Source organism: Dasypus novemcinctus, chromosome 1, assembly GCF_030445035.2.
Source record: "Dasypus novemcinctus isolate mDasNov1 chromosome 1, mDasNov1.1.hap2, whole genome shotgun sequence".
In the NCBI taxonomy this organism is placed as follows: domain Eukaryota; kingdom Metazoa; phylum Chordata; class Mammalia; order Cingulata; family Dasypodidae; genus Dasypus; species Dasypus novemcinctus.
Genome location: NC_080673.1, coordinates 175,990,654 through 176,134,832, shown reverse-complemented (window position 1 = coordinate 176,134,832; position 144,179 = coordinate 175,990,654). Strand labels below are relative to the sequence as shown.

At 34.8% G+C, this 144,179-nt stretch overlaps 1 long non-coding RNA gene across 1 annotated transcript; it reads right to left on the bottom strand.

Moving 5' to 3' along the window:
• Positions 1 to 40,951: 40,951 nt before the first annotated feature.
• LOC131278714 (uncharacterized) lies at positions 40,952 to 115,857 on the bottom strand. Its single transcript, XR_009186127.2, has 3 exons — positions 115,684 to 115,857; positions 55,081 to 55,190; positions 40,952 to 41,236 (listed from the first exon to the last, which is right to left on the bottom strand). It is a non-coding gene; the product is annotated as an uncharacterized lncRNA (long non-coding RNA).
• Between the last annotated feature and the right edge of the window lie 28,322 nt (positions 115,858 to 144,179).

Sequence of the window (144,179 nt, the reverse complement as noted above, 5' to 3'; positions counted from 1 at the left end):
CAGAGTACTGCCTGGTCTCCCAGCACCAAGGAGAGCCAACTCAGCAAGGTGATGAAACAAAAAGGGAGACAAGCAAAAAAACACAGAAGAGCGTGCAGCAAATGGACACAGAGAACAGACAACGAGCAAGCTACAAGGGCGGGGGGGAGATAAATAAATAAATACAGACAGCAAGCAAAAGCCACAAAGAGGGGGGGATAAAAAAAAATGTAATATGCTTTAATTGCATTTGAAGCTCTGATCCTCAAATTCCCAAATTTTTTTAAATGGTGAGACTTCTGAAAAAATTCTGTAAGCCAAGAGACCATGACTGGGATTTATTTCTGTATCTGGCATTGAATCAAGACTTTATGGAGAAAAATAACCCACTTAATGTCTCCAATCAATGTGAAAATTAAACTAAGTAAAAATTGTGAGGTAACCTTGTTTTTGACACAACAAGAAAAAAAATCATTCCTCTGTATAAGTAAAAATATGTATCACATTTCTGTATACGTAAAAATATGTATCGCATTTGTACGTAGGCCTTAGAATTCTTAGAATATATATTGTTATCAATAGATACTTAGGTAAAGAGATTAAAAATTATGACATTCAAGGGAAAGGATGAAAGATTAGCAAGGCCACAGGATAGAGGACTATATTAGTACAAAACCATATATAGCATTTTTTTAGGCAGGCTGGATAAACAGAGACCCAGATTTTCCTAGAAACTTCACTTCTAACCCCTACTACATATATGGATTTTTTTTTAAAATTCACTAAAATTATTTAGATATAAAATGACATGCATAAAATAGGAATAAGCATTAAAGATGAAAATATAATGGAATTTTCAGAGTTTGGAAGCCCTCGCTCTCATCTTCACAATAAGAGAAAACCTGAAAAAGTGAAAATCAAAAACTCTTATTATATTCATGAGGAATTGAGGCCAAAGGCCAAACTGCTGTATCAGAAACTGAAGATAGGTAAATCACAGCTTACTGAGAACAGAAGCCACAAGATCCATTAACTGGAAGGAACAATTAAATGATGTTTTAGTTTGCTAGCCTGCTCAAAGCAGATATCATGAAATGGCTTGGCTTTTAACAATGGGAATTTATTAATATAGAGTTTTGCAGTTAAGAAAAATATCCAAATCAAAGTGTCATCAATATGATGGTTAATCTTCTTACTGAAGTTCTTTATAAGAGAATGAAATTCAGACAGAGAGAGAAAGCAATGAAAACAAGAAGCTGAAAGCAATGAAATCTGGAAGAGAAGAAAGAAGCCAGCAGTCACCCCCATGTGCAAACCATCAGATAAAAGAACTTTCCACAAATCTTTCTGGATAACTACATTTCAAATCATGGCTTGCACTGAAATGGGTGACTGTTTCCATATTCAGTTAAACCCTCACTTGGAGCACTATTCTCTGCTTTGCAGATGCTCAGAATTTTCCAATCCATCAATTTTTGGTTTCTTTATGCCCAGGAGTTCAGTTCTCAGCTTATCTCATTCCCCTCACATTTTACTGTCAGCTCCAAGGAGAAACCAGGCTGAACTTTCCACATTTAGTTTCAAAATTTCCTCAGCTAAATATCCATGCTTATCACTTTCAAATGCTGCCTTTCATCTCACATCAGAACTCAGTTTGCCAAATTCTCTGCTACTTTAAAACAGGGATAATCTTTCTTCCAGTTTCCAATAGCACATTAATTATTTCTGAATAAGACCTCGTTGGAAGTATCTTTAAAGTCCATATTTCTACCAATAGTCATTTATAGCAATCTAGGCTTTATCTATCAAGTGCCTCAAAATTCTTCCGGCCTCTACCCATTACCCAATTTCAAAGCTAGGCTGCTCAAAGCAGATACCGTGAAATGGGGTGATTTTTAACAATGAGAATTTTCTTGGTTTTGGGATCCAGAAGAATGTTCAAATCAAGTCATTATACAAGGCAATGCTTTCTTCCCAAAGACCAGCTGGCAGTGCCAAATGGCAGCATCTGCTCATTTCTCCCTTTTCTTCTGTTTTTTTTTGCTGTCAGCTTATTGCTTTCTCTCTGTCTGAATTTCTTTCTCTTAAAAGGAACTCCAGTAAGAAGACTGATACCCACCTAGGCCACACCTTAATTGAAGTAACCTCATCAAATGTCCTATGTACAATAGGTTTACACCTACAGGAGTGGATTAGCTTTAAGGACATGATTTTCTTGGGTACATATAGTTTCAAAGCACCATAGATGATTATTGATGAATTGTTATAGGTAAAGTTGATGATTAGCTGGAGACTTAAAAAGTCTTACTGGTGCAGTCTTAAGAAGCACCCGTATTTCATGAGTTTTAACTCACTTTGCCAGATTCTCCTAGTGAAAAATGGTGAAAAATCCCCCTGTGCTTCTGGTAAGGGGAGGGGGGAAATATCCTTACTGAAATATGTCCTAAGCATCCTGTTCTCCGTAATAAAGTCCTGGCCTCCATGGAAAATTTTCTTGCAAGAGCATTATCTGATGTAGGGGAGAATAATAAAAGACAAACTCTTCTGAAGGTCAGAGCCTAGGTACTCTTGCCCTCATAAGAAACAACAACAACAACAACAACATTGAGATATAATCATGAGATTATAGAACATTTATTCCTAATACTTTCCTACCACGTCAGCAGGACTTCAGTTAAATAACATTAGATTGTAACTGAAGGGACTTAAAACACAGACTTTAATTAAGGAGGTTTTTCTAGGGAAACTCAAAATTAATAGGAAAGACAAAGAGCACTGAGGATATTTTAGCCTCTGAAACTTGCAGCCACAGAAAACTGCAAATACCTGCTAACTCCTAGCCAGATAAACATGAAAACTCACATCAAGAGTTATTTACTTCAATTTTTGTTACAAAATATATCATTTCTGGCTTTCAATGAAGAATTATGAGACACGCTTAAAAGGCAAAACAAAACAAAATGAAACAAAAGCAGTCTGAACAAGCATTAGAACTGAGCAAAGTTTTGGTAGTGGTATTAGAAAAATCAGAAAAGAAATTTAAAACAACTATGATTAATATGTGTCACAATTTAAGGCTGGATGGTCCCCAGAAAGCCATGTTCTTAAGGCTAGGTGTGAACCTATTGTGGGTGGGACCTTTCGAGTAGGTTACTTTAGTTAAGGGAAGACCTTTTGATTAGGTTACTTTGATTAAGTGTTTCCCAGGGTGGGTCTTAATCCTTCTAACTGGAGTCCTTTATGAACAAGATAAATATGAAATGAAATAGAGAAAGCTGCTGAAGCTAGAATCTGAAAGCAAGGAAACCTGGAAGAGATGGAATAGATAAGCAGATGCCGCCATATGCTTTACCATGAGACAAAGAAGTCCAGGATTATTGGCAGCTGATCTTTGAGAAGAAAGGATCCCCTGATGATCCCCTTGTCTTAGACATTTTCATGCCCTCAGAATTGTAAGCTTATAACTTAATAAGTCTCTGCTGTAAAAGCCAACTCATTTTTGGTATATTGCATTTTGGCAGCCTAATAAATTAAAACAATATGCTAAAAACGCTGATGGAATACAAAACTCTTTCATCATCTATTTTTCTGGAAACTATGTTATACCAGTCTTCTTTTAGAGGTTACTCTGAATATTTTAACCTGCTAATTTAATATATCAAACTCTTCATTTTATCAAAAAATATCTTTCTTTCAAACATTACAAGAATATTGGAACAATTAAACCATCCTCTCATTTAGTTTATTGAATCTTGTACTGAACGTTCAGGACTGAATTATTCTTACTATATTTATAAATTCTTATGATATTATTATTCTTGTCTGACAGAGTTAATTATACTATCCATTTATTTACCGTTATCCATATACATCACTTTGCTTTTTAGACCTTTTATATCTTTTTGTCTAAATTATTCGCTATTGCATTCTTTAATGATCAAATCTCTTCATGGTGACTTTTTTGATTTTTGTCTGTCTGAGAATGTCCTTCCTTTACCCTAATTTTTCACTCATTTTGAAAGGGTTTTTCTTGTTGTTTCCCTAGTTTAAAATTTTATATTAGTGGTCCTTGCATGGGTTATGAGCTCATATTCCCTGGAATTTAGCCAGTGAGAATTCTTTCAGGCATATTATGAAGTAGTTTTTGCTCAAGATTATGTATATTACTTATTTCCAGGATTTAGAAACAGTGCCAACCCAAAATAATTTTAAACTGAATTTTGCCTAGATTTTTTCTTCTTCTACATCATCTTGTTGGTAAGAATTGATTTTCAAACTTGGCTTATTGTTATGAAATCTAACGGGAGAATATTTCTTCTTTTTTTTCTTTCTCCTCTTCTATCCCTAGAACCAGTGCATAAGACAGACAAATTTTCCTCTTCTTTCCCAGAGCATAGAAGTGAAATAAGCCATGGATTTCTTCTGATTTCACTCTTAGACCAAAACTTTAACACCTTCAGGGCTCTAGATCAGGAGAAAGCTAGGTTTGGTTGCCTGTGTTTTTAATTCCAGAAGGTTCTGGAAATTGAAGATAAAAAATTATTATTAGGCAAATGGTTTCAGGGTAAAAACTTTTTTGTTTTTGTTTTTGTTTTTTGGCTTACTTAATTAACTCTTAGTGGGTTCATTGAAATTTTGACCTTAAGATTTTATTTTCATTAATTCAATTAAAATATTTTAAATACATTCCTAAATGTATAGTAGCACAGCATTTTTGCTTAGAGCAGAAAAATTAATTTATTGAGACTTTTGTAATTCTGGAAATGAGAAAGTTTTATTAGTTTATATTCTCAAATAGAAATTTTATTTTCTAACCCTGAGTGGCAGAGAAACTAAGAGAATGAGAAAGAAATCATTAAAAAAAGTGAGGTTCTTGGGCTCGTTTTGACTTCATATGCTAAGAGTAAGTGGTAAAAAGTACTGGACAAATTTTATGAACACCTTAAAACAATTTGAGAACCAGATATGATGGAATTGCTCACTTTAGACTTAGGACAGAGAGGTACTTTGTGACTCACATTACAAACTGGACTCAAAGTTGCTGAGAAAATTTTAGAATTAACCTAAGTTAGTCTGAAAACTGAAAAAGTATTTTTTGTTAAATTAACAGCCTTCCATTGATAGTATTCTCTGTCAGCTCAGCACTGAAACAAAGCAACAACGATACTTCATATTTGTCATTTAAAAAATACAATGTTTTACTTTCCAGATTAATTTAGGATAGTTCTAAAAATTCAAGTAGAATGAAAAAATCATACATTACATTTTTGTAGATAGCTCCCTTTCTAAGGAGGACTGTCGATAATGAAGTATATATGTACTTCTATTAAGAGTTCATAGCAATACTAATTTTAATAACAGATGCATTCATATTTAAATTAGATGGGTATGTACATCTATTCTACTTTACAGAAAGATTTGTACTGGCTTTGATATTCTTTCTTTTTCTTAATGTTGTGTCCTTAAAATATTTTGTTGCTTTGCATAACATCCATTTTTATTGTTTTCTTGAAAAATATATGCATTTCCGAAAGAAAACTGCATATACTATTGACTTTGAAAAGATATCCCATATCAGTTGTCATAGGCCAAATTACACTTTAATAACTAATAGGCCCCAAATTCTTAGTGACTTGAAAACCACAGAGATTTCTTTCTTGCTGTAACTCATGTTCCTTGAAGTTTGGTTAGTCACTCTGTTCCTCATGGATATCTCTAGCTTAGTAGTCACCATCTAGAATTTTGCCGGTTATTAATCCAAAGGCAAAGGAGGATATACATTTGCCCTTTCTACTCCCAAAACAGAACCAGTCACTTGACTACATCCACCTAGAAATGGATCAGAAAATGTATCCTAACAAGTAGCTAGAAGGGGAAGAATAAGAAACCTTGGTGAATAGGACTTAGAGCAACCACAGTCTACCTTTCTCATCACCAAATATCTGACTCAGTCTCCTTCCTGTACATACTATATATATCCTTATTCCTCAAGGGAAACAACTCATAAGGCCCTCATAATTATAATATTTCTAAAATATAATATTCCTAAATATAATATTTCGAATTATAATATAAATCAATACCTGGTAGTCTTTGCGTTAGGACATTGTGGCCTTTGCATCAGGAGGTGATATATAAAGTTTCTACAGGAGGACTAGAAATGACTCTTCTAAATCTCGATGAAAACATGTTATCTGCTCCCCATAAATCAATATATAATGGTTCAATAAATACTGGAAAAGTGAAATTAATATTCCACTTTGAAAAGGGAAAGATGTGAGAAACACCACATAGTAATCTATTATATATATATAGCAATTCTGAAATCACCGCAAGTCAGTTTTTGAGTATGTCTTTCATGGTATGGAAAATGGTCTTAGAACATTCCCTAATTCTACTCTCTGAGATAAGTTCTTTAGTGTTCTGTATGGACTTTTATACCTCTGTTGTAGTTTCCTCTTACTTATCATTTTAGCCACACTTAAACTTTCAAATTGAAGAATATACTTTCCTTGAGGTCTGAGTAGAATTCTCAATCTGTTTTCTTTCCACATAAAGGTCATCTTAAATTTTGAGCAGTCACAATCTCATTTACTCTAGATTATGATTCTTTGGCAGTCCAACACTATGGTAACTTACTTAACTTCTCATCTATTTGATTCCATTCAGTTCATGAACCAATAACCACAAGCATTCTGTTACAGATAGATTTTTTTCTCTTGACTTAATCATAGATACTTTTAACTTATCAGGCTTTAATGGGCATGTTACACAATTAAAATTTTCCTGAGCAATTTTGTAAATAAAAGAGATTCCTGGGAATGACTTTGATTCTTTTCGATGTTTTAATAATGAGTGTGACAGTCCTTAATTTGATTCAATCCTCCTGCAAGATAGGGCTTTAATTGCTGTTTTTTGCTTATAACATTTCTCATTTGTTCTTCATCTGCTTAGAGTAAAGAAGGAATTATCTTTTCCAAAATGAAATTTGCCATGTTTATGAATACTCTCAATATAACCTCTTATCCTTAGTTATATATGGACTAGCTGTTTACTAAGATCATTTCTCTAATTGTAATGTAGTGTCAAATTCAGCCAATGGCATTCAACATGGGCTGCTATCATTATGAGGTCTGTATAAGTCAGGGTTCTCTAGGCAAAGAGAATCAATAGGAGATATCTGTAAATAGCATGAGGCTTTATAAATTCTTACATATGACCATTGGGATATACAAGTCCAGATTTTGCAGACAGGCTGCAGACCAGGGACACAGGACTCCAATGAATGTCCAATGAAGATCCTTGTCCTTGATGAGTTTCTGGGAGACATTTCCTGACCAACAATGAGCTGGGAAATTCTCTCTGAATGCTGAAATCACTTCCCCTTTTAAGGCATTCAACTGATTGTATAAAACAGTAATCATTGCTGATGGCAATCTCCCTGGTTGATTGTAGATGTAATCAGCCATCATACAGTAAATCTACTGATAACTAAAGTCAATAAATATTCTTGTATTACAATTAGCCCAGTGCTTGCTTGACCAAAGAAATGGGTATGAGTTGACACATTAGCCTAACCATCACAGTCCACCCCTTGGCAATTGGACAACCATTCACTGTAAACCATACTTAGTCTCTAAATAAAAACAATAACAAACATGTATATATATATTTCTGCCTAACAGTACTCAACTGCCTTCCATACAACTCAAAATGCTTTAATTCCCTACAGAATAGGGTGCAAGTTCTTGGGTAATATTCACTGAAAATTAATCTCTTCAGGCAAGGGTTAGAAGGTAGACTCATCAAGGCAGGGTGGAGATTGGGAAGTGCATTCTGGAGTTTGGCAGGTACCTGTTTCAGGGCTAGAATGTAGTTCCAGACTCCCTGGGGGGCAGGCCAGAGGCTGGACAGTGCAGGTTTCAGCTTTGCTGGTACCCACCTCAGAGCTGGAAAGAGGTCTGGACTCCCTGGAGCAGACTGGAGGCTGGGTGATACAAAGTTGACATTGTGTGGTCTCCACAGGGCAGGATATCGAAGGTTTAGCCGGCAAAGTCTCTGCAGAATTTAGGGTTCCAATGTCACCACCAATATCATCATCATCCCATATGTCTCCATCTTAATCCTCAGGGTTCCACTCCTTTCCAATCAATGCCTTCACTTTAACAGAAGATACCCTGTGGGGTGGAGATTTTAGTTTCCTTTGTAACTCTGCTACTTGTACAATGAGAGTGTGAGTCTGGTGTCCAGAGATATCAAGTCTGTGGCTGCAGGAAACAAGATTTTCTTTCAGAGGACATGTAGAAATATTCACATGATTTATGCAGTGTTTAAGTTGCAAATTTGAAGACTTTATCTCATCCCTTTCTTTTGTAACTGTATCCACAGTATCTAGGAGGACACCCAGCAACATCATTGTACCTTTTGATTCCACAAAGTGTTAAGGTTTTGAAACATTCTCACCCCAGATCCTTGCCTCTTATAAACACAGAAGTAGGGGAATCCAGTGATGACAGTTTGCCTATCTCCATTGCCAACTCATGCCACGGATGTTAGTGCCCTCATCATTATTGGAAAGGGAGTTATTAGTACCCTTGAGTCCAATTAGGGTAGAGAGCCAATTGCAAAACTCCCACAGCCACTTCAGAAATCCTATGTTTACAATTCTGTTCCTCAAGAACCACTCCTGGTACCAACGTGTACTAGTCACCATTCTCTAGGGAAACAGAATTAATAGGAGATATGTGTAAATAGTATGAAAGTTTATAAAATTATTTCATGTGACTATGTGGATATACAAGTATAGATTCATGGGTAGGCCGTAAACTAGTAACTCCAATGAACATCCTATGAAGGTCCTTGGTGAGTTTCTAGGAAACTTTGGCTGTCTAAAGATGAGCTGAAAAATTCTCTCTGAATGCTGAAATCACTTCCTCTTTTAAGGCATTCAACTGATTGGATAAAACGTCGATCATTGCTGATGGCAATCTCCCTGGCTGTAGATGTAATCCTGATTGTAGATGTAATCAGTCATCTATGCAGTAAACTCACTGAGGATTAAAGTCCATAAATGTCCTTGTATTACAATTAGCCCAATGCTTGCTTATCCAAGCAACTGGGCACAATTATCTGGTCAAGTTGACATATTAGCCTAACCATAACAAGGTCCAACTTATTTTCTGAATGCTACAATGTTATCATCTATATATTCTGAATTCCAAATTATCTCAGGTGACTCTTTTGTCAAATATTTTGGCACTGCATGCCACAGATATCCATTCTTCAGTTTACTCACTATCAGACGATACTTAAGATACTTCTACACGCTTAAGTTTGTTTTGTTATAGCAGCATTCCATTTCTGGTTATGATTTTTGTATCATTTAGATAAATTAGGTTATATTGTGGTAACAATCAATCCCCAAATCCCAAGTATTCATGAATTGCTCATTCTAAATATCTACCATAGGGCAACCACTCTTCTAATCATGTTACTTAGAGATCAAGGTTTGCAGAAGAAACAATATCTTGAATGTTGTTAACTGTGCCAGAGTGAAAAATAGAGCTCTGGAGTGTTTCAACATGTCAATTATATGTTTAGCTCAGAAGCGATATTCATCACCAGTCTTTAGCTAGACCATTCATATGGTCCCACTCAAAGAAGGCATTTCATTAAATTCCGTAGATATACTGCTCTGTATCTCTATCTTTGCTTTGATGTCTAGAGAACATCAAACTATAAGAATAGATAAAATCTCAGGTAATACAATGACTATGGTGGAGTGAGAAAAAACACAAGCAATGTGATACATAGCATATGTGCAAAAAGTCATTGTTACCTAGCAGGGACTAATACTTTGAAGGGGTCAGAAAATGTTTTCTGCTAGACAAATATTTTGACAGTGAAATTGAGAAATAAATAGGGAAGGGTATCAAAGATAAGGAAATAAAGAAGCATTCTAGAGGTTGAGGGAATACTAAGTGAATTACTTGGACTATAGAGAGCAGTAAAGTTAAGGGAGCAGTGGAATAAAAAAAAAAGTGTAAAATTAAATAGGAGCCAGTGTTTCTCTTTGTTCAACACCAAAACACATTTTGTATCCTCACTGGCTTCCTCCACTATCCAAATCCTCATTGATCATTCTCCTTTCTTGACTTCTAAAAGTACTTAGAATCCATGCCACATAATGTATCATACATTTATACACAATATTATTTTATATGCTAGATACTTGAATAGTTGTTTTTTGCCCTTAGAAAGGCTTAAACTTTCTACTGATTTTTATATGTTTATGTAGTTATTGATTGATTGGAAAACATTAAAATTATGGCAAAAAACTATAACATAATTCATAGTCACTATTTTCCTAAAATAGTTTTATTGGAGAACAGCCACACTCAGTTCTCATGATACAATGGCAGAATTGAGTAGTTGTGTCATAGATTACACAGTCTGCAAAGCCAAAAATGTTTCCTATCTGTTTCTTCAAAGAAAGAGTTCACCTACCCCTAATATAATGCATTTATAATGGATATCAGTAACTGAATTGGTATTTTTCATTTAAATTTTTATCTTTACTACCAACAGTTTTCTGTGGGAGGTATTTCCATCTTATAGTTTATGAAGCAAAGAAAGACTTATAACAATATGATTTATTAAGTAAGAACAACTTTGAATACATCTTTTTTATTACACAACTTATGGACCCCATAAGCATTGTTTGGGAGAAATTAGCCCTATGCAACACAAAGGACAATCATAGAATATTAGAAGAGATATTGATGAGGGGAATACATGAACTTTATGTAACTAAGTATTTGTATTTCTTTAAATTTTGCTCCAAATTTCAATGTATAATTTAATAAAATTGTATGATGCTTTCCTTTACTACTTTAATATTTACTTTTCTTCATATATATAAACCAAATAAAGAAATCTAATGTTGATACCAAAAAATATAATTGAGCAAAAAGATTGTAGGAGCATGTTGGAATAGCATATTCTAGGAATCATTCCCTACAGTAGAACAACTACTGAACTGAGAGGAATTGTTTGAATAACTATTCTGAAACACTGAAGGCAAGTAGAACATTGTGTAGCATCCAGGGATGAGCAGAAGGAAGAGATTGATAAATTTTGATAAACACTAGTGGATTGCACTCTCTGTACAGCAGCTACCATCCCAGAGCCTCAAAGCATGAAGCAGTGGAGACCTCAACCCCAGCTCCTAGTGCAGCTTGCTGGTGAGAGGGTGACAGATAAAAATCTAGTTACTCAAGATCTCGAGGTATGTGGTCTGATCGTTAATCACAGCTATCGATCAGCTTTTTCAGACTGCTGGGGGCCTTGGTTCTGAGAGAAGCTTTTATTTCAATGTAAATTGGGCAAAAGTGACAGAGAAGTCAAAGACAGTACCCTTTCTTAAAACTACAGAAAACTGTTGACAGGCTGCATTAACTGGGCAAGTGCCGATTTAAAACACACACACATACGCACATACCCATACCTTCAAAAAGCCGTAGGAGAAAGTCCTTAGATACTTGCTAACACTTCACTCATCTCCTGGGCTCTGGCCTTTTCCAAAGGGAAACACTGACTGAGAAAATTCGTCCTCAACCCTCCACCCTTTATTTCCTCCCGGAACTTGCACTCCAGGCAAAAGCAGTCTGGGATAGATAAAGCAGTATAAGAAACAACTAAGTAAAACAGCTTGGGACAGAGGTTTACCTACTTTAAGCCCTAAGATGGAGCACCTAGAAGAGGGAGAAAGACTATTTCATAGAAAGTAGATGAGGCATTCAAATTCCTGTAAACAGGGGAACTCCTAGGGCCACATTCATCTTGGCATGACCTTCTTGATAGGAGTGCTGAACTCTTAAAGAAAGCACCAGTCAACACAAAGCCAATTAGCAAAGGCAGTGAAAGGTGTTTTTTGAATTGGTCTGTTTGGCTTGTCAACACTTGGCACAAAAGGAAATCTCTGCAATAACACCAGCAAGATAAAATGCAAGAAGCAGGCAACTCAAGGACTAAACACTAGAGTTAATACTTTAAAATGTTAAAACGATCAGGATATAATAAAAGATGATTAGATAAACAAAGATAAATGAAATGATGGCCCATCCAAAGGCAGAGGTTAACAATAATAAAATATCAGTAAGGAAGACTAAACTGTGGACATACCCTGAAAAAAAAACTTTTAAAAATTGATCCTCGTTATGCTCAAGGAGATGAAGGAAAATACAGAGAAAGAACTTAAAAATATGAGAAAAATAATGCATGAAAATATGAGAATCTCAATAAAGAGATAAATATCTTTAAAAGTGACAAAATTGGACCAGTAGATTTGAACACTAAAATAACTGAAATGAAAAATTCCCTAGAAGGTTTCAACAGCAGCTTGGAGCTGTCAGAAGAAAGAATCAGGGAACTTATAAACAAGACCATTGAAATGACTCAGACTTAGGAGAAAAAAAGAAACACGAAAGAATTAGATAAAGTGAAAATAGCCTGAGAGAACTGTGGGACAAGATCAAACATACCAATATGTGCATTGTGGGAATCCCAAAAGGATATAGATGGAAGGAGCAGAAGGAATAATGGAAGAAATAATGACATAAAACTCCCAAACAGCAAAAGAAATGAATATGCACGTACACGATGCCCAACACACACCAAAACTTGAAGAGTAATACAGCCAGACATGTATTAGTCAAACTGTTGAATATAAAGTGCAAGGGGAGAGCTCTGAAACCTGTAAGAAAAAAGTGACATGTTATGTCAAGATTAATTACCAATTTATCATCAGAAACCATGAAGACAAGAAGGGAGTTGGATGAAAAACTTAAAGTGCTAAAAGGACACAATTACTTACCAATAATTTTATATCTGGCAAGACTTTCTTTCAAAAATAAGGGAGACTAAGGAATAGAACTAAATTTAAAGAAAATTTATGGAAAATTCAGGTACATTCATAAGAAATATCATACGGTAAGATTCCTTTTAAGAAAGGGAGCTCAACAAATCCAAGGGAAAAAAAACACTAAAACCAAAAACAAACAGATGATCATTAATTGAGGAGATGTTCAATATTATCAGAGAATGCAAAGTAAATTTTCAAATATTTGGGTAAGTTTGGATATATGAAATGCTGTCAAATGGTGAAAATTGTACACTTCATTACACCTTTTCTGGAAAGCAACTAGGAATAAATATTTTTGGTCCTAAAAACACATGAGGGAAAGATTAAATTGTTCCCAGATAAAAAAAAGTTGATGGAATTTGTTACCACTAAAACTGCCCTACAAACAATGCTAAAAGGAAGTTTTCAAACTGAAAGGAATGGATATTAGAGTAGCAGATCAAAGTTGAATAAAGAATTAAAGGCCTCCAGGATTTATAGATATTTGTCCTTTTGGGTATGTAATTTCAATTCTTCCTCCAGGTGCTAAGATGTAAATGTATAAAAAATAATGATAAATCAATGGATTTAGACAGGCAATGTACAAATATTCGTAACATGCACAAACACACAAAGATGCATGGTCAGAGGAGTAAAGGAATAGTGTATGTGAATTCTATTGAAGTAAAGATGGTGTAAAAACAAATATGATGGTTACAGATTTTGATTGTTAAATATTAACCTGATGATAACCACAAAGAAAATATATTGAAATATTCAGAAAGAAATCTGAAGGATCTGAATATGGTAAAATATATTTTAAAAATCAAATCAACATGAAAGTATACATTAGAGGCCGAACTGAGAGTGAAAAAAGACAAAAGAACAAAATGGAAGAAGAAATTCCCGTATTATCAGCAGTGACTTTAAATGTATGGATTAAACTCTACAGTCAAAAGGCAAAGATTGGTAGAATGGATAAAAAAAAGCATGAACCAATTATATGTTATTTACAAGAGACTCACCTTAATTTCAAAGACATAAGTAGGTTAAATATGGAGAATGGAAAAAATATACTATGCAAATAGTAACCAAAAGAGAGCTGGGTATCTATACTAATAACATAAGAAATAGACCTTAAAACAAAAACGGTTACAAGGGACATAGATGGCCAATATAAACTGATAAAGGAATCAATTGAACAGGGGACATAACAATTATAAATATATGCTCACTCAGCAGCAGATGTTCAAAATAGTATGAAGCAAATATTGACAGATTCGAAGGGAAAAAAAAGTTTCTATATTAATAGTAGAAAACTTCAGTGCACCACATTCAATAATGGATAAAAATCTAGACAGAAGATCAATAATGAAATAGAAGGCTTGAACAATACTCTAATCTAACTAGACTAATAGACGTGTAGAATACTTCACCCAGCAGCAACAGAATACACATTCTTCTTCAGTGCACATGGATCATTCTCCAGGATAAATCATATGCATGGTCACAAAACAAATCTCAATAAATTAAGAAATACTGAAGTCATACAATGCATCTTCCCTAGAAAAAAACGGAATTAAGTTAGAAATCAATAATAGAGGAATAATTGAAAATTCAAAAATATGTTGAATTAAACAACATACTCAAACTGCCAATGAATAACAGAAGAAATCCCAAAAGAATTTAGGAAATATCTTGATGTGAATGAAATGAAAATGCAACTTAGCAAAATTTATGGGATACATCCAATGATTTGCTGGAAGTGAAATTTATAACTCTAAATGCTTCTATTCAAAAAGAAGAAAGCTCTCAAATCAGAAACATGAGGCTTAGGAAAAAGAACAGGATACTAAATGAGAAGAAGGAAGAGTATAAAAAGATTACAGTGGAGATACAGGAAATAGAGAATATATAAAAACAAACAATAGACTCAAAAAAAACCTATTTCTTTTAAAAAACATCAATAAATTTGACATTTTCTAAACTGACAGAAGAAAAAAAAAGAGAGAGGACACAACTAAAATCAGAGTTATAAAGAGGAACATTACTACAAATCCCACAGAAATACAAAGGACTATGAGAAGATACATCAACAAATTAGATAACCTGGGTGAAATAGATAAATTCCTAGAAACTCAAAATTGAACAACAGGGACTCATGAAGAATTAGGACATTTAGGACACTAGGAATAGAAGGAAACTTCCTCTATTAAAGACCGTATATGAAAAACCTACTGATCACATTATACTCAATGGTGAAAGATTGAAAGCTTTCCTGCTAAGATCCTGAAACAAAAAAAATTTTCACTGTCACCACCATTCTTCAACATTGCATTAGAAGCATCAACCAGAGCAATTCAACAAGAAAAAACAATAAAAGGCACCCAAACCAGAAAGGAAGAAGTAAAGCTTTCACTATTTGCAGATGACCCAATCCTACTTACATAAAATATGGAAAAATCCACAATAAAGCTACTAGACCTAATATATAAATTTAGAAAAGTGGTAGGGTACAAGGTGAACATGAAAAACCCAGCAATGTTTCTACACACTAGAAATGAACAATATGAAGAAGGAATCAAGAAAAAAATTTCCATACAACAAAGCAAGTAAAGGAAACAAATATCAAGGAATAAATTTAATAAAGGATTTAAAGTACTTGTACACAGATAATTGCAAAACATTGCTAAAAACAACCAGAGAAGATCTAAATAAATGGAAGTTCATTCCATGTTCATGGATTAGAATACAACATATTGTTAAGATATCACTTCTACCCAATATGATTTACAACTCCAACACAATTACAATAAAAATCCCTACTACTTGGCAGAAAGAGAAAAGTTAATTATTAAATTTGTATCAAATGGTAAGTGACCCTGAATAATCAAATCCATGTTGGAAACAAAGAACAAAGTTAGAGGATTCACACTTCCTGACCTTAAAATTTATGACCAAGCCACAGTAATCATAACAGCATGGTCCTGGTACAAGGACATTCATCCAGACCAATGGAATCAAACTAAGAGTTCACTAATCAACCCTGACATTTATGGTCCACTGATTTTTTTTATAATGGTGCCAAGTTCACTCAATTAGGAAAGAATATTGTCTTTAACAAATGGTGCTGGGAAACTGGATGTCTACATGCAAAAGAATGAAGGTGGACCCCTAATTCACAGCATATAAAAAATCAACTCAAAATGGATCAAAGACTTAAAAGAGCCTGAACTATAAAATTCTTAGAAGAAAATGTATGAAATCAACATCAGGACCTTGTGCTAAACAATAATATCCTAGAATTTACACCAAAAGCTCAAGCAACAAAAGAAAATAATGTAGATAAATTGAACCTCTTCAGATTAAAAAAAATCATTTGCATTTTAAAGGACTTTACTGTAAAAATTAAAAAGCAAACTACCAAGTGGCAGAATATATTTGGACACCACATACCAGTAAGATTTTAATATCTGGAATATAGAAAAAATCCCAGGACTCAACAACAAAAAGACAAAGTCAATTTAAAAATGGGCAATGAACCCTTGGTACTAATGACTATGTTTGTAAGCCTGTGCACCTGAAATAAGAACAAGGCCTAGAGCTGCAGGGTGCCTAAGAGTTACCTCCTGAGAGCTTCCGTGTTGCTCAAATGTGGCCACTCTCAAAGCCAAACTCAGCAGGTAAATGTGTTGCCTTCTCCCCAGCATGGGACATGACTCCCAGGGATGAGCCTCCCTGGTGCTGAGGGATTACTACCAAGTACCAGCTGATGATGTAACTAGAAAATGACCTTGAATAAAAGGGTCAACTCGGACCAGTAGAATATCTCAGTCTACATATAATACCAGGAGTTAAAAATGCTTTTTGATCTGAATAAAAGGGGGAAATGGAAAGGACAAATGAGTTTATATGGCTATGAGTCTCCAAAAAGAGCCGGGAGGTTATCAGAGGGGTTGCCCTTATGCACGCCTGAGCAGAGTCCCAGAGACAGATAAAGTTGATACAACCCCAGATATTGCTTCTTCTGAGGCTACAGAGACCCACAGGTTCTATGGTCATGGCAGATGGAGTTCAGTGCCATGTAGGTTAGCCCTACTTTGGAGTTTGTGTTTCTGTGTGATGGAGCTGGACTCAGATGTGGTCTTTGTCCACAAGCCTCTCCTGTTACTTTTACTGGATCTGTAGTTGGTGCTGGGGTTTAGTGTATACCCAGGGGACCTGAATCTCGGGATTGACCATGTGATAGCCAGGCCTTGAGCCTTAACAGACTTGCAACTCCTGCACTCTGGTTTTTTGGACTTACCCCACTCAGCTAACATGGAGGTGAAGAAGGTCAACCACCACACCAGGGAGCCAAGAGTGCCTACAAATGAAAGCAGGAGAATTGCATCCAGTATCCATGTGGAATCTAAGCCCCCTCTTGATATAGATGTGGAGTGGACACAACCATTCTAAGGTCCACAGGATGGAGGAATAGATTATGGATTAGAGTGGACTTGGTGATACTCTATTCATGAACTATTGTGATTAGTAATCAAAGAAAATGTGGCATTGGTGTGGAGAAAGTGGCCATGGTGGCTGCTGGGGGTAGGGAGTGGGAGGAAGAGATGTGATGTGGGGGCATTTTTGGGAGTTGGAGTTGTCCTGAGTTGTGTTGCAGGGACAATTACCGGACATTGTATGTCCTCCCATGGCCCACTGGGTGGACTGTGGGAGAGTGTGGGCTATGGTGTGGACCATTGACCATGAGGTGCAGTGGTGTTCAGAGATGTATCTACCAAATGCAATGAATGTCTCATGATGATGGAGGAGGTTGTTTTTATGGGGGGAGGAGTGGGTTGAGGGGGCATGCGGGGGTTTATGGGGACCCTATATACAAAAAAATGAGCAATGATTTGAATAGACATTTCTCCAAAGAAGATATATAAATGGCCAAAAAGCACATGAACAGGTGCTTCACATCATTGGTTATTTAGTAAATGTAAATCAAAACCACAATGAGATAACATTTCACACTCACTAGAATGGCTATTTAAAAAACAACAACAACACAACCTACAATGTTGGAAAGGATCTGGAGAAATAGGACCATTATTCACTGATGCGTGAATGTAAAATGATGCTGCCATGGTAGAAGACTATTTTGGAGGTCCTTAGAAAGTTAAGTATAGAAATACCACATGATCATTCACCACACTTCTATGAGTTGAAAACAGAGACACAGACATATTTCACATTGATGTTCAGAGGAAAATTATTCACAATTGCCAAAAATTGCGACGGCTTGCTCGGTCGGTAGAGGTGGGGTCTGGCTGCGGACGAGGGGTCAGTCTAGCTCTAGACGAGGGGTTGGTCCCGCTTGGGACGAGGGGTCGGTCCCACTTGGGATGAGGGGTCGGTCCGGCAGCAGACGAGGGATCGGTCTCACAGGGGTTGCGCGGTTCGGCTGACGGAGTCACCCGGCGAAGCCAGCGACGAAGGGGTCGCCCGGAGAAGCAGGCGACGAACTGGGGACAAGGGATGCCAGGCTCTTGTCGGGGGCTCTCAGGACTGGAGGGCGCAAGGCAGAAGAACTACCGCGGAGACAAGGTAAACATGCAAGTCCACTTTATTGAGGGAGAGGCAACAGTTTTATAGGGGCTGGGGAAGGCTGATTTGTCGAAGCCACGCCCTGTTCTGATTGGTTGCCAGCGAAAGGTCAGTGGGCGGTACTGGACAGGGGAGGGGTGGTGATTAGGGATTGGCTGTCCCTGTTACTGGGGGAAGGGGCAGGGTTTAGGGATTGGTGGCTGCAGTTGCTGGGGTGGAGGGCAGACTTGAGTTTCCTGCCCACGCCTGGCTGTTGCTGCTGTCGCTTTTGCTGCTGTCGGGGGGAGGGAAAAGGGCAGACTGGATTTTTCTGCCCACGCCTGGCTGTTGCTGCTGTCGGGGGAGGGGAAAAGGGCAGACTGGAATTTTCTGCCCACGCCTGGCTGTTGCTGCTGTCGGGGGAGGGGAAAAGGGCAGACTGGAATTTTCCACCCTGCACCTGCACAGGGAGAAAGAAGAAGGGTGCCGCCCCACAGGCATCGTGTGGCGCCATCCGGGAGAAGGGGCGGCCGCGGAAGCATGGCTGCCGAGAAGGGGAGACCCGAGGGCACTCTGCGCCCATGCCGAGCTTCCTTCAGGGGTGGCGGTGAGTCCGACCAGCCACCCTATTATGGGGGCAGCAGCTTGGCCTGCCTCGGCTGCTCCCCCGCCAGGCCAGCAAACCACACTTCAGCCCGAGGGGCGACCGCAAAAAATGAAAGCAACCCAAGTGCCCATTAACTGAAGAATGGATTTTTTAAAAAGCTATATACATACGATGGAATATTATTCAGCCATAAAAAGTTCTGATACATGTTACAACACAGATGAACCTTAAAGATATCAAAATGAATTAAATTAGCCAGACACAAGAGGACACATATTGTGTGATCTCACTGATATGAAATAATTAAAATAAGCAAATAAAATGTAGGTTACCAAGGACTGATGTGCTTACAGGTGTGGAATTAATGCTTAATTTGTACAGAGTTTCTATTTGGGATTGTGGAAGAGTTTTGGTAATGGATGGTGGTGATGCTAGCACAATATTGTGAATGTAATTAACATCACTGAATTATGTCTTTTAATGTGGTTAACAGAGGGAATTTTAGGTTGTATAAATATTACTAGATGTTTAAAAATTAAAAATTAAAATGTTTAAAAATTAGGGGATACATGGGAGGAAGTTCACCTGGGCATACATATAAGGCATATAAATGTGTTTACATGTTCGTGTGGCATTTTCATGGTGGGTGGAGATTCACACAATAACCAAAAGAATATCAAATTTCCATCTGGGGGAGCTCTGCCACATTCTCGAATGGAACAACAAGAATGCCCCAGGTACAGGGACAATGATTTGTGACACAGGAGGATGGCCCATTGAAGGCCCCTTGACATTGATGACTATGCTTAGAAGCCTTGCTCTTGAAATTGAAACTTAGCCTAGTGACACAGGTGCCTAAGAGTTACCTATGGGGGTCCTCCTTATTGATCAAATGTGGCCACTCTCTAAGCCGAACTCAGTATATAAAAGCAGTAACTTCCCCCTAGGGTGGGACATGATTTGGGAATCATCCTGAATGACATTACAAGGACAGATACAGGCCATTATATATCTGGGCATCTGCAGAGTCGAATGGGAGAGAGTGTAAACTACAATGTAAACTATAATCCATGCTTAGTGGCAGTGCTCCAAAATATGTTTATCAATTGCAATGAATGTACCATGCTGATGAAAGATGTTGCCAATGTGGGAAAATGTGGGAGGTATGGGGAGTGGGGCAAATGGGAACCACCTATATATTCTCTGTAACTTTTATGTAATCAAAGTACCTTTTAAAAAATAAAAAAAGTGAAAAAAAAATCAGGACTACACAACACAATGAACCCTAATGTAAATCATGGGCCTGGATTAATAGTACAATTATAAAATTTTTCCTTCATCAATTGTAACAAAAGTACCACACTAATCCAAGGTGTGGTATATGGCATATAGGGACTCTGCATTTTATGTATGATTTTTCTGCAAACCTACAACTTTTCTAATTATAAATGTATAATTGAGGGAATATGTATTCATAATTAGTGTTAACTCAATAAAGCAGATCTTTTAGTAACATAGTGTATACTTAAGTGTGTGGGCTCTAGAAACAAAAGGACCTAGGCTATAAATCTGATTTGAATGCTCTGAAACTCAGTTTTTTCATCTATAAAGTAAATTTTAATAAGAAGACCGTGCTCATTGACTTGCAGTTAAAATTAAATGAAATTATGCAGACTTGAGAAACAGTAAGACTAAATGGTTTATTATTGTTTCACTATTTATATTGATGATCTCTATGCTATGTGTTAATCTCTGGATGCAATGGAAGATTGCCATATTTGAAAGCATTATTCATGGGGAAAAGTGTTTAAACATTTAAAATGGCAACTCACATCATAGTCATGCAAACTGTTAGTGAGTTAAGATCTTGTAAGCAAATAATCTTACTTTGAGGCCATAATTCCTTTTATTTTTTCCTATCCTTGTTTTTCACTATCCAATGCTTTTATTTTTTGTCACTAGTTGCATTATTATTTTTTCCTTTAAACGAGTCAAAATTCTTATTTAAATACTCAGACATAAACATCCAATTGTGTCCCAGGAAGACTGTGAATTGTGCTAGGGGCAAAAGACATAGCAAAGAGAAATCTACTGCTTTTAAATTTAAAATGAGATCATTTTTTCCACAAAGAAGTGCATTAAAACATGCTATTTTTATGACTATACACAGCTAGAATATCATTTCTACTCTTTTCAGAAAACAGTGAAATGGCTTAATATTGCTTTCAAAAAAATAGTTAAATGAAAAAGGATATGCACTGAAGTTGTCTGATTATAGGTTGTTTTTTTCATGTCGTGCCTTTTAAACATTGTGAACAAGTCGTATCTCCATGTTACTTGAAACTGAAAAGCATGAAACACCAATCCTTCTCACATTACAATAAGCCAAATTTTAACTTTCTAATTTCTAATCAAAGAATATTCTTCTACTAATTAACTTTGAACAACAATAAATATTTCAATACAAAATAGTTGTTCTCACAGCACATAGATAAAACAAATGCACATTAAATGGAAAATGTGCTCTCTATATAGTTTTTCTTTTCAACTGTTGAAAAATTGTTTGGAAATATTTAGAAGATTAATTGGTAGATGGGCAAGGTTCATCATAAAGAGATTTAAATATGGTGATTATGTTATTTTTGAAATGGGTGTCAATTTAATATTATTATAGGAATCATTAAATGAGGAATTATATCAAAATAATCTCAAGCCCCAAATTAACCTTTACAATTGGTATGCTTTGGAATGAATTAATCACAAATTAACAAAAACAAGTTAAGAAACAGAATTCTTGTATTACAGAAGGGTTAGAACTAAGTTTTAACCACTAAGATAAATATAAAGTGTATGTTTACATATGTGCATATGTGTGTTTGCATGTGTGTGTGAGCCATTTAGAGAGACAGGGACAGAAATAGAGAGATAGAAGTTGTATGCCTTTATACATGATTTAGAATTGTATTTATATTCTATGAATTATGAGTAAATCAAGAGCAATTTTATTTTCCCTTTAGCCCTAGAGTTCCTTGATAATATAGAAAGGAGCCCTAGCTTTACTAAAAAGCTATAAGCATATTCACAATAGGCTAAAATTTTGAGAACTTTAATAGCAAGAAGAAACAAGGATTGTGACATTGCCACCAGCAAAGACAGTCTCATACAACAATCACTCTTGTGGCCCCTGATAGGATAAGATGGCCTCATTTCTGGCAGGACTGTGGAAGGGACAATGGCAAAATAACTACAGATTTATGTTCCAATAAGCACAAGATTTAAGTTAGCCACTATAGGAAGCTTCATCTATGTTCTGTTATTGCTCAAAGTCTCTATCAAAATATATAGTATGGAAACTTAAGATTTCCTAATAAAAATAGCTCATCTTTTGTTGAATACTTACTATTTGCTAGCCAATATGCTAAATCACAAAATGCATTATTTCATTAAACTCTTATCATAGAGCCATGATATGTATTTATATTAATACTTTCATTATCATCACCATCATTACCACTATTTTACAGTTGAAGAATCTGAAATTTAGAGAGATTAATTTGTTACTTAAAGCCACAAATTAAATATGTGGAAAAAATTAGGATAAACATAGATGAACATAATTTAAAATCCAATATAATTACCAATACTTTAAATTTTAGAAACTAAAATACAAACTCTTGAAATTGTGGCAAAATATTCCATTTTGTTTGTTCCCTTCACAATATTTGATATTGCTGCTGGTTCTTACTACTATATATTATATGCATTTAACAATGGCGTGCAAATAACTGTCTTAAATCACAATTCTGTTATAATTTTGAATGTATATCAAACTCTTGTGGCAGTGACTGTGATTTTTTACCTCTGTCATATGAGGAAGGAAGTTTTGAGATGTAGTTTATTATTTGAAATGACCTACTTTATTATTTTTACTGGTGAAACAATGTTGTACTAGCAGTTGTATTTAAGAGAAACTTTAGTAAAATTCTGCCCCCCAAAATTGACATTTTATCTCTTTTTATGTATTCTATGGGAATAGTGAGTTCATGTATCAGTGCGTACCCTGACCCATACAACTCTATTTTGGAAAACTGATGTTTTTATTAGGTCAACATCATGTTCACAAGCATTGTGAACATTCTCTTCCTTTGGAAATACTCTGTGTCAAAAATGTGAATTCCAGTAGGAAAGAGATCCAGAAAGAGAAAACAATCAAGAAGCCACTATAAATTTTTATTTAAATATTTTAACTATCACAATTATCACAGTTCTTTAAAGTATGACCCGGCCCACAGGTCAAACGAACTGGCACCTGAAAGAGGGAGTGGGAATTGAGGGACAAGAGGCGAGAGAAATGGAGACAAGACAGGATTCTGATCAAGTCTCCGTTTATTGAGGGTAGAGCATCAGAATATATACTAAGGGGAGGGTATTAGCAGGGGGCGATAGGCTGATGAAGCGGCTCTTCCGTATAAGGCAATAAAATGCTCTTACACCACTTGCTATAGGTTGCGAGTCTTCAATGCTGGTTATGGCTTCAACATCTTGTTGCGCGACACTTTTTGCCCAGGAAACTGGGGAAAGGGGAAGAAGAAGGCGGAAGCACAGGGGTGGAGTAGGCGTACTTATGAAAACCGCCATGTTGCTGGAGACCGCAAATGCACGTAGCTCCGGGCGGCTCCCCACAAAAGTACATTGATTTCAATAAATAGCATGTTTTATCAGTCAAATATTAATAACATATTTTACCCCTATGGTTTTTCTTTTTTCCTTTCAAAAGGACAATAAAACAAAATGAATTTTTATACTTTTTCTGCTAATTATGACAATGAATTTGTGTCACATGAATATTTTAGTGTAAAAACCAATAATGTTGCTCCTTAATAAATGGGATAATCACAGATATTCTTAGGCAATTTAGGACAATATGACAGTTCATGTTTTAATGCAATAGCTTTTAAAATATATGCAAATACATTAAATTTTATTTCAAAGTTTCTAGGAAGATTTTTCTCACTGAATTAGACCAATACACTATGCATGAATTTGACTTAATCTCTTTAAAATATGTCAAATGTAAAGGCATATATAGTAACTGCTTATGTATAGCTCCCTCCTCTATTATGACCAATCCCTCCCTCCTCCTTCATCTTCTGATCTATAACCTAACATTAGGCTAATTTTCATGTGATCATTAATGATAATAAATGAGACTTATATTGTGTTCTGATCATTGTGCATTTATTTAATTATATGCTCACAGTAACCCAACAAAGGTATTATCTGCATTTTACAGATTTTGGAAATTGCTTCTGAGGATGCTGATAAGCAGCACAGCCTGGATTTGAGCTCAGTCTTTCTGATTTCAAAGCCTATGTTAAAATCCTCTCTATCCCTCCATTGCAACAAATGAATTTTGACATATCCACAAATGTTGCCTACTCCCATTCAATTAGAATAGAAAAATAATGACAAAGGGGAAACATCTTTAAAAATATTCATTAGATATGAGTATTTTTCTACCTTCTCAAGCATATTCTTTTCTCTTCTATTTATATATGTATATCCGCATGTGTTTATACATGTATATGCTACCAATTGCATCTTTTCAGATTAATCGTATTAATGGCTGGAAATTATCTATATGCCTGATGATTTTCCTCAAAACTTCTCAATAATTTCTGAAGAAAACAGTAACAAGAACACATGATGATCATGATATCGATGCAGTAACATATTTATCAACATTTTGTCTGTCATTCAGTTGAGTACAATATTTAGATTAGCATACATACCTGTATTCTTCAAAAATGGTAATAAAGGTTTTATGGCCAGAGACACCTAGAATAAATCTAGGAAATCTCCCCCCCCCCATCTATTTTGTATGTCTACCGCATCATTTTACAGGAAACTGTGCTCTAGAAAAGTGACAGTAAAGGGACCTAAAGACAGACTGTTATTGAATCAAGACGCCTTAACTCTCTGTTTTATCAAGATTAGTTAACTCGTTGTTTTGTTCTTTTTGTTGCACTCTATGCCATTTCTAAGCATCCTCACAAAAATATATTTTACCCTACTTCTTTTTCTTATTCTTAGAAAATAAGTTTTTTAATTAACAGATATATATATATAATGTTAAAAGCTTTTTGCTAAAATTGCATCTTTTAAATTTTGTAGATATAAGAGCTTTAGCTATTTTTATTTAATTTTGCTGACAAATCCAAAAGTGGAAGAATGGGTTCAAACTAAAATGGAAACAGTGAAATAGGTGCTTTTGAGTGAATATTTGCTTAGATGAAAGCATATTCATGGCTGAGTGGAAGCTTCAACTACATGAGAATGCTAAGGGGCAAACAATCAAGAAAGGGAATGGTAGATTTCTTAGTTTGTCAGGGCTCAAAAAGGTACCACAGTGTAGTTGGCTTAAACAACATAAAACTTTTGGTCTCACAGTTTTGGAAGGTAAAAGTCCAAAACCAAGGTGCTGGCAGGCCAGATTTTCTCTGAAGTCTGTTCTGGTGGTGGCTTTCCAGAAATCCAAAATTCAATCTCTGCTTCCATCACATGAACATCTTTTCTCTTATTTGTCTCTTATTATTGTGTCCAAATTTCCTCTACTTATAAGAACTCGAATCACATTGGATTAGAGCCCACTCTGATTCAATTTGACTTCACCTTAACTAATAACATTTTGAAAACACAATTTACAAATAGGTTCATGTCCGTGGGACAGGGGGTTAGGATTTGAAGATGGCCTTAAGGGGGCCTGATTCAATCCATACCAGTAGAGGGGACATTATTTAGCAATATTAGTAATTATTTAATCAAATGAATTATTGTTTTCAATTTTACTTAATGTATGAATACAAATAATAGTTTTTATTAAAAGAGAGCCAAAAACTATCAGGAATTAAAACTTTTTTTTGTTTTATGTCCCTCAAGGAAAAATGGTGGGTGGATAATATGGTAGATCAGAGAATCAAAAGATGTATTAGAAAAAAAAGCTTCAGGGAGACTACAAACCAAAGGAGCTCTCAGATACTTGGCTGTATACCTTCTTTCTAGGTTGCTACCATTATATGAGTCTGCGTAAGCATCATTTTAAATGTATATACCTTTTTGTTCATGTTTCAAATGACTGGGAGAAATAGAATATAATTGGCTTAGTTCTAAGATTTGGTTCAGTTACATGTCTCTAGAGGACTGGGCAGGAAATGGCTATTGGAATAAACATTATGAGCCAAGCAGTTATCTCAGATTCTAACACATAAAACATTCAATGAGTAAATACTTTGGTCAGCAAGATGTAAGCAATATATGTTTATTTCTAACACGACATTGTACAATATGTTTGAAGGATAGACTCAAAACAGTCCTGAAGTGTGGACAAAGAGGACACAGCCTGTCAGGCCAGCTCATTAGTCATGTGCTTGGTTATACTCCAAGGCAAATAGCTAAACTTTTTCTAGTCCCATTTTCCATTTGGAAATTGAAGGTAATAATAAAAACTTGTAGTTTCATCACAAGTTATTTTGTGATTTAATGAAATGTCTATAAAACCTTTCTTCTTACAAATTCTGAATCTATTATTAAGGAAAAAAGCTCTGGATGAACATTCCTATTCCTTGCTTTATTCTTGAAACAGGTAAGCAATGGTATTAAAATTAATGCCATCAGGAGATGGCAGGCAATTTCTTAAAAGTGTGATGATTCACACAGACAGATTTCTATTACTCCTTGGTCTACAAAATTCAAGGTAAGGTAGATAGTATTTCTGTCCTTATATCTCCCTATTTATTTTGCATAAAGGTAGAAATGTATTTGGATGCAAGGACATATTTACAAAAATAGTAAGTTACATATGGCAGTGTAGCAGCATTTAGGACAACAGTAAGTCTAACAAATATAATTAGGTATTGTAACTACAGTACAGATGGCTTTTACATAATTCTGACCATATATACTTGAGCCTTTGCAATTAGAGTCTTGCAAATGATTTCCCAAAAGGGTTTGTATGAACTTGTACCAATATTTAAATTCAGGAGTCTCCTTTAATTTGCCATCTTGTCCTTCCTTCACTAATAAGTAAACTGAGGCAATGCATGCAACTTCCCTCAATTAGTTACCCCAGAAGCAAAGGTAATCATGGGACCTAACAGGGTGTCAGCTAAATCTATTAAAATAGGTCATGTTATGGGAAGTGGACTTGGCCCAGTAGTTAGGGCATCTGCCTACCACATGGGAGGTCCGCGGTTCAAACCCAGGGTCTCCTTGAACCGTATGAAGCTAGCCCATGTGCAGAGTGCTGATGTACCCAAGGAGTGCCCTGCCATGCAGAGGTGTCCCCCTTGTAGGGGAGCCCGAAGCGCAAGGAGTGTGCCCCATAAGGAGAGCTTCCCAGCACAAAAGAAAGTGCAGCCTGCCCAGGAATGGTGCCGCACACACAGAGAGGTGACACAACAAGATGACACAACAAAAAGAAACACAGATTCCACATGCCGCTGATAAGGATAGAAGAGGTCACAGAAGAACACCCAGCGAATGGACACAGAGAGAAGACAATGGTGGGGAGGGGGGGAAGAGTGGAGAGAAATAAATAAAAAATAAGTCTTTAAAAAAAAAATAGGTCATGTTAGTAATCATCAGATTAACATTTCCTCTAGACAAAGCCTAAATTCTAGAGGATTTTAAATATGTGGGCAACATTTATGTTTTTTGACTGCCAATAGTAGTCTCTCTTGATCTCTCTTTCTCACATGTCAAGTATTGAGCTGTTGACCTGGTTCTGAAAAATGTTAAACTAATAACTAGAGAACCTGAGCATAGTCATTTGGAAAGCTGAATTCCATGTAGTTCGTAGTTTAGGACCCAGAGTCCAATACCCTGTACTTCTTTCTTAACGTGGTCTCTCCAACTCACTCTCAATAGTTTATATCCAAAGATGTCTGATGACAGAATCTGAAACAATTTATAGACACAATGTGTCAGTGATTCAGAGGAGCCCTGAGAAGCAAGGGCTGGGCTACCTCTGCTTCTGAGAACATTCCAAGGCATCATCAGGGCAGAAGACAGAAAATTGCTCTGAGGATCAAGTTCTTTCTGATGTCAGCCAGATCTGTTAGGTAGGAGGACAGAGAGAACAGGACATTTTGAATCCAGTATCTTCAGCTGACCCGTGTGTCTGTCAGATGGTGTTGGGAAGCCAGAAGAGGTTGTTTCTGGAAATGTGTATTATTTTCCTCTATATTAAAATCATAGACATCTGTTCTCCTCTTACTGCCTAGTATTATGACATTTAATATATAGCCCTCTATAAATGTCAAAATTAAAAACTACAATGAAGCTTAAAACTTCTTACTAACAAAACATAATTTTAGGTATAAATAAATAAATGGAAATGATTTTATGTCCGTACTGAGAGAAGATGAATCTTGCTGCTGATCTCCTACTCCACACTTCCTAGAACCACTAATATTTGCTCTGAGATATGATTTTACTGTTCTTTGAAAGGTGTCTTTTTTCAAACATAAATCGTTTTCTTTAGTATGCTAATATTGTCAACAATTCCACGACTTATAGATCCATAAGTCCTTCTATAAAATGTAAATTTTAATTTCATTTGGGAAATTTAAATATAACCCTTCAAAGGCAGGGGCACCTCTGGATCTAGAGAATTAACAAATGTTCATGGTAAGGATTGGACTTGTTGGAGCTGTTTTTTTCTGTGTAAAACTTTAAAGTCCTTTCCTTTATTAACATTTCTTTCTCAAAGGAATTCATGAGATCAGATTGTGTTGCAAAAACAAAGTTAATGAAGGAATAAAAATGAAATGGATTTAATTTTGTCCCTGGGGCATTTTGAAACAGGTCATACTGATGACAGGGTTCTTGGATACTCAAAAAACAAGAAGGGAAAAATGAGGATGCAGGAGATATGAGTTTAATCTTTATAACAAGAGATGAGAGTAGCTGGAGAGTGATTGAAGCAATGAGTCAGGAAGATGGATATTTTCCTTTCTGATTTTATGATACCATCATACCAACTGGGCTTTTCTTTATGGTTCTATTGAGCTTTCAAGCTAGACTTGCATGGAGCTAGTTATTGTTGCTTATACCACCTCATATATGATATTACTTCAAATCTGATTCCAAGTTTAAAGCTTTCTGAATGAAATATTCTCAGTGGTGTCTTTAATATGAATTCACAGCATGCACTTTAATCTCACCAAGGCAAAGTAACACTTGAAAGTGATGATTCCCTATTAATCATGTTTTGTTGTTGTTACTGTCTATCTTATCACTTGTGCTCCTTTTCTTGTGAATTTAAGGTTTATTAGATAAAATATTATTAGTTGGAAGAATACTCATGAGTTTTCAAAGAGCAGCTAGAAAGCACTTCAAATTCATAGTTCCCATCTAAATTCCCATAACCCCTCTTGCATTTCATTCTATCACTTGTACTCTACTAAATCTTGAGGAACACCACTGAGCTTCTCACATACTTGAGATGATTTTATTGTGCATTAAGTGATGTTTGACCTAACAATGGCATAATATAGGTTAAGGCCAATTCATGATTCTAGGTTATACATGTTAAGGAGGGGGCAGAATGGTAAAAGCTCACAGTGTCACTGCAAATGAGCGTAAGACAGAGTCAGATGGAATAGCACATGCACAGTTTCAGAAACAGAAAAATTTTATCCATGTCTTTGCCAGGTTCTTTTGATCCCATGTATTTTTACTATAAGATGAAACAATTATAATGACCTAAAATTAGGAGGAAATAATTCTACCTTATTTTCCCTATTATCAGTCTCCAAAATGTTATTCAAATAGAAGAGACATACTTTAATTATTTTAAAAAAAATAATGTAAAGGGTCATTTAAATTCCACCTCAAAATTCAAGAAAAGAAAGGATATAAAATTATAAATCTAATGCCTGATAATGGACATGATATTTCTACATCTAAAACCAAATACAAAGTACTTGGTCTAGACATTAAAAATACGGCACAGGCTGAAAAATAGTTGGATAAGGAATCCAAACTTCACTGATCCAACTGACAGGAAAGCAGAGTGGGTTGAAATATAATTTCCTTTTATTAGGCTGTGACAAATAATTAAGTGCATGATCCATCACTTTAGAGTTAGAATGTATTACAATTTGCTGCTTGCCTCTCAACATCTTTGAGGTGAGACTTCCTTTGCTAAACAAACTTTATTTTTTGCTACTGACCTCCAATTTGTGCTGTCAGACAGGGGCACTCTCAGATGCAAGATTGTACACCATTCTACCTTGTAAGTTTTGATGGAAAATAACACATTATCACTATTTTTGAAGATTGAGATGATAACTCTTAGGTAAAGGGTATATGTGTGTTGGGGTCGGGGGAAGTGTCATTTCTACCTATTTCTTAAAAGGCAAGGTCAAAGCAGGGTTTACATGTAAATATGCTGCTACACATCAGGTCCACTGTAGGCACAAAATTATATTTGCAAGCTTTAGCTTTTTATTTCTGCTCAGTGTCTACAGCAGTGTCTGACAAAATGCAGCTGCTTGAAAATTACTTGTTTAATGAATTGTTAAAGAAGTTAATAAAGCAGATATGGCCTCACTTTTATTATTAATTCAAGTTGTAGCATATGCCTCAACTCTTTTTAAAATATAAACTGTCAACTAATTTAATGACATTCATAATGACAAGCTATAACTTTACCATTTCAAACAAAAGAAAACTAGCATTCCCTCTGTGAACAATGATGAGCAACTTCCCTATGTAGCTTTGCTGGGAATAGATCAGAGTTTATAAAACTTGGTGCCTCTGGGTGTTAGGGCATTATGAAGGTGACCAGGAGGCGCTTGGTCACAGAAAAGAGTTTAGAGACTGTACAATAGGCCATGGACTTTCCATCCACCAGGGAACTACCACTTATGAGTATTTCTAACATTGCAAGCCACATAAAATTTCACTTAAAGAAAAATTTCTGGTACTAATAATATTTTAGGAAATCTTTGGTATGCCAAAATGTGACAAAAGGAAGAGGGTGAACTGTGGGTTCTGTCAGAAAAATGAAGCTGTATATGCAAAGTGTAGAAACAGCATTAAACAGGGCTGTTCATACGAATAAAGGGAAACCTCTATGTACCGTCAGCTGATAGCAGCATTAGAAAATACTTCTAATTTTGTGCTCCTACTTCTACTTTGAGGTCAGGAAATGACAGGATTTATTCCATATGTCACTGTGTTTCAAGTGAAGACCTTACGATACTGAAGGTAGAGACTGAAATGAGCATTGTATGATCCAAGTCATAAAACATATAATGTAAAAGAAACAGCCAGGAATGTGAAAAAGAAGTGAAGCATTCAGGATTTAAAGTCCTAGGGCCAGATCCCACTTTTTTTGCACTCTTTAGCCCTTGTCAACTATCCAGGTTTCTTCCTCCTTTGACCTTTGGATGGCCTGGCTGATTTTTTTTTTTTAATCTCCCTCCACAGGTCCACCTTCTTGAAGTACAAAGATAATTAGGATGAAGGACCATTAAAAGTAGGGATTCAACTTTGCACAAACTAGGTTTCTGCAGTGTGTTTAACTACAGATGGTTTAGCATTGCCCAGTTGGGGAAGATATAAACTTATGGGCAGGGGCAGGGCCCTGACAAGTGAATGAGTCTTAGTGACTGAAAGGTAGAAGAAAGGGAGCTGGGAGTCAAAGATATTAGCCCAAGCTGCAGGCAATTATTGTTTCTAATGTAGAGTATTTTTAATTAGACAAGTTCCAAAGGAATGTATTCTCATTAAAAATCATCAAAAATAGAAAAATTTACACACAGCAAAACCTTGTGAGTACAAGGGTTGCCTGTAAGTGTTATGGGAGAAGAATGGAATGTTCTATATACAAGAAGGATATAACTTATTTTCTGGCTGTGATGTTTCCATCTTTCCCATGAATGCTGGCCATCATCCCTCCTCTTGGAGCCCAACATCCACACCCACCTCGTTATCAGAAAGGCAGATGTCAGCATCCCATTAATCAGTGATCTCAGGGAGGTGGACAACACTAGAGCCAGAGACCTAGCAGTTCCTAGGGCAGTTTGTCCATTTATCACTGTCAGTTGTCCCAGGTCACCCCTTATATCCACTCACTTCTTCATAGCAGGCCTGTTCTGCTTGTCTCCTATAAATACTTCATGGATTTCTGACTCCATTTTCATATCCATACACTTCCTATCGTCTCAGAACTACTCAAAAAAATGTTGGCCCACTGATCTCCTAGTTCTTATTCTGTCACTGTTCTTAATTTACTTTTTAAAAGAAAATGTGTTCTTTGCTATTTTGGAAGAAAAGCAGGAGAAAGAAGTGTACATACTAAGTCTGCACTCATGATCCAATCTTCTTCCATTCTTTAATTCAAAGTCATCTCAGCTTCTTTAGTAATAAGCACATATGAAAAGGAGAAGTAATGGAGTTCAGGTGTTCAAATAAACAATCCCATTACATTTAACCCCAGGCTGTACCTTCTCCTCTACTGAAATGGCCAGCACAAATATCAAGAGGTAAGATCTGTGAACCCTAAGGATTCCATATAACAGAGGCAGGGTATACATGGTTCAACCTTAGGTTTAAAATTTATTTTTTTCTCCCTATTTTGCATGCATGTCCTGTTTGAAGAAAAATGAACATCCCATTTAGCTTTACCTAGTTCACAGCAGTCTGCTCAGACTGGGCATTTTGCTGAGCTATGTGTGTCATTTATACTAACATTAATATAAGCTGCCTCAGGAATCTTGGTCCAACCCTTCAAAGACATTTCCTACATTCTTAAAATTACACCATGAAGTAAGAAAAAAAGAGGTACATAAGCAGCTAAAATAGGACAAACTGGTCCAATTATGAGTGTGATAGTTATGAATCCAGTTTGCCTGAGGGTCTTAAAGACTAATCTGACAAAGCTGGCATGAAGATTTTGCTGAAATCACTAAATGGAAGAGAACTCTTCTTGTCAAGCTGACATCAGGTAGACACTAGTAAACTGTAAATTAAAATAAAGCAAAACCAAAAACCAGAAATCAAGAAAGTAAACAAAATTAACTGCATTCATATTAAATGCAGCCACTTCGAAAAATATTTTGGCAGCTCCTTAGAAAGTTAAATTTAGTATTACTATATACCTAGGAATCCTACCACTAGTTATATACCCAAAAGTATTTTTTAAAATTTAATTTAATTTTTCCTGCTTTTTTATTTTTTAAAAAATACTTTGATTACGTAAATGTTACAAAGAATATATAGGGGATTCCCATATTCCCTGCTACCCACACCTCCCATGTTTCCCACATTTTCCCACATCTTTCATTAGTGTGGTACATTCATTACAATTGATGAACACATTTTGGAGCATTGCCACTAACCATGGATTGTAGTTTATATTGTAGTTTACACTTTCTCCCATGCCACTCTGTAGATTATGGCTGGATATATAATGGCTTGCATCTGTTATTGTAATGTCATTCAGGTGATTCCTAAGTCCCAAAAATGTCCCCTATTACACCTGTTTTTCCCTCTCCCTAACCTCAGAACATCCTTGGGCCATTGCCTCCACAACAATGATGTTTCTTCCATTGCTAGAATCACAAGTAGTCTATAGTAGATTAGTAAATTTATTTTAGTCATAGTGGGTTTCCCAATCCTGAGGACCATGGGATGGTGATTCCCAATACCCCATTAACTGAGGGAGGCTTCATTCCCATATATATGATAGATAGGACTCTCTTGCTTGCATTTGTAGGTACTCTCAATTTCTTGGTATGTTGTTTGTCCATCTTCTCTCCATTAGTTGTCCTGTATGAGTCCATTGAACTGGAAAATCAGTGTTACAATTCCAGTGATTCAGGGCTCAGCTGGCTCATGGACAGCCCAAAGATTTAAGTCTTTTGAATGTATACTTACCAACTCTAGTACAAATTATAGGTTCGAATAGAAGGGCAGAAGAGTCAGGCATAAGGAAACCACTGCTGAGTCTAACTCAGTCACACTGGGGAGCATAAGTACCAGATTAGGGGACACCAGCAAGTGACCAAATTCCTGATATACCCAAAACGATCAAAAGCAGGGACTCAAACAGCAATTACACACCAATCAACATAGTGGCATTATTCATAATTGCCAAAGTGCCTATCAAGAGAGATTAGCTGAGTTTTTAAAAAATGTGGCATTTATATAAATATACACACAATGAAATGTTATTCATTTATGTAAAGAAATGAAGTTCTGATACACGTGACAACATGGATGAAACTTAAAGGGCACCATGTTGAACAAAATAAGCCAGGCACAAAAGGACAAATACTGTATGATCTCACTGATATGAAATAATTAAAATAGTCAAATTCATCGAGTCAGAAGATACAGGTTACCAAAAACTGGGGTGTGAGTAAGAAATAAGGAGTTAATGTTTAATTGGTACAGAAGTCCTGTCTGGGGTTATGAAAATGATTTGGTAATAGAAGGTGATGATGGCAGAACAATGTTTTGAGTGTAACACCACTGAACTATATATTTCAATTTTGTTCAAAGGGAAATTTTTGTTGTATATATAGTACTAGGAAAAAGTCTAAAAAATACCTTTGGATTGTAGAACACACACAATGAATCCTGGTGTGAATAGTAAAATTATAATGATAGTCTTTCAACAACTGTGACGTTACCACACTAATCCAAAATGATAATAATAAATTGGGTGTATGGGAACTCTGTATTTTCCCATTGATTTTTCTATAATAAACTTACAACTTCTATAATAGAAAATTGTAAAATAAAAAAATAAACTGAGTGGGTAAGAAGAGGAGTGCTCTGGATGAGGAATTAGGAGATGTGGTCTCTGATAATGCCTACATCCTCTCCTACCTCATGTGTGACCTTACCTGAGGGCCTCAGTTTAGTTGTCCTAACAGATGCTTTGAGCAAGACTGCCAGATTTAGCAAATAAAAATCCAGGGTATCTAGTTAGATTTGTTTTTCAGGTAAACAACAAATGATATGTAGGATAAATATGTTTTAAATGTTGCAGCTAAAAGTCAAATTTAACTGGGTGTCTTGCATTTTTTATCTTGCCCTTTAACTGTGAAGAGTGAGGAGATCATAGGTGGGAAAGAGCTCTGTTAAAGAATTGAAGGACTAATAGTTGAGAAGGAGTTGGCTGATTCTCCAGAATTCTGCATGCATTTAGCTGTGCAATATCCTTGCCCTTTACAGGACACAGCCCAGTTGATGCCAGTACAGTGGCAAAGGAGAACATATGCAAGAATGACAGCCAGGATATGTAAACATCCCTTCAGAAAAGCTTTGGTAACTGGGATTATTGTGCCTGAAACAGGAAACTTTGGTAGATCAAGCAACAAGCATCTTCACACCTAGGACACTCCCAGAGGCAGAGAGGCAGACTTGGGAGCAATATACAGAAAAATATTGAATAAAGAGAACTCTGTTACAGCAGACTGGGTTCACACAAGAAGGAAGGAGTTTCTAAAACTCTAGAGGTGTTAATGACTATCTGACTGGGAGGTTCCATAAGGGATTTCTGATGGGCTTAGTGAGAGTTGATTTGGAAAATTTCTGAGGTCTCCATAAACTCATATTCCTTAACACTCATTTCAGATGCCCCTTTTCCAAAGCATCTGGGTCAGTGGCTTGTGCCAAAAGAAGTTGTTCAGCAAAGACTTGTTCAGCAAAGATTTATGGAATGGACACCAGAGATGTCAACTGTATGACTCATGTGCTGGCATTTCCCAACCCTAAGCCAAGGCAGATATCAGTAATCAATTGTAGCACTCTCTTCCACTGGCTCCTACATGACTTTGAAATATGTCTCAATTCAGCAATCCAGACATCTACTGCCATGAATAAAATATCATATGTTTTTGTGTGTATATATAATAATAATAGTAACTATTATTATTATGACCAAAAATGAGGAAGCACTGAAAGAGCCACCACTGAAAAAATTAGCATTATGCATTGCCTTGCATTACCTTATTTTAAAATTGAATATTGTTTTTATTTTGAATTACCTGTGTTCCTGCCTCCCCCATCCCTCCTTTAGCTAATAATCTTTGCAGTGTTTAGGGCTGTGAATGCAGTAATCCAACCCTGCCTTTCAGAGGTACGAACTCAGTGCTCCTCTGAGCAGACTAGAAATTGACACATTACCAGTAGAAAAAAAAAGATTGTGTTGATAGAGCAAGATATCTTCCCAGTTGCCTTTTAAAGGAAGGATGCTACTTCAACAGGTAAGAGAAAGAACTACAATAGAGGAAGTATAGTAATTAAGAATCAAAGGTGATATGGCTCTAGTAAAAGATATTATCAGAACTGAGAAACAATCTATCAGATGAGATGTGTAGATTGTAGAGGGAAAGACTTTTTAACCTAGAAGTTAAAAATATACAGTCTCAAGCCAGAATGCCTAAATACAGATCCTAGCTTTGCAATATAATAGCTGTGTAAATTAGAACAAATAATTTGGTCTCTTTGAGGCTCACCATCTTCCACTGTGAAATGGAAATAGTAGAGTATATCTCATAGAGTTTTAGTAGATATGAAATGAGTTGATAACTACACAAACACTGTTGTGGTTTAAAATAATGTCCACAAAAACCTTTGACATGCTCTTCCAAACGTGCAGCATAAGTTCTCTTCCCTTGAGTATGAGCTGGACTTCATAACTCACTTATAACCAGTAAAATAAGGCAGAAGTGATGAGTGTGACTTCAGAGACTAGAACACAAAAGGCAATGGGGCTTCCTGTTGGCTCTCTCTCTTGGATCACTCACTCTGGAGAAACCAGCTGCCAGGTCAAGCAGCCCTCAGGAAAGATCCATGTGAAAAGGAATTGAGACCTCCTAACAACAGCCTTGTGAGCCTTCGTCAAAGCAGATCCTCCAGGTGGAGTTAAGTCTTCACATGGCGGCAGCCCTGGGATTTAATTTGTTTGCAATCTCATAAGAGACCCTGAGTCAGTACCTGGCAGCTACGCCTCTCCCATATTCCTAAATCCACAGATATTTTGAGAGAATAAAATTTGGTTGTTTTAAGTCTCTAATATTTGGTGTAATTTGCTATTTCACAATAACTAATAGGTACTTGAAGCAGTGCCTGACTTATCATGAGTGCTATATAATTATTAACCACATTATTATTATAAGTTTTAGAGTTTGTGAGCAGGAGTTTAAATCACTAGAAATGCTCTCTTATTTTTCCCTGAAAAATTCTAGTACAGAAGAGACTTCTGTGGTCTATTTTACAGCATTAATGTTGCTTTTTGTTAGCGCCCACTCTAGTAAGAGTTTAACTGGTATGACTTGAAATTAACTTTATGAAATTTTGAAAGTATTCCTAGAGAAAAAGTCAAAATGGTAATAGGTAGAAGAAACTGCAAAATGGGATGTAAGGAAGAAACAAAGTGAGGAATCTGGAAAAGAGGAATATTGAAAATATGTCTAAGGGAGAGGAAGAGAGATGTTGGCTTACTTGCATTTTTCATATTCAGATGGGAAAACTAAAAACTCAACAAATCAAACAATATACAAAGCATACTGGTATGAATTCCATAAACACAGTATTGGAAATCTATTGAGAAAGGTTATAAATTAAAGAAGGAAGTGTACATATAGAGGTGAGTGCACTTTATACCAAATAAAATGTGGAGGTTTTTTTGCTGTTTGTTTTTTTGTCTTTCGGTGTCTCTCACCCCCCATTGAAGTAGGCAATTTCCTTAACATCTTCAATCTTACATTATTTGTTACACTGATTATGATTTCCTCTTATTTGTTTCCAGTTTCTTGCACTGCTATAGTTCATTTCTCTATCAAAGCATTGATAGCAGTTCTATAAGCATTCTGTGGCTTCATGGAGGACTAAAATCAAGGATTCTGGATGTGATTAACAATATAATAGAGAGGATATATGTTGGTAGAAAGTTTCTTTGAGCTGTAGCAGTGAGAAATGTAAAAGAAAAAAAAAACCATCAAGGAAAAGAAACAAAACAAATAATAAATGTATGGTTTAAAAGTCACTGCATTTCCATTTGAAACTGGGGGAGGGAGAGGAAGAAATTGATCAACTAATGGATGAGTCACCACGTCACATTTTTCATCTTACCACTTAATTGTTTTAGATGTGGTATTTGATGTCATTTCTACCACTACATCTTTTTTACAAGTAAAGATTATGAATATTTTTAATATAGTATTTTATTTTCCACATTTCAATTTTTTAAAACTAAATGTTTGATATTCTGCCTGGCAGCTTTGGGTCGGTAATCATTCTATTGACACAAATTGTTTTGTATTTGAGCAAAAAGAAAGAACCATTAGCAATAGTGAAGGTGAGAGCAGAAGTAATTTCTCATTTTTTTACCGATTCTCGAATTCCAGTTTTCTTACGATGACCCTGTGAAATCGGCAGGTTTTTTACCTCCTTATTTGTGATAAATAAACTGAATTATAAAAAACCTATACAGCATGTCTTTGACAGGGGTCAAATATTCAAATACCTATTGTAGCTTAGGTAGGTAATGGGATGCAAATAGAAAGTATAAATTTGTTCATTCCTTTAATGCCTATTTATTAAAACCCTACATTATGCCTGGTATCTTTTAGATACTGAAATAAGGATTTTTTTAAAAACAATTCTCATGTAACTCTTGTCCCTCTTGATCTATATTTACTGTTTAAACATTTGATAGAGGCATGAATAAGAAGAAATATTCTTCTTCAATAAGAATAATAATAGCTCAAGTCTGATAACAAATGATCCTTGACCCTGTACCAGTTTCAGGAATTCAATACAAGGTTGTAAGGGTTTCCTGCACTGTATTTTCTAAAGGCAATAGCCAAACATGAAAAGGCATAAGCCAAGTGCTCTCATGCCATTTATATTCTCATATTTTTAAAGAGAAGGCAGAATTCCAGATTTTTGAAATGTGTATACACCAAATTTTCATAATGTTATCAATTTTTAAAAACCATAGTGCAGATGGAATGACACACACTGATATATTTGGTTGCTTGTCAGTTTGGAATGTTTGATCTAAATAGAATTAACTTGATTATGTCCAAGGTTTTGATATTAGTGCAGATCACAGGTGTTTAATTTTCCTAAGGCTACTAGTAGTCATTGCCAGTAATAACTAAATAGGTGATTCCAGGCATAATCTTGGATATATGTGTGTTACCTTAAATTCCCTGGTTCTTTTTATTTACTAGATGCTCAGTTTTATGGATGGGATGGTTACCTCCTTGATATGGATTAAATTATGTCTCTGAAAATAGAGGTAATTTGAAGTCCTACTTCCAGAAATGCAGAACGTGACCTTATTTGGAAGGAGGATTATTACAGATGCAATTTGGCAAATTAAAATAAGGTCATTCTGTAGTAGAGAAGGAACTTCTTCCTTTATGATCAGTGTTCTTCTAAGAAGAGGAAATTTGTACACAGTCAGACAGAGGGGACAACACACGTGATGACCGAGTCCGAGTGCCGTGGATTGCCTGCAAATTAATTAATACTACTGGAAGCCAGGAAAGAGAAGAGAAGAGATTCTTCCCTAGAGAGTTAAGGAAATTGCAGACCTGTCAACACCTCGATTTCAGACTTCTAGCCTTCAGAACTGTGAAGCAATGAAGTTCTGTTATTCTAAGCCACCCAGTTTTTGGTACTTAGTTATAGCAGCCTGGCAACCTAAGGCGCTGCTCTAGTTCCTTCAGTTAGATGTTTCCCAAGGTTTTCTTTTTGCCTTTGCACCTTTTAAACCTTTTGCTCTATCTTTTCTTCTTGTCTAAACTTATGCTTGACATTGCCTCTCAAGTCATTCTAAAGCAGGAAAAACAGTTCATTTATTACACTAAAACTTCTGATTCTCAATGACACACATAAGAACATGCAATTAATTCCAAAGTGCTCAGCAATGTAGGTCCAACCAGATTTTCCAAAGTTACACGTATGCAACCTCTTCTTTAGTTATCCAGGGCAGATTAATTGATCATGCCCTATACTTTTTCATTCTATCTTTGTAAGTACAAATTCCTTCACCTAAGGTATTTGTCCATTTTCAGGAGTCATTTTCAGTTTCTACTATTCTACAACCTTTTTCCATATGCCCTAATTTGGGTTAATCCTGCCTGCTTCCATATTCTTTTTGCAAGGTGTTTGTAACACTATTAAAATATTTTCACCGGTAATCCAATCTCACATTTGAATTTCTCAAGAATGATCTATTTCTCTAGATACATTTTGAGTTGTATGTGTGGCTTATTATATGAATAATACAGATCACTATTTGTTTCTCATAGTAGGCATTCAGTTTATGCTTTTTAAATTGAATTTTAATTAAGTTAACTCCAGATGTTGAAATGAGTGCCCTATTATTGCAGTGCATCATCTTGAAAAAGGATTTGTTTCCTGAGGAAAAAAGTAGGTTGTAAGAAAGAATTGTGAAGATCTGCTTGTAAGCTGCTCATGAAATACCAAATTTGTTGCTCCATTCTCTGTGATCACAAATTATTTCTTTCTAATACCCTTTTAATTCTTCTCTCAATATAAATATAAGTTGATATCACTGTATTGTCTACTAGACAATGAGTAACATGAAGATGATTCACTTCTGTAAGTCTTACACAATGTTTACCCACTGTTTGTGCTCAACAAATGGTTATTAAAAGAATGAATGAATAATCAAAATACATGTATCTGCAATTTGACATGCTTACAACTCTCAAAGGAAGCCTAGGAAAATGTTGGTGTTTAAATTTGTGGCTTGCAAATATGTAACTCTTTTATTGCCATTATTCTTTTGAGACTGAAACAAATAGAATAATTGCCAAAATAATTAACCATATTTTTCCATATATTGCCTTCCATTACTATTAAAATACCTCCAAATCTTTGTTGCACAAATTACTTTTTTCCCCACAATTATTTTAGAAGGCCTTAGAGATTCACATTTTCTTATGGGTAAATCTTTTCACTACCATGTGGTTTTCTTTCTGTTCCTAAACAGTCTGTCCTTCTTTGGTTAAGGATGCTGTTGAAGTCCTGAGGTCTGCAAAGCTTGGTGAGGTACTTCTTCACTTTCTGTGGCCACAATTGAGTTGATGGAAGACTCAAAACTAGGGAGTTCAATGCTAGGGAAAAACACATTGATATACTGATAAGGTCAAATCAATGCAACAAACCTCTTCTTTACAGGAGTGAGTTTGAAACAGCTTAGCAGCTTATGACTTCCAATGGTAGACGGTCTTACATTTTCTGTACTTGGCCAATTACATGGCAGACATATATAGTATTCAAACTGGAAAAACCCCCACAGCACACACACACATATGCAAACACACTTCATTGAATTTGTGATTTTAACTATTTAAAGATTAGACAATCTCTAAGGTGCTCTCAGCTCAGAGTTCCTGTTTTTAACACATTTATTCATCCACAAACTTATAATGTTGTTCTAAGTGGCTAAGATAATGCTAAGTTAGTACAAAAGTCAAGTTCAAAGAAGAAAAAAAAGGATAAAAAGAATCACTGCTTTAGTTTATGTCCTTAATTTGTAACATGATGCCACATTTGAACAGTTTACTTAACAATTATGTTTCATCTATTTCTTCCCTAAAATGGAAATATAAATAGTAACCCTCTAGCAGGAAAGCCAGTAAATAAAATTGAAAGGAGTGGATTAAAGGGTAAGATAAAAACAGGAAAGGATGTGCTTGTGGGAACAAAGAGCAGAGGAAGTCAATGTTACCTCTTAAATGTTAGAGAATAAAACAAGCAGGTCAAGTAGGATAAAAGCCACATTGAGGAGTACATGGCATTCAAAAAATCAATCAATTCCATTTTTTGTTTAATAAATATTTACTGATTACCTTCTTTATTCTTGCTACTATAATATGTGTTGGTATTATAAAGACTAATGTTAAAATATTTTCTACCTTAAAGAAGCTCCTTTAACTTCAGAAGGTGTTAAGTCACCTGGGCTGCTTCTTAAAAATGCTTTACCTCCCACCTCACATAGTTTCAGATTCAGTTAATGTGAGTAGTTGCCCGAGGAAACATAATTTTTTAAACAAGCAACCTAGATGCTTATGACCAAGAGTTGTAGGTTACTCTTTGAAAAAGACTACTTTAGTGATTATATACGTAATTTACTTCAAAGACTGTAGCTTTTAGAGGAGCTTTAAATATGAAATTGTGCCCTATTTGATCTTATTTAGTTCTGATTTTTGAATCAAAAAGGTAAATGGGATCTATTTTAACTTCTTCCATTTATCACTTTATATTCCATTTTATTGTCCAAACTACTGAATATCAAAAAATTGCACTGCTTGAAAAATATTTTGGAAAATATTTTATTAGCCTAAAAAATACAAGATAAAGTTGAATAACTACATCATATGTGGACCCTTTATTTCAATAACTACAAACATAATTTCCAGAAAAGAGGGTTAGAGTTGGGTGAGATTTAAAAGAAAAATTCTTGGCTCTAAAGGATACACAGTATGTACTGTATGTACTGTAAAGATCAGCACATACTTTCAGGATTGGCTGAAGGAACTAACTCTATTTCTGTGTGTGACAAAGGTAGAAGAAATAACGATCTGCCATTGTTACTTTAGGCATTAATCACTTAATGTCAGATTTTTAATGTATTTAGGACATACAGAATTTGAACAGTCTTCCAAAGTAGGAACTCTATGCTTCCAGCAATAGGAATAAAACACGTATTTTGAATAGTAGTAGTTCAGATCTGATGATTCAGGACCTTTGTTCTCAATTTCCGGGTGATTTCTATGCTAGTTCCTTTGCAGAAGCTACTGAGAATATCAAGTATCTGAGGGGAGAATGCTGAGTCAGATACACTCTGATTATACGATTCCTGTGCAAGAGAACCGAAAACATAGCTCTTCAAAATAGGGGAGAGTTGATTTCAATGGACATTATACATTTTCTTGTTAGAATTGGTTACTAAAATATGTCTCTATGTTTAGAGTTTAACATAATCTAAGAGTTTAATATAACCTTGGGTGTAAGTAGCAGTCTAAAAAACCAAACCAAAACAAAAAATAATGGAGAGAAAGAAAGAAAAAGAAATAATTTAGGCAAAAATTTGCAAATGTCCTTGTATCAAACACATAATATAAATATATCTGTGTTCATACTCTAAGTGTAGACATTGTCTTGTTCTGTGATATGCATGATAACATGGTTGAATTTACATCATCCTCCTACTTTGCTCAATTAGTGTCTTTTTAAATAGCTAACTAAAGCTTTTTTTTTTTTAATAAAAATAGCATCCTGTGAAACTCTTGGATCCAAAATAGATTCTATGTGAAACCCAAAAAAAAAAAAACCAAAAAACCAAAATAGAATTCCTACAACTCCTCAAATCAAAATCACTTAGAAATAGCTTTAGTGGGTGTGACATATCCGTCACTTTCTTCAAGGTCACATTTTAGGTCTTTTTATATTCCTTAAACAGATGAGAAAACCTATGTCTGTAATTCCAAAGATGTAGAGTTTATTATTTGGTTCAGTTACCTATAACTTAAACCCCATAACTGAAGGTTAGTGGATGAAATATCGGGTGTGTGCATGTATGTTAGGGATTGGTTATATGAGCAGTTAGGGGATATCACTTTACTTAGTTTATATTCTCACTAATGCAAATCTTTCTTCAAATCATATTAATTTCTAACACAGGCAACATGATGCTGTTTCCTGAACTCTTTCCACGTGATCAAAAGCCACAAGGATACTGATTGCTAGCAGACACATCTTTCTTTTGGCCCTTTGTCATGCTACAGCAGCACTTTCCATTCTAAAGGTAGCAAAAGCACCTTTAATAATAAGAGAGCCCATGTTGAAAACTTGTTCTGCAGAGTTAGATAGTGAGTGTAGAAAGAGAGGAGGAAGAAAAGGAAGTTTAATCTAATAGTAGCCACCACTTACTAAATTACTGTAAATCCGTCACTTCTGCATCTCCAGAAGGCTTCAATGTTGGTAGACTCAATACACTCTAGAAAAAAAGTGTGTGTGTGTGTGTGTGTGTGTGAGAGAGAGAGAGAGAGAGAGAGATCCCTATCTCTATCATCTATTAATTAATTAACTTTGATCAAAATATTAGAATTTCTGGGACTTCCCTTTTTATGGAAAGTGCTAGAGAGTAGGTATATAATTTCTAATCCAAGGATACTTCTAGCCAAATAGTGTGTTTTGCCCATTTTAGAGATAATGAAACTGAGGTTCAGAGATCTGAGGAACTTGCTTAAGTTACGCAGGTAGAAACTGATAGAGTTGACTCATCAAACCTTTTACTTTTCTATACTATATGTGACTGATATTAGAGAAGTCAGAGACAAACATAGACATGGTCATGTAAACCATACCAATAATTTTGATTTTTATATTAATAACCCCAAAAAGCCACTGAAATTTTTTTATTAGATGACTAATTTCTCTGTATCAGTTAATTCAAATTCTTCTTTAAAAATCTCATTTCTATCTGTAGAATAGGGAACTGATTGTAGGGAAGTATGGATACATATGACAAGTTCAATATGATGAGAGGATTTGATGGTTCCTTGGAATTGGAAATGAAATCAGAGGTAAATCTGAGAAATAATTAGCAGGAAAAATCACCAGGGAGAAGAAATTGTGGGTAAAGCTAGGAAAGCACAGATCCAAGAAGAGACAATTAACTTCAACAAAGTGGTGGTTTCCTTCTGTTCCTTTTTTAAAGAACCCATCAACAGCTGGATTAATGTATTAGGATCAAAATGATAGATTCCCACAAGAAATACCTATCTAGGGTTTGTAACAATCACTATATTGTATTCCTTGTTTCATCTATATGCACATTAATCTATTTCTATATCACACTTGTCATTTTTTTCTACATGTTATATTTCTGTTTTAATAAGTCCTCCTTTTGCTGAAGAGTTATGCCTTAATTTTTGGCCTTCTAATCTAGTTCCACTTACTAATTGACAATATTCCATCTTCATCTCATATCTAGATACATATAACATTTGGCAGATTTTCCTTGACTAACTGGAATTTTGCTAGTGACACTTATTTGCCATCTTTTATTGTATACCAATACATTCTTTCCTAACTTTTGTCTTTGATTTACCTGTTCCTTTTCCTGCTTTGAACATCATTTGGAAATTAGCAATGGACTGCCAAGTCTGTTATTTAATAGCTGGTGCTTTCTATTTTAAGACATCATTCTCAAACTAAGGAAAGCTATTGCCAATGGAATTAAAATGTTTTCATGAAAAAGTATAGAGGCTATTTTGATTTCACATTTAGAAATTGTTATAGTTATTTTTCATGAGTAGATATGTAGGTATGGATATTTTATATACATTATAGCTGATCCCTGATGACCTTCAGCTAACCCTGACTTGGTGAAATAATTTTGGATTTTGGATCAGTAGCAAATATGGAGCAAACAACGTAATTACATATTCATATTTTATACAAGACTGAATCAATCAAATGCACACACACATATATACTTATATGTATGCATAATATTACTCAAAACCAAAAATCTTAATGTAGCCTAGTTCAAATACTTTCAAAGATACATGAGTTATACATAAAGTAAATGGCTATACTATGAGTGTTTTCAGGTATGAAATAAAATTGTATGTTTTAAATACATTGCTTTCTAACAAATTTCTTTCAGAATATGCATGTTTAGAGACAAAGCTTGAGTAATAGTCTATATTATAGCATAACGTGCTAAGTGTAACACTATAATTATAAACAAGAAGCATTTCTTTGACTGTCTATTGTACCACATACACACAGAGAAGAAAAATTTTGAACTTGAGCTAGGTGTTTTGTAATGTGACAAACAGGGCCAAACTGCTAAGATTTCACATAGTCATTTTCCTTAAATGTGGCTTGATAAAAAACAAATGAATTTCGGAAATAATTAGTCAGGCTGTAATGCTGTGTATCAGATAAGATGTTACATTTGTCTTGTTCTGCTGACTTGAACTTATCAAGACTTGAGTATACCTTCTTTTTTTTCCCCCAAAGCTCTGCTACACAACAGATGGGATGTCTAACATCCTTTTCTATTTAAAACATGCAAGTCCTAATCAACAGGAGGGTTTTAGAATGTTAAACCAGCCAGCCATAAGAAATGTGTCATGCAGTTTCCTGTCATTCTAATTAATTAGATCGCATTATTTATTGTCCCCAATGAACCTAAATGAGCTCAATGCTGGGATAATAGTTTTATTCTTATCAAAGGTTTGTTTTCATGTTATTTACTTGGATTGGAGGAAAAAATAAATATTCCAAGATTACTCTAAAATGTATGAGAGCTATGACTTTATATAAGACTAAATTTTTAAGCTTCATTCAAAATAATTTAAATACTTTACCGTTTTATGATACTTTTACTTGGAAATTATAGTTTCTCCAATAACTTTAATTTTCTAAAACAAACTATAACATATTTATGGCAAGATTTCTTCACTCTCTTTTTCTTATAATTTTCAATTATATTATCTAGACAATATGCTCTTTGTAATAGAAGGCTATTGTTTGTATGCTGTTCTTGTTTTTAAACTAGGGATTAGAATGAATGCTATGCAAATTGTTCATTAGTGTGGAACCCATAAATAAAATAAAATTTGTGGAATTTTTGCCATAGGTATTGAGAAGCAAATGAACACAATATTAAAAGTAAAATAAAAATCAGGAATTAAGGAGGCAATGTAAATTAAAATATTTAATTTCAATCTTAGGGACATAATGTGAGATAATAATATGGTGGAAACATCAAATAAAACAATAATGACAATAGTTAATAAAAATTAGAATTCTAATTTCAGTTGTGTATGATTTGACTCGAACTATTATGAATAATTACCTATCATTGCCATCCTTAAAATGCATACGCAACTAAAAAAATCTCACTAATTACATATTTCTTTATATTTCACAGGAGTTGGGCTTCGATTGTCTCTGAAAATGTATTTAAATACTTTATTTAAAATTTATAAATTCATATTTAAAAAGTTCAAAGTCACGTTCCTTATGAGAAGTTTTACTTGTTAACACAAACTCTTACTATTGTAAGTTTCAAATGTAAATATTAATATAAATGATTGATGGAATCACTAATGATAAATAAGATCTAGTGAATATTTGATGTGAATAGATAGTATGAAGATATTTATAAAATTAACATTACCAACTGGTAGAAGTAACTGATCCCTATGATACATCTTAAAAGTTGCCACAAAACTCCTATACTTGCGTGGAAAAATCTTCCCCCCCTACTGTGCCATAATTAGATATCCATTTTTCAGAGATATGTACTTCATCTTTGACGGCGTTTTAAAACTGCCATCAACCAGTGCTCTCTCTCCAGCTCACTATTTTTAGTTGAATACCTACTCATTTTTAACATATTCAAGCCCAGTTTTTACATCCTGCTTGTTATTGTATTTGGGTGTCTGTAGAGCAAAGGGTCAGTTATAAGTACTTTAGGTTTTATAGGCCATTAAGTGTCTGGCACAACTCTGCCATTTCAGCATAGGCAAGCAGCCACAAACAACTTGTAATTAAGAGACCATAACTGTGCTGAAATAAAATTGATTTACAAAAGCAGGTAGTGAGTGGTATTTGTCCCCTAGGCTATAGTTTGCTGATCCCAGTATTAAACTATAAGTTCCTTGAGGTCATGAACTACGTCTTTTTCACCTTATTTACCATATGATGCCTATCACATATTTGCACAAAAATTCATTATTGAGAGGGGAGATCTTGGACTGCAGCATGCAATATTGGACAGTCAATCATGTAAGTGGTGGGGAGTAGAGCACATGAATGAGATGACAGCGATTCGAGAGAAAAGTAGTAAAAGAAAAACTTTGCCTAAATTTTCATTTTAAACAATTTTCTCTATTCAGAAATAACATTGAAATAAAAATTCAATTCAATAATAATTTACAGTGGAAGTCACTGTGTTTATGAGAATTCAAAGTCCTTTATAATGAGGAGCACACAATGGAAAGCATAGGAAGACAATATCCTAAGTGTTCTGATAAAGTAATCATCACAGATTTATTTTAATGCAGCAATGTAGGGGATACTTCTGAGTTCTAAAGAGGAGATGCTCTAAGGAATGAGAAAGGTTCCTGAAGATTTGGAACAGTTAAAACATTGGATTGTGGAAAACATTGGTTTGTCTTAGTTTGACAAGGCTTCTGTAACAAATTAGCACAGACTAGTTGGCTTAAAACAAAACAAACAAACAAACAAACAAAAAACACAGGAACTTATTGCCTCATAGTTCTTGAGGTTAAAAGTCCAAAATCAAGGTTTTGGCAGTGCCATGGTTTTCCTGAAGACTGAAGACTGTACTTAGTACTTAGTACTGTACTTAGTACTGTACTTAGACTGTACTAAGTACAAGTACTTAGGTTTATCCTTTTAGAATTGATGTGGTCTTCAAGTTTTAAGATCTCTTAGGAAAGATGTCCAACCACTTAAGTTTTTTCTGTTGCCTTCATTTACATCTCACACAATTTTCTTAAATAAGCAAACTTCTTCCAAGGCATCTTCTACTTGAGATGTTTGAAAGTATTGCAATAATGACAAAAATAAATATTGCTAATGATGATACTGCTATTTATCCATCTGGTAAGCGGATTTATTAATAATTCATGATGAACTCCACAATTTGTTATAGGAAATCATAATATAATGCTACATATTTGATGTTATTAGTGATAATTTTAATCTAATTATTATCTGTAAAACACTTGAACTCACTTGAACTTAAGCATTTCTTAGTTCTTAAAGAGTGATTAAACAATGGATCTTAGTTGCTTTGTAGTAACTGCACACAAAGGAAAAATAAAATGGGAAATAGTAAATAACAAGGCCAGCATATGTCATAACGAAACTTTTAATTAGGTAGTCATTCCTACCAATTTACTTGAAAATAAAATTTGACCAGACTATGCCAAAATGAAGATGCCCCATTCACTGATGATACAGAAGTGGATATATTTCATAATTTTATATTAATTTAATAAAAATAATATATAAGCAGATGACAGGGAGGAAAGAAAGGAAAACCCCAACATTTAATATAAAGACAAATTTAGACCATTCCCTAAGGGTAGCAGTGATTTTCTAGGATAACTATCAGACAAAATGAGATCTTCTAGAATGTTGGTGCCAACACTGTGATAGTTGTATTTTTACCATAGGACAATACAGATATAGGTAAAGACAGAGTAAGGAAATGTTGAGAAGCATTTTATACTAGGTTTAGAAACTCCATAGTCAACAAATGTATTTACTGAAATAATCATGTATACAACTCTTACCTGCCTTTGTCCAACTGTGAATTGATTCACACTGACAGTAAAATAATGCAAACAGATTTCTATCACATGAAGAGAGTAACGATCCCTCATCTTGGTGCAGAAAACATAGGGGAACATATTCTTTTTCTTTTGCCATGTGAAAAATTAATTCAAATTTAGCACCCTACAGTAACTATTAGCTCACAGTTCTGTAGGTGAGAAGTTCAGCATGGTATGGGTTGGTTTTCTGCTCAGGTTATGACAAGCCTGAAATTGAGGTGTCATCCAGACTGTTTTCTCATCTGGAGGCTCTGAGCGGGAAAAAAAATTTGCTTCCTGGTTCATTCTTGTAACAGAATTCAGTTCCTTGCAACTATACGACTGACATCACCATTTTCCTGAGACCCGTTGCCTGAGACTGCTCTCAGTTCCTAGAGGCTGCCCCTGTCAGCAGCAGATTACCAAATGGATGTTTGCTTTCTTCTAGGCCAGTCAGGTTGCATCTTTCTGACTTGGTCTTCAGTGACTAGGTTATTAGGTCAAGCCCATCCCAGACAATCTCACTTTTTAAAGATCAAATGTGGCATATAACATAAACTAATCATGGGAGTAAAATCTATCAATTTCTCAGAACCAGACATATTAGAGGGAGCCATTTTAGAATTCTGCTTACACCAGAGATGCCACAGTTGGAAGGCTGGTCTTTACATCTTGGCTCTGCTGCTTTCTAGTTATGTGATCTTGAAAAAACCACACAATTCTTTTTTCCTCAGTATTCTTATATGGAAATTTGATATAATAATACTGTTTTGATGAGAATTAAATGAGCTGGTACTTACATGATCCTTAATAGTACTTAAAACATGTTAGCTATTGCCATTCATTTACAAGAATATCTAGAATGACTCAGGGAAAGATGATGTGAACAAGTGTTTCTGAGTGTCTGCCTCTTAATAAACTTCAAATGAGGGGGATGTGTCTGCCAGAATCTCAGTGTGTTGCTGTTCCTAGGAAATTCCAATGATGGCAAAATCTTTTGGCTCTAAAATTGAAAGATATGAAACCTAAACATTACAGAGGCAACCACTTCATCTGTTATATCTGAAATAACAAAGATTTTTTATTAAGATCATAATGGTAGGAAACCTGGAGTTTTAGTTTGCTAAGTTGCTGAAAGCAGATACCATAAAATGTGTTGGCTTTAATTATGGGAATTCATTAACTTACAAGCTAATTGTTTTGAAGCCAAGAAAGCATCCAAACTAAGGCATCATCAAGACAATGCTTGCTTCCTGAAATCTAGCTACTGGTGATCCTGGACACTGTCACATAGCAAGGCATGTAGTGGTATCTGTCATCTCCCTTCTCTTCCAGGTTTCATTACTTTCACCTTCTTAATTCCATTGCTTTCCTCTTTCTGTCTGGATTTCATTCTCTCTTAGGACTCCACTAAGAGGATTAACACCCACTCTAGGCCACACCTTAACTGATGCAACCTAACCAAAAGGTCCTCCTTAACAATCATTTTTACCCACAGGAATGACTTAGATTTAGGAACGGGATTTTCCGGGGTGCATACAGTTTCAAACCACCACAGCTGGCTAATGAACTTATTGAGTATATTCAAAGGTCAAAAAATAAAAGGAATTTTCAAGGCTTACTATATCTGAAATTTAATTTATGCATTAGACTTATATAATCACTTTTGAATAAGATGTAATACCACCTGAAATTCAGATTGATCCAACTACAGAAAACCACTTAATTCCACAGTCCTGCAATTTGGACAGTAGAAAAACTCTATGTTCACAACATCAAACACTGCAGTTATTAACTGCCCTTTTTTTCTTCCTTCGTGGATCATCTCTTGCCAACTGGTCTGGCCCAACCATGTCAACTTTTCTGGTATCTCAATATCAGCTATCTTTAAGGTAAACAATGGCCAGTCTCTACTTAAATTTTTCTTTACTCTCATTTGATTCATGCTCCCTATTATAGTTATAACCTGAGACAGTTTAAAGAGCATGGGATGTGCAATCAGGAACACAATGGACTTTAATGACATTCCTAAAATAAATAAGTTCCACTCTCTATTAGAGCACCAAAGCTCTGACCCAATTAGTGGGTCAATCATCCTAGGAGCTGGGAATTTGTTGATACCAGAAACAGTGGATTTAATAATAAAAACAAGAGTGCATATATATATATATATATATATATATATATATATATAAATTATTGTTCTGTTCGCCTATTAGTGGGATTCCTTTGTATGCAGAGTCATTTCAATTATTTCAGGGTGCTTTTTTCTGTGCCAGAATAGATTTCATCCAAGCTATTTAGGCAAAACACTCTCCCGTATCCCAGTGGGAGAGCTCTCAGTCTTGCTAGACTCTTTATTCCCATAGTTCTTACACAGGTCACGCCTGTCTTTGTCTGGAGATGTATTAATAAATGTGGCCTAACTGCATGCAATTAAATTGGAGAGAAACAATACTGACACAAAAGCAGATGTGAGAGAGAATAATAATGCTCTCATTATTCTCACCTATTGGCTAACATTTTTTATTTGGTTGCGTTTTGAGTTTTGTTTGTATGTTTTTGCTGGGAGTAATTAAATAAATTTTTCAGCATAATCTATGAGAAGCTTTAGTTGCATTCTGTTAGGATGGACTAAAATACTGCATAGGTTATATTTTCAATATTGCTGGTTTTGCCTTAGTTATGACTAAAAAAAGCATCAGCCATCAAATGACTTATATAACAAAAGGATATCTATGTAGGTACAGATATTCTAGCCTATATTTCTCAAAATATGTCCACAGACTTAAAATACCAGGAGTATTTATTGAGTTTTTTAATGCAAATACTCAGGTTCCGTTACGTTCACATTGAATCAGATATTTGGGGTTGGATAGTTCACAAGATGACTTCTGTAATCAGTGTGAGAAATACTGCTTAGGACTATGTTAGCAAAAATTCAATAGTCCTTAATAAAATGATGTGAAAACTAACATATACTTTTGACTGCAAGTCAACTAATTTGATACTTCACATAATTAAAATACACAAATTGTAGATAATTAAAGATATTCTGTTTTCCAATGAATTCTGTTTCTTTCTGAGTAGTTACCTTACTTTACAATATGGTCAATCACACAAAATAAGAAGTCTTTATATGGATCTTGTGAAAAGGAAATGAAAACATTTAGACCTGGCTTGGATCATGGCATAGAACTTTCTGGGATCACCAAGGTTCAAATAATTATATCCACTGAGAAATGACTGGCATCAGCAGTCAATCTCACCCTGCGATTTCTTTCTCTTAATTTCGAAAGCATATGTAAACACGTGTTTCAAAGCCTAGGGTAGGTCTGAGCCTGTGAATAGGGATTAAGTTGATCCAGGTGGAAGCAGAACTATGATGTGAGAGGAGCATCATATTGAAAGATTCAGAAAAGATAGGGTAGGAATGCATAGCCTCATTACTGGTTAGTTTGCAGAGAAGTATCAAAATGTATACAAAAAACACATTGTGTAGCCTAAGCATGATTTTTTTATATATATATATAAATATAAATATATATATATATAAATCATTCTGTTCTAACAAGTTTTAAGAAACCGAAAGCCAGACCCTTATCATGTCTCTAAAGATTTTCTCTGCCTTTTGGTTGAACCCCTCTCTTTCCAGGCAGAGTTGACATCAGACTTCCCACCCACATTAATCTCCAAAAGCTCGGTAGCCAAGGTAAATTCAGTAAAGGCATTACTATCTTCCTGGGGAATTGGAGGGTAAACTACAATGCCTATGCAGCAAAATTGAGTAAAATAAAAACAAGAAAGTTAACCAATCACTGGACACATTCCTCCCGCAGAAACAGATTCTCATCAAGTTGTTACAGCCACAGCATCCCAAAGGAGGAGCTGTCAAGAAAAACACAAATGAAAAAATAAAACCTATTCACAATTTCAGTGTTTGTTGAGACAAAGTAATTACAGAGCCATCAGTCTCAATTACAAAGCACACTGAGTCAATTGTCATAAAGTATTTAGAAAGCCAAGTAGGGAAGCAATTTGACCAGTGTCCTTCCATTCAGTGCAACCCAGCTCAGGGCCCTCTTGCCTCTTGTTTGTAAAAGTCAGACAATGCACCCTGTAATTGCATTGCTTGTTCACTCTGCCCTTAAACATTTATCACAGAGAATTAAATTCTCAATGGTATCTTCACTTCTTGCTTAGAAAAAGCTGATTCTTTGCCCCATTCCCATGTCAGGGATTTCCCAGCCCTTTTTATAAATTCATGTCTCCACAACTCTTCTCTTAACATTTTAAACTAGGTAATGCATATGTCAATCTAAAGTTGCTTAATGAATTTGCGTAAACAAATACATCCCCCACAGATGCACATGCAGGGGCTACAATTCCAAAGGTTTAACATTATGCTCAGAGATCAGATTTCTAGGTTATACCTATTCTGGGGTTTGAGATTTAAATAATCTTACAATGTTTTATAGGATTATGATGAAATATTGTTCACAAAAATTGAATTCATAAAAATATAATCACAGTTTTAACACATGGGTTGTGATAATCAAGGTTGCAAAAACTTCTACAATATAGTATATAATGTGATTCCTTGATTATCTATAACTTATGTTGTCTTGGTGGTATGATTCTTCTACTAGGTGAAGAAACAGGAGAGAAATTAAGAGGCTTTACATAAATACCCAGTAAGGAAATGCAACAACACCTATTAAAACCCATTTCTGTCCTCATATTGCTTGCCAAACTTTCAATTATTTGATTTAAATCAGTTTTATTTTGAATTATTTTTAATGCTCCAAACTTAAAAAATGAACAGTATATGATATTGTTACTGGATTTTGTCTAGGTTCTTGAGTATACTGCAGAAGCAAATTTCAAGAGCACATTGGTTGAGTTAGGCCAGTAATATATTAAGGTAGGGAGAGAAGAGAAATGGGAGAAAATAACAGGTCATGGGTTCCAGGTAGAGAAGAAGGGCTGAAAAGTGATAATGCAGGCTGATTTACAGATTACAATTTCTCATTATAGATTATAAATACTTGTGTGGTGACCATGGTAGGGAAAAAATAGTGAGAACAGGACACAGAGGGCAGGAACAGCACACACACAGGCATCAGAACAGGTACTGGGACAGGGTGAAGGGAAGAGTGGGGATCCAAAGGGGAGAGAGTACATTCAGGCTTTGTGCCTGCTTTTTGAACCAATAATTATTTCACCCCTTTGCTAATTGCATAGGAGGATTCCTAGCTGTTTACTGTTTTGATTGAGTACCCTACCCATCAATCCCCCATGAGAACCCAATGATAAAGTCCTTAGGGAATATCTGGGGCTTTTCCTGACTTCTGGAGGAAGTTTTATTCTGAATTGCAGAATCTTGTATGTGTGGGGTCTTCTAACAGCCAACTTGGGGTTTTTGATGCCCATATGGACTTCTTGCCAGGTTCTATGTCCTATCCTACTGGCTGGCTGACTTCATTCCCCCCTCAGAGAGCTTACACTTTTATTCTTAAAGGGATGCTGAAGGGAGATTATCATTTTTCTGTAGATTCTTCCTACTGGTTAGGGGCAGTAGGCTTTACCTGACAAGGTGTAAAACCCTCTTGCTATTTAATCTCAGCTGGAGAAAGATGGATCTGGCATCCTGGGTGAAGGTGGATGAAGTCCCCATATGGTTAACAAGATGTTGATTCTGGAAGAAATAAACTTGATTAGAATTTTGAGAATATATGGTTCCAATAAAAGGATACTGGACCACAAAAGTAGAAAAGGCCAGATGCTTGCACAGGCTGCATTTTCCCAAAGTTGATGGGAAATAGAATTCTTCTTTCAGTTATTTTATACTGTTGGTTAGCTTTAGGGAGAAATTGCAATAGCCAATGGGATTAGATATAAATTGCCAATCCCAGTTCCTATGGTAGAGGAGAGGAATGAGAAGAGTCATTGCCCCTTTTAGTTAAGTTAAAGGAGATTAAAGCAGACAAGATTTTTTAAAGGGGTGTTTGGTTTGCCTTCTCTCTAGCCATAGGCATTTGGTCTAGAGTTAGAAGGAACAGGTGACTTTGACATTAACACTACTTAGCTTTTTCTCTTGAAGAGGGATTTTTCAGGCTGTCCAATGACTGGCATTCATGTATCCCATAAGGTGCTTCTGGTGACCTGGTACTTCTTTGGGCAGCTGGCTTCACTCAGGAATAGTGCACCAAGCTGGAGATTCCTTTAACTTTAATAGCTATGGGAATGATCAGAACTACAGAGTAAAGTTCTTTGCATTTTGGCTCTAATTGAGAATGAGGCTTGTTTTCTTGCCAAGTTTTAATCAGTACCTGGTTTCCAGGTTCTAGGTGAGGAAAGGTTGCTCATGGACCATCTCAAAGATACTAAGCTGAAGTGGGTCTTAGCTATCTCATTTACCATTTCCTTTCTGGTGGAAAAGTGCTTAGCCCTGGAGGATTGCTTATGAATCAGCCAGTCCTCTCCAGGGTATAAGTGGGACAGGTTTTGGAATAAGGGTTAGAAAGGAGACCTGGGCTAAGCATGTTTTCCACCTGGTGTAGGGTGAAGACTGAGAGGTTGCCTCCAAGTTAATTTGGTGGCTTTTTAAATTAAAAGGGCTGTTGCCCCCACTGATTTCAGGCAAAGTGGCTATGTCTATATCTTAGACATGTTTATGAACTACTTAGAAAATGAAGTTTACCAGGACTTTTAACATGTTCAGTATTTCTTTTCATATTATCTAGAGTAGAAAAGATATCACCATAATCATCAGGCATATATCTAGAATAGGATATATAGGTATAGTACTTAATAGTAATTAATGTACTACCTAATGCATACGTTTCTCTTTGAGGTACAATTAATAGATTTAAGTTCCAGGTTTGCAATACTTTACAGTTATTTCTCCATGGGATCAAGCCATAATGCTAACTGTGTTTAAGTTCTACTTAAGTACACTGGTAATCATTGTTCCACTTGTATGTTTTTTACACAGCCAGTATGCTGCAGCACCACAGTCCTTAGAGAGAAGCTATGAAGGTAGGCTGCAGTATTCCACCAACCTGCTGCATAGCACCCTTTGGTACTATGAAATAGGGCCAGTCTGGAGGTAATATCTATTGTACATTTGGCTATATTGAGCCATCATTGACTGCTGCAGGAGTTTGAAACTGCAACATAGTTTTCAACTTCAAGAGCACAACCAGAGATGTAGTAGATACCTTTATTGTTTTAAGTGTCAGTGATGAACCCAACCAATAATTTAAATGGAGAGGCAACCTGCAATGTATTGAAGGCCTGGTTTGAATGCACAAGAGTTTGACAATGCTGAAGTTTATCTCTTGAACAACTTTGTGAAATTTTTCTGTTTTTTTAGCAATTGAATAAATTCCATTAGTGATTTACACATTAAACTCTGTTGCAAGACAGTATTGACATTTAAAGACTCATTTTTAGGTTACTTTTTACCGTTATTTAATTTGTAACAGGTGAACCCCAAATCTGATTTCCTAGGCACAAGCAAACTGACAAAGTTAAACACAGATTTCAAAGTTGAACACAAAGTTAAGCACAGATACAACAGAAGAGAGAATTTTATACTTTTATCATTTCTAGGAACTTTTTTTATTTTAATTGTTGACATATGAGGATTTTTATTTTCCAGGAAAGGTTTAGTAACTGGTCTTGATCTTGATTTTTATTCACACTTTTTATAGGCACAAATGAGTTTAAACTGAGAAGGCTATTTCCAAAAGGGAGTTATTTGAAGTTTGAAGTTTATTTCCTCATTTCTTTAAGGAAACCTGACCTGAGGTTTCTGTACCTCAGATCTATCTGTCTTCTTTTTTTACACTGGTTTAACTGGAATTCAGGGTTTCATACAGAAGCTGCTCTTGGCTGTCCTGTGGCCATGTTGACCAGCAGTAGGCAGAATTTCTGATTCCTGAGAAGACATTCCCAAGGGGAGTTTACTGGTGGGCTAGAGACCATGTTCATTATACTAGGAAAAATTAAGAAACACTTTTTAGTTGACTGATCTGGCATCCCAGAGTCATAGTGTGACTGAAACGTTCATCTCTCCACATAATTTGGAGATGATGCTCTGTTCTCAGCATCCTGAGAATTTTAACTTTCAAAGTCTAGCCTACAGGCATCCCTGTGGGTGACCTAGGCCCTGGGGGATGTCTGATTAAATTCTGGACATCAGACAAATGCATTCAATCCAAGCTGGTGGAAGATGTTCTGAGTAGTTACTCCAAATCAAAGTGCCTGAGAAGTCTCAGGGGATATTTGGCTGACCTCTGAATGAAAGGGCCCAAGGAATGCAGGCTATACTGCTCTGGTTCTCAGCACCTCTGACATCCCAGGGTCTGAGACTGACTGCATGGTTATCTAAACAGAAGTTCCTAAGGTAAATCTCAGAGAATCTTTGGCTGTTCTTTGATTCCTGCCACCCCGGGAATTACAGAGCCATACTGCTGGGTATTTTGGGGGCTGTTTTGAACTTGGGAGACAGGCTGAATAGATCTCTGGTTTGAATAGATTTCACCATGAAGCTGCCAAGTCAAATATTGCTCTTCCTTGGAGAAGGGGCAAAAAGCTTCTTAATCTTATCCTTCCAGAAGTTTAGACACAGTCCTAGTTTTATGACTTTATTGTCTAGGAGTTTCCTAGTTAGACCAGCTATCAAAAGGCCACTAAGTGATTAGAGATCAATTGTTCTAGCTATCAGGACTTGGGGCCCTGAGGCAATCACTTCCTTGATAGCAAAGACATTTTCAGTTTTACAGTTTTTAAGACATTCCAAAGCATTTTAACATAAAGCTGTAATGAGAGATTCAGTAGCAAGACATGGGAAAGTAAAACATGGTAAAAGATAATTATACAAGGGTATCCTGGTCTGTGACTCCCCTGGGGAATGGAACTTCCATGGCATCCATCTGTGGCCTTGTGCACTGCCTTCTCAACACATCCCAGACCAGGTAGCCAGGTGTGGTTGATAGGAAAGTGGCCTGCAAAGCCATAAACCCAAGAAGCCCCCTGCCCTCCTAGCTCTCTGGCTCTCCGTCACTGCCATGCACCCACTAGGGGAGAGGGTGAGGAAAAGACAATGGCAGCCAACCCTGAGGGCAGTATTGATGACTTTTAAAAGGGCTTGAAAGAGTGACATTGTGACTCCTGTCCTGTGTTTCCTGTGCCCCAGCCCTCCCGAATGGGGTCACATTTAACAAACCTGGGTGTGCAGTGTGGAAGCAGAGTGTTTCAGTGCCCTAGCCTTTTCCATATTGAGATTATGTCCTGTGGGTCTTGTAGGTGAACCTGTTTAAAATGGATAACCAAGGGAAGGTATTAAACATGCTATAAGCCATTGCTTCACTCACCAATAATCTCCTGCCTGGCTCACCAAATATGTTACTCGATTTTGTCTAGGTTCTTGACTATGCTGCAGAAATGAATTTCAAGAGCATGTTGGGTGAGTTAGACCAGTAATTTATTAAGATAGGGAGGGAAGAGAAATGGAAGAAAATAATAAGTCATGGGTTTCAAGTAGAGAAGAAAGGCTGAAATGTGATAAAGTGGGTTGTTTTATAGATTACAATTTCACATTACAGATTATAAATGCCCAGGTTTTACTTGCATGGCAATCATGGTGGGGAAAAAAATGACAAGAGCAGGGCACAGAGGAGAGAAACAGCATACAGACAGGCACTGGAACAGGCACCAGGACAGGGTGAACGCAAAAGCAGGGGTCCAAAGGTGAGAGAGCATATTCAGGCCTTTTGCCTGCTTTTTGAACCATTAATTATTCAACCTCTTTGCTAATGGCATAGGAGGAGTCCCAGCTGTTTACTGTTTTGATTGATTACCCCACTCACCAATCCCCCACGAGAACCCAATGATAAAGTCCTTGGGGAATATCTGGGGTTTTCCCTGGCTTCTGAAGGAAATTTTGTTCTGAACAGCAGAATCTTGCGGGGGCGGAGGGTTCTTTCAGGAGCCATCTTGGGGTTTTTGATGTCCATGGGGACTTCTTGCCAGGTTCTATATCTATCTATTGATTCCCTATCTTACAAGCCGGCTTCAATATTATACATCCAGATATACCTAACTTCTATATATATTTTTAAATTAACATATTTCTTAATTTGTTTCAACTCTTTTTTTTTTTTTTAAGAAAAAACATCAATCCCACTGTTGATGTTCTCCATACCCATCTCCATGTCCTTGGTCTCATTCCAAATGTTATCCCTGTCATGTAGTTGCTGTATATCTTTTTCATGTATATTTGAAAAGGTAAATGTGTCACATCCATAATAAATATCATTGTGTGTATTTTAAATTTATATGAATTGCATTTACTGTGTCCCCTTTGAATTTACTTTTTTTACATAATATAGTTGTGGAGGCAAGATTTATTCAAGTTGTTAATTCAGATTCTATTTAGCCATGTTGATTGTCTTATACTGCAATATCATGGCTTATTTATGTATTCCCTTATGGAAAGACATTTAATTTGTTTCTTATCATTTTAAAAACAATGTTCTAAAGTACCATGCTATTTTATTTTTGAAGGGATTATTTTGATATTAAGTAGGTTGAGTTATTTCTCTCTGTACCCAATGGTTCAACATTTTCTTCACTGTTTTTTTCAAAGATTTATTTATTTATTTATTTATTTATTTATTTATTTATTTATTTATTTATTTCTCTCCCCTTCCCCCCCGAATCCGGTTGTCTGCTCTCTGTGTCTATTTGCTGCATCTTCTTTGTCTGCTTCTGCTGCTGTCAGCGGCACGGGCATCTGTGTTTCTTCTTGTTGCATCATCTTGTTGTGTCAGTTCTCCGTGTGGGTGGCACCATTACTGGGAAGGCTGCTCTTTCTTTTGCATTGGGAGGCTCTCCTTACGGGGCACACTCCTTGTGCGTGGGGCTCCCCTTCGCGGGGGACACCTCTGCGTGGCATGGCACTCCTTGCGCGTATCAGCACTGTGCATGGGCCTGTTCCAAACGGGTCAAGAAGACCCAGGGTTTGAACCGTGGACCTCCCATGTGGTAGATGGACTCACTAACCACTGGGCCAAGTCCGCCGCCCTTTCTTCACTATTTTGAACATGTTTAGAATTCTTTATAATGCTTTTGGTTTCAAATTTTAGAACAAAGCCCTGTCTAGATTTTCAATTGCTTTGAATTGATGCATTAGTTAATTAAATAACTAATTAAGGAGGAATTGATTTCTTCCTATCAATGAACATGGTATATTATCACCGTTAATATGGGTCTTCTTTTATAACCTTAAATAAAATATATTTCATGTATTTTCCTTGGTCTTGATATACTTTACTTATTTTTAGTATATATTGCTAGTTAAAGTTTGTTAATATTTTATTTAATAATAGTGCATCCATATTCATAAGTAAAATTGACCTATATTTTGGTTTCTTAAACAGTCTTGTCCTATACTGATATCAAATTTGTAGTAGTCTTATGAAATATTTTCACTTCTTTCTTTATAAAATAAGGGCTCATCCCTTTCTTTAGGATTGATAAAAGTTGTCAATAACATAATCTGGAACAGGTTTTGGTGGGTAGATAATTAACTACTATTTCAGAAGTTCAGATTTAATATTCCTCTTCGAGCCAATTTTGCTAGTTTATTTTTTTTAAGAAAATTATGCATTTCAACTGTTATTAATTTTTCCCATGCATTTCTTCACAGTGTTCTTTATGATATTTAAAGATTTATATTTTATCTTGCAACATGTGCATTTGTCCTTCATAATAAGGTGTGCATCTGTGTGTGTGTGTGCTGTCTCAATTTTTTCACAGTAAATTTTGTCAGACAATTGTCTATTTCATCATTTCTTTCTAAGAATGAAGTCTTCATTTAATGAGTCACTTTTACTAATTTCTATTCTTATGTATATTTTACTTTCTTTTACATTATTTGGTTTCCATTCTGTGGTTCTAGTTACTTTCTTGTCACTTGTTTTTTAACAGAGTCTCCAAGATTTTTATGCTTGGGCAATGGGAAGGCTGGATTTGCCACCAATTTTATTCTATAATTGTATATTATAAAATTTCTCCCCATAATATTGCTAAGTTTTTTGTATATTAGGAGATTATGTTAGTTCATACAGGTTCAGAAATGAAGTAGATTTCCCATGAATGATTTTGTTTACCATGAAAGAATGACCCTCCTAAATTTTGTTTCATCACGTTAACATTGCTGAACTAATATGCCTCATATTCCTTTTACCATTTCTTATTTTTTTGTTTCATAAAATATTGTATTTTGATATGAGTAGACTACAGTGACATGATATAGAATTGAAAAATTATAAGTGGTTAGTGTATTAGTCAGCCAAAGGGGTGCTGATACAAAATACCAGAAAACTGTCGGCTTTTATAAAGGGTATTTATTTGTTGTAGAAGCTTACAGTCACAAAGCCATAAAGGGAAAGTTAACTTTCCTCACCAAAGTCTGTTGTCACATGTTAGAGCAAGATGGCTGCTGATCTCTGGGAGGGTTCAGTCTTCCTTTTTAGGATCCATGGTCTCAGCTTTTTCTGGTCTCAGCTATACGCTGGTATAAGGCTCATCTCTCTCCCCAGAGCTTATTACTTCCTGCAGCTTCTCTGTTCACTCCACAAGGTCAGCTACAGACTATCATGCTCTCTCTCTTCCCAGGGCTTCTGCTGTGTTTATGGAGCCATCTCTATTCCTCTATATTCTTCTCCAGCATCTAAACTTCAACTCTCTCCTCTGCCATGTCATTTTGTCTGTGAGTCACGGTCCACCAAGGGGGTGGGGACTCAATCTCCTACTGACATGGCTAAATCAAAAGCCCCAACTCTAATTTAATCAAGTAAAAGTGAAACTTCTGTATCTAATACAATCTAATATGCCCAGAAAAGACCAGTTTACAAACAATCCAATATCTATTTTTTAATTCACAAATAATACCAAACTGCCGCAGTTAGTAAATCTCTCTTCTTTTCCTGACATAAAGCTCTCAATTTCCTCTCCTGGGGCAACCAGTGTTTCCTTTTCCCTGAACATTATCTTAGACACTATCTATGGCTTATGCATATGCAAGTATACATATGCATGCAAATATGCATTGTTAACATAAATTATACCATATTTTTTACACCTTGAGCATTTTACTTAGTATATAAAAGGACCCATTTTATGCACAAATGTTAGAGTTGCCTCATTCCTTTCCAAGATTGTATAATAACCTTTTATATCACTGAATAATAGTTTAGATAACCTTTATTTTCAACCTTTTGGAATTTTTGTTCCTTGTAATAGCTTGGAGATGTTTTGTTTTTTGTTTAATCCAATCTATAACTTCTCTTTTAACATGAGAGTATAGTCCAATTTTATGTTTTATTTTCTATTTTATTTGTACTTATTTTTCTTTTACATACTATTCCTTTGCTCATTTCCTGTCCTTTCACAACTTCCATGCAATGAACCAAGGTTTCTTTTTTTCACACTTTACTAGTTGTGCACTACATTTTTCAAATTTTATTAATGTATATATTTGCTGCATTTCACTAAATTTATGTACTAATCATTGTGTAAAATTATTAATTCAATGATACAAACATGCTATAAACTAGACAAAGGTGTAATTCCTCTACAGTCAAATAGGTGTTCCAATACAAGAAGCCAGAGAGGAAAATTGTCCAGGAAAAAAATAAATCACATACATATATGTGATATTTCATTTTGTCTCATCAAAATAATCTCTTATGTTTACCATAGATGATGTCCATCTACAAAATTCTGATTTGAATCTGCATATTACACTAGTATAATTGTTAAAAATAAAAAATTGTGCAAAGATAGTAAAAATTCACATGTTCATGACCAAAAATTTAATTTAAACTCATGAAGGATTCTGAAATGAATCAAAATGTCCTTTCAATAAAAAAATGTTAACCCATTTTGAGTTATAAGATTATATGGAATCTGTAGCTTTTATTGTCTGTCAGATATTTTACTACTCTCTAATATGCAGAAGATGTATAGTAATGCAAATTATTATTTATAAATCTTTGAAATTTGTTAAGTTCATACTCATATTAGAGTTATAATTTGATGTTTAAAATGATCATTTAATAACTCATATATAAAATATAGAACTGGCATAAAATTAACAGATTTTTTTCCAATTTTGTGTTTCTCATAAAACTGAAGGCATTACTTTATTTTCATTGAGCATTCTGTGTTACAGTTGAACTCTTTTTGGAATATTTATTCTTTATATATGGGCTTTGTTCTTTCTTTGGAAGTTTTACAGAATTTATCACTTATAGTCTCTTCTCAGCACACATTGAGTCTATTAAAACTGAAACCTCAGTTTTCTCTTCAGATCAGGGAAATGTTTTTTCTAGCATGTAAGCTATTTATTAGTTTATTGCAATCTCTACATATTCTCAGTTACTTAACTTTTCTCTCATATTTTTGACATGTATTATTTTAATTTCTTTAATAATCGAGCTCTACCAGACTTAGAGATATCCAAGCTCACACATAGGGAAAAGTGACAATACTGGATTTCATAACTCAGAAGTTTATCCTTTGTGACAGATTGAATTTAGTGAATCCAAAAAAACAAAACAAAACATAATCTTCTTATACTAATCTATTCCTAGAGGGGTGATACCCTTTGATTGCATTAAAGTCACATTTTGATGACTTGATTCAATTGCTTTTGATTTGTCAGTGAGGCTTGACTCACATTTGAGTCTCTGTCCTCTTCCTGGGTCTTATGTAAATGGAAACAGAGAGAGAGAGAGACATGTAGGAATGGAAATTGTCATGTAGATCCTTCCGTGTGAGCGAGACAACTGCAGGAAAACAGAAAAGCCCCAAGAGGCTGAGAGAGGTCCCTGAGTCTGGAACCAGCAGAGCACAGAGGCACAGAAAGAAGCCTGTAAGAGTCTGGGCCCACACAGCAGCTCAAGGCTGAGGAGATGAACTCTGCCATATGCCTGTTCACCATGTGGAAGGTCAACAGTAGCTGACTTTGGTGAGAAAACATCTCTAATGGTGTCTTGATATGGACATTTCACAGCCTTGGGACTGTAAGCTTTTACCTCTAGTAAATCCCTTTTAGAAAAGCCAACCCATTTCTGGTACTTTACATCAGCAGCCCTGTGACAAACTAAGATATTCCTTAACATCAAAACTTTGAGGACAATGCTGTATTATCTTAGAGCACCTAGTGTTGCAGAAAGAAAGTTTGTCATTTTCAGAAGTCAGATATCTACCCTATTCTATCAAATACTTAGACATTAAAAAACAGATAAAAACAGAGCTACCATTCTTCTCCTCCTAAGTCCTAATTTCAAATGTTCTCATATCATTTTCTGCCTAAGAACCTATTTCTCTTTATAAGAAAAACCAAAACTATTGTATGTGATTATATAATTCCTCCTATCATAGCTATAGCATAACTTAACCAGTACCTCTGAGATGCTTAAACAGAGGATTATCTCAATAATAGACAGGTGCTTAAGTGATTGTTATCTGTCTATAGTGTAGAAAATTGCTGATGCTTAAGAAATAGAACCACCAAATAATACACAAGTTCTGACCAAGAGCACTCCAATTAGACAGAAAGTAAGGGTGAGTCAGGCATATAGCATATTACAGGGAAGTAAACATTTCTTAGAAATCCAATAAAAGCTCTGTTGTTAAAAATTATTATTTGAACAAAAGCATGAACAAGTGAAAACAGAATAATTTGAGTGCTGAAGCTAAAAGCCCATTGAATATATAGGCTACAGGATTTGGAAAATAAGGAAAAATTATCAACTGGTTCAGAAACATTTCCTTAGCTCTGCCAATTGTCACGGCTACTTAGTGAGAGGAAAAGCAGCATCTAAAATTAGAATCTTATGTACATTCTTTATATTTTGCATGTAAAAGCATGTGAACTACACTTGCCATCATTCTTCCAAATAAGACCACACATCCTTTTGATACTTTTTAAAAAGTTATGAATAGAGAAAGAAAGAACAAGCCTTATAATTTAGGATTGTTTCTATCCAGTTATCTATTTAAACCTGGACCTCCCATGACATTTTAACATTAAAATTCTGCTGTCTATAACAGATGAAAGTGGAGGGGAAGGGCAATGGAATGATCTTGTGATCATAGAGACTTCTCTTATGAATTTTGTCTTAATGAGGGTGATGGTTTGAAGATGGATGGACCTCAGAAATGTACTTTCTTAAAGTTAGTCCATTCGTGTTGGTGTGAACCTATTTTGGGTGGGACCTTTTAATTAGGTTACTCCAGTTAAGGGCCTTTGATTAGGTTACTTCAGGAAGGGGTGGCCCAGGGTGAGTCTTAATCCTTTACCAGAGTCTTTTATAAAAGAATGAAATTCAGATAAAAACAGAGAGAAAGCCATAGAAGCTGAGAGAGATAGCTGGAAGCAGGAAGCTGAAGCTATGACACTGGAAGGGAAAGGGAGAGTCCAGAAGACACTATATGTGCCTTGCCATATAAGAGAAGTTTCCAGAATTGGCAGCAGTCAGACTTTGGGGGGAAAGCCTCTCCTGAAGATCCCTTGATTTGGACATTTTTCTCAGCCTAAAAACTGTAAGCTTCCAAACCAAGAAATCCCCATTATAAAAGTCAACTCATTTCTGTTGGATTACATTTTGTCATCCTTGCAAACTTAAACAATCAATCATATCTGCCTCTTTATGTAGTATATACATCAATATATAAAGATCTCTAGATGTAACTCCTATACATTTTATTATTACTTGATAAAGAGTATATGGTTTATCTTGATATTTGACCACCAGCAACTTTCTTTATCTCTTTGTACTATAGAGTGATCATCACTAACATGGGGATTTTGATGACACCAAGTCAAAGAGTTTTTACTAAGAGTAAAATAATATAAAAGCAATTTATTATTGAGTCCTGTGAAACATTTTTAAAACATGACTGATAACTCACTAAAAATTTACTTGATAAGTCTAACATGCTTTTTGAATGGGTGCCTAATTTTCACACTTGGGTTTGAAATCATATATATGCCAAAATTTATTGGTAACTTTGAATTGTGATAATTGTCCATGATTTTTTTTCAGGTTTGGATTTTTCTAACCTTTTCTGTTTTACTTTCTTGTTTTCCTTCTCTATGTTAGAGTCTTCTCAAGGACTGAAGCAGTCAGGAGGTGAATGTTCTGTCTTGGTTTAACTAGTCCCTCAGGAGTGCTTCAGAGATAGAAAAAAAGAAGCATAAGACTCAGTGAAGGACAAAGAGAAAAAGGACTACACGTGGTGAAAATCAACTTATGATTCTTGCTCCCTTGAGATACATAATAACACATCTTACTGAAGACTAATAGGAAATGTTCTAAAAGTTTGAATTTCTGAGTTCCTCATATGCCAAAAATTCAATTCTTAAAGTTAATATGGTACATAGAAAACACATAATCCTTTATCATTTTGATAATCCTTCATATGTAATTCAACTCACACATTATCTCAAACTAGTTGTTTTATTTATTATCATAGTAGTAAGCCTTGTTTCAAAATGTTAGAATTTTAGTACAAGAAAGAAACAGGATTTGCAGCAGCAGTTTTATTTTTTAAAAATCAGGCAACTATCCAAGCATATTTCTCAGTCCCATAGGAATTTCATTAGAAATGCCTACTTTAAATGTGGGCATATAATAATATTTAGCAAATGTGTTTGAATTCATTAACTACTATTCATTTACTGGATAATTGCAAACCTATTATATGTCATATTATGATAAAATGAATCTTTTTCAATTGTCTGTAATCTAATAAGGAATCTACTTTCACACACACATCTACTATTTATTTTTCAAGGCAATATATGAAAAATCTTCCTAGAAAGTTTTAACATAATTTAAATCAGAAAATTTCCATTTGAAGTATCAGATAACTCTTCATCAAGGAAGTGACCTTTGATTTCCACTAAAACATAAGGAAATTTTTTTTTAAATCTTGCAAAATTGAAGCCAGCAGTGTAGGAACTCTTGCTATGTTTCAGGGAAGTAAAATTAGGATTTATGCTTTTTATTAAAAAAAAGACATTCTGAAAAAGATTTCTAGTATAAAATATTCAAACAAGTTAAAATGAGTCATTTATATAGCCTCTGTACAATGATCTTTCTTTTCAATGGTTAGAACATTTCCAATATCAATTCACTATGATTTTTTTTTTTTATGCCTCGTAATAAGTCTAAGTGCATTTTCTGTCAGAGGAAGAATATATCAGTCATAAGGAGTTCTAAGTACTTACTCCAAGTTCAAAAGCAGCAGACAAAAAATGTACTTGGCATTGTAACTTAGCAGATACATTAGCGCATGGAATCTTAGAACACTAAATTGAAACATACCTTAAAACCAACCACCTCAAACTTTCCCTTCTGTAGAGATGGTACAGTTCAGGCCTTGGAGATTATATGATTCATGCAAGATCCTTCAGCTAATTAATCACATGTCAGACCTTCAAAATCAAGTTTTCCATTTCCTAGATTGTTGCAATTTTTAGTAAACTAAAATAAGTGGATGAGCATGAGCACAAGGGAAAAATATTTTACTTTTCCAAATATTTAGTGATTTTCTTAAAAGAGAGACAAGTTGTAATAGAAACTTTTTGTCTGTCACATATTTTTCCATTGTTTAGGGATTGGATTGAACAAGACTAAAAACCAAATTATTGTCTTCCTAAAATGAGTAGACATTTAAATTATTGACTGTTTTTGTATTTTTAAAATGGAAGGTGCTTTTAGGAAAAGTTAGATATGTTAACAAAATATACAGATTAAGACAACTTTTTATTTTCATAAAAAGATGTTTTGTCAGTTTGAGATTATTCTATGAATCCCCCAAAGAAAAAGACTGTGAACTGGTGCACTCTTGTGGGTGTGAGACCTTTTTTCTGTTGGACTACCTCAGTGAGGAGTGACTCAGGTTGAGTCTCCATCTTCTTGCTGAGTCTGACAAAAAAACAGAGACACATCAGAAAATACAGCTCTGCCATATTTGGTGCTGCCATGTGGCAGGAAGGAGAGGCTCAGGGAACTGAGACCTGGTGGAGAGACGAGCCATTTGCTTGATAGCTTGTAACTGAAATTGGAAGGACAGTGCAGCAGCTGAACCTGAGAGAAGAAGCCTGGTAAATATCAAGCCCTATGTTTGGTTGCCCTTAGCTGAGCTGCCAGAGCTGGTACAGCCTGGGGGGAAGGAAGAGACCAAGCAGAGATCACTGCCCCCCACTGCCCCCCGTTACCACTCCCCCACCCTGTCTTGATTCAACAAGTTGCAGCTGACTTCAGTGTGAAAGCACCTCTTATGGTACCTTGAGTTGGACTTATCATGGCCTTAGAACTGCAAGCTTTTAGCCTAAATAAATACCTTTTGTAAAAGCCAATGCATTTCTGGTACTTTGCTTCAGCCATTTGGCAATCTAAAACAGATGCTTGCACTCAATGTGTCATTAATGCACTTAGCCCCACTAGTCCAAGCATAAGAAAACATTTAATGAGTTAAAAAATTTAAAAATCTTTAAATGTGGAAGAAGCAATTTGAGAGTATATTTGAAAACCTATTATAATGTCAGATCATCTATTTGAATATCATAGGGATGTTTTTTTTTTTCTTTTGAAGATTCTGCATCTTGCCTGGACCCATTACCCAGTTACCCACTGTCCAGTCAGTTTTCTTCTACTCCCATGAATCACAAGAGACAGATGAGGTGTTTTATTCTCTCTGGGTGATATACTGCAACAAGCCAGATATCGATATTGGGAATTGTGTAAAGGAGTAAACACACTACGTGGCTATGATCTGGTTTTAGAACCCAAAATCATTGATGCTGCTCTGTAAGAATGTAGATAGTGAAATGATTTTGCTAGCGTAGTATGCATCCTAGAAGTTGTTAAGGACAAAGCAGGGCCTCGTAAGGAAATCTACGCCTGTGTTATCCAGGCATGTATCCTGACTTGAAAAGAATTGGGCCTTGACAAAGTGTGAACTCCTATGAATGGGCTTCCCAAGGATTTATTGATGTTGCTATTTGATTGTAAACTGTCAGTTGGAAATATTAATGATGACATATTACCTTATTCCAACAAGTTTTCTTTTACTGAGCACGAAACCATGTCATGGTAACTTGGAAATCAAAAAAAAAGTATATGAGTTTGAACTGAAAAAAATGGTATCATGATGGCATTATTTTGAAAAATATATATATCTATTTCATTCAGTAGCTACAATTTACATTGAAAATGATCTAAAGAGTGTACAATTATCTCTCTGCAACTCTTCAAAATACAAGAACTTAAATAAAATTATAAAGAAGTGCCAAATATATCATTAATTTATTAAAAATTGTTTTAAATTATAAAAATATTAAAGAATTCAAGAGTGAATTCTTGTTACCAATTGGAATTATTAAATGAGAGAAAATAAGCTTTCCATCTTTTGAGAATTTTTTTAGGGCAAAGTAGCAAAGGACTCTGGAATGAGTTTGCCTTTGGTTTAAACAGCAGCTCCATCATTTTCTAGTCTTCTGGCCTCAGATAACCTTAAGCATTAGCTTCATCTGTAATATCTGGATAACATGAAATTATAATTTTCTGAAACTCAAATGAAATATTCCCTAGGAAGATTTTGGAAGAGTGTCTTGCCTGTGTTAAACTCAATATATGACAATTTTATGGTTAAAAAAGCTCAAATATTGAAACAGTTTTGGAAAAATAAAATATATTGAAGGGTAATCTCTAGAGATTGCAGAATCAGTTGATCTGAGAAAAAAGAAACAAGGAGGAAATTCTGAAGGGCATAAATATTTTGGGAAAAATAGACACTATATGTAAAATCAACATTCTCAAAAATCAGAGAAGCAAAATGTTTATTCTGATAATGGCTAACTGTGTTCACCTTTGCTAAAAGAGAGCTGATGAATTTTAGAAAAAGTATTTGTACTTCATCCTTCATGGATTTTTAACCTATCATTTACTTCCTAACATTCCAATCCTACCCTACCCTATCCCTACCCTACTACAACATTCTTATTATCAAATCAATGGACAATTTTCAGTGCTCACTTAACCCCATCTCCATTGTACTCCAACTGCCGTGATAATTACCCTTCTGTTTTAAATTTGGTCCTTTCAGGCACTTCCTTTATACTCTTTGCATAAGAATTCATCTATGTAAAATAAATTAAACAATGGGAATTCAATGAAACTTGTTTTCTTTTAAATTATTAAATCAGTTAGTGCTTGCAAAGTATTTAATACACCACCTGCATGTGATTAATCATTCAGAAATTGTTATTAATTAATGCTTTTCTACAAAACCATTGTTCTTTTGGTTTTCTTCATATCTCCTTCACCACTCATTCTCTGACTGATCTTCATCCATAATACTGGAAAGAAGTAGTGAATATTGAGGTTATATTCTTGTTTTTGTTTCTTCATTTATATTTCTCTCCCTAGGAGGGTTGTTTGTTCCCAATGCTTCTCCTGTATGTTTTATATTTTTGATTTCTATTGCTATAATTCCCACAACCCACACACCCAAGCTTGAACTCATAACCTCTATTTTCATCTGACTTCTATACACGTGTGCAAATATATACCAGAGAAATCACATACAACAAACCTAATATTGTCATTATCTGTTTTTTTAAAAAATTTATTTAATTATTTGTCTCCCTTTCCCCCTGCCCCAGTTGTCTGTTCTCTGAGTCTATTTGCTGTGTCTTCTTCTTTGTCTGCTTCTGTTGTTGTCAGTGGCACGGGAATCTCTGTTCTTTTTGTTGAAGGGAAACTCTGTTTCTTTTTGTTGCGTCATTCTGCTGTGTCCTTGTGTGCGGTGCCATTCTTGGGCTGGCTGCACTTTCTTTCACGCTGGGTGGCTCTCCTTAGGGGATGCACTCCTTGTGCGTGGGGCTTCCCTACACAGGGGACACCCCTGAGTGGCAGGGCACTCCTTGCGTGCATCAGCACTGTGCATGGGCCAGCTGCACACGGGTCAAGGAGGCCCAGGGTTTGAACCACGGACCTCCCACATGGTAGACGGATGCCCTAACCACTGGGCCAAGTCCACTTCCCATATTGTCATTATCTCTTGATCCAAACTCACTTCTTCCTTTTATCAGTTTCTCTCATTGGTGGTCACTTAACGAGTAACATTATGTCATTGTTTAGACCTAATAGAGTAATAGTAATTACAGCTAACATCAATTGAGTGTTACCTCTGTATTACTCACCCAGCTAAAATACTCTCAATAGTTTCTTGAGTTACACATTATTATAATTACATATGAAATTTATATCTCATGTCCTCAAAGCTCCTAGCTCCCAGCCTGTCTTCCCATGATCTCTATCACTGCTAGTTCCTGCCACACTTCCTTTAATCCTATCTCAAATATATTTTATATAGTTTTTACTAAGGTTGTGTTTCTAAAATGTGCATATGACCATACCATTGTGCTGCATGATCTCCCTCACTAATTATTGTGTTGTAAAAATATGCTTAGGGAGTGGATGTGGCTCAAGGAGTTGAGTGCCTGCTTCCCACATAGGCATTCCCAGGTTCAGTTCCTGGTGCTTCCTAAAGACAAAAAAAAAAAATGACAAGTAAACAAATGAAAAAACCAACTCAGGAGAGCTGATGTGACTCAGTGGTGAGTGCTGGCTTCTTATGTTAGAGGTCCTGGGTTCGATCCCCAGCCCGGTACCTCAAAAAAAAAAAATTTCCTTAGTAAACAGTCTTTCATGTCCGGTCCTTGTTTATCTTTCTACTTCCACTTCTCTTACTTCCTTATTGCCCCTTTAGCATTGTACATATATCTCTATTTATCCATAACTATATATTATATCTATATCTATCTTTATCTCTAAATATCTGCATATGAATATATATGAGAAAGAGAGTAGGAGATAGAGAGAAGGAGAGAGATTGTAAGAAAAATGTGGGGAATGGCAAGTCCAAATTTCATACAGCTGCTCTGAGACTAGAAACTTTGGGAGGAGGGAACTAAAGAAAAGAATCTTTCTTTAGTTCAAGGCTGGAAGGGAGGCCAGAGAGGAGTGGAGGATGTATTCTTGAAGTAGAATTCCTTCTGATTCTTGAAACTCAAGTTCTTACTTTGAAGACCTCTAACTAATTGGATGTGGACCACTCACATTGCTGTGGGCAATCTCCTTTATTTAAAACAACTGACTGTAGAAACATATTCCATCTCTAAAATTTCTTTAGAGTAATAACTACACCAGTATTTGACACCATAGTCTAAACTAAGTGACACATAATATTAATCATCACACCATGCAGATTTATTATTCTTTTCCCAAGTGTACTCTAAATTTTTCCAGGTTTTTGCTTTTGTCCATGAGGTTCTTCTGCACAGAAAATCTCTTACTTGTTTTCAGAATAGTCCTTATCACTAAAGCCAACATTTATCAGGAACTTAAAATTAATGTCATTGTTCTAAATTCCTTATTTTGACTAATTAATTTAATCCTAAAAATAATACTGTAAGGCAGAAAATATTGTTGGCACTATTTTACAGGAAAGGTAATTTAGTGACAGGGAGAGTAAGTACATTTCCAAAGTTAAAAGTTTTACTTTGTGGGAGAGTCTATTTTCTTAATCATTCCATATTCCTTTAATATTATTTCAATGTTAAACTCCTTCACTTATGGTTTTACCATAATTTTTAAGATATCACTGTAGTAGCTTCCCCATTTTATTTGTATGATACATCTAACTTAAAATATCAGCTCTTTGAGATTATGAAATGTTCCTTTAAAATATATGCAGTGGGGAGTGGATGTGGCTCAAGGAGTTGAGTGCCTGCCTCTCACATAGGAGGTCGCAGGCTCAGTTCCTAGTACCTCCTAAAGAAGACAAACAATAAGCAGACAGCAAGCGACATCAAGTAAAAGACAACAAGCAGATATAAAGCAAAAACAATGAGCAGTCAACAAACAAAAAAAACAAGCAGACAATAAGCAAAATAACAACGAGCAAGGAAATTATCAGACAACAAACAAAAATAAACATGCAGGAAACGGATGTGGCTCAAGCAGCTCAGTGCTCACCTCTCACATGGGAGGTCACAGGTTCAGTTTCTGGTGCCTCCTAAAGAAAAAAATTAGGCAATGGGCAGACTATATATATATACATACACATATACACACAATGATACATTAATGAATGAACAAGTTGTACTAAAGAAGATAAGAAGACAGCATTCTCTGTACTTACAGATATTTGAAAGAAATGTTTTAAACTAAGTGTTAATGCATCTTAATGATGAAAAACGTTAAAGCATGGTAGTTTGAAACTTTATGTGCACCAGAAAAATATTAAGAAACTTAAAGTTAATTCGTTCCTGTGAATGTGGAACAACTGTAAGTAGGATCTTTTGGTGAATAAGATCTGAACTAAAACTATAACCTTAGTGGGTCTTAATCCTCTTACTGGAGCCCTTTGTAAGAGAATGAAATTCAGACAAAGAGAAAGCAAGCCACTGAAGAAGGAAACTGAAAGCAACGAAACTTGGAAGAATAGGCAGAGCCCAGCAGATGTCTCCTTGTGCCTTACCAGGTGCTGGACAGAGAAGGCAGAATCACTGGCAAACAGTCTACAGGAAGAAAGAATCATCTGGATTATGCCTTGATATGGAAATTTTCACAGCTTCAAAACTGTACACTTTTAGGATAATAAATCACTATATTTACAGCCTACACCTCTTATGGTATCTCTTTTGGCAGCATAACAAACTAAAAACACCAAGTAAACATTTTCAAATAGATTACAGATTAAAAGAAAAGTTCAAGAATGAGAGTTTGTTCTACTTTGGGTTTACTGGAAAAGGAAAATGATATAGAATAGAAGCATTAACTAAGAGAAGGAGGTAGATTGCTCATAAGTGTTAATAATCATAGCAGCAATCATGCCAAATTAGAAGTCCAATATTAGCTCTGATGAAGGGCTGATGCTGGATTAGCATGTTATTCTGCGGGAAATGTAAATATGAATGAGCAGGGATGGTGAAGTAGTGCCCTGGTGACAAGACTAGGCAGAGTGGAATCCAATGGTAAGTTGTTCCAGGATATGAAAGATCTAAAGATGAAAAAGTCTGAGCTGACAGAAGGCTTCAGGTCAGTAGAGTATCCAGTTAGATGGCTGAGGCAGTTACCAGAGATGAGAGTGGGTATTTAAACTAGAAGGTCCATAACTTTTTCCATCAGTATTCTTCAGTATAACAGAAACAATAGGATATATGTACGTGTATGTGTATGTTTTACATGGAGATTTATTTTAAAGAATTGATTCACATGATTTGGGGGTCTTGCAAGTCTAAAATCTGTAAAGCAGGCTGGAAGTCTAGAGACAAAGGCAGGAGTTGATGCTGTAGTTTTGAGGAAGAATTTTTTTTTTCCTTTTTGGGGAAACTCAGTTTACTCTTAAGGCTTTCACCTGATTGGGAAATGCCCACTAATATTATTGAGAATAATCTCCTATATCTACCATCAACAAATTTTAAATGTTAGTCACATCTACAAAATACATTTACAACAATATCCAGATTAGTGTTTGACCAAACATCTGGGCTTCATAACCTAGACAAATTGACACATACAACTAATCACAATAACTTGGGAAGAGTACAAGACAACTATAGATGGAAAGGAAGGAGGCAGTTGCTGGAAGAATATATAAAGAAGTGTGGTCAGTAGTTAAGTGTACAGATTTAGGCATTAAGCGTGGATCTACCTCACATCAGCTGTGTGAAATTTGGCAAAATATTTAACCTTTCTTGAACCTTGAATTCCTTATCTGTAATATAAAGAAAAACATAGCAGCTTCCTGACTTGAGTAGTTTTGGGGATTAGTTAATATATGCCCTTAAAATATTTAGCATAGTGACTGATACAGAGTCAACAGTTAATAATTTATAGTTGGTAATAATGTTGCTGCTGCTTTAAAATAATGATTTTGATACTTGTTGTGAACATCATTTAACATTTATTTCTGCAGAAATGCTTTTAAATGGAAGGTCTTAAATGTACTTGAAAAGTTCTTCAACACAACATACAGATAGAAATATCTCTCTGTTCCATATATATATATATATATATATGTATTTCCATAATTAGTTTTGGCCACCACTTCCCCTACCATTTCCAAGTTTGAAGACATAGACAGCACCACAAAAAAACTAATTATGTGTTTTGGAGTCTTCTTATGGTCACCATAAAAAAACTTAAAGCTATTGCCAGATCCTGCAGTCAGTCATGGCTATTTATTTACTCTGACAAATTTATTCATTAAGAACTATGAGATTATCTGCATATCCTCTTGATGTTTTAGGAAAATAAAAGCATACTAACATGTGTGACAGTTTGATTTTGGTGAATCCCCAAAATTAATTACTCCTGAACTAATCAATTTCTGTGGGTGTGGGGCCCTTTGATTTCATGAAATTCAGGTAAGAGCTTTTGATTAGATGACTTGATTAGATTGCTTTAGGGTTTTTGATTGGACTTTGTCAGTGAAGCATGACTCAGGTTGTGTCTCCAACCTCTTATTGGGTCTTACATAAATTGAGAACACACAGACAAGGGAGCTCTGCTAATTTGATCTATTTATGTGAGAGAGAGAACTCAAGGATCACTACCAGTTGAAGTCGAGGCATGAAGACCCCTAAAGGTTTGTCCATGGAGCAGCTCAAGGCCCAGGAGATGAGCCATATGCCTGATTACCCACAGCTGGGCTCAGGGAGGAAACAGAGCTGCCAAAGCTGAGAGAGGAAACCTGGAAAGAGACAAACCATGTATCTGATTGCCCACAGCAGAGATCCTAGAGATGGTGAGCCTTGAGGGAAAGGCTGGGACCTGGACAGAGATTGGCTGCCATCTTGCCTTGCCAAATGGCAGGATGCCAGGATCATCAGTAGCTTACTTTGGTGAGAAAGCGTCTCTGATGGTGCTTTGATTTGGACATTTTTGCAGACTTTGGATGGTAAGCTTTTATCCCCAATAAAAACTTTCCACGTAAAAGGCAACATATTTCTGGTTATTTTGCATCAACAGCCTTTGGCAAACTAAGATAATGTTTTATAATTATTTTATGTATATGTATTCAAAATGGATATTCATACATATCTATAAAAATATGTATCAATATATATGTATTGAAAAATCAGATTGCAAATTTAAAATATGTTATACAGATTAAATAGTTATAAGCAAGGGATAGAAATTCACACAACAGTTTAAAAGGACACAGTCAATCATGATTTTTTTCCCCAATGTTACAAAAAATTTTGGGGTATATATATGTATATGAATAACTATACTAAAGTAATATTAATATATTGTAATCACTCCCCAGTAGATATATTGATTTAAAATTGCATAGAAGAGGACTGGGTTAAAATCCAGTGAACTATATAATTTATATTTAAATTTAAGAATACAAACCACAGCATTTGCAATTGCAACAAGCTTTTGGGATATAGATACATGCAAACAGAAATTATGGAGATAACCATTCATATATTGAGAATAGCTATACTCAGGAAAATGCCATTTTGTAAACTAAGGGAGATAGAAGAATAGTTAAAATGAAAGTAAGAACAAAAACAACTTGGATTCCTTTGAAAATTATTTGATGTTCAATTCTTTTAATAAATAATTTGTTTATAAATCTGTATTTTTAAACAAACTTTAAAGATCATGAATTAGCAAGTGGTTAAGCAGATATAACTTTTTATGGTAAGCTAAGTTATGATTCCGTATTACTGATGATTGAGGGGAACTATACATTTGTACATTAAAATGAATATTTAGTTTCATATGAACACATTTTATGAGACAACTGTGGAGCAAGTAGCTATTCAGTGCATCATGGGAACACAAACTTGGGCACAAAGAGATTCCTAGCAATTGACAACTTTATTACTTACATACCACCAAGAATCCAAAAGAGCAGGGGAAAAGATCTCACTAAGGCCAGTCCCTTGAGGAGACCAACTGCTAAGGTCAGGGGCTATGGATGGTAGCTCTGCATGACCTTCTATGTGTCAGAGATGAGGGACCAATTGTGACTTGTCTCCCACAGGCCAACAGTTTAGCAGCTCCACAATACATTTTATATGGAAGATAAGGGAGATGAGGGGCTCTTACAATACCAAATTGCTGGGTATTTATACATTCCAGGGGGAGGGGTCCCTGCCAATTAGCAACCTTTGTGCCCTGGTAAGCAGCTGGGATGGGTTAAGTTTAAGGTCTATGCCCTCATACCTCTTCCAGCACCTGCAAAATAGAAATATACAAAACACCTGCACCAAAACAAGCACAAATGGAAATACACCAAATTTCTGCACCCAAACAAACAAGAGTGGAAACATAGCAAACATCTGCATACAAACAAACAAAAGAGGGAAAGGAAGTGGCTCTTGAGCATGTTCATGACTTCCCCAGAAACAACATAAATTTTTGTTTACATACAATGAGTTCTCTTCTAATACATTTACATCATGTTCAATCAATGATTTGTTTGAAATCTCCACTTTATCTTTGAAGTTTCAGCACATCTTTTGACTAAATTTATGTACCTTAGTCAGTTATAACTATTTCAGTTTTTTATATAAATTAACGAGACCACAAAAAAAAAAAAGAGAAAAGAATTAGATAAATGTATCTCTTTTTCAGTCGTGATCATCATATGGACATGGGAAAACATTTACAATACATTACTAAACAAAAGACAAGCTACAAATGCAAATTGAAACAGTGATTGCTTTCAAGTAAAAAAATGTTGGTGATTGAAAGTTACTCTCATTTCTGCTCTCTATGTAACCATCATTATTGTGTCTAAGTATTAGAGTTGCATATAGAAAAAAATTAAAATTATCTATTTCATTTTGACATATGCTTAAAAATTCACTTATATTTTATGCTATATTTTAATATAAGAGAATTTTAAAAATATGAATGCTTCAATATGGGGTCATCAGTTGTAACAAATGTACCACACTATGTAGGATGTTAATAACGGGAAATTATGTGTGTCAGGGAGTGGTTATATTGAAATTCCCTGTATTTTTGGTGTGATTTTTCTATAAATCTAAAACTTCTCTAAAAATCAAGTTTATTATTATTTTTTAAGTATAGTATTAAAACTCTGGGTATTCAATAAAGTAAAATAAAACAAAACAAAACAACTATGATAATGATGTTCAAGGCCCAGTTGACTGGAAAAGGCTGAAGTTCTAGATAAGGTTGTTCAAACAATTCAGGCATGAGGTAACAAGGACATAATCTAGTGAACTGACAAGGTGACTTAAAGAAAGAATATGGAAAATACTGTGAAGAAATATGCATTCATGTGAGTGCCAGTTCATGTGTTCTGAGTATGTCCTATAAAGTTCTCCACAGCATTCTCTCTAGTAATTTTCTAGTATCTAATTTCTCTCCACTAATTCATTTTTACACCAAGAACACTGGTATGCTTTTTATTGTTCTTTATTATATTTATCTATTTATAGGCATATAAAAAGTGGATTCCTTACCTATGTATGTGTACATACATATAAACTTGCTTAACAGAGAACATTATTATGTGATCTTCTAAAATCTTGCAGCTCAATATTTTCATTATTCAATTATAAAAGATGGGACATATGTATTCATGTTCATGGTATGAATCATATTCACCTTATTGAAACATGTTATCAAGAAGAGACAGGAATCTTGACTGGAGAATGACAAATGAATATTTTTAAGGGCAATGTATAATGAAGTTGCTCTTTGGTATCATTTTCTCTATGTCTGAAAAACCCAGGGTCTTAAAATATTTTAAAAATGTATCTATATCTGTATCGATGTATCTGTATTAGAGGGTTATCTGAAATTTGACTGCAGACATTTAAAGAACAGTACAGTGTCTATAATAAACAAACAATCCCCTCAGTTACAAGTACTTCCCAGTCATAATTGAGAATAATGCGAGATGAGCTGAATTGGTCTGAACAGGAGGTCACCCAAAGAAAGACAAGGGAAATTATACAGTCAAGGCCCTTGCTATTAGAAAAAGCTATCATTACAGTTAAGTAGAATAACGTATTCTTAAAACACCCAAAAGGTCTTTCTCATATCACGTGGAAGCAAGAGTCCTCATTATTCCCCAGATCAAAAAAGCCTTCAAAATGTAATAGGAGGAACTGAGAATTAGGACAGGGGCATTGGAATAAATTATGAAGTCTGTGGTAAAGTTTCTTACTCTTTAAATTTTCATCGTCTTTTTCATGCTCTCATGGTATTTTTCTCTCTCTTTTTCCACTAACTTCATTTGAATGTTTCTGTCTAAAACAAAAGGATACGTTTTTAACTTTCTGTTAGACAAAAGCCTGAAGAAGGTAATCAAATCACACTGCCTTTGTCTATTATAAATTCACTCTCTCTAGCTTCAGCAGGTTTGTGCTAATCTTTTATGAACTCCATTTCACTTCATATCCATAGTGACTGTTCGCTGATATTTTTCAAAATCTTTAGCCTTCCACATTCATCCCACTTCATTACTTTCTAGAGGTATCACATCTGTCTTATTCACATCTCCTGGCTTAGTGCATGATGTAGAGTAAGCACTTGTTTGTTGAATGAGCCAAATTCTTGCCGGTCTTTAGAATCCTTTGAACATGATCTCCATTAAATAACTTTTTTCCTGCTTTAAAGTTTCTATCTTGTCTCAGTCTCTCATTTTAGATAAAGCATATTCTGCAAAATAGATCATTTTAGTGAGTCATTGATGGCATCACAACCTCTTTCCTTTAAAGATTTATCTTCAAATCAGTTATTGTTTTTTCTTCATTCATTTCCCAACCCCACTGCATTTGTCCTGCAACTTTTAAACATATTCTTACTTACCCCTCTCAAAGAATCCAAAAACTCCTATCAACTCTCTTGCCCCCTTGAACTATCTTTCCAATTTTCTTCCTTTGTTCACTGTCAAATTTTCTAATAAATATTTGCATCAATGAACTAACAGATAAAATATAGTTAGTACTTCTTATGAATGTGGGATTGTTCTACGAAATTTTAAATTATCATTCAATTTAACTCTCAGTACAAACCTTTGAAATTGGTACTATTATAGCCAATGTATAAGTACAGAAACTGAGGCACAGAGAAGTTTACATGATTATTCTAAAGTCACACAACCAGGAAGTGCAGGTGCTGGGATTCTAATCAAAGTCTGATTCTGAATGCTGACCTATGAACCAATGTCACACTCAGATTTCGTATGCACTTTTCTTGATAGCTTTTTCAGTTTGTTTGCTTGATATCCTTTCATCTGCTTTTAATAAATATTCCATATAAAGTTTCAACAGGTTACCAGTAAATGCATCATAGATAATTTCAATGGCATTTCCCCTTTGTTCATCCTCGTTCAACTTTCTACAACATTAAGATGTTACTTTTCTATAGCCAAATTTTTCTATAGGGTTTTGTGTGTCTATGATGACTGTATAATATTATATATCCCAGTATTAAGTGTTCTTCATGAGTATTCTTTTTTCTCAGATTCTTGTTTCTCTTTTTTACTTACTATTATTCTTCAGGCCATTTTATATTGAAATATAAGTTCCCATCTTTCCTTACACATTCTAGCTTATAATTTCATATATATGAATGGCTTCAAAGTCATCTATAAGCTGATAATTCTAAAATCTATTTTTCCAACTGATATATATTTTCTGAGATTTAATTCATTTTTAAGCTCTTTGTTGGTTGTCTGTACTAGAGAGTGAGTTTGAGAGTTTCTTATTGGTGTAAGCTTGTTCTTTGCTCTTTGTCTTTTCCTTTGCACCAGCCACCTTTCTCCTTAACTCTTTTTCTCCTGTGTTCACTGCTACAAGATACCTGGTGTTTTCTAGTTTGCTAAACTGCTGAAAGCAGATACCATAAAATGATTGGTTTTAACAATGGGAATTTATTATCATACAATATTACAGTTTTGAGGCAGTGAAACTGTCCAAATCAAGGCATAATCAAGGTGATGTTTTTTGCTTGAAGACCGGCTGCCAGCCATCCTGGACTCCTGCCACATGTCAAGGTATATGGCAGCATCTGCTGGTCTCACCTTTCTTGTCTGGGTTTCACTGCTTTCAGCTTCTTTCTTCCATGGCATTCTCTCTCTGTATTTAGGCCACTTATAAAGGACTTCAGTAAGAAGACTAATACCTCCTAGGCCACATATTAACTGAAGTAACCTAATCAGAAGCCCCGCTTATAATCGGTTTATACCCAGAGGAATAGATTGATTTTAAGACAGATATTTCCAGGGTACATACAGTTTCAAGCCACCACATTCCACCTTCTGGAGCCCAAAAGACATCTTCTTTCCATATGTAAATAATTCAATCCATCACAATATCCCCAAAGCCTTAAGTCATTTCAGTGAGAATACTGAGGATAAAGTCTCATCAAAATTGATTATAGGTATGGTCTGTCCTGGGGCACAATTTGCTCAGCCTATGGACCTAGGTAACAGTTATCTGCTTCCAATATACAGCAGAGAAACAGTAATAGAATAAATGTTTCCATTTCCCTATGGAGTAATCGGAAGAAAAACAGAGGTCATGGGTCCCCCAAAATTCCAAAACCTTGCAGGGCATACTCCATTAGGCCTGAGAGTTATCTATGGAATGATGGTTTCTCCTTGGGACTTGATGCACAGCAGTTCCACCCTTTGCTAGTGGTTGTGCAGCAGCCATACTCTCACTGAATGCTGGGTTGAGCACTTCAAGATCCTCAGACATTGGGATGATGGCCAAGCTCTCAGCTCCACCCTCACTAAACCTCAGGATGATAGCTGGACTTTAGGCTCCACCCTCTACATCAATCATCAGGATGGTGGCCAGAATTTCCCCAAACCTCTAGGCATCTAAAAACATTGGGATGATAGAACTCTTCCACAAAAATGGGGTAGAAGTCATGCCTTCTCCAAAAACTAGGGCTCCCTTTCCATACACATGGGTGGGCCTTCTTGCTTGGCTCTGGAAGATCTCTTTGATCCAGACCTCAACTTTCATGGTCCTGCCTTCAAAGTGATTTTTCCTTCAATCTGTTCATACAGAAGGTACAAAAACAAACAAAAAAAAAATCCAAAAAACCCTTATTGGTTCCACATTTAATGTACAGGGGTCCAGATTGTAAGACAGTAGAACATTACATGAATTCTTTCTATGTAACTGCATTTCTGATCCTGACTTGCAACTAAAATAACTGACCTGTTCTATATTCAGCTGGACTTTCACATAGAGCACTATTCACTTTCTTCCTGAAGATTGGATGCTGATAATCCAGACTCCTGTCACATGGCAAAGCATATGTTGGTCTCTCCCTTCTCTTCTAGGTTTCATTGCTTTCAGCTTCTTGCTTCAATGACTCTTTCTCTGTATTCATCCTGTTTATAAAGGATTCCACTTCGAAGGTTAAGACCAGCCGTGGGCTGTGCCTTAATTGAAGTAACCTATTGAAATGTCCTAAGTATACGCATCAAATGGATCAGCTTTAAGTGCATGATTTTCTGGGGCACATCCAGTTTCAACCCACCACATATGGCTAATTTCAATTTATTTTTAGTCTCAAATATAGATTCTCTACTGATAAGAATTCTCCTTTGTACCCTATTTCCCAACCCTAACTTTCTATGTCAAGACCTTTAGTGGTACTACACTATCCATTCTCTCCTGGATCTGCATTAATAAAAAGACTGATTTTCATTAGTATTTTAGAATAAAGAGCATATTTCCTAAGCTCCTTTCAAGTGACTCGTGGCCACGGGATAATATTTGGGTCAAAAGTATGTAAGCAAACATGCCCTATATGAGTTGTGCAAGTTTCCTTCAAATTAATCCTTACCATAGACCTTTGAATTTGGATAGGCTCCTTGGGATTTTCTTCCTTCTTGTTAGTGAAAGGAAGACAAAATCTTGAATGCGAAGCTATAATATATTCAATTATGAGATACTAGCCAAAGTGGCAGTGAAGCAAATGTACTCCTGGGTTCCATTTATCCTCTTAACCACTTTATCTCCTTAATTTTAAGCACTAATATATTGAATTAGTCAGGGGAAACCTGGTATGCTACAACAAAGTGACTGTGGTAGATTGAATTATGTAATTTAACAAAAGCATGTTCCTATTCTTAACCCACATCCTTAAGGGTGTGAACCTATTTTAAACAGGACCTTTTGAAAATGTTATTTTTGCTTAAGGTGTGGCCACCTAAAGCAGGTTGGGCCTTAATCCACATTACTGGAGGCTTTATAAATAGAAAGACACAGGAAGAACCAGAAGCCAGATATCAGTGAAAACAGGAAGAAAAGCAAGAAAGGAGAGGACAAGCAGGACCAGAATGCTGCAGTCTTTGGGGGAAAGAGCAGACCTTTCCAATATTTAGAATGTGGATTATTTCTGGTCCCAGAGCTGTGAGCCAAACAATTCCTGTTGGTATTTGTGTTAGCTGCTCTTACAAACTAAGATAGTGACCCAAAATTAATTAAATGCCTTAAGAAAGATGGAAGTTTATTTATCATCTTTCAAATAATCCAAGATGACTGACTAAATCCAGAGGTAACTTCAGTCATTGGGGAACTGCAGGACATACAGTGATATATGCCATATTAAAAAACTCAGTCATGGGCACACACATTTCAGGGTTTCCTCATCAGACCTTGAAGAGGCACAAATCTTATCTGTTTGCCTTACCATCTTGAGAAAGGTACAGTGATTTGAGGCAGTATGTACCCCAGATAAATATGTTCTTAAATTTAATCCAGGTATTCTTAACCTTTTTGTTCAACGGACACCTTTGCCAGTAAGGTGAAAACCACGGCAGACATGGTTTTTATGTAGCAGCAGATAGTTTTATGACACTCAACATCATTTTAGTTAGAGGTTAGAGAAAATAAAGATAACAAGTTGATTTTTTTCAATTCAACCTCATAGACCCCCTGATATCTTTTCACGGACCCCTTGGGAGTCCATGGACCCCTAATTAGGAACCTCTGAATTCTAATCTATTCCTGTGGGTGTAAACCCATTTTAAGTCAGACCTTTTGATAAGGCTTCTTCAGTTAAGGTGTGACCCAACTCAGTCAAACAAGATTAAGGAAGAAGATAAAAATCAATACTTAAAGAATGCAGAACATAGTCCAGGAATTAACAGGTCTTTATCCTGTTACTGGTGTCATTTATAAGAGAAGGAAATTCAGACAAAGAGAGAGAAAGCCAGAGAAGCAAGAACCTGAAATCAATGAAACTTGGAAGAGAAGGGAGAAACCTGCAGCTGACACTGCATACCTTGCTATGTGATAGAGAACCCAGGGAGCTCCAGCAGCTGGACTTTGGGAAGAAAGCATCACCTTAATAATGCCTTGATTTGGATACTTTTCCAGCGTCAACACTATTAACGAGTAAGTTCCCATTGTTTAACCTAACCCATTTCATGGAATTTGCTTTGAGCAGCATACTAAAGCACATGACTATATGCAGAAGCTTGGAAACACATTGTAGACATCATGCAGGAAGAAGCAGGATGGTTTTAGGAACACCACTAGCAGTCTCTGGACTATGTTATGTATTCTTTACTTCTTCTTCTCTCCAAACTTGTCTGTAAACTCCACACAGCAGGGAATTTTTTTTTGTATTTTTCCAGTAATGTAACTCCAGGATCTTGAAAAGTGCCTAGTACAGAGTTGGTGCTCAATTATCATTTGTTAGATAGAAAAATCCATGAATTAATACACTTTGCATTTTGTTTATAGTTATTGCATGTATACACTGGAATTTAGGCAGAGTTGGGTCTAGTTTCTTAGACCAAAGGAAATGAATAGTCTAATCAAAGACATTTTAGGTTTCTTATATTTAGACACATTTTTATATTAGGTGCTCCCTTTTGGAAATATATTGGATAATTAACCCTCTTCTTTAGAACACCTGGAACACTTTCTAGTAACATTTAAATTAAGATGCTTTGAGTTATCTATTATAAGCAAACTTTTGACTTGCATTACCACCCTCTGGAAACATTCTAATTGAATGAAAAATGTTTCATGTGTTCCTAATTTATACTATCCACAAAGAAAGTGTTGACATTAAGCTGCTAATGCTTTATTTCCCAGAATTGCTATTATTATTTATTATTAGAATAGACCTTCAGTAATTTACCCTAATAACTGGAGACTCACTACAGATTACTGAATTTGGCAGATTAGTAAGTGAACAAATAAATATGTAAAACATCAACACTGTAATGTGCTTTATTCATTATTTTAATAAGTATGGTTTAATTATAATCACTATGGTAATGTTTCACAGTATGCTAATGAACACATTGCCATATTTTATAAAATTAATGAAACCTTAGTTGGAAGAAAAATTGTTTGTTAAATTTGCCACTATTTGTGGAGCCAAATATAATCTGTGATTTAGTATGTTTTGTGTCACATTTAGATCAGAAAAGCAAGTCCCATACTATGTATTGTGTATTGTCTGCATACCCCACTATTAAATAAAGTCCATGAAAGTAGATTTCCCTCATTCCATACACATTATGCACAGCTCTGTAAATGAAATAATATGCAAAAAGAAAGATTTTAAATAAAATTTGAAAGTCCCTCTAAGTTTAAATATAAGTTATGACTCTATTCCTCAGAGCTTTTAGAGGCCCTACAGGAAAAATAAATTGTTTACATTATTAGGAATTTACATTCACTTTTTTTTTTTACTGAAGTATATCATTCATACATGAACACACACAAACACTAAGTGCACAGTAAAGAGTGTGAACTTACAAAATAAACATACATAACATCACACAGGGATCTCACACATCACCCCTCCACCAACTCTTTGCATTGGTGTGAAACATTTGTTACAAACAATGCAAGAGCATTGTCAAAATATTACTACCAACTATATTCTTTATCTTATATTTGGTGTATTTTCCTCCATATTCACTTGTTTATAATGGCAATATAACATTTAAAATAATTGCTAAATTTTGGAAAAATTTCACCTAGTTGACCAGTACCGTTTTTGTTTGCTTTGTTTTACTTTGCTTTACTTTGTTTTGCTTTCTCTTGGGAATCCTAAAAGGTGCCAGTAGATTTGAATCACACCATAAAATTCCTAGATTAAAAAACAGTAACTGAATTTTTACTAATCTGGATTGATTGATTGGTGAATTCATTCATTCATTCATTCATTCATTCATTCATTCACTCAATAAATATTTAAGAGTTCAGCCATTCAGACCTAGTTCAATGTGGTAAGAAAAGAGCAGAAAAGAAATCAGGCTAAAATTCTTGCCTTCATGGAGTTTATTTTCTAGTTGGGGAGGCAGATGATAGATGGCATGTATAATTGAATAATAATTGTCTAGAGCATAACATGGGATGTAAAGATAAATAAACAGGAGAAAGAGAAGGTATTAATGATAATATCAGGAAGAGATGACAGTGGCCCCTCACTGGAAAGGTGACACTTGAGCAAATACCTGAAGGAGGTGAAGAAGTAAATATTGCTTCAATCTGGAAGAAGAGCCTTCCAGCCAGTGTCAAGCAAAGATATGAACCATTAGGTAAGAACATTCTTGGTGTGTTTGAGGAAACATAGAAGGCCAGAGAGTAAGAAGGAAATTATCCGGAAAAGAGTCAGTGAGATAACAGGTGATCAGATCAAGTACTGAAATAACCACATTCTCCCTGTAGTACTTTTATGGTTTGTGTTTCTCATTTCTAAGCTGTTTTGCTATAAATATATTAAAAGCTATTTTGAGTTATTTCTGTAAGTAGTGTATATTTTATAAAGACTAAAGAAGAGTTGTTCAGACAAAAAAAATTGATCTTAACAAAGACTTCTTCAAAATTTATAATAGAATTAGTTAAAAATATATGATAGTACCTTATCATACTTTTCCATTATGTATTTTATAAATGTAACTTAAGGTAGGGAAAATATCAAATACATTTCAAAGTAAAATGACCCAAAATGATGAATTTGATTTTATCAAAATGTAGGATTTGAGTTTTGCAAAGGAACCACTAACAAAGTAAGAAAGATCAAAAAAAAAAAAAGAGAGAGAGAATGAGAGGAGTCATTTACAATTTCAAAAATCTTCAAGGTGTTACTATATACAATAAGTCAACAGTAAGGGGAAACTCCAATCCTAATAGGAAAATGTGCAAGGAATAAGAATGTATATTGGCCCAATAGATAGGGTGACCACCTACCACATGAGAGGTCTGTGTTTCAAACCCCAGGCCTCCATGACCCGTGTGGAGCTGGCCCATGTGCAGTGCTGATGCATGCAAGGAGTGCCGTGCCACTCAAGAGTGTCCCCTGTGTAAGGGAGCCACAAGTGCAAGGAGTGCACCCTGTAAGGAGAGCCGCCCAGCATGAAAGAAAGTGCAGCCTGCCCAAGAATGGCGCCGCACACACGGAGAACTGACACAAGATGACCAACAAAAGGATACACAGATTCCCAGTGCTGCTGATAAGGATAGAAGTGGTCACAGAAGAACATACAGTGAATGGACACAGAGAGCAGACAACTGGGGCGGGGGAGGGGTGGAGGAGGGGCGGAGGGAGAGAAATAAATAAAAAATAAATCTTTAAAAAAAAAGAATGTATAATTTATAGAAGAAAAGCAATCTATAGCAGAAGAAATGATATTATGCATTTGTAGGAATGCTTAAAATGTTTAGAAATCAGAAGTATGAGATTTTAAATTATGAGATATAAAACTTATTAGACTGGTAAAAGGAAACTGGATAATGCCAAATGTTAACAGGTAACAGCAGAAGTAGGAAAACTCATTTCCTGTGGGCTGAAGTGTAGAATGGCAAAGAAATTTTGAATAATGTGGCATTACGTATGCATACTCAATATCAACATGAACTCCATTATAACAGTTCTAATCAGGGTTTTATATTCTGAAGTGATTTTAACATACTTCATGCAGAAAGATATTTATTGTACCACTGTAGTTGTCTGTCACCAGATGCATATCATGGAATAGATGCACAAATTAGAAGAAACTAAATAGATGCTTACATAGCAATACAGAGGAATATTTGTAAATTACTTAATGATAAAAAATAGAAAATCACAGCAACATTTATTGAAATTACAAAGTATTAATAATTGCATTCAAAGCAACAGTACACAATTTCCAAGAACATATACAAATAAAAAGAAAAAACATGAGAGTGAGATATGCAGAGAGAAGGAGATAAAAAATGTTACTATTTTGTTCCCTCTACATCTTTAAACTCTATTTAAAAATATGATTAGTTAGTCAAGTATCAGCCAAACTAGCAATGCACATTTACAAATTTGGCTGATTCAGAGAGCTTGATAAAATTCTTTGCTTTTGCGCATACGTATCAACATGTTCACAATTTAAGCTAATGCTTATTATATTTCAATATATTCAATAAAATCAACATCTTAATTGAATAAAATGGATAAAATAATTATGCTCATGATAATATGATCACACTTTCACAAGTTAGATATAAATGGAAATAATCTAGCAGTGGTAAGTACTACCTATCAAAAACTTATAGCAAATATATTTCTATGTTTTTACACTGTAATCATCCATTGGAACAAGATAAGGAGGTCTCCTATTGCAGTTATTATTCACATTTTATTGGTAATCATTGTTAATGCAATAAGACAAGAAAACAAAATAAGAAAATATCCTTAATTACAGAAGAGGAACATATCAAGAGATACTTAGGGGATATAACTAATAGCTCATCATCCCCAACTAACTTCTGAACCTACTGAGAAAGAAAGAGAAGTGTAACAGGTAAGGGACAAATATATCATCTTTACCACCCACAATGCTGGTACCAGAAAAGGTGCTTAAAACCGTGAATGTATTTCCTATTAGTGAAACTCAGGAATAGAAATAAACACTTTTACAAAGGTCATGCTGAACTAGCAAAGGCTTTCCAAGAGGTAGGGCCTATACCCTAAGCTTACCACATTGCCAAGTAAAATTCAGAGGAAATACTCTCTGAAGATAGGTTTGCTCCAAGATGAAAGTGGGATTAAGTTACTTCTCTCCTGTAAATGAATGAATGAGAAGCCAAAGGAAGTCCAGGAATATTATTCTGGGAGAGCCCTTTCTACATGGAAGAAAATATTCTCAGCAAAGGCAGACGTCCTCCCTAAAAGTAGTCTATATTAAAAATAATTCTAAGACATCAAATTCCAAATATGAGAAATAGTAATAACACTTTGACACTGTGATCAGATACATGCTATTGATATGGAAATTTTTAACTTTATACTAGCCAAAAATTAGAAAATGTAATAGAAGTAAAAAAGGAGCATATTAATAGCACAAATACTATAATGCATGGTCAAGTTTGGGCTAAAAAATATAAAATTTTAGTAAAAGACTACAAAATGTCACAAATGGAATCATCTCATTTTCTTTGATAAGAAAATTCTATATTGTCAAGACGTCAAATTGTCCCAAATTGCTCGCTATTTAAATGCTGTTGGCAATGAATTTTCAATAGGTTCTCATGTGAAACTTGGCAAATTATTATACATATCTAGTAAAGAGAAAAGGACCCAGAATAGGTTAAAAAAAATATTCTCAAGAAAAATACAGACAAGGCACTTTTGTCATTCAGTTCAAATTTGATTAAATTTAATTCTCTTGTGGTTGGGTGGGAATAGACAAGTACTTTACAGGGAAAGCTAAATAAAGAATACATGAGATTTTAGTACAAGATAAAGACATCATTTCAAAGCAGTGGTTAAGAGAGGGACTATCCAATAAAATCTGTTACAATGTTAGAAACTTACTTAGTATCATATATAAAAATAAAGCTCTAAAATCCAGAATAAAAATTGACTTAAAATGAATAATTGGAGATATTTTGGCAAACTCTATTACATATTCACTATTCATCCTTTCTTCCCAGTCCTTGCCCCAGTTGGGTTTGGCAGAATCTGCTCCATTTTATTTGAGCCTGAATGTGGCCAATAGGAAGTTAGTAGGCATAATGTGAGCATCAATTTGCATGTGTATATTCAGTTTGGCTTGCTCTCTTGTGCATCTGCCATCCACAATGAGGCAGGACTTTCGCCCCAGAATGAAGATAAACCTAGAGCATTCTTCAGAATAATCTATAACCTGGAGCAATATCAACCAATCACAGCTTAGTTTAGCTGACTTCCAGACCTGTGAGCAAGAAACTAAAAGTGTACATTTAAAGTCCCTGAGATTACTGGGATCTAGCTTACCATGATAATAAATTAAAACATTATAGAAAATATTTGAAATAGGAGTGTGTGTGTGAGAGGGACGAAGAGAGAGAGAGAGAGAGAGAGAGAGAGCAAGAGAGAGAGAGAGAGAATTCTACTTATGGGGTAAAGAATGTTTCTTAGGCCAAAATTTAATTAATTAATTAATTTAAAAAAACCAACAACACAAGAAAGACAAACATAAACCGAAATAAGTATCTACCTTCACATCGATGTAAAAACAGCAATAAAATAACATAAATAGTATATCAATTCAAACTGATGAGACAGGCTAAGAAAAAATAACTTTGTATTCAATGAGGAAGAAGGCATAAAAAAAGGAATGCGAGCAAAAATATAAACAGCAAATGCACAACAATATTAAATCAGTTTTGTTTTAATGGGCCTAATCTGGAATCTTAAATTACTATGATGTTACAGTTGGTGCAATGGAAAAAAAGGTAAGGGAAGCACCCTACGATTTTTTTTTTTAAATACTCTAGATTCAGGGATAAATAGTAGGCTTCTGAGGGAAGCAATAGTTTCAGAAATTGAAAGTGGTGCCTTGATCACTCCAGTGTCAGCATGCAGAATAAATAGCTCCCACCGTATGAGCCATACCAGAGATTATTAAGGGAGTCCTTGAGCTTCTAAAAGTGATTAAGCTTGAATATCAAAAGCTATTCTCAATTACAACCAAGGCACAGGAGGGAACACAGCTGACTGATTACATAGCCACATATTGGAAACTCTTCAGTCATAAGAACCCAGTTATAAAAATAGGCATGTGTTTTTGTTTTTTTTAACTTGTGGAAGGTGCAGCTGAGCTAGAAAAGGCAATTAAGTTCCCAAATCAGGGAAAGGTACATTATCTGTTAAAGAATGCTAGTCAGCAGTTTGAATTCAGATTTACATGAGGTGGAAAGCACAAGCAGCTCTGCAAAGCGACAAGGCGTCTGAACAGGTGTAAAGAGTGTGTCATAAGCCTCCAGCCTTTCCTCGGTAAGCATGTTTATGTGAGGCCGTGCGGTTTTACTGCAGAGACTGCTTCTCCCTGGAAGAAGATGCAGGTGCCATCTTAAAATAAAGAAAAAGTCTTGAGACTAGGTATTTCTGAAAAATACCTCTAAGGAAACAGACAGCAGAGATTTCCAATTCTGTGCCCCTCTTTATTTTGAAGTTTATTCATCTGCAAAGAGGTTTGGATCTATAGTACAAATGAAAAATAGTCAATTGGTCTTTTCTATTACCTGAGTAATGGGAATGAATGCTCATGCATCTACATTTGGAACACAAGATGTTTTTTTGTTCCCCAGATACACATGATATCCTGCATTGTCTAAGACAACTGAATCCCTATATTCATGTAAGCACTCAGAGAGAGTCAAAACAACTGTCAGGTTTTTCTTCATATTTTACCACTCTGCCCATATTCATTTGTAGCATAAGCAGCATTTCAGCTACTCAGTGTTGTCATCTTACTGAAAAAGAGCTGGCAAAACACCTTTAATGAATAATAACAATAACAGTCATAATAATAATGAGTGAATGAAAATAAAAATACAAAGTTTCCTGAAGTTTTCAATCGTCAGATGTAAAGTAATATGTTTTAATAACAATTTAATATGAATACTTTCAAAATTAAAAATTTCAGTTATATAAAATCCCTTTGAAGTTAAAACAGCATTTGACTATACCACTCCTACAGTCCCTCATCCACTTGCTTCAACCAAATAGCAAATCACTTTTATATTTGCTTCAAATTTTCAATACCTGGCCCCATGGTCTTTTCCCATTCAATTCTGGTCATCATTCTGGATAGCATTCCGGAATATTTATTGTTTTGTTTGAATCTCTATTTTATTTCTAAAAACTTAATTTCAAGAATCAAAGTCAATGACAACCATCTTGCATTTTTCTTCCTTGTTTATATTATTCCTTCTACAATACGTCTTTGCCATCAATGAAAATTTTTGAACACTGCCTTTCTACTTTAGCTTTTTGTCAAACTCACTGCTTCCCTGGGGTTTACTTTCTTCCTTATCAATCCTGACAACTTTTACCACTCCCTTGATAATCCCTGAAGAGCCTTGTTCCATTTTCCTCAATCATAATTATTCCACAGAACTTTTATTCAGGATTCCTTCTTTTTCTTTTTTATTCAAGATTCCTTCTATTGCTATATTCCTTATTCCTGTATCTACTCCTGCCCTCCCCACCCCCAACACAGCCAGGACAAAATAATAACATATCCTGGCATATTGGTATTGAAAGAAATTCATTGTTTTCTATCTCAAATCAGCCCCAAAATCTTTGTAGGTCTTCTTCCATATTTTCCTAGTCAACTCTCTCTCATTCTTCACAAGGCTGTTTCTAACTTTTCCCACACTTCTGGAATTCCTTATCCCACCCAAACCCCATTCTCAATAATAAAAAGAGCTTCTATCTCCCGAGTACTTAATATCCCCTGAAACAATCAACTATGCCTTCTACAAACATCACCATATTTAATCCTCTCAGTAACTCATTGAGGGCCTTTTCATTGTTCTCATTACACTGACAGAAAACTGAAGCTGAGAATGAGAAAGCATGTCAAGGTTTAATAGTGAGTAACAGAAGAAGTGTGGATTTGAACTCCCAACCTCAGCATCTTAAATGCCTCCTTCAACAGAAAAATTTGCCCCTTTTTTTATTGTGATTAAAGAAGCCATTAGTTGGGAACTACCTTGTTTTCTGCATTTCTATCTTAAAGACATTTTCTCTCCTCTGTTTCTCATTTTCTCCTGAGTTATTGTCAAAGATGTTATACTTTCCTGTGTACAGGCTGAATTTGTGAGCACCCCATAATATCTTCATCTTCCTCCACAGGTCTTTCTTTTCATATAACCTGTTTACTTTTCTGAAGCTTCCACTTTTTTCTCCATTGAATCCTCTCCATTAACAACAGTAATAATAATAATAATTTTTCATCTTATAAAAAAGAAAGTAATCTTTCTTATAGTATTATTTGAGATTTTTGGTTCTTTCACAGTGACTTTTTTAAGAGTGGCCTATAGTCAATATGTAATATAACCTTGTAACCACTGTTGTCACCAAGTAGACCATTTCCCTTAGGAAAGTTCTCTGTTTCCCTGTAGATCATAACTGCTTACTGTAGGACTTTAAGTGTTATTTTAGTTTATTCATTCAGTTCATTCCTTTACTTACTATGTTAGTTGAACTATTTAAGACTCTCTCTTCTGTAACCCGTAACATATGTATTGCCCCAGCCAGACTTTGTCAGTTCTTAAGGGCCTGCTTGTCTGGCTTAGTCTCCCTGCTTATTATCTTATGTGGGTTGAATTATTTATGACCTACCTTAACCTGTATCAATATATAATACATTGCCCTAGCAAGACTGTCAGTTTTTAATGGCCCGTTTGTTTAGCTTCATTCTTTTACTTGTTACCTTATGTTAATTAAACCTGTAACCCCTTGTTTACCCAGCTGGTCCTTGTCAGTCTGTAAGGGCAACTTCTTGAGCCTGCTCACACACTTCCAATTGAACAATCAGTATCTCCCAACATCCTGAAGTCACTATCTCCACCTCCCTTTGTTTGAATCTCATAAAAAGTTTTTCCATTTAGGAAATCAGATCTGAGGCTTGGCTTTTTAACCTTTGCCTTCTGTTTCCTTATACAGAACTCTGTAATAAAACTCTTTCTCTCTTTGAAATCTCAGTGTCACAGATTGGCATTTGTGCATATCAGGCAGTGAACTTGGTTGGGCAACAAATATCTCACGCACTTCTTTTCTTTTCCCTCATGTACATAGCGAAATCCAAGTTATGAACTTTTCCACTGAAACTGCTTCCTCCTATGTCAATATCAAACTTGTTAAATCAAAGATAAACTTTTTGATTCTCATTTCTATGGTAATGCAGAATATCTGTGCATTCGTTTTATATTGCTGCGTACCAAATTGCTATGTATTTAGTGGTTTATAACAGTGGATATTATCTCACAGCACTGAAAAGTCTGTTGTGGCTTCATAGGTTCTCTTTTTAGGGTCTCTTTTTAGGGTCTCATAAGACTAAAACCAAGGTTTTGCCTGAGGCTGCATTCTCATTTAGAGGTCAGGGTGTCCTGCCAACATCATTCCTGTCATTGCCAAATTAGGTAAAATGGAAATCTCCAATTTCTTGCAGTCAGATGGTGTTTCTAATGAGCTCTGAGAGGCTGTGCTCAGGTCCTATCCATGAAGGCTTTTTCACTTTACGGCAGCTTTCTTTCTCAAAGCCAGAGGGAGAATCTCCTTCCAGTTAGCTATCATGTAGGTTTAAATAAAACTCATAAAATGAGTGACTATTTGTCATGGTTTGAAGCTATATGTACCCCACAAAAAGTATGTTCTTAAAATTAATATATTCTTGTGGGCATGGACCCATTGTAAGTAGGGCTTTTGGTGAGTAGGGTCTAAAGATGTGACACACCTCATTCAGAGTGGGTCTTAATCCTCTTACTGGGGTCCTTTTTAAGAGAATGAAACTCAGACAAAGGGAAAAAGGAGCCATGGAAGCAAGAACCTGAAAGCAATGAAACCCAAAAGAGAAGGGAGAGACCAGAAAGTGTAGCTGTGTGCCTTGCCATATGACAGAGGTGTCCTGGATCGCCAGCGGCTAGCCTGCAGGAAGGAAGTATGGCCTGATGAGGCCTTTGTTTGCACATTTTTCTCAGCCTCCAACTGTAAGCTGATAAGTCAATAAATTTCCATTTTTGAAAGCCAGTCTATTTTATGGTATCTCATCTCAACAGCCTAGGAAAATAGGACACTAGTCTATCACCTTTGCAATATGACTTGACTTAATCAAGGGAGTGGCTATCCCATTATATTTTACCATATTTTAGTCTAACCCTCATGCAAATAGAAGGAGATTTAACTGGTCATGTAGATCAAGGGCCAGGGATCCTGGGGCAATCTTAGAATTCTGCCTACCATCATTTCCTCTTTAAGATGTTCCTTTCCTTTAGCTCCTCTGACAGCACTTTCAGTTTTCCTCCTTCCCCTTTGACCTCATCTTCAAATGTCTGTTTTTTGCTACATCTCTTAAAACATTTAATTTTATCACTTCCCAACACTTAGTCTTCTATTTATAATCCGATGCAGCTAAAGTCCATATCTCCCTTTGTTTTAGTTTCCTGGCTGCTAAAGCAAATGCCATATAATGTGTTGGATTATATAATAGGAATTTGTTGGCACATGGTTTTGGAGCTAGGAGAAGTCCAAATCAGTGCATCATCAAAGTGATGTTTTCTTCAAAAAGACAATGGCAATCTGAGGCTGATTTATGGTGATCCTTGGTCCTTGAATTTTCTGACAAATGACAATGCATGTGGTTGCTTCTCCTGGCTTCTCCTGTCTCTTCCAGCTTCCAGTGACTTTCCGCTTCTGTCTGCTCCCTGTGGTTTTCCCTAACACTTCTTCAGTTATAGATTTAAGACCCATCCTGATTCAGTTGTGTGACACCTTAACTGCAGTAGCTTCATCAAATGTCCTATTTACAAAGGGTTCATAACCACAAGAACAGATTCAGTTTAAGAATGCATTTTTTTCTGAGTAAATAGCCACCATACCGTTCCATAACTCCACTGTGTTTCACAGTCATCCATCTCACCACTCCTAAAGAATGAATAAGTATTAAGCTCTTTATTGCCATCTCCACTAGAATGACCCTAGGAACAGCAACATATAAAATGAACTTATCATCAATTCCTCCTCATCCTTATCATACACACATATACGTGACTATCTCTTCTTCACTGGTTTTAAATTTTAATGATTAAAATAAAAACACCATTCAAATGGTGTACATGCCAAAAGCATGGATATAATCTTTGATTGCTCTTTTACCACTTGCTCAGAATGCCTACTCAATCATGAAATAGTATTACTTTCAACACTTTAATAACTCTCTTGGCCACAAACATATTTTAGATGATAAGACAAAAATATTTCTAACACTTTTTGTCTATCTAGATTAATTCTAGTGGTATGTGTCTAATAGTTCATACTCTTCTGGTGAAAACTCTTGCATAGTATCTCTTTGATTTCATTGTAAATGCGAAAATCTTGGAATGACGCAAAAGTCCCTTTGTGAGTAAGGGTCCTTCTTATGTCTCTAGCTTCATTTGGCATTTCTCCTCTCTCAGTAATTTTGCTCTAACTTTAGTAAATTATTTGCAGATCCATTAGCATTTATTTCTTTTCCCTGCCTTCAGGAATATGATGGACTGGAACATGCTTTTTTTCCCTTTTACTTGGTTGACTTCTACTCATCTTTGTGGTCTCAATTTAGATACCATCCTTGATGGGGTGCTTTCTCTGACAATTGTTAACTGAACATGATTAGAAGATTGCCCTATGTGCTCCCTAATAAAGCATTTACATTAATTTTTAAATTGAATTTTTAGTTATTATTGTCTTAATAGAAATAAGACTTGAGAAAAATGATAACTTTAAAAATGACTCCTAAAGAATGAGTAAGTATTAAGCTCAAGTAAGAAGGGTGAAAGGAAGTATGTACAGGGAAATAGAATAACATTATCAAAGTCACAAATACAGTGTGCTTAACATACCCAAGTAGTTTGGTAGTTTGAGAGTATGAAGTATAATGTTCAGGGGTATTTAGGAAAGCTAAAGATTAGAGCTCCAAATGAACAGGATAGTTAATGCCTCAATTAAATCTTTAGAGTCAGTGAGGTTCCACTGAAGTTTTGTCAGCATGACTTAGCCCTCCTTTCCATTTAGATCTATTACATAAATGACTAGGTAGAAGGTGGATTAAGGGTGGCAATCCTGTAGGAAGTAAATTAGGAGATAATTGATACAGCCAAGGAAAGAGATGATTAGAGGTTGAAAAAAATCAGGTTGGAGAAGGAGGAACAGATATGCAGAATAGGAGGTTAAAAGGCAATTGTTTAGCTTATATTATTAGAACAAAATTATGTGTACTTATGTATATATATCTACATGTGTATTTATGTATATGTGTATGTGTGTGTATACACACACACACTCATAAACTCAAGAAATAATGCAAATGCATTCTGCATATTCCCCCATCAATTCCACAATAAAGTTCAAACCGAAAAACTCTTGATTTTAATAGCATGAAATTTGTGAACCTTGAATTTTGTTAATGCATACAATCACACAAACTCATACAAAAGTCTACTAAATCATTTTCTTCAAATTTGATAAAAATGTGTTTAATTACCTGGATAATTAAATAAATGCATGCTCCTTTATTGCTGTGTGTACTGTAGCTTCAAATTTTGCAACCTGTCTTTTTATATGGTATTTAAGATTGCTGATTTGAATCACACATAGGCATTTTGGGTATTTTTATTTGAGGATATTTGTTTATTTGAGTATTCTTCTCAATTTAACCAGCACTGTATAACAGAACTTTCTGTAACTATGCTTATCCTTTATATCTGTGCTATTTAAATATGGCGTCCTTTGCTACATATGGCTATTGAGGTCTTTAAATGACCTCAGTAAAGTGTGTCTGAGGAACAGAATTTTTTATTTTATTTCATTTAAATAATTTAAGATTTAGCACCCACACATCTCTAATGATTAGATATTGGATAGTGCACATTTAGATATTTTAGCACTAGACTTCTAATGGTTGGATATCACTGGATGTTGAGTTGCTATAATTTAACTCAATTAAATTGAAATGTAAAAAATATTTATTGACCATCTTTTGATATCCTTTGGCTTCCTTTACATTGTGCTAATAGCTATATAACAAATATGCAAATAATTAAAACTCTTAACTCTGCCTTTAAGGAATTACAAGTCTAGTGCATTAGTTGGCAAAGTATAGCTTGGGCTAAATCCAACCTACTGCCTGTTTGTGTAAATGCAGTGTTATTGAGACAGTCACACACATTCCTTATATGTTGTCTGTATATGCTGTTTTGCTACAATGGCAGAATTGAGCAGTTGTGACTTAGACTGAATGGACCTCAAAGCCTAAAATATTAGCCATGTGAACCTTAAGAAAGTTTTTTGGTCCTGGTTTAGTGACTCACATATGGGAAAACAAACACTTATAATAGAATGAAACCAATTTAACAATAGAAATAGGGATATGGTACAGAGGCACCAAGGGAGGGCATGATTGACTTGAATTGTTCAAGAAAGCAGTTAGAGTGAAGTGCAATTGGAGCCAATTCTGACTGATGAATAGGAGTTTGCCAGAACAGGAAGTAGAGGGATCATTTAATGAGTCTTTGTATTTAATGAATGAGAAATAAAATAATCTTAACATTTATAGTTATCTATATATTATAATTATATATATTCATAAAATTGTTCATTTTTTCCTTATTATTGATATTTAATTTAACATTAAGACGAGTCTACATTAAAATTCTATATTGGAATGTTCTTAAATATTTTAAAGCATTTTTATACTTGTAGGTGTTATCACTTAATGCAAAGACAGTGCTTCACATTAATTTATGTTAATTTCCAGAGTTAAAATTAAGTATTATTATTAAAGCCCTTAACCTTCAGAAGGGAAGACTTTCTAATAGCATCCTATAATTGTTTTCTTACAGCATGTGAAGGAGTAGATGAATGTAGGAATTCTATGGAAAACATATTTTTATATATATATAATGTCATGGAATAAAGTTTGGAGAAGACTAACAGAGAGATATTTATGACTTGAGCAAGAAAGGGGTTTTTTCATGCCCAGAGTTCAGGCTCATAATACTTTATAGCATAAAATGAACAGTTAAATTCAACTTTGAAGCATAAAAGGATTCAGTGTTAATAATGGAATTAGAGATTTAATATCAGCATTATTTATATTCCACATGATGCATCTTGTAAAGAAAATCAAATTTTATCAAAATCAGAATCATTAGCCTTAATTTCCCGAATTTGTACTACAAACTTGCTCTTATTCACACTAGCTATTAGACATTTCTTCCACTGGGGTGGTAGCCCTGTAATTGGGTAGAGATGATTCTACCTTAAGCTTCAGGTCTTAGCTAATTAGGACCATCATAATCCCCAGGCCATGGTCATTGCTTCAAATAATACAGATATGAGCTTATTTGCCTGTGACCTTACATAAAGGTAGAGATTCATGAAAGGTAGTTTGATCAGTGAAAGTCTTAGGTTAGGTTTAATGGTTATAGCAAGGAACCCCTTCTCCTCCTGTGGATCTGAAAAGCTTATTGTCTAAATTATACAGCAGCCGTTCCGTGAACCTGAGGGAAACAGACTAATAATGAAACCAACAGATTGAAAATAGCAGAGTCAAAACAATGAAGAAAAACTAAGTCAGAGTCCAACTGACCATTATCTAAAGCCTACCCTATGCCCAGATTTTGAGCGAGTACACAAATCCTTTTTATTGCTAAAGTCAGTTTTGGTTATGTTTTATGTTACTTGAAACTAATACTGTCATGACATAAAGACAAACTATATCCCTGAAATTTCTGAGTAGCCTTTAAATAGAGGTGTATGTCAAACAAAAACATCTAATATATAAAAATTACAATATCTATGATTATGCGATCAGTTTTACTTTTATTTTCAGGAATAATAAGCATCTTCCAATGTAATATAAGTCACATGACAACAATTTGTATTTTCCTACCACTTCTCTGGAGATGCAAAGACTTTTTACTTTTTATCTATATGCTAGATTAAAATTTTGTAGGATTTATTGAAATGTGAAGCTACCGTAAATTTTAAGGAAGTTCTCAAGGAAAAGACAAATGGCTCAGTAGGTTTTCAGAGGGAAATTGAATTCCAAAATATTTGAAGCAGTGTCATACCCATGTTGTCCAACTTGCATGAGTTTTCCACTGCAAGTCTGCACAGCCCTAGGACCTTCTTATGGGCAATATTGGCAGTTATCTCTGAATGGGACATTCACCAAGATGAATGCCTAGATGCCTTCCATTAGGTCAAGGGATGCCTCCAGCTTTGATCCCCACTGGGTCAGAAGCCAGTACCCAACTCCTTTGGTCTCCAGCATATTTTCTTATCCCAAGGTACTCCCATTTCCATTCCTCATTCCCTTCAATTCTGAGCAGGGATATCTCCCACTACCAAACCTTGTGCGATGTGAGTCTCCAGCCAGCCCCCGCTCTGGGCTGCAATAAGGGATCTGTTCAGAGCAGGTTTTTGCTTGGAGAAGCACAAGGTACCCACATCAAAGTTGGCCTCCACGTTCAGTATGTGGGCACCTGTGCTGCCCTCTGGTTCTGAACTATCCTTTCTGCCCCCATCCCTTAGCACAGACCCACAGCATCACCTTACCCACTCCACTCACCACAACCACCCTGCAGGGCCGACTCCCTCTTTGTGCTCTAACCATTCAATCCTGTAATCACCTCTTGCAATAAGTGAAGACTGTTGGCACAGGGTCCAATGAGATTGGGCTTCTCCCTGCAGTTTTACATTTTGTCCTTTAATTTTTAAAAGAATCTCCAAATACAGTGCTTGCTATTCTTACATTTTCATTAGCTCTTGCAAGGTTTTTTGTTAATCGCTTTTCATTTCCTTTACCCTTCAACCTGATCCCTTAACACTTTCCCATTTCCAGCCCTTCTTCCAGGCCGGCATTCTTAGTATCTTTCATATAAGTCCTTATATATACATGCAGTCAGCTTTGTAAGAAGAATTTTGCACGTTATGTTTTTAGGTTACACAAATGCACAAATGATGTGCTATGTTTGAAAAAAAAAAGTGAGTGTTTTATCTTGGGCTCGAACTCTAAATAGCTAACATGAAATGTAAGACCAATAGGAGAATATGTGTCTCTGCATGTTGGTTGTTGGAGGAAAATTAATGATACAGTGGGAAGAGTAATTCTGAAAGTAAAAAAAAAAAAAACGAGGTCCTCAATGACAAAATTTGATTAATTCATTATCTCATAATAGAAAAGGTTAATGACGGCAAAGAAATGCTGTAATTTCTAGGTGCAAATAAAATATCTGTAACAGTTTGCACCTGGACTTTTAAGAGTGCCATGTCTCTGAGAGGAATTTAGAATTACAGAACTTACTGCTAAAGTCAAGTATGTTTAAAAATATCTTTGAATTTTTCATACTACACTTTTTCATGTACATTTCATAATTTGACTTTATGTCATGATTTATAATTATTGTTATTATCATTATTTAATTTTCCTTTGCAGAACTTTGTTAATTGGCTAAATTATCCAATTGCATTCCTAGAGTAGGATAAAAATTAAATATAAAGGCATCAAAAAACAGATATAGTGGTAAGAAACTGTAATCCAACATTTCTGAGTCTTTTACTCTATGTGTAGAACATCTGTGTGTCATCAAATGAACAGTACATTTACAACATTAATACTTGTTTTGGGTATGACAGTTACATAAAAACAACAATGACAACAAATGTCAGCATTCTTGTAAGTTGTGAAAAGAAAAATATTATTTCTAGCTATCAAATGGGCAATATTACATGTTGTGTTATGGGTCATTCTTATATTCTTAACCTAGTTGTATTACCTAATAATTTCATTTAGGATATTTTCATCTACATCTGCATAGGTTATTGGTCTACAGGTGTAGGTTACAAAGTGTCTCTTGTGGATTGCTAATCTTGCAAAGTGCTCTGCATAATGGATTATGATCCAAATCTAGAAAAAAGTAGGTATGTTCTGTTATTCTTGGATTCCACAACAAACATTAGCAAATTAAAGGTTCTAATAATAAATTTAAAAGATTCTAATAAGTCCTGTAGTAAAAAAAAAAAGAGTAAAGCTTCATTTAATACAATGAAGTTGTCTAAACTTAGATTATAAACAATATCTTTTTTGTTCCCTAAATGACAGTGATCTTTATAATTTGGATAATTGTTCCACAAAAATAGTAATTGGGACATGTTTTGGAAATGACTGGTGGTTGTTTTTACTTTTCAGTTTGAATTAATATATTTTCCATCCTTGACTTGATCTTTCCTTTTAGGTCCATTGTCTCAGTTTCACCACAAATAGTGATTTTCATAACTTGCTTTAGGTTCAAAGGTAGGTTTGATTCTTTTTGCTCAAAAAAGATGTAACTGTTTTAAACAAAGCAAGGGAACTATATGTATTACATTGCATTGGCATCTCTTTGTTAATGTAATAAGACTCCTTGAATTCCTAGATTTTAAAGTGACATTTTCAAAAGCTTAAACGACACTGTACATTTGTACAGGGACATTGCTTCAGTAGATTTTTTCAATATGTTACAACTATACTTTGTTATAAAAGGGAGTTACACATACATTTTTAAGTATTCCAGAATTTCTCCAATCAATGACATCAATGAGAATGTCTTACATAATGATCTCATCATTTGTTTCCCATAATTTCATTCCATTGATACCAGTGTAACAAGAATATTGAGATAGAGAGAACAATCTCTGTCTAAGTCAGACTGAATAGATTTTAAAACTTTGAGAATGTAATGCTGTATGTCAGAATCAGATTACACTAAATTCTTGAAATTCTAAAGTACAGTTTCCTCAGAAAGATAGTGTCAATGTAATGAATATCATATTATGGTCTTCATTCTGTAGCTACACATGACAAAACATTTTTGCTCAGAAAATGTCATGTACATTTAGAAGGAAGATTGATAAATTCCATCATATGAAGCCTTTTTTTAGAAAACAAGGCTGAAATGCTGCCTGGATCTTCATTGCAAAATGGAATGGCCTCTGTGTTAGAAGGAAATATAAAGCAATGATACGCTGTCTGTCATTCTGTAAATGAAAATACACATAGCTAAATAACTAACAACATAAATGTTATAGCTCTGCTCAATAATCACATTTTAATTAAAAAAATGCTTTTTCTTAGCTGCCATTCTTATTGATTCATTTTTCTTGCATTCCACTTCACCAGTGCTTATGAAAACCTCTCAAATGTGCACACTGTTAAAGAAAAAGCGTAGCCCATCACAGGAACATATTTTGGAAAAATGAGCAATGTTTGACATATATTAGACAGGGGGGATAATTCTTATTGGTTAATTATAATAATGATATCCTTTTTTGGATAAAATGATCAATTTTATCATTTAATCTGAATGGTGCTTCTAAGACTCCTTAATGATAGTCTCTGCCAGTGCAGAACAAAGCACAGGCCATTTGGAGTAAAAGCCACCACCTGAGGTTGAGCTCTCTACCTGTTAATTTACCTTAGGCAGGGAAGTGTTCTGACTCTCAATTTCTAAGTCAATAAAAAGGGAATAACTTTCAGCCTCTCAGCTTTGTGAGGATTAAATAAAATGTTAATAGTAGCTCGTACCCCCCTTTTCCTTCCTGTCTTAGTTCATTCCCCATTCAATTGTCAAGAATTTTTTTTAGCATACACAGATATATGTGAAATTTCACTGGGGTACTTGCAAACTCATTGCCACTTATTTACTTCCTTTCTTAATTACTTTGTTGCAGAGTAAACTGCAGTGTTTGATCTATTTTTTTTTCTTTATAATAAAATTATAAGTTTGGTTTAGGATATTTTTGTTGGTTTTACATCAAAATGCGACTAAATTTTTAATGAAATCATATGGAAATTTTCTATGTCTAAAGTAAAGTTCTAAGGATATCATATATGTCATTATGCCTTACTTTGTGAATGTATTCTAAATAGGAACTTTTCTATCCCATTATCCTCACCTAGACTCTTGGAAGATGTCTTAGTCAGGATGAATGCTGACGTGTTACCTTAACCATGTGGTCTCTCCACACGTTTGAGAGACATTCTCTTTATATTATAACAATGAAGGGTTAACTTTTCAAAAATATATCTTATGGATTCCAGGTACCATCCTAACAGACTATATGTGTTACACATACCACATTCAGGGAAGCATTGGTCTATATAGAGTTGATATATAATTGTTGAAATTCTGTAATAAATTATTTTTAAAGATCCATAAACTTGAAATGAAAGTGGGAATATGTAAAACTTCAACTAAGGGAAAATAATTCATTATATCATACATGATATTAGGTACTTTTGCAATATAATTATGGATTTATATTATTACAATCATGCTATATTAGCAGCAAGTAGGAATCAGTAAGATGTTTTAGCCTTATATTTTAGTGTATATTGGAACAGCTTCTGGAAAAGGTACATAATGCAAATATGCCCCAAGATTTCTTGAATTTTGCAATTTTCAAGCCTTTTAATGTGTAATTGAATCTTTGCATGAATTCATCTTCTAATGACTAGTAATTTTATTCACTGTCTTTCCAGGCTGACATGTGTTAGCTGAGAAACTTTTTAGTCTAAATTCAACATCTACTAAGTTACTGAAATATGTTGAACAGATTTTTTTGCAGTCCTGACACTTGAATTGTGATCTGATATCTAAAGAACATTTGACTCATTTCAATGGGATGTTAGAAAAAGAATGGACTTTAATGTATCTAGCACTCAATCCTTATTTTACTATCTAAGCAATAGAGATATTAAGAGAAAATTTAGGATATAATTCATACTGATTGTTGTTCTCCCTTTCTCTATTTCCAATTTTAATATGCTTTTCTTGTGTTCATATTTAATGTTAATTAAAAAATTTATTTTTGAAAGGTCCAAATTTATAGCCAGCATCTTTTGTTATTACAAGCAGATTTTTTAAGACCAACTTATTTAAAACTGTATAGCCAAGAAGCAATATTGTGAAAATCTGTAAAGAGCCTTAGAGATAACTCGTTTCCATTTAGAAAGGTCAGTTTTTCATGTTTACCACAGATGCTACATTAGTATTTTTTGAATGCCGATAGCCACTAACTTAGGACAAAAGGAAAATATTTTTTAAAAACCATATTATGACGTTTAAAAAATCATTTCCCAGCTCTTCTTTCTTAAAATACATTTAAGAGATTGAATGATCTTTTGCTTTTTGTTACTTAGAAGACTAGTCAGATATCTAGAAGAATTTCAACCAAATATACAAAACAATTCTAACTACATGAAGGAACTGTGATAGAATATTTTTTTCATGTCCATTCAGAAAGAACAGATACAACTGTCTGTTCCTTAAAATCTCTAGGAAAATAGTAGTGAAGACTGGGGGATGAGATTTTGAGCCAAAAACAAAGCCAAAAAAAGAAAGCCATGGATAAACATTCCAGTCAGACTTTATCTAATTATTTGATCTTGGTCAATATCCATTGGCTCCAGTTTCATTATTAATGCAATGGAAACAATTATTCCTATCACGCAGATGTGTTATAAACTTCATGTGTGATACTCTCTGTGGAATTGTGTTCTATATAATTACACAAATGATAATATTTATTAACTGAGATTAGACTTGGTATGACTCTTAATGTCGGTCCTATCCAACACTCTAGGCTTTGAATCACAACACTCTTTGTTTTAAATTGCTAATTATTGCTAATATATTTCCAGTGTGGTATATGTCATTGACCAATGATGTCTATGTTTTTCTTTTAAAAAATCTTAATAAAATGTGTATTTCATTGATCCAAGGTTAAAGGGACAGTATTAAAGGTGAGTATTGACATTATGGAACTTTTTACAAATTCTTTCTCGTCCTTCAGATCTAACATGAACTTGTGTTTTACTGAATTTCAAACTGCAATGCATTATGATATAGCAAGATCCAAGGATATCATGTATTCCACACAGAGCTTTAATGAGTTTTTAGTCAATTATCATTAGTTGACACCTAACAAAAGTTTCCAGAATGTAAAAACTCATCTGTGAGAGACTTATATTTGCCCTCTATAGTTAATCAGCAGAATGTCAGAAAAATTAATATAAATTTTAATTCCTTTGCATAAAAGTTGTAATAGTAAATCTAATATTAATGATTTAAACAAACAGAGGAAAAGGAGAATGGATAGTAATAAGCCTGAATTAAGAACATAATATATAGCATGAAGCCCAATTTTTTATGCTGGGATATACTGCTTCTGTTATGGAGTAAAATTTGTAGTTTGCTTAGCAGAGCAGAAAGCAATCCAACATAAATTGATAGAATATTGTAGAATACATTCTAACTGGCTAAAACTTCAAGAACAACATATTACCCAAACTGGTATATGGCCAAAACACTAGGATTTAATAGCTCTATATCATTTTTGTGTTTGTTTTTGTGAAAATTGCCTGAGGTTCTGTAGTTATTCCTATTTCGCATTTGAAATATGGCTCCATTCTCGATATGAGGCAAAAGATGCAGAGTTATGTAATGAACCATGCAGTAAATGCAAAAAGCCCTTCCCAGAGATTTAGCAAAGATATTGTTTGTAGGTATAAATTCTTTTCCTGCAAATGATCTTATCAAATGAAGAACCAGTGAATCTCAGTGGATTTTCCTAGATATAATGGGGTAGTTTCCAGAATTTCCCTAGCAAAAGCACACGATGCTGCTTTCTTTTATTTTCTATTTCTTTTTCTTAGTAAGAAGTCAAAACTGTCCTACAAGATTGCACTCTCAAATGCTAAAGATGGCAATAGTTTAATCTGTGCCATCAGAATCATCATGTATATCAGCTTTTTAAAAATATGTGTACACACAATCACAGAGACTTAAAGGGAGTTAGTACTCACAGGAAACATGAGGCTTAGCAGACTCAGAGCCAGGACTTACAGTTTCATGGGCTCAACAACCAAAACTTTTAAGAACAGATAATTCCAATGCCTTGCTGGAAGAAATTTTACTTGAAGATTTGTTGAGAACCTAGGTGAGTTATTACATGAATAAAATTCTAGGATGATATGAGTAGAAGGCTCATGAGAAAAGAAAGGCAAAGCATTAGAAATAATCTGGCTTCTTCTAAAGTAGGATGGTCTATATCATAAATTATAAATTATGTTAATTAGATGTTTGGTTCAAACAAGACATACAATGGTTGTCTAAGAATATTTCTTCTTTATCTTGTAAAAGATAATTTGTTCATTTAAGAATCTTGTTTTCATGTGTATTGCTTATACCAAACAAAGAGTGGGAAGGAGATCATAGAATTTGTCAAATGAAGCTGGAGAGGCCTAATATATTGTATTAGTCAGCCAAAGGGGTGCTGATACAAAGTACCAGAAATCTGTTGGCTTTTATAAAGGGTATTTATTTGGGGTAAGAGTTACAAGGCCCTAAAAGGTCCAATTCAAGGTTGCTTTCTCACTAAAGGCAGTTGCCATGCATTGAAACAAGATGTGGCAATCTCTGCCTGGTCTCTCAGGGTGTTCCATATCAGTCTCTGGCATAATGCTTGTTTCTTTCCGGGCCTTCTCAGCTGCTCAGCTGCTCTGTTCTCTTCAGCAGCAAACTATCAGGCAAATGGTCCATCTCTCTTCCTGGGGCATTATCTGTTTGGGACTTCTCCTTTTGGTCACATGGCAGAACCTAAATGACCAAGTTCTCTCCTCTTCTGTGTATCTTCTTGAGTAAACGTCCATTTATATAGGCCCAACAAAGGGGCAGGGTCTGAACCAGAGCCGTGCCCTTACTGATGTGGTCGAATCAACTTGATTTCAATAAGTGAACAAAAAACTTTGAATTTAATACCATCAAAGGATATACCCTGAGGAACAGACCAGTTTACAAACATAATCTTTCCCTTTTTGGGCAACTCAAAAATAATATCAAACTGACACATAGATAGATACTTAGCCAGAGATAGTCTGGAAGTTAAGTTTCTTCAAGGAGGAAATAGAACAGTATCTACCCAAAGAACAATAATGACTATTAGTCACTGAACTAACCGTGATGCCGTGAAAAATTGAATGATAAATTAGACTAAATGCCTCTTGTTGCTTATCTAAACTGATTGATTCATTCTAGGTTTTAAGAGGTCTCTGCCTGGACCTCTAGCCATTTCTTTTGTATTTTTTTTTTTTAATGCAAATACATTTCCAGAGTATCTCACTAACCTCATTAACTACATGCTGAAGGCCCAATAGTCATTTTTGCTTCAATTCGTTTCTTTGAACACCTTCAATGTAACATTCTTCTTGACAGTACCAGAATCAGATGCAGCTGGGATGGAATTTTAGCCCAGTGATTTACTAGTCATATGACCCTCTGCAAGGTATTTGACCACAGTAATCCTCTGTATCTAAAAAAAGGGGGACCTTAAATATTTGTGCCCTGAATTTGAAATATATTTTAAATGAAATTAACCTCCTTAGCAGAGCCCCAGGTAGCACAGAGTAATATCTCAGTGAATTCTAATGATAGTTGTTGTTTTTATTTTTATTTCCTTTGCCCCCACCCCAAGCTTGTAAGATTTTTTTTTGAAACATTTCTCAGAAGCAAAGGCTTCTCTGATCAGGACTTACATACTGAAATATCATTATTGAGGGTCTTGCAGTTTACTCTGCAACCTAAGATAGCTCTTTAATAACCACAGGATTCTTTCTGCATTAGCTTCATATCGATATATACAGTCTGGCTTCTTGCCAAGGCAAAACCCAACCCATTCACAGTCAAAACTTGCTTTAAAATAACCACAGTCTCTCCTGACTCAAAGGGAAGAGCACCATCTATTAATCTCCTCACCATTTCCTGGAGCACTCTAAGATTTGGCACAGTGTGTCCATCCAAACAGGTCAAATCTTTTGCAGATGATGAGCAAAGCAAGCAAGCATGAATGAGCAATGAATCAGTGCAAACAAACTCCCTTAAATTCTAGTAGAAGAGTTCTAAGGTCATTCAAAATCCAAACCACAATCTGGTGTGTTATTTTGCAGTGACGTCCTTTAAAATATTTTTGAACAATAAATCTTACATTATTATACACATTAACTTCCTTATGTGAGGAATATTAAATGGCACTTAACTGCTTTTTTGTACTTCATTTCAAGGTAATGATTTTTTTTAGATTCTACCAGTTAATGCATTGCCTTGATGCTTGGAGTGTGCCTGTGTATGTGTGCATCTGTCTGTTGTGTGGGTGTATGTATGTGTAAAGTCCAGAGTAGGAAACCTATTATTATCAAAAGGCCAGCAGCACTAAAGGATTGAATCAGTGACCTGAAGGTTAAATTCCACAGCGGTAATCACTAAGCTGTTCTCCATTAGAATTGCATTAAAAAGACTGAGACTGCTGACATCTGGTACCTCCCCATCTAAAACCTTTTAAACCATTTAGAAAAAGCCTTTATTCAGGAAGTGAACAGAACTCTAGGTGATTGCCACTTGAAGATCTGGAAATTTCCTGTTATAAACAATGCTCAAAGATGGCCAGAACACAACTGTACTGGAGTAAAATATTAAAGCCCACTTTTCAATTTTAAACTCATTTTTTTGACATATATAAAGAGTATAGAGAACACATGCAGAACAATCCAATTTCACAATATTTTAAAAATTCCTTTATACATATTTTATTGTAATTGTCAACAACCTAACTCAAGATGACTACAATATTGTAAAATAGAGTTTATTAATTACTATTATGGGTCATAAAGTATGAGCAAATTAAAAGTGCAAGTATTTCTTATATGTCTAAATAATTGAAATAAATTAATCCTGGCATCATTATTGAAATTCAAACACATTTTACTTGGAGTAAGTTTGTTAAACAATTTTGTAAATACTGCATAATACTGGATAATCAGCAAGTAATAAATAAAAAGTCATTTAGATTCATAATGAACTTTCTGTTTTAGATTAAAAATATGCATTGAAAATTAATTCAGTGTATCACTTTTGATAATCTATGATGTTATATGAGGTCATAGGGTTTTCCAGTTGTAGCAGTTTGATTTTATTGATGCATTCCAAAAAGAAATATTGGATTATGTTTGTAAACTGATCTTTTCCTCTGGGCATATGAGATTATATTGGATCCATAGGTTTACTTGATTTAGTAATTATGTAAACCTCTTGTGCCAGTAGGGTGTTGAGTTCCCACCCTTTGGTGGGTGGGGACTCACAGATAAAAGGCATGGTAGTTAAGGGTGCCTAATGTTGTAGTTTTGATGTTGAAGTTTGATGCTGAAGCTGGAGCCCTGGGAAGCAAGGAACCCTCAACCCAGAGAGAAGCAAGACCTGGAAGTGAGGAACCCAGGAAGCTGAAACCCTTGCAGATGTTTGCAGCTATCTGGATCCAAAACCTGAAAATAGACTTTGGTAAGGGAGGTAACTTATGCTTTATGGCCTGGTATCTGTAAGCTCCTACCTCAAATAAATACTCTTTATAAAAACCAACCAATTCTGATATTTTGCATCAGCACCCCTTTGGCTGACTAATATACCAATTTTAGCAAATTTTATAATATTTAGAAAATCAATGTAATAAAATTTAAAATGTAGAGAAAAATTTCCTCTAGAAAGTATACATAATTTTGTGGTTTCCAAGAGATATACTTGTGTGCGTGTGTGTGTGTGTGGGTGCATATATATATATATACCCCCTCACACACACATACATACTCTCAGTGTATTTTGAAATAGAACAGTTTGAAAACACAAGAAAAAAACAAAACAAAACAAAATCACCTCCATTTTATTCTTGACAAACACATTAGGATTTGGGAGCCATGAACCATAGAAGCACAAATTACTTAAGGTCACTACCAGAAACAAACAAGAGACAAATACCAGAGTATCGTTGGAATAGAGTAAATAAACACAGATATCTGCTATTTGTGAGAGATACAGTCAAATGATATATGTTGACTAGGTCCTATTTATTCACTTAATCATATAACGTTTTTATTCAGTGTAGTTCTAAGGAAGTTTGTGTAGGGTACACCATCATCAATCTGACCTCAAAAGGTATACATTAAGGAATTATAAGAGGTTCATTTAATTTGGTACCAAAAGAGCAGAGTTTGATTTTTGAATCTACTACTTATGAATTTTGGGATCTAAGTAATTTGACTAGTCCTTGGGTGAGTATTAATAAAATTAGTGTAATAACTCTCCTTATGTATTTCTTTGGGCATAGATTGAGATATGCATATAAAAGGGTTTTTTTGACCTGAGGCATTCTGTGTACTTAAGATCTATTATTGCTTCTGATGTAAATAATTACATTAGAAACTATGATATGTTGTAAAGTTACTTGGTAAAAATGCCAAGAGAGACAGTCAGAAAGACACTTTCCTATCAAAAAGAAAAGTAACATTTGAGCTGTGCCCTGAAGGATTTCTATTTACATTTAGCTTTAGAGAATGAACAACATTAGGAAGATTATTCCAGGAGAAAGTTATTCAAATGGAATTTTTAAAGAGGTAAAAAATTATGGCCTATTTCAGAAAGGGAGAACAAAATTAGATTTGAAATAATATCATGTTCAAAGGGATGAGAGAGAATCTAGCAATTGCTGGGTAAGGAATGGCATACAAATTCTCATGGTGGATATAAAGAAGCCTTATATATCTTTGGAAATGAATTTGGTAAAATTTAAGACTTCACCTATTTTGAGGAAATATATATTATTTTCTATTTTTCTCTATTGAACAATTTCACAAGCATTTGGAAAATCTTAGGTAATGTTAGAGTGAAATACACAATTCATCATAAATTTACTAGTAATATTCAGGAGTCTCCTCATACTTCAGAAATATATTTGATGGGAATAATAAATGAATTCATGAACTCTCTCCTGTGCCCATGATAAAGAGAAAAGCAGAAGGTCAGAGGAGGAATGCAGGAAATAAGGGTCACCTAAATGTATGCTTTCAACCCTTTTTCCTTTGGAGTCAGTAGATGATCCTGATATTGCCTTTTCTATTTGGTCATCCCATTATACAGCTACCTCATCTTCCAGTCTCATTAACTTTACTATACAGATTGGACTAGAAAGGATTAGGAGTCTTGACTCTTTTATGTGAAATCTTTCTGCTGGAGCGCCCCTTTGGGCCCATTGACACCTTCTTACAGGATTATCCTAGTCAATCCTCCTACCTTCCTCCTCTACTTACACAGTTGTCAGATATGCACCATGGTCTGAGAGGTGTTCCTGCCCACTTCTGCTGTCTGTCCTTGTCTTTCACAGGCATTTCTATCAATAAATCACTTGTAATTTTTACTCCATCTTGGCATCTGAAGTCCCAATTGATATCAGAATTCTTAATGCTATTTTGGCATGAATGAATGAATATATGAATTGACAAACCAGGAGAATAGCTTGACTTTAGAGCTGAGTGATTTTTTAAGTGTGAAGAAAGAAAAAAATAGGCAAATTTTACTTATTTTCTAAACTTGCATAATGATAACTCCATCCGTTAAAAATAACTACTCCATGTTCCTAATATACTGCCACCTATACTCGAAAGATTGGAAAGTATTCATAATGCTATCATACAGCAAATAGGGTATATATATATTATTTTTCTTTTTTTTTCTTTTTAGTTACCAGGGCTAGTTTGAATCTAGGAACTGGTACGTGGGAAGCTGGTGCTCAACCACTGGTTTCCCTGAGTTGGTTTTTCATTGGTTTGCTTGTTTTTGTTTGTTTGTTTGTTTTTAGGAGGCACTGGGGACTGAACCTGGGAACCTCTCATGACTGCTTGAGCCACATCTACTTCCCAGGACAGATATTTTATATATATCACATGTGTATTATGTAGAATTTCCTTATTCTTCTTTCAAATGTTAGCACAAATACATATATGTCATATAACATAAGATATATAATTTAATCCATGTAACAAATGTGGAAGGACATGGTTAAGTAACAAGCCAAAAGTGCCACAGCTAGCTAGTGACAATGCTGGAATTTCTCTTGTCTGATCTGAAAGTTTCAGGGATAAGTCTCTGAATAAGGTCATATTTTGATGCTTTATGGTTTAAGTTGGGAATTAACCACAGTAGAAAAGACTAGGACAGTGGTTCTTAATCTTTTTGTTCCACAGACCCCTTTGCCAGTCAGGTGCCAGTCCTTTGCCCTAGAACACTTACTAAGTCCACACTGTACTGTGTATTACTTAATAAATATATCACATCCACACCAACACATCCCCACAAGAATAAGGTTCTTTTAAATTTTCAATTCAAGTTCTTGGACCCCTGGTTAAGAACCTCCGGACTAGGGTATAATTGTATCTACATGTATCAGTCTTCATTCCACAGACCACATAGGCTCTCATGTTAGACAGTGTTGTAGTGGAAAGTAGTTTTTAAATTTTCTTATTTTTAAGATATAACACTTTAGAGTCATTTTTGTTTAGAGTTTGAATTGTTGTAAGTTTTTCTCCCATTTATATTGTTTCTGTAATGTGAAAAATGTGGATTTATCACATTTCTACTTCAAATAGAAGTATTCCATGTTTGTTTTGGAATACCACAGCACCAAAATAAATACTGAGAAATTAAAGAACAATATGATGGATGGCAGTTGTCTATAAGTAAAAGAGTCTTTGAGCTAATGTAATTATACAAATGCTCATTTTATTGCATTCTTGTATCCTGAATTTTTGAGCAGATGCACTAAGCGATCAATTACTTCAATGACTGGTAACACCGCGGAGCAACTAAGACTGAATCTGGACAGTGTTTCCCTGAACAGACCTCTGCCTCCAAGCTCAAAGTAAAGGCAGCTGTTTTGCCCTATTCACCATTTTTCAATTAATCATATGCTAATTGATTTAGTAAGAAATGTGTTGGCTGTCTAACTCATTTAGAATTATCTTTTCAAAGCTGCCCAGGAAGCCAAAGTGCTCTTCCCCGTCACACGCATGCTTGGTAAATCAATAAGTCAGAAAATGTAGCCTTGCTGATGACATAAATGTGTCAATTTTTTCCATGTTGTTTCAGACAGACTCTAAAATCTGGGGAGATAAATTGGCTTAAAAATGCTGGAGACTAGCACGTTCATTTTCAGAAGCAATTCCTTTTCTCCTGCCTCTGATTATATTTGACTTTAAAAATAGCAAAGTCTGTTGAGAGCCCTGATAATGAGGGTATATTTGCTGATTACAAACAAAAGATACCAGTTTTGTCTCTGTTTTTATGGGTTGCATGGTACTCTTTATCTCTACGTATCCACCTTAAATTTGAGAATTTCATGTTTCTCAAAAATAGTCACAGATGGTGGCAGGCAATTACATAATAGTAGGTTTTCCTCTGAAAAGACTTGGAATGCCAAATCTTCCCACTGGCTTGCTGAGTGATTCACCTTGAAGGGCCATTTTATTTGATGCTCTGTGACCCAGAGCCTTGACATGGTTATAATTCCCAGAGAGTCTCATGGCACCAGGGATCTGTCACTCATGGCAGCAGTAGGCTGCCTGGTACTATATTAAGTCACATTCTTCTCTCTCTCTCTCATTTATTTTTTGAGAGTTATTTTATGGGGGGGGGGGGGGACATCAATGAGCATGGAAGAAAGGTATTTATCAAGTCTAAGTTTTATCTAGTTTTAAGATCTATATATTTTAAGACAGTTAAGTTCAGAGAATAAATCTGAAACCAAATGTTAATATAATTTATTGGAAGCAGGCTAATTTGAACAAGAGATGAAGAATGATTTCAAAATTGACAGTGTAAATATATTATGCTTTAATGTTTGTATCTGGAATATGCTTGCAAAACTTTATTAGAGTAATTACTGAATATTTTTAACTAGTAAAATAAATTTATTAGTGAAAAGAAAAGTGGGGATACTTTATTTCAGTAAGTTAAGCATTTCTCAAAGTAGTTTATGATAGATGAATTCAAAGGGATACAACCATTTACTTAATTAACTTAATTAAGTATACTGTTGCATAGTTCTAAAGGCAAAAACAAATGATACATGAAATGGCCAAAAAGAGAAAGAACCCAAAAAGTTAATTTAATTTACCTTCAAACATTGAAGTTCATGTTGGTCAGGGAAGGCTTTCTAGAGAAGGTAGGTTATGGATAGAGCTGATAACATTGAGCTGTTCCAATCTTGAGCTATGGATGAAATCTGACATTAGGATTGTGGGGACATAAATATAGTGAAAGTTAATTTCCTGTATCAACTAGGCTACGTTATCGTGTCTGGTCAAATACTGGCCTACTTGTTACTGTGAAGGCCTTTCATAGATGGGATTTGCATCACAATGGAGTGATTTCATCTACAGTCAACAAAGGAGATTGTTCTCATCAATGTGGGTAATCTTCTCATCATTATCAGTCAGTCTTAGAAGCCAGAACTGAAGTTTTCATAGGCCAGAAGAATTCCTGTCGTCAACTTCAACATGGCTCTTCCCAGTACTTCCAGCTAGATCATTTTCCCTGGGAAATTTGAACTAATGACTCAATATAAAATTTTTTAACTCTCTGTGGAGTTCAGACATGCCAGACCCATGGTTGCATGAGTCAATTCCTTATAGTAAATCTTTCTCTCTTTGTACACACACATACATACACTTAGGTAGAATACATACATGTTATACACATATATCCTATTGGTTCTGTTTCTCTAGAGAACCCTGAATAATACATATTAATTTATATGTGTATACATAAATATATATGTAGGCTTATACATGCACACGCACATATATATATCCTACTTTGTAAGTTTCCACTAAAATTTTTTAAACATTGGGTTCTTTCTATGTGTATATATATGTGTATGTATGTATATGCATATGCAAAAAGAATATATACACACACACATTGCCTACAAATGGGTGCAGCATATCAGGTATAAGATGTAAAGTACTAAAAAAAAAATGCAAATTTTGGATTCCCTTTCCTAGCTAATTATTGTCTTTAGTAAAGTAGGACCAACATTACCAAATATTAATTTTGTAAATCACCGACCCACAATAGGTTGGTTATCAGCCCTTGGCCTTTTTGTGAGTCACCTGTATGGTTTTGTCTATTTTGCAATTAAGAAGTAATTTAATAACTATTATAATTGTTATAAAAAACTTTCATGAAAAACTTCCAATATTGGACTTATTTACATGAGATACCATTTAAGATGCAAATTGATGGAAGGGATTAATAAATTACAGTTTGAATTAGATAAGAAACAGCAAACATGAGCAAGATCAAAGAATATAAACTCTGGAGTTAGAAGGCCTAGGTACAAATGTCAATTCTGTCTCATTCTAGATGTTATATTTGGAAATTTATGCCATCTCTCATCTCCCTTTATACAAAATACAGATAATTATAGTAGTGCTTTCATAGGTTTGTTCAAAGTATTAAATGGGTGAATTTCACTAAATTGTTGGGATAGTTTCTGGCTCTAACTTATATTTGGCTCTATATATGTGTTTGTAAAATTTTTAAAAAGTCTCAGAACCCTTGATACATGAATGAGCTTTGTGAATCTCCAAAAGAGGGATGAAGCATACACTATTCTCTAAACTTAGTTGGCCATATTTTGGGATTAATATGAATTACTAGATCATGAATTCCAGTATTCTGTTGTGCCCAATTTGGAAAGGGGATAAGATTTCCCCTTATTTTTCTCCTACAGTGGATATTTTAGAAATATATGAAAAAACAGCAAAAGTAGCAAAGGAGACACTGCTCAGAGAATGTGATCAAATATTAGATAAGTTACAACTCATAGTGCCAGATCTTTCGGCACTAGAGTCCATTTTTCTCTTTTCACTTTAATCTGTGTTTTTATTGAATTAAATTATTTTAACACCAGAACTCTTAGAGTAGACCTACTTGCTACTGTCCGATGACCAGAATATTAAATAGGACATTATATCCAACATATTAGAACTGCTACCTATTTGGTCACCCCAGATGGTGTCTGCAATGATTCTGTCTTTCCCGTGCACATTGCCTGGTCTAAAATAGTCCAAGGCATGAGGACCCAATGAATTTACTAATACAGTTCATTGTACATCAATTATCTTACAAATCTTATAATACCAATAAAAAAGAAATAATTATAGGACACAAATAATAAAAGCAGTGAGGAAGATATGAAAGCTAAGTATTTTGTAAGATGATTTTATTCCATGACAACTTGGTCAAGGCAATGTTATTCTGGGATCTCAGGTTTGAATAAATATGTAAACTTTAATTGATAATTTATATGAACTGAATTTTAAAAGAAATAGTGTGATTAATGTAGACAGAATGAGGAAGACAATTGGTATATTGAAGACAACCAAATTACAAAGGTGGGGAATATAAGAAATTTGGAGATAATATTAGTATGCAACTTGTCCTGAAGTATTAATGTAGAATTAAAGATCAACTTGACTTTATAAATAAGGTCAGAGCCCAGGTTCATTATCAGTATTTATTTGTTCAATAAATATTTATATTTTTGAGTACTTGTTGTATGCAAGACAGTATGCTACATATTGTCCAAAACATAACCATCAGGTATTTGAAGTGCAAGAACCTTTTCTTTTTACTAAAAACACACTGTACTACATGAAACATTTACCTTAATATGGAAAAATCAAAGTCATTATTATTCCTGTATTTTAAATAATTACCCTCTTATTTTGTGAATAGACTTGATTTATGAATATGGGTGAGAAATACAAGAATGGAAAAAATTAGAGTAGCTTAAGACACTCATGTATTTTATTTCAGCAGTCTTTGGTCAAGGTCTCAGTAACATATAACATTTGCTCTTCATCAAAGTCACCTTCATTGTCTTGATGCTTGTGGTGACATCAGTTATATTTCACTGTTACTTTGACCTTTGGAGTATGATGCCCTCACCATACATTACTCTGAAAGTGAGATTGTCTTACCTTTAGGTGTTGGTACCAGTGTTTCAATTTGTTGACTACTTTTCCAGCGTGTCAATAAACCTTAAATTGAGAGAAAGGGCAAAGACTTTTTCATGTGTTAGCATTCATTTGTGTTTTAGTTTTCTTAGCTGCTTAAAGCAGACACCATAAAATGGGTTGGTTTGAACAATGGGAATTTATTAGCTTGAGACCAAGCTATAGTTTGAGACTAAGAAGATGTACAGATCAAGGCATCATCAAGGAGTTGTTTACTTCCCAAAGACTGTCTGCTGGTGATCTTTGGCTCCTGTGCCACATGGAAAGGCACATGTGGCATCTGCTGGTCACTCCATTCTCTTCTTTCAGGTTCTTGCTTCTGTGATTCCAGTTTCTAGTTTCTGTGGTTCTTTCTCTTTGTCTGAAATTTATTCTCTTATAAAGGATTTCAGTAAGAGGATTAAGACCCATTCTAACTGAGTCATCAAAGACCTACTTAAAATGGATCCACACACACAAAAATGGATTAAATTTAAGAACTTGTTTTTCTAGAGTACATACAGCTTCAAACCATCTCACTCCATCCTCTGCACCCCGAAAAGATATGTTCTTGACACATTCAAAATACATTCACTCCATCACAATATCTCAAAAGCCTTAAATAATTTCAGCAACAATACTAACTACAAAGTCACATCAAAATTGGTTATACATGTGGTCTGTTCTGGGAAAAAAACTCCTCTCTGTAGACCTGTGAAACATAAAAAACAAGTTATGACTCTGTATTAGTCAGCCAAAGGGGTGCTGATGCAAAACCAGAAACTGGTTGGTTTTTATAAAGGCTATGTATTTGGGGTAGGAACTTACAGAAACTAGGCCATAAAGCATAAGTTACTTCCCTCACCAAAGTCTATTTGGAGCAAGATGGCTGCTGATGTCTGTGAGGGTTCAGGCTTCCTGGGTTCCTATGTTCCTGGGGCTTGCTTTTCTCTGGGTTCAAGGTTCCTTTCTTCCTGGGGCTGGCTTCTCTTTCCTCTGTGAGCTTACTTGCGGGGCTCCAGCTTAAGTCTTCACCATGAAACTCCAACATCAAAACTCAGACATCAGAAACACTCAACTCTATTCTTTGCCATGCCTTTATCTGTGAGTTCCCACCCCCAATCATAACTCAATCATGCCCAGGTTCAGATCAGATTACAAACATAATCCAATATCTATTTTTGGAATTCATAACCATATCAAACTGCTATAGCCTCCAAAACACAAAGGAGGGAAAGGCATAGGATAAACATTCCCATTCTAGAAGGGAGAAATGAGAAGAAAAAATAAGCAACATTCACAGGTCCCAAGCAATTCTGAAACCCTGCAGGGCATACTTGTTAGATTTCAAAGTCTGAGAGTAATCTATGGAATGATGTTTTGTTCTCTAGGCCTGATGAAGTGGCAGTCCAACCCCTTCTAAGTTCTTGCACAGTGGCCAAGCTCTTCCCAAACACTGGCATGAAGGTTCCACATTTCTTCAAGCATTGGCAGGTGGGCAGTCAGACTCTCAGCAATCCTCCAGGCTGATTGCACTCTTCCTGAACAATATAATGGAAGGCCCATCTTCTCCAAGCATCAGGGCAAATCACCCTTTCCACACACATGGTGGGTTTATTCCCTTGACTTGAGAAAATATTTCTGTTCCAGGCCTCACTTCCAATGTCTTGCCTTTGAAGTGATGCTTCCTTCAATTTCCCCCTTTTCTGTCTCTTTTAGTCCTACCTGGCAGTGGTTCATTAATACTTATCTCACAAAGAACATGTCAGTTTTGCATGTAGTACATAGGGGTTCAATCCATCAGACAATAGGACCTTCCACAGAGCCTTCCTCGGTAACTGCATTTCCAGATCTGACTTGCACTGAAATGGTTGACTGGTTCCATTTTCAGTTAAATGCTCACATGGAACACTATTCTCTGGGGACCTGCTTTAGGGAAGTTTAAAAGTTTTGAAACTTTTCTGATTACTTTGTGCCCAGGAATTCAGTTCTCCATTTATTCTTTTCCTTTCACATTTTACTATACCCATAAGAAAAAAACCAAACAGACTGTACTTTCCACAATTAGCTTGGAAATCTCCTGACCTAAATATCCAAGTTCATCATTTTCAAGTTCTGCCTTCCATTCAACATCAGAGATCACTTTTGCCAAGTTTTCTACCACTTTAAAACAAGGTTCATCTTTCTTCTAGTTTCCAATCACACATTCATCATTTCTGGCTAAGGACTAATCATGGGGTGCAGCGATGCCTGGAGATGTACTCACCAGATGCAATGGATGTGACATGATGATGGGAGAGAGTGTTATTGGGGGGGGAGTGGTGGGGTGGGGGCAGTGGGGGCGAATGGGGACCTCATATTTTTTTAATGTAATATCTTTTAAAAAAATGAATAAATTGAGTAGAATTTAAAAAAAAAAAGGAAATACCTTTAATGTCCGCATTTCTATCAATACTTTTTTCAAAACAATCTAGGCTTTTTTCAATCAAGCTCCTCATAATTCTTCCAACTTCTAGCCATTACCCAATTCCATAGCAATTTCCACATTTTTGGTATTTGCAATAGCAGCATCCAACTTTCCTGGTACCAAAATCTATTTTGGTTTTCTAGGTTGCTGAAAGCAGATATTATAAAATGTGTTGGCTTATACAATGGGACTTTCTTAGCCTACAGTTTGAGGCAAGAAAATATCCAAATCAAGGAATCATCAAGGTGATGCTTTCTTTCCGAAGACCAGCTGGTCCACAATCCTTGACTCTTCTGCCATTATGGCAAGGCACATGATGGAGTCTGCTAGTCTTTCCCTTCCCTTCTGGGTGTGTTTGATTGTAGCATCTTACATTCATGGCTTTCTCCCTCTTTGTCTGAATTTCATTCTCTTGTTAAGGACTCCAGTAAGAGGATTAAGACCCATTCTGATTGATTGGAGTCATACCTTAATTGAGGTAGTCTTATCAAGGATGCTACATAAAATAGGTCCACACCTACAGGAATGGATTAAAATTAAGAACATGTTTTTCTGAATATGGTATTAGTGGCATACTCATTTTTCTGTTTTGGGTAGAAAGATTCAAGGATAACAGATTATTCATTTTTTACAATAAAGATTTTTATTAGGAGATAAACTCTATTTCTATGTTTTACAATTCCACTGGTGCTGCTCAGTAGTCACGTTATGATTCAGAATATCCAACTGGGTGTTTTTTTTTTCCTCAGTGACCAAATGTATAGGTACAGTAAGTTAAAGGAAATAATTTCCCTTCTCCTGATAATTTGAAAGACACATTTGTTAGGCCCAATGGAAAACATGATCATGAACAAATTAGCAATAGAAGATTCCATATTGTGAAAAGATAATACTGTGTCCATCTTTGAGAGGAGTGTGCAGGAAAAATTAAAAGAAAATGAAAACTATTCTTATAGTATATATAAGCTTCTATTAATCAGTTGGCATTCAATATTTTCTCTTAAACAGCATTTCATAATTTAAGACTGCCATCACAAATGCCCTCAAAAGTGGTCATTCTATTTGATTGTCTACTGAGTCTTTCTGAGCTATCTAAGGTGGCTGAGCAGTTACTCAAAGACTGTTTCACTTGGGTTATAAAAATTTTATGCTTTTCTAAGAAGCAGAAATATTTTCAGGATAAGCTGATAGCTACTAGTTTTCATGGAACTACTATATCTTACTCAGTAAATGGAAATGATTTTCACAGTGTAGACAAGAAAGTGCATTGGATTAGTGTCAGGGAGTTTTAGATTACCCTAAATTTTGCCATCACCAGCTTTGCAACTTTTGACATGTGCTTTAACCACACTGGACTTCATTCTTGTTATTCATAAACTATGGAAATTGTAAATGTATTCCGTCAAAGTCTAAAGTTGTAGGATATGACTGCTTTAAGCTGAACTGGAATTGACAAACCAATCAAACTAATGTAATTGTGGGTTTAGAGAAATAGAGTAGCTCCAGCAACTTGTGAATTATCTGGCACTAAATTGGTGGACATCACTTGGCATCTAATCAGTGGCAAAAGCAATGGATCTAAGGCTCCAATCTAACTAATGTAAGAATATCAAGGGTCCCAAAGTTCCCAAAATTAGCTGCTGCCCGGTCACTCACTCTTTGGAGAATGCATCAATCTGCAGAGGGCAGAGCAAACTACTAGATTCTGAACCCAGCTATGAAAGTGCTGAGAAAAGTATGTATGCTTATTTTCTATAGAAATATTTAATTCTCTAAAGTATAAAAATAGAAAATTATAATACATTTCCAGAGAACTATAAACAAGGAACAGTTAATTAAAAATTAAGTAATAATCTGGTTGTTCTTTTTTTTAAATCCACATAAAGTAAGTCTTACCTTGAAATAGAATATTTTTGCTGGTGTCCATTTTCTATGTCTCTGTCTATAATAACCAAACAAGAAAACCCAACAGAAAGAAAGGAAATAAGGGAGGGAACAAGGAGGGGATAGAGAGATAGAGAAAGGAAGGAAAGAAAAGAAAATGGAAAGACTTCTAAAGTGATTGAATTCAATTTGAAATTTCTATCTTAGTGTGAAGAAAGTTGATCACTCTTTTTAACAAAACAAACTATATTTTGCATATATAAAAGTCTAAGGAAGGAATAGAATAATATTTTATTTTTAAAACATGCTGAAATAAAATATAAAGATTAAGAAGTGTTTACAGAGAGTCTATGGTGTTCAGAGCACAGTAAAAAGCAGAATACTGTAATGCTCAAAGATGAGTGTGATGTATTATTGCATTTTATATTCCCATGATAGTATTTTTTGTGCAATTTTCCTTTTTAAGCACAGCAGTTACTGAGGGTCCCTTTAAGAATTTAAATGAGAATTCTTAAGAAGATATAGTTTTAGAGTATTAGCGTTTAAACTATGTTAATCCCTGAATAGCACCAAATATCTTTTCTTTTCTTTTGAATGAGGATGCTGTATTATGCTCAAAGAAAGCAAAAATGAGCAAGTAGTTTGGAAGGCATAAATCTAAAACATTTGGGTAATTACAGATTTCTAGTCATGTCACCACAACAGAAGTTAGTAGAGTTATAGAATTTTTGTTACAAACTACGATTTTCCTATGGAATATTACCTGAAAGTTACTTTTTTTCTCACTAAGCTGAAAATTGCCACAAAGTATCTTAAGTGATATGAAATGCATAATTCATTTTAACCCCTTTTGTTTTGGTGGGGTCTAACACTAAGTCGTTAAGTTTTCAGTCATTTAAAAAAAGTGAAATACCTTGTGGAATTTTCCCTTTTCGATGATTCAAAAATGCATTTATAGAATGTTATGGGAGAAATAAAATTTTAATGAATATTATTTTATAAAGTTCACAATGCTTATATTTTAACACAGAGAGTAATAGAAAATATTTACATTATTAAACATTTTTGAAAGAAGCTATTCAGAATATGACTTACATGCAGGAATTTTTTTTTCCCCCACTTAATATACCCTGGTCCAGAGGGAACCTTTTTCCATCAATATTTTAATTGCATTTTTTGTTGCAAGTATACCTTGAGATTTGATGAAGTAGCAAGAAACATTATACATATTTATGTTTCATTTGTTTCAATGTCATCATATTTGATATGCAACTGACAAGGGATAATGTCACTTTGCAGAAATATACAACTTATTGTAATCGTAAAGAGATAGGAGCAGAAAATATATGCAGCGATTTCTGTTCCATTTCTCCATTCGGAATTGACACCATCATTGGAATAAAATTCAAACTGAATTCTTTAACTAGAATTGTAAGTTTTATAATACTTTCTGAAATGTCATAAAATTTGATATATGCAACACATACTACTCATATGTAAATTAGCATATGGGGAGTGTATGTGAATCACTGTTTCTGACATTTATTTCATGATGCTCTATAAAATCTTTCAACTCTGCTTATTGTTCTTTTATAGTTCCCTTAAATGAACAAAACCTTCTCAATTATAAGGAAAAGTTCACATTTAAAATACCGACACAAAAAGCATCTCATTTATTTGAAGTGGTACTAAAAGAACATCCTGGAATTTATTTGAATAATTCTGTCTCTAGGTAAGTAATGTTATCTTTTGACTCATTTTCCCTTTTGAACTTCCTTTGTATTTTCAATATGGAATGATTTATCATTTTTTGAACTTATTTTTATTTTACTCTCCAGGTTCCTCTCCTTTCTAGCCAGTCTGCTATTCCAAAAAGAAACTTATTCATTCTTACAGATTTTGACCTTACATAATTATCTGGTCATTTCCTATTAATTTATTGCTCATATTTTATTTGATTCATTAAAGTTACATTCCAAAAATATTTTGTAACCAATGTCTTCATATAAGACCTTATGCTATGAGACAGAGAAAGCCTATAGACATAAACTGGCATGCCCTTTTCCCAAGGATCTTAACCTCCTTTATAGGGAATCAAGCAACATATTTAAATAATAAAGAATGAGGAAGAATATCATTCATTTCATATGATTATTATGGTGAATTGAGAGGTTTGGAAAGTAGTTCTTACAGAAGACTTTTAAAAATGAATGGTGTTTTCATTACAAGTATTATTTTTCTAAACATGGGTAATATACCAATAAGGTTGTAAAATAATGAAAATAATTATAAATAAGAAAATAAACAAAATACCTAACAGGTCTTAACATCTATGATGGTGAAGCTAATGTGTCATCTTGGCCAGGTAATTGCGGCCAGATGTTTGGTCAAGCAAGCACTGGGCTAATTGTAATACAAGGACATTTATGGACCTTAGTCACTAGTGACTTTACTGCACAGACAGCTGATTACATCTACATCAATCAGGGAGATTGCTGTCAGCAATGAGTGACATTTTATCCAATCAGTTGAATGCCTTAAAAGAGGAAGTGATTTCAACATTCAGAATTTTCCAGCTCTTTTTCGTCTTGATGTCTTCCTTAATGACTTTCATTGGACTTTGCTGGGAGCATTTGTTTGCAACCTGCCTGCAGAACCTGAATGGTGAATCCCCATGTCAATGAGAGACTCATAAAATACTATTGACAGATATCTCCTGTTCGTTCTGTTCCCCTAGAGAACCCTGACTAATATACCATCTAAGTACATATACCTTAAAAAAAATAAACTTTAAATGATACAAATCATAAATTTCATTTTCCTGTTATCTTAACCTTCAATTAAGACAATTTTTAATGAATGAGGCTTTTAGAAACCATAAAAGAAAGGTGTTCTAAATGAAGAAACATTTAAAGCAATGGTCAGTGTGATGGTTAGGCTAATGTGTCAACTTAGCAAGATAATTGTGCCCAGTTGTTTGGTCAAGCAAGCACTGGGCTAACTGTAATACAAGGGCATTTACGGACTTTAGTCACCATTGACTTTACTGTAGTGGTAAATCATAGATAGCTGATTACAATGACATCAATCAGGGAGATTGCCATCAGCAATGAGGGACACTATGCAATCAGTTGAATGCCTTAAAAGGGGAAGGGATTCCAGCATTGAGTGAGAATTTCCAAGCTTGTCTTTGGACACCAACATCTCCCAGAACTCATCAAGAACCTTCACTGAACTTTCATTGGAGCCCCTGGTTGCAGCCTGCCTAAGGAACCCAGACTTGTGTGTCCCCATGTCATGTAAAAGAATCTTATAAAGTTGCATACTATTGCCAGATACCTCTTGTTGATTCTGTTTCCCTAGAGAACCCTGACTAAGACAGTCAGAATGAAGGAAATGTTTAGAAATGTGTAATTATGTTAGTTGTACAAGTAGAGGCATAGTGAGATATGAGTTGAAAGGAAGTTAAGGTCATATTTTGGAGGTTTTTAAATGTTATACTGAGAAAATTAATTTAATACAGAAGACATGAAGAGCCACAGAAAGTTTTTGAGTAGGATATAATATTGGAAAATAAGTTTGTTTGTGGAGAAATTAACCTGGCCATGGTGTTTAGGATTCATTTGTTCGCCTGAAATTTGTGTTAGCTGCTATTTAGCTTCCAAGAGTCCTGAAGAGCAGCTATGCTAGACTGAATCAAATTTGTGATTAGATGGTGAGTGAAAGGAGAAATGAATCAGTCCTGCTACATAATGTGGGTATATTAAGAATACTTACTTAAATTTTTATGAGGATGATGTGAGATGATCCACAAAAGATGCTAAATAAGTTGCATACCTGGCACTTAGAAAGCAAAGCATGAATTTTTCCTTAAATGTGTTTTAGTTTTAGTTTTACTGTTATTTTGATGGTGATTGTTGTAACAAAGATGAAGGTGATGTCGGGAGTAGAATTAATAGTATCATTCATTAGCCAAGATTTAGAAAATTTTAAAAATATATTCGTTTCATGACTGAGTAGATGATCACAGAATGTGTCATTAACAAATAATGAAGATAGAAATAAAACATGTTTTAAAGAGAGATTTAAGAAGCTAATTTTTTTGATATGCTGAGTTAGAGATAAAAGAATGGTATAGTAACAGGACTTTTTATCAAGGACTAGAAAGTGTATCTGGTGAATATATGACTGGGATAAAGACTTAGAGTTTCTCCCAGCAGGATGATGCTATAACCCAGTCTAGTTGAGCACAGGCATGACTTGCTTTAGCCTATGCACTGTGTATGGAAGTTACATACAGTATTCTTCAGTGGAAGTTCTAAGAACCAGCATATACTCCTACAAATTCCTTGTTCTAGGTAAAGGATTTTCCATCAGCCTGGGTTCTTTAGTGAAGGTCCCATCAAGCAGAGCTGAAAATGAACCAAATGTACATGTAGCATGAATGGGATTAAATCTTTGTGGTCAAAATATAGTGAGATATTAAATTTGATGTTACTGTGGCTCAATTTAGCTTGTCTTAATTGACAGAGATACTCAGAAAGAGGCAGATAGGAAACAAGAATTGTAAAAAGGAATGACCAGCATTGTGATATATTGCCTACTCTAGAAAGAAGAGGCCTATTAAAGATATTATTTTCTATGTACATTCATCTGGAGAGTGCAATTTCACTACCCGCATAGATGAAAGATTGCAAATATTAAAGAATGATTGTCTTAACTTCCCTTGTTTCCAGTGTTACTAGTTAGAATGCAGACTCTTCTGAAACTTGACTCTGTATATAACCTGTTGCTTATTTTGCTTTACTTTGTGCCAACATTTTTTTTTCTGGAGCTTTGAAGAGGTTCTTTGGCCTGCAATGTTCTAAAATCATAATTATAAAATTTGCTTTGGTTATGTTGCTAATATTCAGATCTTGAATTATCTAGAGATAATTCTCTAACTTTAATTTTAAATAATATTTTTCTATTTTGCACTTCTTTTTCTGTTTATGTTCTTATTTTCAGCTTTTCCCTGAATTATTTTCCTCTAATTTTTCTGTTAAATTTTAAAAAGTAGCACTATCATAATTTTGACTTTTTAAATTCTATGAATCTATGCCCAGTTCTTTTTAAGTGGGTGTAACATATTTATTTACCTCTCCCAGGTTTTAATGATAACTTTTGTAAAATCTCCATTTTGAGAGCTGAGCATGGGAAGAAGATTGGGGTGGAAGTCTGAATACATCATTCCAAGCTGTGCCTTTTTTCTGCTAGTCCAAATAGCTTTTATTTTACACTATTCAAATAATTAGTTTCCAATTTTCTCCTGGCATGTAGTGGTAAACTGGAGAAGAGATCTGGAATCCTACAGTGTCTTAAACTCTAAAACATTTCCTTATTTTTAAATTAATATTCTCTCAGATTTTAGGGTATCCTAATTCTTTCCAGTCCTAATGAATCTGTTGGCAAGTTTACTTTTTGGCTTTCCTCACTGTTCGCTCAGATTCAACATCTTTAACTCTTCTATTTCACTTGCCACTTGTTCATCTGCTATCTGGATTCCAATAATTTGTTGTTGAATTTCTCTTACGTATTCTTTATCTTTAGGGTTTGTGGGTGGCAGGGACCTTTACCACTCTTTATTGCTCTTTTTGTAGAATTTCTCGAGCAAGTAGAAGCTTAGAAATTTCTGTTTTCCTTTATTTTTCTCAACAGCTTTATCGAGATATAACTCATATAACCTATAATTCACAATTTTTTCACATATTCACAGATATATACAGCCTTCAGCACTCTCTAATTTTATAATAGTTTTTATCATCCATTTTCTTCTAAGGGAATGTGTGTGTGAGTATAAACACGTACATAGAGTTACACACACATATTTATATATTTGTATATAAGCATATACACACTCATGTAGGTACATATATAGGTACATTTATACTGACACAATATACACATATATATGCATACATACATATATATATAAAATAGTTTATGTGGATATATATACACCCTCATGACTTCCATTAGTTTAATAAAGTCTTATTATAATAATTAATGTATTTTATTAGCCAATCCTTCTAACAAGTGAGAAAGATTGGCTAGTAAAGTTATATCATATTTTGGTAGTACTCATTGACTTTCAGTTGTGCAACTTAGATTTAAATCTTTTTGATGTTATTGCTTTATTATCCTGACCGGTATGTAATTGTGTGTGTGTGGCTGTATGAATGTATTTAGTTTAACTTTTTTCTAAGAAGCTTATGTTGATTTATTTTCCACTTATATTACCACTTTTTTTTCTAAATTTTCATTTTTATTTCATATTCAGGGCAGTCTTTTGGAAATAGATTAGTGTGCTGTGCAAGCATTCATTTTTATGAATCTGTCCTTTCCATAAATGTCTAGAAAGGTCTTCCCAAGATTGATTTAAATTATTATTTTATGATAAGTTTTACATTTAAATTTTTATCAATTTGCAATTTATTTTGGCTCATGATATAGTAGTGGAAGAATAGAATTAAAAATGCATGTAGCAAAATTTATTTTTCTAATATTTCCATGAATCATATATTAATTCAACTTAGAATATAAAATAAAAGCTTCCATTATTTAAATGATACAGCCATGTATTTACCATTAATTTTCCTATGTTCAAATAAAATATGCTCATATTCATATTTATAAAATATGAGCATATTTTATTTGAAATATAAATAAATTAATACAAGAAGAACATATTTTATTTGAAATATAAATAAATAAAATATAAGAAGAATTATTCTTCTTAGGCCCAATTACCCTTAATATATATTCTACTATTTAATTTATCTAATTTAATTTTAGGTGGGAAATTTAAGTTTTAATTTGACTGATAATTATATTTATTTGATCTCTTGACTTACAGGACATAGTGCAACCCTACCTCCCACATTTATGTATATGATGGCATGCTGTTCAGAACCATAAACAAGAAAAATAAGTTACAGTCAGTTCTTTTTATTTTCATTATTATAAGATGGTATACGATAAGCTTTTGGAAAAATTAAAGGCTTTTCCAGTAGATTTTGTTTTTAGTAGTAGAGAAAAAGACTCTGCAGAAAGTGCTAGCTTGTCTACACTACATGTTTTGGCTCTTTGGTTTATGGTAACCACCAAGCCTCAGTTAGAAGAATGTCAACCATAGAACCTTCTGTAATCTTTTTGGAGAAAAATTTCATGAGACCAACAAAAAAGTAATTTGTTTGGAAAACTATATTTTTTAGAGAGGTGACAGGGCAGCCTGTGGGTATTTAGTGCTTTATGTTAGTTTATATTTTTTACTTAAAGGATGGAAAATGTCCTAAAAATTGGTGTTACCATGAATTAATGCAGTGTAGTCCATCATATAAAAGCATTTGAGAAGTCTGTATAAACTTCTAGTGCATGTGCTTTTCTTAAAAAAAAAAAAAAAACTTCATAGTTCTTTAATCTAAATTTGGTTCTTGATAATCTGGATAAATTGATACCAATTTTGAACTGAAGAGGAAAATAGCTCTCTTTTCTAAATCTGCCAGATTCATGACTTATGGAGATGTTTAACTTAAATAATATAAAACTTGATATTTATAAGTACCTATCAATTGCAAGGTACTATATAGAGATTATTGCTTTTTGAAATAAAAATGTGCATAAAAATGTAAGATGAGTTTGTGGACAGGCTCTGGACAGGTCAGTTTTTATAGCCAAAATGTAGACTAAATTCATTCTAAGAGCTATTTACCCTAGTTTCAGAAAGATAGCCAAGCATAATTTGAGCACATTAGAGAGAATAAATAGCCTGAAAAATTCTTGAATCTTGAATTTTATTCCCAAATCTTTATGTGCTTATTTTTTGAGTGGTAGCTATATTTCTGAAGTGCAGCTTCTGTAAACTCCATCAAGAGCCACATCTGTGTAGCCATAATATATGTTCATTGAAGGAAGGGATTTTTCAGAGATTCATGAGGCTTTTGGAATTTAGCACAAAAGTGTCCCTGATGGTATAACTGTACTTTTCATAAATGAACACTATAAGTGGATGAAGCAGTACATCATAACAGATCAATAACCAGAATGATTTGTACTGTCTCATGGCAAACTCTTCTGAGTAAAACATACAATAGATCAATAGAAAAATAATTCCAAGCATAGAGTCACTGGCAAAATAATTATATTTGAACTATTTCCATTGAATATTTTCCTCTGATATTTCAGTTCAACTTAACCATGCAGAAAAAGCCAGAGAAATAAAATTTGATCAGGAATAGGAAATGGTGAATTTGGAATGTACTTGATCTAATTCTCTGAATTTCTAACATGTCATTTATTTTATTTAAGAGATAGTACTTTTCCCACACCCTAATTGTGTTTTCTTTTTACTACCAAATACAGACCCAGAATAAACCAATAGTATATGTTTACCTTTCAAACTATATTCAGAATTCTGTACACATTTGTAGAACACTTTCTTTTGGTAGAAAAACTCTTATGTTTCAGACCTGGTGTAAGGTGCTGAAAATACAAAAATAAGGAAGATGGACATCAATGCTCTAAGTTGTTCACAGCCTCCAGGGGAGACACACTATATAAAAAGATCTCATAAAACAATGTAGTAAGTTATAAATTAAAGTTACATGCTAAATGTGATATAAATGGAGAGTTCTCTGCAACTGGTATGGATCTAGTCATTAAAAAAAAAAAAGTCCTTACAAAGGAAACCAAGTCTAAATTGGTGTTAGAAGAAATAATGAAGTGCTATTAGCAGATGGATCTCTGGAATGATAGAAATTCGGTTTGTTGGGAAACATAGACAAAGACACAGAGATACCAGAAAATGAGCAACGATATAGAAACTCCGTATTATTTATGTCAGAGGCCCATCAAAACTAAGCAACCATATTCTTATTAAAGTTCTGAGAAGAAGACATGAGGTCTTAAAAGTCTCATAACTGGATACTGGTTCACAGGCCTCCTCAGTCTTTGGAAGTGAATGAGAATCTTCAACTTAGTTATGATTGGAAGTTTAATTTTTCTCATTGTTTTGAGCAACTGTCATGATTGGGCTGTCTAGAGTGGACTCAGAAAAATGCATTTATATCAGACATCTTGGGTAATTTTGAAATAAATAATCTAATAATGCATTTTGAGAAATTTCACTTAGATCCTTTGGCAATTTATCCATTCATTTAATCAGTCATTCAATGAACACTTACTAAAGTCTTGGAATGGTTCTGGCAATGGGAATGTAGTGTCAAATGTGAGAGACATCAGCCCTCATGCAGTTTACACTCTGGTGTATGTGTTGGTGCAGTGTTAGTAGAGGGAAGGAGAAAAACAAAAAACAAGTAAGTTAAATGTTACATACCTTATAGAAAAGCAAAGCAAGGTAAGGGTGGGTTAGGACAGTAGACTTAATTGTTTATGTTTAACCAAAAAAGAGCTTCTTGATAAGGAGACATTCAAGCAGAGGTTGAAAGAGCAAAGGGGTCAAGCCAAATATACCTGAAAAAACAGAAAGTACAAATGCCTGGCATTTACAATGTGTTTTGTGAGTCAGAAGAATAAGAAACCAATATAGCTGTCCAGGGAGACAAATGAGAACTTCTGCTAGCAGTCAACCAAATCCAGTCAGGGCCCCTTAGGGGTATTGGAAATACATTGCTTTATTTCTATTGAAATGGGAAATTTTAGAAGATCTTTATTCAGAAGGCAAACTTGATCAAACTGTTGTGCAAGGATTTGTTGGACATCACTTGTGCCACTTGGGTGAAGGTATACATTACCATTTTGGGGGGAGAAAAACATGCAAAGATGAATTGGAAATATCTATGGGACTATGTACAAATGGAAGTTCCCTGGTTAGAGAAGTGATCCCTTTGAAAGGGGGAGCATCTAAGAGGCAGTAGCTAGTATCAGCCTGCTCTTATGTTGAGATAACTTAGACAAAGATATCAAAGGAAGATAGAAATGAGTGTCTAGAACCATAGAGAGTAGTGTCTGATCACTGGTTATTTTGAATGGATTATTTTGTTGGAGTTACAGGGGAAGCATATTGATTGGACTAGGGTGGAAGCATGGATGCCAGTTATTAAATCCTTGAATACCTGTGTTAGATATGATCATATCATGGACCAGTGTGAGAGTATTAAAGAAGGATAAAGGGTGGATTCTGCATATATTTTTAAGTAAAGGTGATAGATTTAATTAGTATAAGAGACAGAGAGTCATCAATAGTGTCAAAATTTTAGGCCAAAGCAACTGTCATTAGTACGGAAATTGAAAATACTGAGAGGTGGGAAATGTCACAAGGAGGAAATGTGCTCTTAACTTTTAAGGCTATGTTTGTTATATCTATTGGATAATCAAGTGGAGAAATTACATAAGCTATTGGATGTTGAAGTCTGTAGTTAAAGGGAGAACGCTACAACATACGTATTGCTAGTATGTGGAGAGTATTAAAACCATAAATTGATGAGATCAATTAGAGATTAAGTCTAGTAATAGAAGAGAGCCAAGATCAATCCAAGGTCACTTGAACAATTAGACGTTGGGAGATGCCAGCAATTCAAAGCAAGGCAGATCAGGTACTGAGGTAGCAGGAGAGCCAAAAAAAAAGTTGTCTTTTAAAAGACAGGTGAAGAAAGTTTTTCCAGGATATGGAAACAATCAAATGTCTCAAAATTCTAATATGCCAAGTAAGATAGTGACTGAGAGTTGATGATTCCATTTAGCAATGTGAGTTCATTGGTGACCTTGAAAAGACTGGTCTCAGAGGAGTGCAACTGACTAAATCCTCACCAGTGAATATTCAAGAAAGAAGTGGAAGAAAGGAATTGAAGAAGAAAATAATATTATGCTAAAAAATAATGTTATAATGGAAAGCAGATGAATGGGATCATATCTTGAAGAAGATGTATTGATACATTACCAAAAATTTTGAAGATGAGAGGTACTACAGTTTATTTGTCTGCTTATGGAAATTATCCAGGAGAAAAAGTTATGACTATCCTCAAGAAGGTGAGGGGAGGGAGGGGATCTGGTTCTCACATGAAGAGTTTTATTTAAGGACAAACAATATATTCATCTATAACTATAGGAGGGAAGGAAGAATAAATGGATACAGAATGAAATAGCTTTGAAAATGGAATTGATGTGAGCATTTGGGTATATTCTTTTGAATTGTTGCTTTTCTTGGTACAAAAGGAAACAGGTTTGCTGCCTGGAGAGTTGAGGAAAGAGGAAAAGCTATAAAATACCCATTTAGAGGAATGGAGGAGTAAGTGAACTAGAGCATGAGCTTGATTTTTTGGGCAGCAGTAAGGGTAAATTTCTAATATGATATGAATGTTAAATGAGGCTAGTCAGCAAATTTATGATTTTCCTCCAGCAAACTTCGACTCTGCCTCTGCAGGCATAGAGTAGGAAAAGGCCTAACCTACACCATCATTTCATTCCCAATTCAGGCAAATCATGGGAGAAAGGTACAATGATTTGATCATTCCTGAAAAGTATTGATTTTAATGAGAAAATATAAAATGTTTTAAGTTGGGTGAATAAGGTAATGAGGTTAGCACAAAGTTGAATGTCAGAACATGTGATAGGGTCCATATTATAAGTGTTGATGTGCAAAAGACTTGTAGATTTGGTGTTCTGGAGAGAATGAATTGTAAATATTTGAGATTGTGCTGTAAAAGCTTGAAGTTTTTTAAATGTAATTTAAGTATCTTTTAAAAATAAATTTAAAATATAATAAAAGCCTCCTGCTTTAATATTGAATTATGAAGTGGTTTTTGTTGCTGTAAATGACAAAAACTGGGATAACTATGAGAGTCAGTGACTGATGGTTAGTAGAGGACTAAATCATATGAAGAAAAGTTTTCAAGAAAGTGAGAGACAAGGACAATTCAGGGATTATCTGTGTGAGTAATGGAATCACCAAGAATTATGACAGGAGAAACAGAATAGGATACCTAAATAGAGACAAAAATGTTCAAGGGGTGGGATAAAGTGACCAGGGTCTGTAAACAATGGAAATATGGAGGGATAAACATTGCAAAGGGTATGATATATATGAAAGCCCCATGGACTCATATAAATATGTTAAGAATTTAATTTACCTTGAATTATAAAATAAGTTATAAAATATTACTGCTTTGAAAATGAGGGATTGAATGCCCTCCCTAAATCACCACAGCTAGTAAATGGTGATTTTCAGTTTCAATAGAGATAATAATCACTTAGAAAATTAAAAGAGAAAGGAGAAAAGAAAAGATGGAAGAATTGAGAAAGAAAAAAAGGTGATAAAACAAAAACACAATTGAAGGTAAGACAAAAGTAAATGAGCTGAGGAGGAAAAGGGAAAGAGTAAGACAGAGAAATGCAGCAAAATGATAGATAGTGATACCCAAGGGAGTATGAATGAAACAGAATATAACAAGGGATATTTTCCATAGGTAATTAGGCAAGAATTTGAAAGACACAGTGAGTAGAAGGAGGGTAAGTATGCAGTATTTATGAGAAAGGGTTTTCTGAAGTGGAATTATCTGAGCTGTGAGCAGTAAGAGGTAGAGGAAAAGTGGTGCACAGCATGGGTGTGATGCCCAAGACAGCAGAAATGTGGGGAAGAATCATTCGATTTGACAGCTTCCCACACAATGCAGAGCACAGCACAGTTAGCCAGGACAACTTAATTGCCATTGCTTACACTGTGGTGTGGCAGAATGACGCTGGGCTAGCCTAGAGGGAGGCCAGCTAGACTTGTCTCTGATTCCACAATGCAGGTCTTTGCAATTCCAAGGAAGGATTTATAAAGGGGATAGTCTAATGTTCCTTTTCATCCATATCAACAAAATTTAGAGCAGAACAAAATCAAAAGAATCTATTTAGCTAACATTATTTTAAAAAGTGTAGAGTATAGCTTTTCTTCAAACTTTATGCATTACCATAATTAGGGGTTGAAAATATAGTGTGATTCATTATAACATCGGTTATAATACATGGAAGCTATTTTACAAAACATTGTCATATTTACATGTGATTTTGTGTTTTAAATAGTTTTTGACAACTTTAATGTGTGTGAGGCTTATGTCAGTGAACCAAAAACATAAATAGATAAAAAGCAAGGGAACTCATTGAAGATTCATGCAAGGTTATAAAAAAAAATAAGGATCATTTAAGTTTTAGTTAAATTAACCCTAAAATGATTAAGACTAAAATAACTTCGTAAAGAGAATGGATTGGACCACAGAAAAATAACTTACGAAACATGTATCAGTTAGGTATCTTGTTGGCAAGCTCCGAAAAACTGTGACTTGCCTAAGCAAAAATAAGATCTTCAATAGCTGACCGAAAGTACAGGGAACCCGACAATCAGACTTAAGAACAGGAGCAAGATGCTTTTGACGTTCCTCGTCTCCTAGGCTGATCTGCAATTTCTGCCTCAGCCGGGCATGCTGACAGGGTCCTGCTCAAGCAAGTACTTCCACAAGCCTTTCTACTTTTCTGCCTCAGGGTTTTTTTCTAAGATTTGGGAGTCTGCACTGCCTACTGGTATAACTTAAGTGGGCAGGGAAGTTAATGGCCCCTATGGTAGCCTTCAATTAATGAGGAATAATTGACAGTGGATAAATGCCCAGCCTTCAGACAGACCAGTCTCAAAGGTATTTTATAGGCTGACACCCAATCTGGTCTAATGCAGAGACCTAGAATAAATATATTTTACTGGCTTTTTCTTCCTCTTTCAGTCATCCTGATCTTTCATCCCTGTTATCTGGGATTACTTTCCTCCACCCCCAAACTACATGCATTGAAATTCTTGTTTCAATCTCTGCTTTTAGGGAAATCCAAATTAAGATAGCTAATAGGAAAGTGCTACAGATCTCTAGAGAAGTAACAGGCACTTGCATTCCTCAGTATGTCATTACAGACTATTTTCAGTCTTGAGCTACTTTGCTCAGCTGGCCAAGAAATGGGTGTTTTTTCACTCCAGTTTGAAGGATGGGTCTACTGAATGTTTAATAGAGGACTGTACTGGTTTCCTATTGCTACTGCAACGAATTACCCAAAATTTAGTGACTTGAAGCAAGATAAATTTATTATTCTACATTTCTGGAGGTCGGAATTCTAAAATGAGTATTATAGGGCTAAAATTAAGGTGTTAACAGGATGTCATTACTTCAGGAGTCTCCATTTCCTTGTCTTTTCCAGCTTCTAGATGCCACCTGCATTCTTTGGCTTCTGGTCCTGACTTTCATTTTTAAAGCATTTCCTTTTCTGACTCTGAAATATCTGCCTCCCTCTTACATGAACCCTTGTGATTACATTGGGCCTACCCAGATAATCCAGGATGACTTTCCCATCTCAAGATCTTTAACTTTATCAAACTTGCAAAGTCCTTTTGTCATTTAAGATAACATATTCACAGTTTCCAGAGATTAGGGCATAGACTTCTTTGGGAAGTCATTTGTTTTGCCTAACATAAGGAAAGAACACTCTGACTGAGAGTGACAGCAGATTTTATCTAATAGTTCCACCCAGAATAAATGGAAAGTACTGGTAACTAAAGATGGACCAAGGTAGGTCAGTAATCACAAGCAATATATTTCATCAAGAAAATAAAAGTCCCACATAAAAGTGCTTTATTTTTTCCCTAATCAATATTATTAAAATAATAATTTTTATGGTCTACTGTGTTTTAGGTATTGTGATAAATTCCAAATGAAACTGACATATTTCCTAAACCCTAAATATCTGGCAGTCTATTGCACATGGGAAGTTAAGACAAGGACCCAGTTTTTGAGAAATGCATCATCTTTTTCTAATAATGCATTAGAACTTGGAGTATATAATGTAAGGAGAAATCTCAGAGACCAATATAACTTCATTTAGATAAACCCAAATTTCTCAAATTCAACAAGTACAAACAAAACTCACCAACTGTGGTGGTTAGGCTAATGTGTCTACTAGGCCAGGTAATGGTGCCCAGTTATTTGGTCAAGCAACCATTGGGCTAATTGTAATACAAGGGCATTTCAGGGACTTTAATTATCAGTGAGTTGTTTCATAGATGGCTGGTTATAGCTACAATCAGCTAAGGAGAGTGCAGTCAATAAGTGATGTCTCATCCAAACAGTTGATGTACTGAAAAGGGTAAGTGATTTCATCATTCAGAGAGAGAATTCCCTTCTCTACTCCAGATAGCCTGTGTCTTCTGGGAACTCATCAAGGGACCTACATTAGAGCCCTGGTTTACAGCCTGCCCTGAGGAATTTGGACTCATGTACCCCCACAGTTACATGAGACAATTTTATGAAAGCTCATACTATTTAGAGATGTCTCCTGTTGGTTCTGTTTCCCTAGGGAACCCTGGATAATACACCACCTAACCCCATAAGCAACACTATATTGAATTTGAATTCATCGAAATCAAAGGTAAATGCTGGTCAGATTACAAAATGCTGAGGAATTAGGCTATTTTGTTTTACAGTAGCAAATAGTGAACAGGCTTAAAGTTGAAAAAAAAATCTGCAAATGATATAAATGGAGAAAGAAAGAGAAATTAGAGTTGGAAATAGGATTCTAATACCACCCATGCAAGGGGAACTAAGAGACAAAATTAGCACTGTGGCTGTGAGAATGAGATATTGCTATCTTTGAGACCATATTTCCATTTAATCTTTTTGCCAACTATAATTATTTTGAAAATATTTGCTTAAGTCAACTTGTTTGAGAAAAGTTGCATTTCATCCGTATGGGGAAAAGAAAAATGTTCTCCAGATGTTAGTATGCACAGCAGCAACAAAAAAAATCTATCTTCTTACACTGTGTTTAATTATTTTTATAGGATGCCAGTTGAATTTTCAAGTTAGTCTAATTTTACGAATTTGCTTTAAAGTTCTTTATGGGAATTCTCTAAACAGTCTCATGCAGCTCTTCTGGTTAATGTGTGATAAATTCATTTGTTGTTATAGGTGATAGGAGTGTTTTTCAACATATTGTTAGTCCAGTGATGCTATCAAATTTTGATTATTTGATTACACTTTGTTCCTATGATTGTTACCATGGAGATGGGAAAAAATATTTTGATTGGCTAGGCAAGTATGTGGGAGAACATAGTTTCTTTTGAGTTTTGTATTTTAACCTAAAAGTGATGGAAAAAGTTCTTAGCACTCATGTCATCTCTTTTCTAACACACATGACAAAAATAATCGAATTAATTCTCACACCATCTCTAGAAAGTTTGTATTTCAGATTTCAAAAATTATGCTTGATTTTTCTTTTTTAGAGTTTAAAGAATTAGTGACTAAAGCAGTACAAGAGAAGGAAAGGTAATCCATAAGCAAATTTTCAACTTAGAAATGATGCCTCTTCTAGAATATGGATGGATTATGTTGAAACATATATGAAATATAACTGTTATGGCAAAGATCTTTAATGATTATGTATTTTTTGCAGTGATTATGACAATACTAAATTTGATTTCAGTTCTCTTAAATCCTGCATCAAAATTTTCATCATGTGAAATACCAATCAATAAATGTAGAAGGAATAATAGAATTTGAAAAATTATCAGTTCACATAAGACATAGTAAAACTGATTCAGGAAAATAATCATGAGCGAATGCTAAACCCTGGGCAGTAGATTGTTCATAGGGCAGACTATTTACCTAGTTTGAAATGATCACGTCATAGATTAATCACTCATTAGAAAGGGAAAAATACAACCTTATAATGTAATAATTAGGCAGACACCACTTTAAATGATGAAACATTTCATCACCAATAATGAAACAAATTGACATCACATGCTTTTGGATATGATATGCTCAGATTTACACCAAATCACCTATGTGATATCCTTATTAAAAAACAGAAGAAATTGAATCTAATCAGGTAACCTAAACTGAGGGACATTCTGCAAAGCAAATAACTTAGAACATTAAAAATAAAAAATTCTATGAAGGAAAGAAAAATGAACAAGGCAGGAAAACTGTTCTAGATTTAGAAGACTCAGGAGAAATGGCATTAATTGGAGCTTGGTCTGGATTTCAAAAAAATAGCCTGAAGGACACTATCAGGCTAAGTGGGAAATTATATGTAATAAGCATGTTATTTCAATATTATATTTATTAAATGTAATAGTAGTTTATGGTTATATTGGATGTTAAATGAGTTTCCAGGACACATGTACTAAAGTTTAATTGGTGAATCTATGTACATAAATACACAATATCTAACCATTGAAACTTTTCAGAGAGCTTGAAAATTTTCAACATAAAAAGGTGAGGAAAAAAATGTTTCCCTAACTATAGGTATAATTCTGAGAATTTGAAGTGTGAAAAGGAGTAGAAATATAGACTAAGCATCAGTATGGAATTTTTCATTAAATAAAAATCTAGCTTTCATTGAAAAGGAGGAGAGAAAATAAAATAAAATATAAATACTTTTGCATTTCACATTTTAACAGACTAGCCTTACCTTAATGTCAATTCATATGATGTCTTTATAAGTTCTGTATTATTAAGAGATTTATGAAACACAAGGTAACAAAGTATTTCATGAAAAAGATCCTCTATGGTAGTAAGAAATTTCCAGATTGATATTAAAATTAAGATGTGAAATTAAATTTATAGCATAGTAATAACATTTTACTTTCTTTGAATAGTAAGATTTCATTGGTGGAATTTTGTTATATTGGTGAGATTTTTTTTGATATTCTGGTATTTTTTCCTTGTGCCTGGTCCCACTTTTTCCTTTACAGTCCACTGTCTGCTGCCAGAGTGATCTTTTTGCCATACTAATTTTTTTCACTGTTTTCATCAGTTTTCTCCATTTGATCCACATGGTCTTAAGAATACAATTTAAACTTTTATGTATAACATAAAAAATGCTTCTTCATATGCCTTGTGAATATGAATCAAGGCTTATCTCTACTGCTCTATCACTCTTTACACTTCAATAATAATTGCATTTCTTTGAACAAGCTATGCTTTCTCTTGTCCTAAGCCTTTGCACTTATAGTTATTTCTCCACGAAATGTCTTTCCCTGAGTGTCCGCCTGGTAAACTCATCCTTAAATTTCAATTTAGATGTTACCCTCTTGGAGAAACCTCTCCAGACTTCCCCAGGTACATTTCAACATTATTTCAAGCAGTATTCACTTAAGCCTCATCTGTTTTAACTTGATTTCAGCAAAAACCTTATTGGAATGTAATAATGTATTTTTTTTATTGTTTCTGGTAATGTGATTTATTTTATTTTATTTTTTATTGACTTTGTAATAATATTACATTAAAAAATATATATATATATGAGATCCCATTCAACCCCACCACCCCCACCCACCTCTCCCCCCGTAATAATGTATTAACATATTCATCTCCCCATTTGAAAAGTAATTTATGTGAAAATATCAACATCAACATCAACAGTGTCTTTTTCTGCCTGTATTCCCAGACCTATTGTGTCTTGGCACTTGGCACTTGGCATTAATAAATACATTAAGAGATAGGTTTCCTCTAATTATATCATAAGATGTCAAGTAGTTTAAATAATTTTCTTAGTGATTTAAATATTCATAACAGCAGTAGTAGACATAGACTAGTATTTGGTGTTTTCTGGAGACATGCAAAAGATCTGAACTCTCACTGAACATGTAGGCAATTATAATGGGTAATGATAGCATGATCTACATTCATAAGAGCAGAGAGAAACTAGTTAGATATTGCTTAATCTCTGTTTTCATTCTTTCTTTGATGAGATATTTATTGTCAACTTTGTTTTAGACAGAGAATCAAAAGAACAGAATAACTTTTGCAAAGCTATGAGTTACCTTTAATCACTTAGAGTCACAGGGAAAAGTAAGTAAATCTATGTATATAAAATATACTACTTTAATGTAATGTTTCCCTAAATGTCAGTAGATTCCCATCTCCTCTGTTGGAAAAATTAAGATAGATTCTACTGGCTACCTTGACAGTCTACTTAATTTTTAAATTTTATGAATGACATTATTGAAATAATGTTTATGTTTATGATAACAGTAATTCATGCCCTCAGTTGAAATTTTGCTAAGTTATAATGTTTAGCCCAAAAAGACAAGCTGAAGATAGCACTTAACATTAAAGTATACTTACTATCTTCATTTTCTAAAGCTGCCTTAACAAAGAACTACAGACTGGGTGGTATGAAACAACAGAAATTTATTGTTTTACAGTCTGAAGGTTAGAAGTATAAAATCAAGGTATGGGTAGGGTCATGCTTTCTCTTTAACTTGTATGAAGAATCCCTCCTTGCCTCCTATAGCTTCTGGTGGTTTACCAACAATCCATGGTGTTCTCTGCCTCAGTCACTGTTCATATCCAGCCACTAAAATTCAAGTTGTATCCCAAAATATTATACCTATATAAAGAAATATGGAACATATTTTTGAGCGCTGAGATACTTTGGGGGTTTAAAAACTGAAAATAGTCCAGATGTTTCAGAATATCCGATGTTCTATAGAAAAAATACTTTCATTACAGATTTAAAATTTAGGCTTTCAGTTAGATACTTGGCAAAAATAAAACTATAGTATATAGTCATCAGAATCAGTCATAGAGAATGATTTATTTTATCTTTTTCATCACTGCAAAATCCATTTGGTGTTCCATATTATAGAAAACTGAGATGTATTCGTTTCTGGTAGGGTTTCTGGACTATAAAAACTGTGGTCTTGTAGTTTTATAATTGAACTGCATTGGTATGACGTAATTAATCACAGTCTTAGTTGGCATTACAAAAAAATTGATCATAGTCTATTTTTAAATTGGCCCACTTACAATTCATATAGTTAGTTGTATGTATTCTTTTCCTGTAATTGGCTACCTGACTATTGATCTAAATCTTTGTCTTAGGAAAGTATAAAGAAAACACTAATTCTTGGTTTTTATACCTAACTCCCCAGATCAACTTAGGGTACTTGTTATTAGGTAATGTATATTTTTGCCAAGATCCTGCTTTTTAAGATTTGACTTTTTAATAAATGCTGGTTTGGAAAAAAGTCTCAGAGGAGAAACTGTAAGAATGTCTTTCATATGTTACCTGTAACTCTTTGTTTTCCGTTTCTTGATACTTTAACTGAATCCAAGCATACAAACAAACACACTCTCAGTGTTACCAGTAGCATGTAGTATGTTCAATATAGAAAGATGTATTTATAGTGTCTGCCATTAAAAAAGCTCAAAATCCAAAGGGATATTGATATGTATCAATACAAGTACCATTTATCATGTGCTACCCATTTGGCTAGGTTCCTTATACAATGCATTATCATTAAATTATTTATATAAAACCTCCTGTAGAACTTGTATTATTATCCCTATTTCAACAAAGACAAAACTAAATAAAGTGAAATTTAAATTACTCTTCCATAGTTGCTCAGCTTAGAAATTCATTACACAGGACTCACAATGCTATCAGGTAAACTCTACTCTGTCTGTTTGGTAGATTAAGAGAAGGATTATAAGAAGTATTCACTGGGTGCCAAGGAACTCTGGAAAGGAAGCATCTGCCCACATTGGAGAAAATTAGGAAATCTTCACTATGTCATAACACTTTAGTTGAAACTTGAAAAGAGTGGTAACTCCCTGGGAGGCAAAAAGAAATAAAACACTACAGATAAATTCTTGCTGATTGATTTAACTTGGCTAATTATTATATACTCTGTTTTCCTAAGAAAAGATTTATTTAAAAATATAGAGAATCTTATGGTTATTTAAACCAAATTTAGATTTCCTGATGTAGAATTTTCAAAATTTTACCCCAGATTGACATGTCAAAAGAGTCAATCTGAACAAGGCCAAGTGTAGGACCATAGTATATTTAGATAAACCAAGCAAAATCATGTCCATATTTATCCTGTTTCACTGGCCTGCAATATCTGGTGACTTATGCATCTATTTAAATTCAATTTGGCTATATAGGCATGACTTGCCCTAAATGAATGGACTCTTTCTGAAAAGGAAGTATTGAATTTTTTATATTTGGATCTCTCAACAGGGAAATTAAACTATGAAATAAAGTGTGTTGCACCTGATATTTAGAGAGGATATTTGTTTAACATAAACATTTTTCTGGACCAGTTTTGTATGTTAAATTAGTGATCACACATGTTTTACTGCCAAGTTGGTGTAATAAATCTCTCAGATGCCAATACCATCTGGCCATCTATGCCCACTTGTGAATTTCATGTGTCATTTTGTACCTGCCATA